General features: G+C 38.9%; 4 protein-coding genes across 4 annotated transcripts in view; 2 read left to right on the top strand and 2 right to left on the bottom strand.

Moving 5' to 3' along the window:
- Positions 1 to 36930, bottom strand: part of LOC139709004 (doublecortin domain-containing protein 1-like) — a 42822-nt gene extending 5892 nt beyond the window's left edge. The window contains exons 1-33 of the mRNA XM_071620972.1: positions 36801 to 36930; positions 35954 to 36247; positions 34292 to 34454; positions 33570 to 33732; positions 32101 to 32200; positions 31076 to 31175; positions 30457 to 30550; positions 29820 to 29918; positions 28304 to 28449; positions 27960 to 28049; positions 26956 to 27042; positions 25925 to 26026; positions 24587 to 24758; positions 23244 to 23373; positions 22220 to 22367; positions 21595 to 21696; positions 20603 to 20742; positions 18396 to 18456; positions 17589 to 17863; positions 16693 to 16928; positions 15751 to 15836; positions 15154 to 15294; positions 14096 to 14342; positions 11587 to 11749; positions 9151 to 9315; positions 7721 to 7921; positions 6636 to 6850; positions 6221 to 6291; positions 5390 to 5572; positions 4757 to 4963; positions 3767 to 3920; positions 2389 to 2508; positions 1040 to 1141 (exon numbers count right to left, since the gene is read on the bottom strand). Of these exons, the coding sequence (XP_071477073.1) occupies positions 1040 to 1141; positions 2389 to 2508; positions 3767 to 3920; positions 4757 to 4963; positions 5390 to 5572; positions 6221 to 6291; positions 6636 to 6850; positions 7721 to 7921; positions 9151 to 9315; positions 11587 to 11749; positions 14096 to 14342; positions 15154 to 15294; positions 15751 to 15836; positions 16693 to 16928; positions 17589 to 17863; positions 18396 to 18456; positions 20603 to 20742; positions 21595 to 21696; positions 22220 to 22367; positions 23244 to 23373; positions 24587 to 24758; positions 25925 to 26026; positions 26956 to 27042; positions 27960 to 28049; positions 28304 to 28449; positions 29820 to 29918; positions 30457 to 30550; positions 31076 to 31175; positions 32101 to 32200; positions 33570 to 33732; positions 34292 to 34454; positions 35954 to 36247; positions 36801 to 36928 (4885 nt within the window). The 5' untranslated portion in view covers positions 36929 to 36930. The remainder of the gene's footprint in view (positions 1 to 1039; positions 1142 to 2388; positions 2509 to 3766; positions 3921 to 4756; positions 4964 to 5389; positions 5573 to 6220; positions 6292 to 6635; positions 6851 to 7720; positions 7922 to 9150; positions 9316 to 11586; positions 11750 to 14095; positions 14343 to 15153; positions 15295 to 15750; positions 15837 to 16692; positions 16929 to 17588; positions 17864 to 18395; positions 18457 to 20602; positions 20743 to 21594; positions 21697 to 22219; positions 22368 to 23243; positions 23374 to 24586; positions 24759 to 25924; positions 26027 to 26955; positions 27043 to 27959; positions 28050 to 28303; positions 28450 to 29819; positions 29919 to 30456; positions 30551 to 31075; positions 31176 to 32100; positions 32201 to 33569; positions 33733 to 34291; positions 34455 to 35953; positions 36248 to 36800) is intronic.
- Positions 36931 to 57849: 20919 nt separating this feature from the next.
- On the top strand, positions 57850 to 64673 carry LOC139708998 (myotrophin homolog). The gene is made up of 4 exons (XM_071620965.1): positions 57850 to 58022; positions 60108 to 60221; positions 61452 to 61550; positions 63560 to 64673. Exons 1-4 carry the CDS (start codon positions 57948 to 57950, stop codon positions 63644 to 63646), a joined length of 375 nt encoding a protein of 124 aa, XP_071477066.1. The 5' UTR covers positions 57850 to 57947; the 3' UTR covers positions 63647 to 64673.
- An 8390-nt stretch (positions 64674 to 73063) lies between these two features.
- Positions 73064 to 108291, bottom strand: LOC139709003 (sorting and assembly machinery component 50 homolog B-like). Its single transcript, XM_071620971.1, has 12 exons — positions 108223 to 108291; positions 106372 to 106476; positions 105384 to 105573; positions 104567 to 104673; positions 103488 to 103621; positions 94498 to 94585; positions 92894 to 93022; positions 91411 to 91569; positions 84743 to 84881; positions 83704 to 83853; positions 82752 to 82899; positions 73064 to 73109 (listed from the first exon to the last, which is right to left on the bottom strand). The coding sequence occupies exons 1-12, from the start codon at positions 108241 to 108243 to the stop codon at positions 73064 to 73066; spliced, it is 1416 nt and encodes a 471-aa protein (XP_071477072.1). The 5' UTR covers positions 108244 to 108291.
- An 8706-nt stretch (positions 108292 to 116997) lies between these two features.
- Positions 116998 to 139192, top strand: LOC139709002 (cysteine and glycine-rich protein 1-like). Its single transcript, XM_071620968.1, has 6 exons — positions 116998 to 117253; positions 135336 to 135453; positions 136010 to 136187; positions 137359 to 137488; positions 138306 to 138399; positions 139025 to 139192. The coding sequence occupies exons 2-6, from the start codon at positions 135345 to 135347 to the stop codon at positions 139096 to 139098; spliced, it is 585 nt and encodes a 194-aa protein (XP_071477069.1). The 5' UTR covers positions 116998 to 117253; positions 135336 to 135344; the 3' UTR covers positions 139099 to 139192.
- Positions 139193 to 144179: the final 4987 nt, after the last annotated feature.

The following is a 144179-nucleotide window of genomic DNA, read 5'->3' as shown; positions in this document are numbered from 1 at the left end:
GTGCTCTAACCTCATTTCGTTACAATAATACATTTATATAGCGCATTTTCCATGACCGAATATGTTCAAATGCACTTTACCAGTGGATTATTGATCTTAACGGAACAGGTGAGTTTTTAGATGTTTTTTGAAGGTGATGAGAGGTTGTGGAGAGTTTTGGGTAGTTGAAAAAAGACATTTGAGGACAATGAGTTTATAAGAAAAAACACGTGAGGACATTGTCAATCCACTCCTTTACAGTCTATGTATTTGATAAGTTGCTGCACTACTCAAAAGCAGACTGCACTGAATAAATCATTTTCACCCTTTTACAGAACAGATGTTTACAAATCTGTTACTGCCAACTGATTTTCTCTCCTGTATTCTGTCTCACTACAGATTCTAAGACTGGTAAGATCTCATCATGTTCTTAGGTTTTCTATATCTTTTTAATCATTCCTTTTTGTAGAAAAATTAGCTCAACTTTCATCATCTGTAGGTTTTCTACTTTTTAATCTTAAAGCATTTGAAGGAGGGTAAAATTATGTCCCTTCAATAAATCTATCACCCCTCACGAAGAAAATAAGACATTAAAAGTCAAATGCATTTTGACGTGCAACTACACAGCTTCATAGAAAATAAATATTTCAAAGAAAAAAACTTTCTTACATTAATTTCTGCATTAAAATGCAAGACGTTCATGACCCACACATTTTCAATCAACCTTCAGACATGCACAGTACTCTACCGTAAAAATCACCCAACCAGAGGCTGCAGACCATTTCCTGGCTTGATGACTTTATCTCAGGTATACAGGCGACCCCTGTGATAACGAAGTCCTCAGGACCATCAGTTTTCTTTCATTACACCAAATGTTATTATAGCCAAACAGTATTTAAAGAGATCTACAGATGATAATTTGGGTATCTGAATCTTTTACTTCATTATTACAAGAATTCCATTACAGCCATGTTTGTTATGACAGGAACGCACTGTTCCTTGTCTTGGCCCCGAGTGTAATCACTGAAAGTAGCAGAACTCTGTAACCTTTGAAAATTACCCTGCATCTGCCTCAGGACGTGTTTCTCCTTCTCCAGTTCCAGCATGACCCTTGACCTCTCCTGCCTGAGTGCAGCCTTCAGGGCCCGGGCGTAGTCAACCTCTGTCATGGGGAAAAGAATGCGCGGTACAAAAATGTTACTAAGACCGCACAAGATGGGGTCGAACTCGGCCGTGATGGTACCTTTGCCTGAAAACCTCCCCAGGGTCTGTCACTGAACCCGACATTCCCCTCACTTACCCCTTACTTTCCCCTCACTCTCCCCACCATCCCCTCCCTTTCTAAGGTAAGTGTAATTATACTCTCTAGCCTGGATAAAAGTGCCCTAAAGGGGAAATCTAATTCAAATATAAGTTAGTCTGATAAGAAAGAGTAAAATATTACGCGTTCAACTGTATAATTTTGATCTCAATCAGATGAAAAATAAGAAGTTAAGACATTTTGAATTTTTGCTATTTTTTCGGGAAACAGTTCTTGAACGGTCATTATGAATATATTACGCAAATGGCAAAGTGAGCATGTCATTCCCTCACAACTTGCCACATAGTTTGTACATAAAATTCGGAAATTTCAAGTTTTTCATTCAAATGCAATTATGCCAGAGGCTCAAATCCTCATATATCTCACTGATCACTATTCTGAAGTTGTTAAACCAGGAATAATATCATGTTTCAGACTTCAATGACAGAAACATTGAATTGTTCTCATTTTTTTTTACACCATCAATGGAAAATTGTGATGTTATGACATGGTTAGCTCATTCATTTGCATATTTATATCCACTGTACAAGAACTGTTTTGCAAAAATTAGCAAAACTTCAAGATGTCATAACTTCCTTATCTTTCCACCAATTTCAGTAAAATTTTTACTGTTGAACTCGTAAGATTTTATTCTTTTTTATCAGACTAACTTATATTTGGGCTGGATTTTCCCCTTTAAGCTAGAAATAGCTCGCTGTCACAAATAATGTGGAATCAGCCATTGACCTCTAATCTCCAAGCACATTGTATGTATTCCTCTCCTTACTATGCCTGTCATCTTGTTGGTGTTCCGAGCTACTTATAGGCCATGTCTTGTATTCCTCTCCTTACTACAGAGGCACATGACAGAATAACCTCACTACAAAAAAAAAGGTGGCTACAAATCAAATCCATTATTTGAATTAAGTCCATGCACTAACACCAGGCAACAAATAGGAATACCTTGCCCATACGCTTTTCAGCATGCATTCATTGTTGCATGTCTGTTGGCTGTAGAATGCCATAATCTACAATTTGTGTCATACACACTTGCAGCTAAAATTTGCAAATTCCAGCTATTATCTATCATGCAGGAGGAGAAATCTTACGTTCAGGTGGCACAAACTGCTCCCCCTGGGAGACCCACACCTCCACCGGCTGCCGCTTGAAGAGCTCCTGGCGGAGGTTCTCAGTGATCGCCTTCTTCATTGTGGCCTCATCCTTGATGTCTGAATTCATTAAGACCAAAAAAAAAAAAAAGTTGGGTATCACTGTTATCATTTGATACAAAATCCATGTGGACAAATTAAAGAGAAGAGAAGATAAGCTGAAGCATAGTACTCTTTGGTAACAAGAATATGTTGAATTCAGAAGAGAATACCCACTACTCACAGGGTATTATTGGGTGGAAGCATTGAAGATAACTTTAGGGCACATTCAGAGTCATTAGACAGACCATTGATCTTGCCTCTCTCTCTCTCTTTTTTTCTCTCTCTCTGTTTCTCTCCCTTGCTCATCCTCTTTCTCTTGTCATCACCATCAACACAATCACCACTATCGTCACCCACCACATCATCATTATCACCATCATCTACATCACCATCATCATTGCCATCATCATCAACATCATCATCATCACCATCATCATCTACATCACCATTATCATCACCACCATAATCACCATCACCATCATCACCATCATCATCTACATCACCATTATCATCACCACCATAATCACCATCACCATCATCATCACCATCATCACCTACATCACCATCATCATCACCACCATCGCCACCGACGTCATCATCGTCATCTCTATCATCATCACCATCATCATCATCATCACCATCATCACCATCATCACCATCATCATCATCATCACCATCATCACCATCATCACCATCATCTCTATCATCATCACCATCATCACCATCACCATCATCACCATCATCTTCACCATCACCATCAACATCATCATCACCATCATCATCTCTATCATCATCACCATCATCACCATCACCATCACCATCATCATCTCTATCATCACCATCATTACCATCATCACCATCATCATCATCATCACCATCATCACCATCATCACCATCATCATCACCCCTATCATCACTAGCATCATCACCATCACCATCATCATCACCCCTATCATCATCATCACCATGATCACTAGCCCTATCACCACTATTACCCTCATCACCCTCATCATCATTACCATCATCTCCATCACCATTGTAATCAGTATTAATTAATCATCATCATTCCCATTACCATCCTCATCCTCATAACTCTCATTATCATTATCATCATAATCATCACCATCATCAGGAGCACTACCAAAATCCCTACCATTATCACTAGCATTCTCATCATCATTATCTCATTGTCAGCATTACCCTGAACAACACACTAGTTTACTCTCCATCTCCTCCTCCTCCTACTACTATAGCAAATTTTTGATGCCACACTAACCTGTCTCGGTACCAAGGTCCAGGTTCTGCATACCGTAGTTAGCCAGCTTCCACGTGTGGAGGTCACCGAGAGTGAGGAGAGCGGTACCGTCCTGGGTGTAGAGGCGCCGCCCAGCTGTGGGAAGCTGGAGGGAATAGGTGCACTGGTCCAACAACTAGACAAGAGAGAAGATGGTACATGAAATTTAGCAAGCACTGCCAAACTGATTTGAGATACACTATGTTAGGTTTTTAATTTGAACATATCATACTATTAGTAGACAGTCAAATAATCAACTAGTGAGATGGTATTAGTGGAGATGCAGCACACTCAAGGGTATTTACAATGGTAAAACATGGATGAGGCACAGACAAGTGCATGTTTCACGACATTGTGAATACCCGAGAGTGAACTTCATCTTAACCCGTTGAGGACGAGTCCCAAGTACAAACTCGGGCAAGTGTCTATGGGAAATGCGTGTTGTAGCACAATCAGCCCGTCCTAAACGGTTTAACTAACGACACAAACTTAAACCTGTGCATTATTTGGTTTACAATATGGTTCTGTGAATGATATTTCATTCACCTTCATGGGTAAATGTCAGTGAGCTACATGTAAAACTGGCTCATAAGTCGAGATGTAAGAAGAAATGCTCCAAACACACTGAACACAAAAGTTGTTAACATTAAAAAAGTGATTGAGGCGCGCTTGCACCTGATTGAGTGCGCGCTGCTAAAGTATGCAATTGTGACATCAATGAGCAGGATTACAGCAATTAAGTGCAACTGAATGAACAAAGTCACGCATTTAAGCAACGACATCTACACTTGTATGAGTGCTTGTAACGGTCATAGCAATGGTCATCCGCAAAAACTTTAAAGACTGGTCACATGATTGCTCTCAGCCAATCGTTGATCGGGATTCATATCACCATTTTCTAATACTTTCTTTATCCGACTGAGAAGCCTCTGAAAGCCCTCCTCCATCATGACCACACCCTACGTGACTCACCCCTCTCAGCGTGGAGCCACAGATGACGACCCCCTGCTGCGTGCGCCCCTCTCCGTTCTTGTAGGCCACGATCCGCACGGTCTGGACCGGCTGGTAGGCCGAGATCTCCCGGGCGATGACCCTAGCAGAGGTCATTTGGCGGAGACGACGGAGTTCCTGTTCATAGTGGGCCACGGTGTTCAGCGCTTCAAACGCTGATAGGTCCACCTGGAGAGGAGGGGAACAAAGTTTTTTAAAAATTACACAGGCCAAATTGATCCATACATTCATAGTATCAGCTAATGGAATATTCCGCCATACAGTACTGCAAAACCAGAAACACTTACACCATAAAACTTTTGTGAATATCAAGCTGACAGTCTCTTTGACAGCATGAAACTTAGAAGAGAATTTGCAACTGGCATTCCATGAATGGTGTAGACAAAAACTTTGGCATGCATTTTACTTATGTAAATCTTGGCTCCAAGAAATTTGCGAAAGTTTCACGCAAGCAGAACTTTCAGGTTTTACAGTATGCTAAGTTTAGCAGGTTATCTCCAGGTTTCTGTCAGGAAAACAAGGCTTTACTCCTGACATGTCTGTCCAAAATTTCCTGTCTAAAAACAAAAAGAGTCAAAATTTCCTCTTTCTCACCTTTCCACCGAGAAATTGCAGGCATCCCTTTATCTTCTGGCCTTCTTTCTGCGCCCGCCCAACCTCGCATGAGAATTCTGTCGGCTGCGTCAGCCTGTCGAGGCGATAGTGCGCCCTCAATGTCCGCGAACACGCCAGGCAGACATGCGCATCGTCCTGGTTGGCTCTCTTCATTACAAATCCCTGTGAATAGAGAAAGAAATGTTAATGCCTGCTGTAGCAAACATGTCTACTCAAACCAATTGCCCATTCAAAGTCCAAAGAATTTGTTTCCCCAAAGAGCACTGAATTCACTAAATAACCTGCCTATGAAGCCCATCTGCCCATAGAGATAATTTTTTTATAACTCTCTCTTACTCGGGTGGCCTTTGTGAACAGGTTTCACTGAAGTTGACTGAAAACTTCTTGTAAATGCTTCAGGTAGCAGCAAGTTTACGTCTTTCAACATATACAAAACGGAAAAGAGCATTACAAGGTATTTCATGAACTATATGAGTAAATCTAGTCAACTGGACTTACTTGTAATTTGGAGTAGCCACGTTTCACATCCTCTCCGCGATGCTTCAGAGGATGTGAAATGCCGCTACTCAAATTTACAAGTAAGTCCAGTTGACTAGATTTACTGATATAATTCATGAGATAATTTACCTGGATGACTGGGAACATTCACAGACATATCACAGGGTATTGCACTGTATGTTACTGTGCTTCTTAAACAGGAAGTTGCCACTCTAGGGAGCATTGCTATCCTAACATCTTTTATGAAAGGAGACCCAGGACACTGTCGACAGAGTTGCGGCCTCCAACATCCCACCCATTCTTTGGTCTTACCGGTTGCTCCATTGCTTCTGAGTCGGCTACAGCAAAGGTGCAGACGTTGGCCCTGTTTGCCGATGTGATTTCTGTGGAGGAAAAACATTACCGAGAAAAGATCAAACTTTATGCCTCACTTTACAATCTCTCAGTCTTTGTGCAAGTCTTTGACTTGAACCAAGTTGTTGAGATAGAATACATATTAGTTCAGTTTGGTCATAGAAAGTAAAACTGAGCACCTACTATCCTGCTATATAGTGTTTATGAAAAATAAAAAAAATTGGGCCCTGTCAAAAAATAATTTCCCCAGACAATACTGACATCAAATTAGACCACATCACAAACAGCTATCATCCTGCTACAATGTATATCTGAACTTGTTATAACAAGCTTCCACTATAAAACCCCCAGATCAAAACCAAGATCTTGTTACCTCTGTCTCGGTGCTCCGCAGCCATGGCAAAGATGAGTCCTGTCTCCTTCTCCAGCGCCCACACCTGATTGGCTCGCCCGTTCTTCTCCAGCTTCAGCGACTGGAGGACCACGGACTGGCCAGCGAGGCCTACAGGGGGCGCCCCGTCTCCGGGAGTTGCGTTGGGTAGACTGGCCGTCAAGACTAGGTCGCTGTTGGCTTTGCATCGGATGATGCTGCGCAACAATGTAACGACACATAGAAAAGAAAATGTGAAATATGTAATGTATCAGGGCTGTTGACACTCACAAAACAAAATAATTGTCGAGGTTCCAAAGAGTACTCAGGGAGATACTAGTGAGTTTCATGAAGCACAACGTACGAAAATAATTTGCAGAGCAAAAGGTCTTTCATATCCTCATTAAAGCAAAGAAATATTTAATTTTCTGTGAGCTTACTGCACAATCAGAGAGACTTGGCAACTCTTGATGAACGTATATGTCAAGCATTTGTAGACAACTAGCTAGCAACATAAAAACATTGATTGATACATGAATAGATAGATAAATAGATAGATAGATAGATAGATAGATAGATGGATAGACATGTAGATAGACAGACAGATAGATGGACAGAAAGATAAATAGAAAGACAGAGAATATAGAACTGATATAGAAAGACGGATAGGGAGATATTACAGATTGACGAGAGATATTGCAATAGACAGGAAGATAAAAAGATGAATGGATAGATAGATAGATAGATAAATAGATAGATAGGTAGGTAGATATTAGATACATAGATAGGTAGATAGATAGATAAATAGATAGATAGATTGGTAGGTAGATAGACAGATAGATGAATAAATAGATAGATAGGTAGATAGATAGAAAGAATTATAGACAGATATCAGGTATAAGAGGGGAGAGAGATAAAGAGCGACAAACAGACAGACAGACAGACAGACAGACAGACAGAGTAAGAAATAAACATGAACATATTTATATGTATGGAAATATTTGACATAAGCTTGACAACACATGAAAAGCACTTCTCTAAAAGCTTCACATGGCTTTTTGAATATGGAAGCACCAATTAATACTCACTTGTCATCGTCCACACTCCACCTGAGGTAGGCATTGTCTCCGTCCTTCTTGCACAAGACAATGGGGGAGCTGTCCGCGCTGGGGTCCAGGGGTCCCAGAACCAAGAAGGGCGCGGTCTTCACCGCGATGTACCCATCCATGAAGATGAAACGCTGGTGGGACTGCCGCGAATTGCCTGGACGCGGGGTCCGTGCTTTGGGCCTAGGGAGAGATAAAAAACATGTAAGCTGTTACTATTACACAGCCTTAACAAGGTACTGTATATGCCGAATATTTCGCGAGGTTTTTATTTTCGCAAATTTCACGAGTCAGGTATTATTCGCAAAATTAAAGACACGCGAGAATATCGACTCTGATCCCGATGTGAATGTGACGCATGCGTGCACACATCTCCATTCAGTACAGGACTCCACGATCGGGAATTTAACCACACGCGAAATTGTCGCGAATTCGCGATTCGCGAAAATTTAGACTCGCAAAATATATGGCGCATACAGTAGCTCATTGAATGGGAAAAAAAGACACAAATAGCTTTAAACTTTCTTAGTGACAATGAATAAATTATGAATAAATCTCCCGAAATGACTACAGCAACAGGTAGAAATTGGAAGAGCTGCTTTGGTGTCGTCATTGTGGAAGCATTAACTACAAGTTACTGCAACAATCAGTCTTTGGTTATCATTTTTACCTATGTCAATTTCAAAATGTAATAAAAGCAATCAATTCATGAAATCCTGGTAGAAAAAGTGTTGGAGAGACAGTATGGAGGGGGGGGGGGGTGGGGTCTGCATGACAGGAATTTATCTTGCAGCACTGTGCAACATAAACATTTTTCCCCCTTGCACATTTATCAGCAAAAGACCCTTACCTGGCACATGATAATTCCCCTCCCACTAGCAAACGTACAAATAAACAAGCACACATTCACAGACCCAAATCGTAGCTGGGGTGATAAGACCATGTACCTGAAATTTTGGCAAAAATGACTTTTTTTTTAATTAATGGTCAGATAATAAATTAGGTGATGTCCAGTCCAAATCCTAGCTGTCATACCCCAAAAATGAAGCCACCACAGCATATCTTGTTGAAGGAAAGTCTATCCCATTTGATATAGTGCTTTGGCTGCCATGTTTTTTTGCTCTCCAGGGGGGTGTTTCATAAAGCTGTTTGTAAAGTTACGAACGACTTACGAGCGACTGGTGATCAGTTCTTATGCTGAATCATGGAAATTCTGATAAGTATAGCACATCAGAACTGATCACCAGTCGCTCGTAAGTTGTTCATAACTTTACGAACAGCTTTATGAATTAGGGTCCTAAACATGAACATTTTACATTTTATAGATACGAGGTCTTGTCGCCCAAGCGACAATATGCATTCATACACACATTGGCACGCACACACCTCCATTCCCATTAGGAGACACTCACTTCAGTTTGTGGTAGAGTTCAGGGTTCGTGTAGCCATCCACCGCCTCAGCGCCCCCTTGGTTGGCGTCGGTCACCTCGTCCAGCCCAATGTTGAGCACCTTCTCCCACGGCCACTTGAGCCCCTCGTGCCGCTGGTCAGCAATCATGTGAGCCTTCTGGTGGGCGCTGGACGTAGAAGTGGACATCACAAAAACAAGAACAAAATAAAAATATTTAAAAAGATGGCTGCATTCAGAGCTTAGAAGTAAACAACAGTAACCCATCGCATCTTGGGGTCATTTCGCCGAAGTAATTATATCCCTCTCCTCAAATTGGCAACAATGAATTTCACTGTGTATCCTTATGGAAAAAGACAAGAAGGAATACTGTAAAGCAAGATATATTCATGGCATGAAATCTTCATGAATTGCGACTGAAATTCCAAGCAAATAGTGCAGACAAGAACTTTTGTGTGCATTTAATTTTGCAAAATTTGTGCAATTAAAATGCAATAAAACCTTTCTCGTTTTACAGTAGGTTACATTCGTTAAATCTGCAGAAAGTCCAAAAGAAATTTCCCCCAAACATGCCCAGTGAGAGAGAAACAAGAACTTTAATCTTGTAAAATGTGTTGACTTGCCAATCAAAAAATCACTTCTTAACTCAGCAAATACAATGTGTAAGTGGCTTCTGGAAATTCTCATACTGGCACAAACACACATAGTATATGAAAACAGACAACTGAAATGAAATGGTTTTTTGTTTTCTCTACTGGATTGATGAAGACTTTAAGACTTGTGACTCTTTACTAAAAAACTTTACAGGGAACAACATTAACTCTTTATATGCCATGGTGTAAACCCCCTATGTGCCACATTATTCTGAGACAGCAACATACGTAAACATGCTTTGGGAAGACATTTTGTTTTTCACGTCTACGTAACTTTTACATATTTCTGATTCCCTTGACATGTAGTAAGCAAAGTTGTAGAGAAAATGCCCAGCTTTGCTTTAATGTAAATTGTATGACAAATAAATGATCACTTTTCGTTCAAATGACCAGTAGCTACATTGTTGTACAGGCATGATTTTTGCACGCTCCAAAACAGTGACAGAAACAGGGAAATTACTCGAAAATCTAGTAGGGAACACCACTTGATAGTAAATCACCACATAAAATGCAAGCTACATGTGACAAGAAGAGAATCACGAGAAATGGTTTCATTGCGCTGTGGCATTTGGCGATTTATCAATCGGTTTGGGCGAGTTGTGCGTTTGAGCGAATATGCGAACTTGGCACTCCATCTACTGAGTTGGGCATGCGAACATGGCATATAAACAGTTAATAAACTGTCTTACATACCAACAACACAACAATAAAAAGAAGGCAAGAAAGACAAGGAAAGCGCAGAAAATAAAACAGCTTAATTAAATCTTCATCAGACTTTCACTATTACGACATGCAGTGATACTTTAGGCATTGGAAGATGAATGAGCATATCCTATTCCACTAGTTTTGAGGACCTCTTCACTTTTGAAGTACCTCTTGACATATCACATTACTCACACGGCTATCAAGTGAAACAGTATGAACCACCTTTTGAAAATAGGGCTGTCACTACTCTACACACACTAGGGCAGACAGAAAGAGAGTACTGTGATCCATCATGACTTTCACTAGCATTTACAGATACCAGCACTATTTATACAGGGAATGATTTCCATTCTAAAAATTGGACAGCGGTTGTAGGTGATAGACATACGCTTTTCAATAAGAAAGTGGTATACAATTCTACGACAGTGCCACAGAAATGACATTTTGTGTAAGTGCCAGTCATATACGAAATGAAAAAGCAGATTCCTCAACGATACCAGGAAAATTATTCCCTCTTCAACCATATATGTATATATGCTCAGCTCTGACAATCTCTCTCATCTTGATAGTAACCTTGATAGTAACTAATCATTTTGCTACAGTGAACACATACCAACCTTACAAAGAAATCATGTTCTATGTTGAACAGAAATAGTTTGTTGCTGTAATATGTAAGGCACTTACATGTGTAAGTGAGCACAGTGATGAATTGTGTAAAATTAAGTCATATCACAAGTCATACAAGCTCTCACAACACCACAGCATTTCTTTGTTGAAGAAACCTATGAATCCAACAAGCAAACATACAAAATAGAGGAATACACAGTACACATGAATGAATTCATAATATGGATTAATGAATACATAAGTGTATATTACGCTTAAATGCAGATATACATAAACGTATACATGCAAACATACATTCATACAAACATACATACACATATCTGGTAGATACATGTACAAATGGATAAGTCATCTGATCACAGAAAAAAGTAACATCGATCAACCAAAAGTCAACCATAACAAACAAATCAATAAAACCACACAAGCGTTCACAAAGAAAAAGTTTGCATCATCACCTCATGTTCTGGTACGGGTCCCCTTCTGTTTCGGGCTCCTCCTCTGGGGCCTCTGGGGTGGGGCCCCGGGCCAGTTTCATCCTGTCCTCCTCACTCAGACAGCAGTCATTGACAATCAGGGCACTGCCAGCACCGAGGGTGCCTGTCACTTCCAGACACACGGCTGTTTCAAAGCAAATGCAAGAAGATGAATTAATACACAGACAAATACACAAGGTAATGATTCTTTTGTCAAAGTGTTTTCACTGCAACCGACTGACAAATTGCCATCGCTGAAGGGCAATTCTGAATCAGTTGCCAAAAGATCCATTTCTAATATGCTCCAAGTCATGGCTTGGTAATAGTATATGCCAAAATCTGCACACAGATGTGTTAAGAATGAAGATTTAAGAATGAATTTAGTTAATTGAGTTAAGAATTTAAGATTAAAGTCATATTTTCCTGAGGATCTTCTGTGAGACTGGCTGTCAAGTCAGTGAATATATGTAATGCTCTAAAGAAATCTGTAACAGTAGGATCATTGTGTATTTTTTGGTTTGTCTCACATTGCTGAGCATGAACTAACCATACTTACACTAATTCATAAAAGTCAGAAGAAATTCAAATGGATCAATGAATAACGATGGTGGCTATGTGCAATTCAGTGTTTTGAAACTTTGACAAAATTTCAACAAAATTTTGACCAGCAATGAGAAAAAAGGGAAATAAATCAAACAACACAAAAATATGTTTAATCTTTACTGTGCTTTATTTGTCAATTGACATAGATGTCTAGAATATAATTGTCCATAAATTGAGATTACCTACTATAATCCCCCTAATCCCTATTCTGTTACTAAGACCTTCATGTTGGACTGAGGTATGTTGCTACACCTGGGTGAGCTTGCTTTACAGGGACTGTACAGTACTGGTTGAGGTGGGGATTCAGGTTTATAACATTCCTAAGTGAGATAATGAGAAACCTCTTATGAAATATGAAAGAGCATGTAATTTCAAGAAGGATTCAACGTTTATTTGATAAAAATTGGTTTTCAAATGGCTGAGATATCCAAAAAAGTGATAACTAGAGAAGCACTCTGAGAGCGCAGACCTCCGCCAAGCTTGCAGCTCATTTCCACCACTGATCTTGTTCTTCCATAGAGATATCAGTGATTTCCACCCATACGTACTTAGGCACCATGCTGAAAGTGTTTATAGTGTGCTGAAAGTCGCCCAATTTCTCAATATAGAAGCCTTTGTTACGTCATAAACCCTCAGCTGCACGGCGCGCCTCGCCCTAGCAGAAACTAGAGCACGCACTTTAGTGCGTGCAGGCAAACCTCAAATACGCGCAGCCTGAACTCCCAAGTTCATTGACCCTACCTGCCAAAATATCAAAAATCCTTCATAAATTCCCCCAAAATTCTCGGATCACTACCAAAACTTAATCGTTTGGTACGTGTCATTCTCCACCTTTCCTGCAAGTTTCATCCCGATCCGTTAACTATTTTTTGAGTTATTTTGCACACAGACAAACTAACTAACTAACTAACGAACGAACGAACGAGCGAACGAACGAACGAACGAACGAACGAACGAACGAACGAACGAACGAACGAACGAACGAACGAACGAACGAACGAACGAACGAACGAACGAACGAACGAACACACAAACCAACGGTAACGAAAACATAACCTCCTCCCTTGGCGGAGGTAATAATAAAAGGCAACAGGCCACGCCTTTTATTAGGATTTCTTTGCTTCACCTTGTTCTTGGGTATCTCAGCCATTTCAAAACCGATTTTCATCAAGTAAACTTTTGATACCCCTTAGAACTGCACGCTCTTTGACATCTCACAGAGTGGTTTCTGAATATCTCGCAAAAAGTTAAAGGCTAAATCCTCACCTCAACCAGAACTGTAGAGTCCCTTTAAACTTTACAACTACATGTATGTCAAGTTTGGGTGGATTACTGAATCACAATGTGCTGAAAAGACTTGGCAGGGTAAAGGGATGGTACAGTATTGGTGGAGATGAGAATTGGGCTTTTAACTTTTTGCGAGATACCAAGAAAATACTTATGATATAGTACAGAGCATACAATTTTAAGAGGAATTCAAAGTTTATTTGATGAAAATCAGGTTTGGAATGACTGAAACATCCAAAAACAAAGTAAAACAAAGTGATCGTAATAAAGTGTGGGTCCCACACTTTATTAGAATCGCTCTTTTTTGGATATCTCAACCATTTTAAAACCAATTTTCTTCATATAAACGTTGAATTCCTCATAGAATTACATGCTCTTTCATATTTCATAAGAGGTTTCTCATCAATTCACCAAAAAAAGTTAGAGACCTGAAATTAGGTCTCAACCAAAAACTTTACGATCCCTTTAAGCGAAACACCTGAGCACATTCACCCATTGAGGACGGGCTGATTTTGCTACAACGTGCATTTCCCATAGGCACTTGCCCCGAGTGTACTCGGGACTCGTCCTCAACGGGTTAAGGGTTCAAGAATCCACCCACCTCCGGGGTCCCTGAGGGCGACGAACATCTTGATGGCATCCACATCGCTGGTCAGCGAGGCCAGCAGTAGCCGCTTCTGCTGCTGCTGAGTGGTCAGCTTGGGGTTGACCCAGGCCTCGCCGCTGCTGACGTATACGAGGTCGTCGCGCCCCAGCGTCTCTAGACTCGTAAGCTCCCGCCCGTCTTTGTCGAAGAGGCGGCGGGCAGCAAAGGGCAGGTTCAGCTGGGGGGTACATTTGTCCAGAAACTGCAGCAACGGCATGAAAGTGAAATGTACCAGAATGAGCAGCCAGTAAACTAGACAGCACATGAAGGAATGAATACTTGGTGGAGGTAATTAAGGAGAGGCAGTCATTACAAACAAGTTTAGCAATCATTTGATAAGCCAGCAAAATAATTCACGTCACTTGATACAGCAGTAAAATAATAGTCTTACCATTGATTACCCAGTAAATGTATGGTAATTATATCATTTGATCAGTCTGTAAATGCCTAACTAGTTTATCATCCGATATAGCACACATAGTCAAATTCCTTTTCTTGTTATGAACACAGCACACAGACCTGTCATTGAATTCAAAGAAAAGAACAGGTCAATCAACCGAAATTGAAAATATATATAAATACTAGGGGGGAAAAAAGAGTGGAATGTGGACCCTACAAATAGTCCTTTACAGAACTTAATAATTCATAAAGTGAGATTATGTATGCCTAATATCTCCACTTCTTTAGCATTTATAAGGCTCCTGACATTCTTTACATGATGACTAGAGGTAGCTACTACTGTAAAATGGTAGCACTGGGAGCTGAACTTTGAAAGTGTCTAGAATGTAACAATTAAAACAGCAATGAGTGAGGCAAAGTGTCTGGCAAGGACTACAGAGGGTGTGGCTCAAAATGGCCAAAATGTAGGACATTACTTCACTTCTCCTTTACTTCTCTCTCCTTTCTTCAGAGATTTTTAAGCTGAGAGGGACTCTCGAAATGATGTGCTGCATGCAAGAAATGTGCATCATTATTATTATCATAATTATCAGATAATCTTCTCCGCTTCTCACCAGCTGGAATTCGAGCTGCTTCAGGTTAACTTTCTTCGACTGGAGCTTTGCTTCGACGTCGTCCTTGCTGCGCGACCCCGACCTACGGTGTCGGTGAGGGCGCTTTCCGTTTTGTGCCGTTCGGTGGAGGTCCTTCATCATCTGCGGATTTAGGTCAAGGTAGATTTTGGAAGGATTTGAGCAAGCACCTTGACCAGTCGCTATACCTACAAGTGGTCATTTGTCACATCATCTGAAAGTACATTGAACTTTTTACTTGAAAAATATAAACATGCCATTAATGTACATCTGTAGATCCATCTAAATAAAAAATAAGCTTCTCCAAATGGAGTGCAAAAATGATAAAATACTGATGAAAATAACCAGAAAATATTTTTTACAAATATCCATGGTAGCTAGATGTAGGAGAATTTAATGCTACCACAGAAGAAAGTTAAAAAGGAAACAAGAAAGATGAAATGCAAATACAAGAAACACACAGCTCAAAGCACCAAATACCATATGAGGTCTTGAAAGTAAATGCAATATTGAGAAGGTCTGGCCCTTTCAGAAAGTGCACATCGCATGCTGACATGGTAACTATAAACTGTTACTTACATTGGTGAGATCTGGCCCGACAACGTACGCCATCCTGTTTAAGTCCTTGTCCCCATTCTTCAGGACTCGCAGTCTGAGAGGCACGGCTAAAATCAAACATGGAAAAAAAAACAGACTAGTATCAGGAAAACACACACAAACCTCTTTGTCATTTCAAGGCTTAACCACACTTTTTAAGGATTTAATTCGTATGATAGCAAAGATTTAATAGGCATATTAAAGATTTGATTCATACATTTTGTACATCATTGAGTCATCTACATGCTGTGAATTAAACGCAAATGAAAACAAAACAATCAATTTTCACGAAATCAGAAGTTTACATCTTCAATGGTGGCTAGATTTATAAGTATTGTTTGAAATATTGGGTAAAATTGCACCCTTGTGGTTTTGATTTTTAACATTTTACTGAAACTGAAAAAGATTTAAAATTGACACCATAATGTGGATGAAATTGAGCTCTCAACATGAGACCAATAATTCAAGCCCCCCCCCCTAAAAAAAAAAAAACTTGCGATAACCCGCTTCTAGTTCTCAGCCCATGATATCAAAGTATCTGTATTTCAACAATTTGATATATTATACAGATGATTTGACATCAAAGATTACATTATGTCATGTGGGACTAATATAGAGATACAATGCGTTACAAGCTTTTCTATGGGAATGATGCATGTTTAATTCAGTAAGGCTGACGATGACCAGAAGAAAAATGCAGTCAGTCCTGTCGCAAAGATGCAGTGTACCAAAGTGACTTCTACAGCTCCAGTTTTTGTGTAGTCCTTTCACTGGGTGTGTTTGTCACTCTACTGCCTTCTTCAGATGCATGTGCACTGTATCTATTTCCCATACACAAGCTGACACATGTGAGACACACGTGAGAAAATGTGCTATCAGCGTGACAGCCACAGCCAAGGCAAGCTAACTTTTCATAAGACTTACTTCGGTACGCCTCCGTGCCGCTGCTCTCCAGCGATGCGACCGTGCTCTTGGTGCGGATGGGCGGGGCATAGGCGATGAAGTACCCCTCCATGGGCCACTCGAACTTTTCGTTGAGGTCGCCCCGCCAGTCGACGGGCCAGGAGTAGGCCAGCTTGTTCCACATGGGATTCGTGGCCATCAGGTTGTTGTGTCTCCACTCTCTTGGCTTCTCCAGGTTCTCCTGTTTCAGGGCCCACCTGGAAGATTGGATGGACCGTCTTGAATCAGCTCAAAACCCTCATGCATTCAAGAGTTGCATTATCCAGATTTAGATCTCGCAAAATTAGGTAATACCATATTCTAGGGTTTTTTTCCATCATTTACAAGGAATCGAGAAGGAATGTCAGATTCTGGCGGCCAACTTTAATGCATGTATTAACACCCTTGCCAAATTGAATGTATCAACACTCTTAACGATGCAAGAGTTGCATCAATTACATTCGCATTCAGCATCGTCAAAATATGTAACACCGTCAAAAAGCATTATTTTGATGGAACATAAAAAATGTTCACACAAGTAGAACACATCAGTCTAATATCGTAATATTTTTTATAATAATCTGTGGGAGACACTGTAGAAGCGTTAATGAAGAATGGATTGGGGAGATGTGTTATTCAAGTATTCCAGGTTAGTTTGCATGAACCCCTGGTACGGCTGTAGGTATCTTTATTTTCAAAATTACAATTTATTTGCTACACCTTGGGGTTTATGAAAAGAGAGTTTCTTTAAAGGGTGAAAGAGACATCGTTGCTCTCTATTGAAGCTGCCAGCATAGACTGCTGTGTCTAAATCACGCCTTGCTTCAAACAGTGTATGCATCCAGTCAAAATAATATTTCCTGCACAGGAGCCCTCACCTCTGCGATTTTGCCCACTTGTGGCGGTCCGGCAGTCGCTCCATGCCGATCAGCACAAACTTGTGACCTTTGAACTCCGGCTTGGGCCACTCAGCCTGCTCCTCCCCGTTCTCTTCCCCGCCTTCTGGTTGGTCCCAGGGGTCCAGCGGCTTGGAGCTGGTCAGCCAATCAGAACCCGATGCTCCGCCCCCACCTTCCAGGGTCATCCCCGCCCCCACCCCCTCCTCCTCTGGGTTACGGGAGCCAACGAAGGTCAGGAGCAGGTCCCTGTTGTACTGCAAGGGGGAATTGTGACACATTCGCTAATTTACTGCTGAGGACAGCTACAAATACAGCAGATACTTTAAAGGGAAATTTCCTGAAACTTACAGTGTACATATGAAAGTTGTTTAATCATGACTTTCTTCAAGTTCAAAGCAGTGTGAGTAGAACAAATTAACAAAAAAAAGACAGGTCCACTGTTTTATTCAAAACAAATAGCAGGTTAAAACAGGTACATGAGATACAAAATAACTATTAAAGTTTCCATTACCACAACACAAAATGCACAACACAAACAACAAATGCACGCAGATTTGTGGAAGATCTAACGATCCATTCAAAAGTTATGAATTTCCAAAGTTTTGGGAAATTTTATGTGATTCCTTGAATCATGACAATTCATCAGTTTGAACATGGTAGAACATATATGAAAACTATTGATAGGTCACCTTGCCTTAAGATGGCCACTGTTGTCACAGATGGTGCCTGGCCACAGCGACCTTTTTGCAGGAAAGCTTATGAACACACTGGCAATCTTAGACTCACCTTGTTAGCTATCCTCCCATCACTCAGGAAGTCCCACTGCTGTCTGTACTCACCATCCTCCCTGGAGAACGAAAATGAAGGACTTTTTAATCACAAACACCATTAACTCTTTATGTGCCATGGTGGAAACCCCCCGTGTGCCACATTATTCTGAGACACCAATGTACATGTAGTCATACGTTGAGAAAACAATCTTCTTTTCAAATCAATCTAACATTTATAAATTTCTGTTGAATTGTAGGCACTGATGAAATTGCAGAGCAAATGCCAAGCTTTGCATTGATGTAAATTTTATGACAAATCTATAATTGCTTTTCTTTCAAATACCTGGTACATGTAGATACATTGCTGTAAATGTATGACTTTTGCACACAAAGCAGAGACAGAAACTTAGAATTTGCATGCAAATCCACTATGAAACACTGCTTGTTAGTCATTCTCCACATCAAATGCAGGCTATGGACGGAAGGAACGGAATCGCGTGAAACGCTTTCATTGTACTGTGGCATTTGGCGATTTATCGATCGGTTTGGGCGGGGTTTGTGCGTTTGAGCAGAATATGCCAAGTTGGCACGCGGTCGACTGAGTCGGACGTGTGAAAGTGGCACATAAAGAGTTAAGGTGTACACGAGTGTGCCTGACCAAATCACTTTCTTCCTAACATTTTCCTCTCTACTCTTGTGCATAAATACATAACGTAGGTACAGCACCAGAAAGGAAACCTTACATTATTTTGGATAGATAGAGCATGTGTGTGTTATTTAGTGATGATTTGGTTTGAACGCTGCTCAGAGAGTAGGGTGGGTAAACTGTAGCTCCTCGCCGTTTACTTGACAGGACTGGGATATACAGAGCACCATGTAATGGTGGGAAGGCACTGTATCAGAAACAGAATCTATCACTGACAATGCCATCATACCTGGCTTAAAGGGACTGTACCATACTGGTTGAGGTGGGGATTCTGGTTTATAACATTTCTAAGTGAGATAATGAGAAACCTCTCATGAAATATGAAAGAGCATGTAATTTTATGAAGGTTTCAATATTTATTTGATGAAAATTTGTTTTCAAATGGCTGAGATATCAAAAAAAGTGATAATAATAAAAGGCGACAGGCCACGCCTTTTATTAGGATCTCTTTGTTTCACCTTGTTTTTAGATATCTCAGCCATTCCAAAACTGATTTTCATCAAATAAATGGTTGATATCCCTTAGAATTGCATACTCTTTGACATCTCATAGAGTGGTTTCTGAATATCTCGCAAAACGTTAAAAGCTAAATCCTCGCCTCAACCAGAACTGTACAGTCCCTTTAAAGGTACTGTTTACCATTGGGAGAAGTGATTTAAAAAAATGTTTGAGTTATCACATTTGATGCATGTGTAGGTCTGTTGTATCACAAAGCATCTTACCATATAAAAATTTTGCAATAAAGCCTAAGTAGGAGATATCACTGTTCTTCTCATTAAACCATAACTCTAGACAGTTTAGTCTAAAAACAATTTTATTATAACTATTGTTCACATTTTGCATATTTTACAATACTTAACATAGATTATACTGATTAATCTTTTTTTACGCACTGGTTGTTTCTATCCCTAGCTCACATTTCAGAACACTTTTGAAGCACTAAAGCTGAGTTTCTGTTTCACCTGCAAATGGTAAACAATGCCTTTGACTCTCACTGTGCTATGTTGGCCAAATGGCTCGCCTGCTGGAGAACCTTCATCGCCAATTGGCACAGATGCCTCAGTTAAACATATTTGTCAATGAATACAGATTTACAGGTACTTAATCCCCCTGAAATCAAATGGGTCATCTTCATCCTTCCAGTTGGACTGGCTGGCACATTGCTACCCATGAATGGGCTTGCTAACGTACAACTAGGTCAAATTTGGAGGGATTACGATATACTGACGAAAAAAGCTGGGCTAGTGAACCTCAGTGCCTGGGCACAGACAGGGTGTAAATTGATATTCTAGGACATAACAGTCTAATAATTACCCCCAAGACCTCACAAGACATTTAAAACATACTACAAAGCAAACACACACACACACACACACACACACACACACACACACACACACACACACACAAACAAACAAAAAAGAGAGAGGAAAAAAGGTAGATGAGAAAGATAAGAGTGACTAACTAAAGGATTTACATACAAAGGGGGGAGGGTGGGAAGGGGGGTGTAGACTTACTTCTCCATCATACAAACAGGGACACCCAGGGCCTGGGTTGACCCATCGGGGAAGGTCAGTGAGATGTCCCAGTTCTCGCTTCGGTTGACCATCAGGGTCAGGGCTAGCCTGGGGTGAGACTTGCAGTAGATTTGACCATCCTGACAACAAATGATTGGTCAAACAGATTTTGTTAAATTTTTTTTTGTTGTTGTTGTTTTTTTTGTGTTTTTTTTTTGGTTCTTTTTTTAAGATGGAAAAATATGCATACTTAATGTCTCTCCAAAACCAACTGAAGTTCTTTTGCTATGCCTGTATAAGCCATATTGCATGAACAACTGATAGAAGAGTCAATCATGATATTCTGTTGTGTACTAATTATTTATTGCTGTGATATTACAAAAACCTTTTATATGGACATGTCAGGACCGGCGCTCATCTGGTTCACAGATTTGGCCGGATATGGGAGACTCAATGTTTAATACACGCAGCTGCCTACCAAATGGTAGCTACATGTAACCTATTACAGGTAGTATACGCAAAAACTCTTTCTTTGCTCTCAGTGCAAAATTATACTTATGGGCGGTTTCATTTCTCGCTTCTTTTTTTCACCAAAATGAAATCAATAGGAGAATGAGAGGAGCACATGTCAATTTTTCGTGAACATGTCTCATTCTCGTCAGCTGGTCTGCGCTAAGAATTCTCTGGTAACTTGTACCGTGCCCTGATTTAATGAAAAATTTTCTTTCCAATACATACATATGCTGCGATGATTTGGGGGTAGTGAATGTCTGAATGCATGTTATCTAGATGAAAATTTGATGTGAATGCATATTAATTATGTTGGGAATGAGTATGTAATTCATGTGAGATTGTGTAGGAATTTTGTTTGAAATCCCCATTTTCCCTGTAATTACTAGATTGAAAAATAAGAAACACAGTAAGATCATGTCTGGATAATATCAAGATCCAGACAAAGGGAGGCCAGAGAGGAGAGGTTGGACTGTACTTACTGTATTGATACACCAGGCCTGTGCCCTGGCCGGCCACACTTTACTTGACTTCTGCTTTTCCTGGACTGAAATTTCTGGCAGTAGAAGCAGGCTCTCATCATCCTGAAAAAAACGGTACAACAAAAAATGCACTGTGAACATCAAGCTGTAAAATTAATATTCATGGCATACTGTTTCTTGCATGCCATGTTACATGGACATGAAATATTCAACACATCACTTTAAACCTTCAGATTTTGGTCAATCTATTAGTTTTTATATGCACATAGAGACCGTACCATAGGTAGGATGTGCTTATATAAGAATGGTTTCATTATCTTCCATTCTACAAAATGCCCTTTCACTGATTACAACATAAATCGCAGTCTTAACAAAAAGCATTTATGTCAAAGTAGATTACACACAGAGTGAGATGTACACGATAAAGACAACAATAACAATAATGTATACATTCATAATTGGCAACATAACCATTCGGAGAGGTAGCTCACAAATTGAATGTTCATAAGAACGCAGTAACATGTAAGGTTTCCTAAAAGGTTAAAAAAAAAAAAAAAAAAAGTTATACATACACCGATTCCTTCAGACTTAACCCTTTTCCTCTGCTCCTCCTATAACAACTCACCTCATGCTGAAGGAAGTGGGCATCATAGTGTAGGTCATGTGACCTCATATCCGCCTTGACCTTTTCCCTGACCTCAAGGGGCGTGTCCTCGTTGATTTCCTGGAAGGCCTCTTCTGGGTAGCAGTCTCGCACCATCCACGAAGTATGTCTGGGATAATAGAAACGGTTTGGCCAGCAAAGTGCCATGATAGAGTGATTCTAGCCAGTACTGCAAAAGCGGAAATTTGGGGGGCTCCGTCGGGTAAGGTAAATTTCACACGTCTTTACTTCTGAGGAATGATTCTGGCCAGTAGTGCAAAAGCAAGTTTTTTTGCAAGATTAATTCTTCTGGGGATTAATTTGACTTGGTATTAAGACGAATTTTGCACATTTTCTACTTTTGTGGAATGATTCTGGCCAGTACTGTAAAAGCTGAAATTTTTGCAGAATAAATTTTTTTGTGCTCAGCTGGGTAAGAGGTATTTTGCATGTTTTTACTGTTGTGCACAGTCACAACAATTGAGCAGGCATTTCAAATACAGTAGCTTACTGCCGCCACACGGTGAAGGGTTTTGGCAACCCATACTGCGATAAGGGGCATCTGGTCCATATTACACACTACAGGACTAGCTAACATCAAGGAAACTACAAATAGCCAAAATGCAATACAGTGTACTCCTGTTATGATGAAATAAGGTTACAACGAAACTTTCTGGAAGTGAAAATTTAGGCCCAAAAATTGTAAAAAAATTGTATCTTTATACAATATAACTGTATATATTCATAATTATATCTTATTGATAAGCTGTTACAAATTTTCAGTATATCGACAGAAAACAGCCAGTCCTGAGAACATCTTCATAACAGAAGTCACCTGTACAATAAGTAAATCATTTACACACTTTGTATTCACACTAATTTCACATTGGGCAAAATGCATGAAAATATCTGCAGCGCCACTGTCGCCACCATCAGTAGTACTACTGAGATATCGTTATCATATTGTTGCCGTCAAGAGCAACTTTATCACGTCCTCTTGTCTCACTTTTCGGCTCCTTCCGGCAGCTGTTCGGCCAGGAGAGGTTCGCGGACCACCACCCTGTTGGGCTCCCCGTAGGCCTGGCTGAAATCCTTGTACCCAACTGCCTTGTCCAGAACCAGCTGTAGACAGTACACTGTTACAAAATATATATTTAACCATGGGTAAGTACATAGAACTATTTAGAAATAACCATACACTAGAAAATCATTATTTTGCTCCTCCTCCTCTGCCTTCTCACCCTCTTTCTCTTTACCACTTTCTACTCTTTTCTTCTCTCTTTCTCTCTCATTGTCTCTTCCATTTTCATTTCTTTCTCATTTGTCTATCTATATATCTATTTGATTATTAATTCATCAAATTGTTTATCAATATCCCTGTTCAATCCCATACACCAACCTCCCCCCCACCCCTCAAAAAAAAAAAAAAAAAAAAAAAGAGCTCCTCTTTTCCCAACTTGTTGATTACGCGACTATGCTATAGAAAGTTGAATGTTGTGGAGGTTGGATTCAGTGAATGTGGTAGCCTGGATGAAGCACTCCCTACAGGAGCAGAAAGAACATTTTTAAAGGGATGGTACAGTATTGGTGGAGATGAGAATTGGGCTTTTAACTTTTTGTGAGATACCAAGAAAACACTTATGATATTGTACAGAGCATACCATTTTTAAATTTAAGAGGAATTCAAAGTTTATTTGATGAAAATCGGGTTTGGAATGACTGAAACATCCAAAAACAAAATAAAACAAAGCGATCGTAATAAAGTGTGGGTCCCACACTTTATTAGAATTGCTCTTTTTTGGATATCTTAGCCATTTCAAAACCAATTTTCATCAAATGAACGTTGAATTCCTCATAGAATTACATGCTCTTTCATATTTCATAAAGAGGTTTCTCATTATCTCACCAAAAAATGTGAGAAACCTGAAATTAGGTCTCAACCAAAACTGTATGATCCCTCTAAGGTGCACTTTCGATTTCATTCGCCCTAGTTGGTGATATAGTTGTGAGGCAATTTTGAGGAACATAACAAGGTGGAAAGACACTGGGTAAAAACAACAAACTTTGTGAGGTGGACTACAAAAATACAGGTGAACCTTGCCACAAGTGAGGACCTCAAAACCATGACAATTTTCCTATTATATCATCTTCCTCACTATACCAGAATACAAAAGCAAAGATATATCAAGGGCTGGGACCTACAAAATCACCTTCTTATATTAAAGAGGGTTTTGTAATATCAGTACTCTCCTATAAAGAAGCTCCACAGTATTTGTCTCATGCAGCTTGACTGTACGAAATAGAAATGACCGAATGATCTCACAAACCCACACTCCTTTTCTGGCTCACCATGAGGGTCTCTGTACGGCTCGCCAAACGACACCCAGACCTTCTGGTCGTTCTTGAGATCGTAGACGTCGCCGATCTCCCGGCCCCTGTTGTCGAAAATCTTGGTCACGATGGTGCTGAGTGCGGTCGTGTTCTGCTCCGGCTGCACCCAGCGAGTGATAGTATCCAGTAACTGTGATTGGGTAATTCAGAAAGAATAATACACAAATGGTGATACGTATCTCAATAAAGGGGAATGAAACCCAAAATGTGGCTTGAGTCAATGCAAAATTATTGGGGGCGCTGTGGCATAGTGGATATGATTTCCAACTCCTGATCGGAGGACCCGAGTTCGAATCCCGCCCAGTGCTTACGTCCTTCGACAAGTTGTTTTTACCCACTATGTCCCTCTCGACCCAAGTGTATAAATGGGTACCTGGCAACGCTAGGGTAATAATAAAAGCACGGCCCTCTGGTAGAGCAGTGGCAACACTGAAGAGGCTACCCTGGGTAAATAAGACCTTATTATTATTATTATTATTCAAACAAATCACTGAAGTTTGAGGAAAATTGGGCAATCCATTGAAAAGTGATGAATTTTTCCTGAATATTAAGCAAAGCTAATTGAATTACCATTTATCGCTACGCCCAAAATTTGTCAGAAACATTTGCTAGAAAATGAACATGTGATGCGGTTGTGAGTAAGTGCAGGTAGTATTATGGCAAAGAATGGCAAGGCACATAACTGTGTCTACTGTTCACCTGTAGTGTTACAGGAGGATGATGTCACAGCTGTAATACGAATAAAGACAATCTGGAGGATTTTTCTTAATTTTTTTTCGAGGTGGGGCTTTACAGGGTGCATACAAAATTAAGAAAAATGATTAAAAGTATATGATGCATATTTTCACGAGGCATTCAGTGATACGTTATGTGCAGGCCAAAAGGCATCAATAGAGGTCAACACACATATTGGATTGCAGAGACCCTTTAACTATCAGTATAGTACTCTTTCTCTCTTACAAAGGTGAGTTCTTACAATTATCACTGTTATCTTTTCTTCTTCTTTTTTTGAAAGAGAAGTGAGGTACATCAAGTGATTGAGCATGGATGGGGCCTACAGTAACTATGAATACAAATTTACTTACATGTAAAAGACCAACAAAGAAATGCTATCATTGCACAATTGCACTTTTGGTTCAAAAGTAAATACATAATACATGTGAATGCAAGCTCGTACAAACACACATTCAAGGAGTGGAGGAACTGCATCTTCTGTGTGATACAACAGCACACACAGATTAAGAGAAGGAATGAGAGGACTTTTGATAAAATGTGCAAAGATACCCAGACACTCACCCTCTGCATGAGAATAGTCTTGTCACCCTGGATACCCTTGGATGCTTCCTTGAGGTTGAAGAAGACCGTCTCCTCGCCGTCATTGCGGCCATTTTCAAACACCTGTCGAAAGATGGCATAATGGGAGACAAAAATGATGAGCATTTTGCTGCTGACAAAACTGGACTTGCATGTATGTGGTTCCCCGATTCCTGCCACTGAGGTTTTCTCAAATTGGTCACAGTTGCCTTTCAGTTCACACAATTATATTACTCAAAGATCTGGGCCCCATTTTATAAAACTTGTTATCAGTGACAAGTTGTTATAGTTGTGACAAGCTACTAAAATCCTTGCATCTGATTGGCTGAGAGCAAATTTGTCATAGAAATGTGGCAGTCGTCACTGATATTAAGTTTTATGAAACGGGCCCCTGGTGGAATATTAGTATTACCGAGTGCTTACATACACCACCGATAGTCTAACTTTATCCAGTTCCAGTAAATGTTATCCTACGGTGCCATTCTTGAACAGATAACTTGGGTTCTGGATGTTCTAGACATGTTATGGCCACACAGTCTACATGATAGAGAATCACACCAAAAACACTAACTTGTGTGCTGTCCATCACAGTTATTGTGTCTCTGCTGCTTTAGGTGTTTTTGCCAGTGTTTGTTTCTTCGTTGGTTTGTTTGTCTGTTAGCAATATAACTAAAATCTTTGCATGGATTTTGAAACAATTTTCAAGACACAATGTAGGTTCATTCTTACAACAGTAGTAAAAGAACAAGAGATTAGGTTTTGGCTTCGGATTTTTCAAAGATGCATGAACATTTCTCTGGTGTTAGTTTGGGGTTTTGTTTTGTTTTGTTTTTTTCTTCGGCCTTGAGGTTTATCAAGTTGTTGCTGTTACTTCAAAAGCAGCTGACTTCCATGTCAGACAGTGCTCATGGCATATACAAACTGTACGAAAAAACCTGTTCCTGTTTTAGAGTGTTGAAATGTGTAGCCTCTGGAGCCAGGCTCCTGAAATGGTACTGGCGTATTCACCCTACCTTGAGTTTGAGACCCTGTTGTCCCACCAGCCTGTGTGAAGAGTCTAGCGCCTTCATGTGCTTCAGCTTGAAAGAGTGACCCTCCGACTGATTACATAGGAACAAAAAGTATATTTAAAATGGTAAGTGGTTTTCAAAGTACCGGTATGTGAAATACCCATTTTCTACACTTTCTTCCAATGTCCATCAATTTCTGGATGACTTCTTACAATTGTACTTGTCACTGCAGTAGCTGTAATCAAGATTAAACCCATTTAGATCTAGCAAGTAAGTATACAACTATTGGCTCAACTCACTTAAAAAATGCTGAACATATGGCTATAAACTTCATGAGAACAATTTCATTAGATGTATCTTGTGTGAATTACACAAGCTAACCTTTGAACTTCAACCACAATGCATTTATTTTTATATTTAATGACAAATGCAAACTGGCAATACCTATCAAGAGGATCAATCAAATACAATCCCACATTTGTTTATCCCTGTAAGAGAGCTATGCTCATCTTCAAATGATAATTTTTCAACAACTCAAATTGATTTTTGCCTGTGATTTAAATCAATCTAACAATTTGAAATCAAAAGGGCTTGATAAAACTGTAAAAGTGAAAATAATTGCAGTAAAGCATTTTCCATGCGTTTTGTGCGACACAAAACTGGTTCAAAAATAAAAGTGTGTGTGAATACTTTTGCTTGTAAGCTGTAATAACATTTCATCAATTCGATTCCACAGAATTAAAAAACAAGCAAAACCCAATTCTACACAACTGAGCAAGAAAAAATACTCCTGTGAAATTTGTCACTTTTACAGTATGTACATGTAATACTCTGTACAAGTTTCTTTTCCCAAATTTGTCCTGAGATTGGGCATAATCATTATATCGGAAAAAATGCTTATACTTTGTTTGGTTGTTCTTTTTTTATCTGTTTTGCTCTTTGTTTTCTTTTTGTCACTGGTTCATTGAGGAGTGTTATAATTTCAGTCTTTCATTAAAGAATCTCACCATTTCCTCTGCAGTCTTGTCACTTATGGAGTCGATCACATCTTCCATCTTCAGTTGAGCCTCTTGCAGCTCTCCAATCTGTTCTTCGACCTTTGGGAAGCACAAGTCAAAATGTAAAGGTTATCGCTGACTCAACAGTAACTACCTACTTTCCAATCACACATATGAAAACACAAAATGTACACACACGTGCGGCTTTGATGCACGCAGATAATGTAAAACATGAAATACAACGAGGGCAATAACCACATTCATGCAATATGGGATATATTGCATGGTTGATTGACCAATCAGATTACAGAATTCACCATCACTATATAAAAAGATTAATATTTAATGCACACCTGTTTGGCTTCTCTCTGCATGACTGCTGCCTCCCCAGCATTGCCCCTCTCCTCGGCCGCTGCCTCCCCTTGCTGCAGCTCCCTCAGTCTGGTCCGGTTCAGCTTCACCTGCTGCTTGCAGATCTTCACAATTTCCTTCATGAAATCTGGCAGGGGAAGAAAATTTAATTCTACTTAACCCTCTGTATGCTTCAAGCGTCGATTGGCACAGAGAATCACATAGCATTGTACACACTGTCCATTGATCCTGGCACAGAAAGGGTTTAACACTCCATTTCCAATGCTGGTAAGATGATCACCAGGGGCCCGTTTCATGAAACTTGTCATCAGTGACAACTGCCACTGTGACATTTATATGACAAATTTGCTCTCAGCCAATCAGATGCAAGGATTTCAGTAGCTTGTCACACCTATGACAACTTGTCACTGATGACAAGTTTTATGAAACGGGCCCCAGGAGACAGTATTCCTACTTTGTCAGCAATACATGAAAGAAATAGAATCCACTAGCTGTCAAATCCAGCACTCCCCACACGCAGTTGATTGTTAAACTCTTTGTGTGCCACACTGTAAACTACCTGTGTCCAACATTATTCGGAGACTGCATCGCATTAGTGCATTTTGAAAGCAATCTGTTTTTTCAAAGCCAAGTAACTTTTCATAGAAGTGTTTCTGCTAGAAATGTTGTCCAGTTGTGGAGAAAATTGCAAGCTTTGCTGTGACATAAATTCGACATCACCATGACTATGATCTTTCAGTATACTGTGGCAGGTCGTTATCTACCGATCTGATTGTGCGCAGCTGTGCATTTTAGCAGACTATGCTAAGTTGGCAAGCTGTCAACAGAAATGGGCATGCAAATGTGGCAAACACTGAGTTCAGAATACAATGTATACAAGTCATACTCATACCTAGGATTCACATAGCACACATAACTATCACCAACACCCATATCACACCTATTGACAGAAATATAAAAGTTACAAAACTTGACACTGAACACATACTCATACACTCATAAAAATGTGCCACACTGACAACAAACTAAAAAGATCCAAAGCCAATTAGTAAATTACATATCGGAACACTTCCAGTGATAAATAGAATGCACACTAAAATGACTGTATACCCCACTGCATTTAGCGAGTCTAATTTTTTGTGAATCTGAACTTCCCGACAAGTTGGTTAAATTTGAGATTATGGAGTACAGCAACAGAGGAAGAAATTTGTATCACTCATTTTCACAAAGCAAATCAGTGATCCTGCATCGAAAACCAATTAATGGCATTAACTTAAGAAAAAGCACTGAGTATTGCTACAGTGTAGTACTACAATGTATTCTTAATGTGATTCCAAGATCATTCAAATGAAGCAGATATTCACAGCCCATGTACTAGTTGACATTTTTACAAAGAACACCCGACTCAAGAAAATAAGGATTCTGTGATATATATGGTGTATAGAGAAGTTTAAAGTACTATTACAAACACTGCTGACTGCTGTACAGGCCACTTACTTGTAGCAGCGAGGGCGCTGAACCTCTCCCCCTTCGATATCCAAACCGGGCCATAGATGGGTGTTGTGCTGCTCTGCAGACATGAGTCCAGTTTGGGTACTGTTTGGACAAGAGAACAAAATAATTAAAAGCTTTTATTGAAATAACACTACTTAGCTGTACTCATCGTTGAATTACATTTTTCCATAGCATACCAGACAAGAGTGAATGGCATTCAATGAGAAAAGTATGATAAAAACTACAGGTACAACTTGAACAATAAGAATAAAACACTTTTATCATAGTAAACATAAAATTGTTGACACAAAGAAATGTGTAGTTAAACTATTAAAATACAAACATGTGGAGGTTACATATTGTCAACTAGCTTTCCATGACATGCTCATTAAATCTTTTTGCGGATACAACTTAATAATTTACAATACATGGTGGAATGGGGAGAATGGAGTGCAAATTAATGCAATATCAGGTGAGCTTTAATACCCACAAAGATAAACTTCACAGAAATATTGCAGCACAATTTGTCCTGCTTGTCAAATATTGAAACAGAACAAAATTAAAGCGATGATGAAATATGATAAAAACTAATCAATGTTAAGCAAAAAAAAAAATAAAGAGGTGTGTTTACACAACTTACTTTCTTCCAGGTCTTCAATCTTCTGCCCATCCCACCTGTATATGAACCTGGCAGGGCTGGTGAGGTTGAGCTTACTGGTGCAGGAGTCCAGAAACTGTAGCAGGACAGAGTTGATATTTTGAAAAAAAATAATAATAATAAAATAAAAAATAAATATATAAATAAATTAATTAATTAATTAATTAATAAAAATACAGCTTTGTATGAAAGTGAGAAAATACTAATTAATTATGATCTTTCATCTTTTTGCAACCTATATTGAGCGTTGACTGCATGATAAAACTTGCAAAATGTATGATCTAGAAACATTTTTCTTTTTCTTCTTTTTTTTATTGGGGGGAGGTGTGGGGAGGGTGGGTGAAACAAGAGAGTAAACACAAGCTTCAATGAAAGCAGTTCCAGCACATATCACTCCACCAGCAACCTGGGATCTAAACTCCACAAACTTCAGTCTCTATGTCTTCCCTATTCTTTTCAAAACCAGGTACAAAAAAGGGGAAAAATGGCACTGCACCCTTATGCAAATAAAACAGACTAGACAATCTGAATGCATGCATGGGTGAGTTCTTTCAAAAAGTCTACCCTGGAGGCCAGACCTTCAAACATAGACGATATTCACCTGGTTGAGTTGGCCCACGTTGGCAACCACTTCGTGGGACTCTGATGAGTCACCGTTGGCAAACACCATGACACGCCTCATGTTTGATGGCAACATGTTCCTATGGAAATGCACAAAAGATGTTTTTTACATGTACATGTATATATTCTTAGTTGCATTGAACAGGCATGGGTATAGACTAACTGTCTCCTTCTCTTGCGTTTATTTGCGCAATACGTGTAGCATCATTTTACAGGCGAGGCATTAGCATGAACATTTTCCCGCTTGCCAAGTTAGGTCAGAAAATTTGCTACATAAACAAGAGAATAACATTTCTACTAGAATACGACTTGCAGCATTGGTGTCCCCATTGATTAATTGTATTTGACATAAAATGTCAAGTGAAGTGTTTTGCAAATAACATTCAATTCATTTCAATCTGATTCTTCATTTACCATCACTACAACAAATGTGATCCTAATAACAAGATACAATACATTCATGATTATACATGAAGAAAGAAGTGTAAATTTAATGAAATAAAAGAGAGAAGATTGATATAATGGTGGAAACTCCAAGAGAAGCAGTGCTTGAAGGGCAGCTATCCCTTTTGCAAATGTCACAAAATTTTGCATGGTCGAAGGATTGTCTCCACACATCATGTATGAAATCCTACCCTAATACACCTCAGACTTTGTAAAGAAAAAAAAGAAAGAAATGAAAATTATCCCCCATGTCACATGAAAACGCATTCAACTTTCGTTCACAGATTAATGGTTGGAATTTTTCCCAGGTCCAAATATATTCTCTGGAAATCTTTAGTTTTCTCCCCCCCCCCCCCCCCCCCCCCTCCATCATAGAGAAGTTTTGAGTTTTATCTTTCAGAGGAAAGGTCTGAATTGCCTACCACTACAATATACTTGCTTTTGAAAGCAATCTAAATTTCAGGGTTGCAAAACAGACTCACAAACTTTAAAGATCCAGTAAACATGCTAGATAACATGCCATAGGCTACTGCTGAGATGCAACATGGCAATGTTACCAACCTCATTCGTGCCGACAGCGTTGTGCGGGTCTTCCTCTTGTTGCTAGGCAGAACCACTCCCTCTAGTGTCCACGCTGCTTGCATGTTCTTCTTGACAATACCTGGAAAATAAGACGACATAAATCTAATGGCCCATCAGGCTAACCTTTCTAACATCAATTCACTCCTTGAAACATGAAAGTTCCTTGCTACATGTAGTTTCACAGCATGCACCCAAATGGATTCATTGTAGTACAATCGTAGGTAATAAGACTTGCATACTACATTTCTTTGAATGTATAACTGAACAACTCAAAGTCTGGTGCAGTACACAGATATATATCATACAAACAATAAATACACAAACACAAGCATGCATGCATTCATTATTATAATCATATACACAGACATATAAACAGACATATATGTACTTTGAGACAAAGAGCCAGCATACCATTTGCATTTCCAGAATGTTCACATACATGTAATATTCTACTTCTCGGCTTGTGCAATTCTCAAACCCGAGGGTCTTTTCTCTTTGCTGGTAATCATGTCAAAAAAGATTAACAGCAAAAGAAAGTTATTCTAGCACAAGATTTCTCGAACAGAATCAAAGCTTCAGCAAAATCTTATTTATACAGTGAGTACCTTTATCAAATCATCTTTCACATACACAAGTACTGTACCTAGGTGTGATTTGCACAAGCAAAGCACTGTACACCCAAAATCATACAAAATACATAAATTGACTACCCTAAAAGTCAAATACATTTCTTGTAGCTACAGAGTAGAACATGATACTAGTCCAGTATTCTTACAGTCAATCTCGGTAGTAAAAGAACATACATGATTCCATGTATCTGCTTTAGTCCTCACAGCTCTCATGATCTAAATCTAATGTACACTCACATGATGAACTACACACACACTAATATCTCACCAGCTTCAATCAAAATACTGACGGTACTGCCAGAGTCAAGCCCTGGCTTCTCAGAAACATAACAAATTCACAGTATTTGATGTAAAACTTACTTGCTCAAAACTTACTTGTTGCACCTACCATCACGCAAAGTCTTATGGGGACAGGGCTTATTCTTAAGCTGCACCTACATTATGGAATTCTCTGCCACACCCACTGAGCAGTCAGATGCAGATTGACAATCTCAAACAAAAACTCAAAACTTATTTGTATACATTAGCATATGTTTGTTAAATTTGAACTTATTCATGTAATTATGTCGGATGTATTGGCAACTTTGACCCCTTACGTATGTGTAAGAAATAATTATTGTACGGTAATATATCGTATTTGGTAAATTGTAATTTTTGGTGCGCCTTGGTTTATTTTGTATTAGGTTATAATTTGTTTGTAAAGCGCATTGAAATTCTTTTCAAGTCTGGAATGCACTACATAAGAATTTGCTACTATCATTAAGATTATTAATTTCTATACACTGTCTCTATCAAAAGGCATCAGGAAGAAATATTGACCTTTGACTGGCTTGAATGGATTCTTGAAAGGCTCTCCTCCTGAGATGTAAACCTCTCCGTCTTTCGGAATTTCCTCCGCAGTCTTAACCTCCGTGCCGTCTTCTAGGAAGATGCGCCTGGCCGCAAACTCAAAGTCCAGTTTGATGGTGCAGTACTCAAGGAACTAAATCAAAATGAGGAAGAATAAATGTTTTATATCCAGAATCCATTCCCAATCTGCCAGTTGTTTTTGATTTTCATGTATTCTTTATCAACCATTATTTCACCAGCAAAGCAAATGAAATTAGCTTCACAAGGAATATTGTTAGAATTGGTTCAAAGTTTGATTCATACACAGAGTAAGTTTCTAGAAACGATGCTAACTCTTCGATATAATGAACAGGATTTGCACTTTCATGGATGCATCTCGAAATACTATGCCTGACAGAGCATAACATGATGAATTTCAGGCACTTTGGACATCATATTGCTTCTTTTAATGCATGTTAATAATGAACCAATAAAGCAATAGCACTATTGAGATGATGATGTAACAGTCTTTTGTTATGGCTTGCATTAAAACCAGTTGTGTGCATGGTTAGCAACAATGAAGGTGAGGTTGTTTAGAACCAGTTACCATGGCCATGAATGGCTATGATATCACATTCTGACCTACATTGTACTCTATGAAGTACGAAACAATTATTATAACTAATTCAGCATGTTTGGGGAAAGTGACTTACAATTTTCATTGTAGGCGCAGTGATCTTGACGCTCTTTTCACGGCTGCCGTTGCGGAAGCACACAGCCCGGATGACGTGAGGCTGCTGCTTGTACTGGCTCTTTAGCTTGGAAGTGTGGGAGAACGTGGAGATTGAAGATGTTGCTGATCGCCCACTCCATGGCCTGAAGCAATTATTGTCAACAAAAGAGAAATACAATTCGTTAGCATAACCAGGGAAGTGCTAATAGCAGTCCACCACTGAAGAACGACCATACCCATAGAGCTAAATTTAAATAGCTATCACATATTTTCTATCGTATCTAATCTACGACTAGCTAGACATTATTCAAGATGAAACTTAACAAACAAGATGAAACTAGATAAAATACATGTATCAGGCACCACTAAAATCATGTCTCATATATATGTTTTCACACACGTAACGGAATGTCATCACATGAATAAGAATGATGTTATTACACACATTTTACATATACATGTAGTATAGGTCATGGAAACCATACAGTAAAAAAAAGTGAAGTTATGATGATTCATTTTCATTTCAAATACAAATGAAAGAAATGCCATCTTCAAAAGTACAGGTAAACAATACACAAGGCCATCTGTTGGAGACTGAAATTTTTGAATGAAATCATAAAAAAAAACATTTGAAAAAGGGAAAAACCTGCAACAGCTTTGTGTTGTATCCATTAAGCCATTGAGGAGGGGCTGATTTTGCTACAACACTAATTTCCCATAATATAGACATCTGCCTGAGAATATTCCGGACTAGTCTTCATCGGGTTATTACTACACTGCCATTATTTGTGCTAGTCATCTTCATCACACTCTTCAAAATTCTGTACAATCATACAAAGTCTGCAGGTCACGTGACAAATACAGTCAGTTTACCTCCGCCTAGGAAGGAGGAGGTTAAGTGATCATCATCAGCATTGGAATGCCTGTTTGCAAAATAACTCAAAAAATTGGAAACGGATTTGAATGAAACTTGCAGGAAAAGTCAATAATGACACAAGGTACAGATCAGTGGCGGATCCAGGGGGGAGGGGGGGCACATGCGCCAGTGCGCCCCTCTCTGATTTTGAAAAGGCACCTCCCCTTCACAGCATTCCTGGATCCGCCCCTGCAGATGATTAAATTTTGGTAGTGATCCAGAAATTTTTATGGAGTTTTGAAGGATTTCTTATCTTTTGGCATATAAGGTCGATGAACTTGGGAGTTCTAGCTGCGCATTCTACAGAGATGTTTACAAGCGCGTGATCTGCTAATGACATAAACAAAAGGTTGGCTGGCTTGGTGGAGGTCTGTGCTCTCCGAGTGCTTTTCAAGTTTAATTATTTATTCACACAAAGTGATCATTCTCTCATGAGAGAAAGAGGTACGGATCCAAACAATGCGTTACCACGAGAGCAAACAATGAATACAGCGCTCACTTTACAATAAACACGGTTACAACAATTAATGTTTTTTTACAGAGAGGTAAGAATTCAGGTCCCAATATTATTTTCACAAATGTCAACGGTGCATTATTCCATTTGGTTATAATGCAACTTCAATATTTGTAGCAAAAGAAAACTACTGCCCCAGAGGAATTCATTATAACGGGAGTTGCCGATACAAGTGTACCTCGGTGTGAATTTCATGCTGGACTGGAACTCACCGTGCTTTGTAGACGGGAGCGCTGGCGGGTCGATGCCGACTCTTCCTCTCTTCCGCATCCTCTGCCTCCTCCTCGGGTACTCCGTTATGCTTGGATGCATCCAAAACAAACTTTGCATGGATGCGCTTCCTCTCTCGCTCCGACCGCGAGCCTGACTGGCTGGTGGCAGAGAACGGGCGCCGGCCAGAAGCCGGACGTGTACGCCCCCTGGTGTCTCCCGAGGCCGGTCCGATGAGTTCCGTGTGCGCCAAACGCTGGAGATAAGGGGAGTGGTTCTTGGGAGATTTGGAGAGCCTGTGAAACAAATTTATAAGGAAAACCTGTTTATAATATGGACAGCATAACACAGAAAGTCAATAGGACACATGATAACAAAAACTTGGATTTGCACAGTATTAACCAACAGACAACAGTCTCCTTTGGTTTAGACTGTAATTCAAGGCTTTAGGATATGCCAGATGACTCCCGTAACAACAAAGTAATTGAGACTGGCAGTTTTCTCTTTATTACATCAATATTTTGTTATATTTGAAGGGAATTTGCTCCACAGACTTTGATAACACTAATTTGGAGGCCTGAATTTTTACTTCACTGTAATAGAATTTACTTGCCATATTCATTGTAACAGGAGCGCCCTGTTTAAATTTGCATTTTAGATAGAAACTAAGCTGTGTGGCAACATTTGTTACCTTATAAATTTATAAAGAAAGTACATAAACAACAATAAAGCACACTTTGGCATGAATGCAACCAAACAAATAACTTATGCATGATTTTAGAGTGCAGATCTTCAAACACAAATTGATTTGTGCAGTTAAACGAAGCCAGGTGAAAAGTTGAAAGTCACCTCTTCTTCGGCTGGTTTGCTCCCGTTTTCTTCAGTCCTTCCAGGTACTGTGCCACAAGCAAGTCTTCATAGCTGATGGCGTCCATTTTTGTTCCATGCCCAACTTGTCGTTTGCCCACAGGCGGCATGGTGCCAGACTAGTTTCTACACAGACACAGGATACAAAACAGGTGTTCACAACATCAAGGTACAGTAGAATCTTTCTGTGCCATGACCCTATCTTGTCTTGGTTCTAAACACATTAGAACCTACGTACATATTGGAATATTGGATGTGGTTGAAGTAGAGTGCTCAGCAATTTTACTTTTGATATCCATTGTCTTTGGCATTCTTCCAGTAACACTCAATGATCACAATCAAGTGAAGCTTCGATTAACAGAGAACTACTTTTTATCCAATAATCGATAGGGTAAATTATAGCGTAACATTGAGGTAATGACATGTTAAATCTTAATGCCACAGTGCAGTTCTTGCAAATTTCCATGCAGAGCTAACTTCTTCTCTTCTTCTTCCTGTAGTGTACTGTGCAGAAACCCCTGAGAGTATAAGGTCTAACACATTCACCACTCCAGTGTTCGCAATCCTTGTAGGAAAGAGTAGCACTACGGTACGTTTGCACAGCACTGTTTGGCAAATGATCTCCAAACATTGACAAACTCACTCAAAATATTCAACAGCCTCGACTATTAGTATTAGCATCCTGAGTGAGATTCAGTCCAGTAGAAAAGGAATTTTTTCATGTTTCAATAATACTTTAACACTTGTCGGAATATGTCAATCACAGCTACAGTGTAGTTCGCTCTGTGATAACTGCATTGCAGAGGAGGGCAAGTCCAAGATAATGTCCCCTCGGATGCTCAAAATTCATCTTGATTTGATTAAAAAATCATTGATATCATGTTGTAGCCAAAGAGTTAAATTGTATATTTCCAGCAAAGAAAATATTGAATTATGCAAATTTATGCAAGAAATACTGCCTTAATTTGCATAAATCAAAAACAAACAATACGTATGGGACAAATGAAAAATATTCATTTAAAATCAGCTGAATTTGTTCTTGCCCTAGTTCCTTTGTGGACATGACCCCTGTATGAGCTAGTATAATTTCCAATTGGTAAGACAAGGTCAGCAGATTAATTATGCAAATTATGCACTTTCCCAGAACGATGTGTCCCATACGTAAGGATTTGAGTATGTTTTTTTAATTTTTTTCTGAAGATTTCTAACATTAATCAATCATACTTTAGGAAGTTCTAATTTATCCATTTTAACTCCAGATTAGCAATACTAAATTTTAAAATTTAATTAGTCCTTCATCTTATAACTAATTTAAGTTTGCTTACGTATGGGACAAATGCCTTACGTATGGGACATTACATGCAAAGTGAATGGGAAAACCTCCTTTCGACATGGATGCTATATGTCCTTACATTTGTTTGGTTAATGGTTATCTTTGCACCTACTCTGAAGGATATGTCTATATATCTGCCTCTCCTACTCAGTTGACCTCAGGGAAGGTGTAAGAACAGCATTATTGAGTCATTCTATGATTAAGAAAGGAAAATATAGAATATACTTGTATTTTCTTATTTTCATTGCAGGCTGTGCAGCTGGTCTTCAATTAACATTCCTCCTTTTAACATTTTGATATTGGACATTTTCTTAATTCAGTTATCATTTTCAACTTTACCTCTCTACAAATTGACTAAAGTTGTCCAAGAGAATGGGATTCTCTGAGTGACATTTTAGGTGCAATACACTGTTCAGCATGTACTACAGGCTGTACAGCCTCAAAAGGGAAATACAAACAATTGTGGTTGTGGCGCTCATTGATGACAACATTACAGGTCTTACTGAAAAGAAAATCACTTGAGGTGACAGCAGGTAACTTTGTCATTTAGAGATGATAGCAAAGGAAAAACCCTATGAGAATACTTTCTATTTTGATATGATGTTTAATATTTCAACTGCACACCATCAGAATATGTCATGACCTATCAAGGCCATGAACATGATTTCTCAAAATCCTGTAAAATGAAGACTAGTTTGCATTTGCCATGAACCACACTATAAATACTGGATCTGTGGTTGGAGTGCTAACAGCACAAATTACACAAACAAATGGGGAATTCAATTTTATTTCCTATTTTGTGTTTGAAGAGACCTATGTGCTCTGTGCTCTGAGACACCTTCATCAACTCATACTTACTTACCCTACATCTACACAATTATCAACATGCATTGCAATCTGGTACTGTATAATCAAATGAGGTTATACGAATTTATCAAAATTGTAAAAGTTTCAGATCAGTGAGTTATTTAAGTGTTTCAAATCAAGAATTACATTTTCTCTTAAGATTAGAATGCACAAATGATAATCTTTCCTGTAGCAGTACACAAGCATACTGTACATAAAGTTTGTACTTATGTACATGTATGTACAAAGTAAAGCAAATTTTTTCGTCTTTAGTTTCATAGACCTGAAGCCAAACAATTTGAAAAAAACAAAGCCAGCATTGGTACATACATTCTTCTATCTCTTTGGTTACCATGGCTTTTAAAATCTAAAAGTTTCAGTAAAATTTGATTGATTTCGCAGAAGCTAAAATTCACATGGCAAAACATGATGATTACAGAGCAAAATGAAATACTCTTGTTGTTGTTGTGTTTTGTGGTGCATTTTAAATAATTATAGAGCTCTATAAAAACTTAGACAACTTGCAAGGTAAGCCTAGAGCTACTGAAAGTACCCACTTCAAACTGTATTTGCAAATTACATTGTACAATGTACATGACATTAGATTTTAAAGTTGAAATTAACAAGACTACAAATTAGTCATGGTACAGGGGAAACTCGGTATAACGAACACTGCTATAACGAGATATCGGTTATAACGAGGAAATTTTCTCGGTCCCAAATTTCCTTCCACACAAGTCTATGTAAAATGCTACTCTTATAGCGAGATCGGCTATAACGAAATAACTGCTATAACGAGATAAATTTTGTGACTTCCAAACAAAGAAAAACATAGTAAATCAAACCTGCTATAGCGAGGTAAAGCAAAATGCCTTCGGTAAAGCTTTACTTCGCCTGTGCTATCATCTTCCGAGATTGTAAAGCTTGATGCGCCAAAAACTGTCTTGTACACACATAATCATTAAGCACTCCAGCTAGCACTGCATGTTGTACGTGTGAAGTGTGTGTGTGCACGCACACTATGCAGAAAATGTAGTGGGACGGCCATATGCATACATGACATCATCATGACGTTTAGCAGGTGTGAGGCAATCTGATGCTGTGATTGGCCTTCTACTTTGGGAATTCCCCGTCTTCACACACACGCAGTCATAATGTACATACAGAATGTGTCACATACACACACAGCATTGTGCAGACCATATTCAAGCTTTCCACACAACACACACCCATACGATAACCACATACCAATCCACAGACGATCTTGTATGGATACAATCGCAAGCTATAAAATTTACAATTGAACATCTACAATTAATAAGAAACACATTCTTGATACTGGATTTCATTGGCGAAAAACATCTTCTTACCCATAAAGGTGAGTAATTCCCTCACACACAATATCAAGTTATCAGTATTGATTGAAATATGATGGGTAGTCCCACATGTGCAAATTAATGTCTTTATTTTATGCCTTCTTTTATGCCTACTGATATAACGAGATATCGGCTATAACGAGGAAAATGACTCGGTCCCGACCATCTCGTTATATCGAGTTTCCACTGTACATGTATGCTATATCAAGGTCGCAAGCTAGAATTCACACATTTTTTTTTTCCACTTGATAAAAAATATTGACCAGAGTATTACAAATGGGCTAGAAATAGAGTGTCAGTATACTGTATTTGTATGTGTAGACACCATGAGGACAGTGTTAATGCATGACGGAATCTAAACTAAGACATTTAATTGTAAATTGGTAATTACTTTTATTTGTCTTGCTTTTGTTAGGTACCTGAACCAGGAAAGTACCCACTTACAAGTCTATTTCATTTGTTACATGTTGTAGTATGATTTGTGGAACTGAATATGACACTATGGGGAAATTTAAAGTCATTTCCATGAATGCACTTGTGCACTAAAGACAAATGTCCCATACGTAAGTTGAGCCATGTCCCATACGTAAGGTGTACTTTTGTTAATTAAACCAACTTCATGAAAACATGCTTTAGGCGCACCTGGTAAAGTAGGGACTGCGAGCGACGGAGAGCGACACTCAGCGACCGGGACATATTGCGAGAACAATGAAGTGCGTCGCAGTATGTTTTTACTCCGTCGCTAAGCGTCGGTCAAAGCACTACGCGCCATCATTTTGATGATACCGCGACGCTTGCCGACGCTTGCTGACACTTGCCGACACCCTCAAAAGAAGCTGTTGATTATTTCTATGTTGCGTGACCTCCGCTCACGCAAGCGTTCGTTTTGATAGTGCCGACGTTTCGGGACATGGCGCTTGAGATATAGCGAGATTTCTGAATGGTCACGGCCAGTGCTTAAATTGAATAGCGAGCGACGTGTCCAGACGCACCTCTCCTGATTACAAATGATGCTTGTGATAGCCCGACGATGAACGACGTGTCCCGACGCTTTCCTTTGTCTCAACATTGGTTATGAGTTGATTTGCGTTTCGTTTTGGCTATAAGATGGTGAAAAGAAAACGTAATTATGGGGTGTGATCTCACTGAACGGGGAACACTTTGAAAGTAGCGATCGAAGAGGGTTTATGAAAACACATGTAGGTCTACACTCATACGCGAATGTATGCCTTAATTAGGCAGCTCCATACATGTAAAATTTTGAATGCATGAGGTTAGATCTTTTTTTATCTGTCAAGTGACTCAAGAACTAAATACAGTGTATTACGAAGTCGTCCTATTTCTCCCGTAGGAAAAAGTCAGATGTTTGTCGTTACTTTTGGAAATGAACAGCGGCAACAATTGGCTCCGCAAGATGCTAAAATTAATGTCAGATGTTTCATTTTAATTTTGGAAATGAATAATGGTAATATTCGTATGATACTAAAACGTCGGATGTTTGTTTATATTTTTGGAAATGAATAACGGTAAGATTCAGCTCCATACGGTGCTAAAATTGATGTCAGATATTTGATTTTGCGATCGGAAATGCATAAGGATAACATTTGGCTCCGGAAGATGCTGAAATAAATGTCGAATGTTTGCTATGACTTTCGGAAATGATTAACAATAATATTCAACTCCGTACGATGATAAAATAAACGCCGCATGTTTGCTTTTACTTTCGAAAGTAAATAGCAACATTCGGCTCCAGAAGATGCTAAAATAACTATCACATGATTGCTTTTACGTTCGGAAGCGAATAGCAGTAATATTCTGCTCCATACGATGCTAGAATATTGTCGGATGTCTGCTTTTTAAATTTCGAAATGAATAACAGTAACATTGATTCATTAAAATTGATGTTTGATGTTTGCTTTGACGTTCGGAAATGAATAACAATCATATTCAACTCCGTATACGATGATAAAATAACTGTCTGATGTTTGCTTTTATGTTTGAAAGTAAATAGCAATAACATTCAGCTCCGGAAGATGCTATAAATGCCGGATGTTTACTTTAACGTTCGAAAGTAAATTAGCGATAACATTTAGCTCTGTAAGATGCTAAAGTAAATGTTGAATGATCCCTTTGACGTTTGGAAATGAATACCAATAATATTCATCTCCGTGTGATGGTGAAATAAATGCCGGATGTTTGCTTTAATGTTCGAAAGTAAATATCAATAACATTCAGCTCCGGAAGATGCTAAAATAAATGTCGAATGATCCCTTTGACGTTCGGAAATGAATAACAATAATATTCAATTCCGTACTATGATCAAAATTAATGAATGTCGGATGTTTGCTTTTACTTTCGAAAGTAAATATTAATGACATTCGGCTCCGGAAGATGCTGATATAAATGTCAGATGATTGATTTTACGTTCGGAAGTGAATAGAAGTAACATTCTGCTCCATACGATGCTAAAATAAATGTTGGATATTTGCTTTTACATTTCGAAATGAATAACAGTAACATTCAGCTGCGTTTGATGGGAAAGTAAATGTCTGATATCTGCATTGACGTTGAAAATTAACAACAGTAGGCCCTACTATTCGGCTCCGTACGATGCTAAAATAATATTGTCAGATGATTCATTTCACTTTCGGAAGTGGACAGCAGCATTCGGCTCCGTATGATAATGAAATAAATGTCGGGTGTTTGCTTTTAAATTTGGAAATGAATACCAGTAATATTCTGCTCCGTACGATGCTAAAATAATAAGAGATTGTAGCTTTTACATTTGGAAATGATTAACGGTATCAATCGGCTCAGTAAGATGCTAAAATAGATAGCGGATGTTTGCTTTGACGTTCGGAAATGAATAAGGATAACATTCAGCTCCCTAAGATGCTAAAATGAATGTCGGTAGTTTGCTTTTACATTTGAAAATGATTAACGGTAACATTCGTCTCCGTAAGGTGCTAAAATACTAGTAAATGTTGCATGATTGCTCTTACAATCGAAAATGAATAACGGTAACTTTCGGCTCTTTATAGTGCTAAAACGTTAATGTCGGATGTTTTAAATGTCTGCAAATGCTCCCATGCACTTTCTCATTTCAAACGTAAGTTGTGACCACCTGAATAGGCATCAACTTTTAACTAACTAACAGTGTGTGGGATTATTCCGAAGGTGCCTTAGTCTGAAAACTCTTAATCCGGCACGAAAATGTATTTATTTATTTATTTATCTATCTATCTATCTATCTACCTATTTGTTTATTTATTCATTTATCTTTTGAGTTTAACAACGTTGAGAATATCGACCCCCGTTTCGTTTTCGAGTCGACGATTCTTCAAAAAACGAAACTTGTTTTTCCCCCTTCGTCAATTTGGGATTTACGAGCCTTCGGAATGACTGTAACTTATGTTTTTGTTTTTTTTTTCTGTCGATTAGGGGATGGGGGGGGGGGGGTAATTCAGAAAATGAATATAGAAGGGAGTGAAATTCTTGAGGCAAGAAATACAAGAAAGTGAAATTCTCAGTTTGATATCGTTAATTTTTTTTGCGTGATGTTTGTATTCTGGATAGAGTCATGTACTTATTCCATTGGTTCGTTCCTCCGAATCTTAGCCTTCGTAACGAACTTTAAGTAACGAACTGTAACTTTATGTTTTGTTTTGTTTGTTTGTTTTTCAGTCGAGCAGTGGAGGGGGAAGGGTAATTCAGAAAAGAAATATATAGACGGCATCAGGGAAAATTTTGAGGCATGAAATCAGTTTCTCAGTTTGACATTGTTAATTTCTTTGCGTGGTGGTTATTATTCCAAAAAGAGTCAGGTATGATGATACTAGGTGTACTTATATTCCGATGGTTCGTTCTTCAGTATCCGAAAAACGCAAATTCCATGTTTGTTACTATAGTAATCTGAAAGTGTACTAGGGTTTGTTAATCCGAACATTTTGTGACATTCCGAAGGTTCGTTAATCTGAAAATGGGAAATACGGTTCGTTAATCTGAAAACGAATAACGTGGTCAAAAATTTGTTTTGTTTTCGGATTAGCAGCATTTAGAAAACCAAACCTTCCTTCGTTTTTGAATTGACGAATCTTCAAAACAGCAACACAATTTTGTTGTTGCTTTTATTTTTTTTTTCGAATAACGAGACTTCGGAAATTGCAAACTTTCAAAGTAACGAACAGTTACGATCTTTTGTTAATCATTAAAGCGAGCAGTGGAGGATAATTCAGAAAAGAAATATAGACGGGAGGAATACTACAGTAATCTTTGATTGATGATGATGTTGGTCATGTTTCTGAATGTTTATAGAAAAAGGCTGAGTGATCTGAGTGATGGTGATGATAAGTTATTACTAATGCGAGTGTAAAAGACAGCTTGCTGAACATACTTCTTTCCCTTCCGGCCCATGAATGATGAAAAAAAAAATACATACACCTCACAACAAAAAGAACCACGTGCTAGCAACCTTCGTAAAGTTAAATCTAGACGTTCATTACCAGCAAAGGGAAAAAAACACAACAGTAACTGAAGCAAAGAGATTGTGTATGCACTCTCTGGCATTACGAGAAACTTGACACCCCACCCCTCTCCCCTCTTGTGGAAAATTTCCACAAAACCAGGTGCCAGACCCAAGGTGCCAGACGAAAGAATGCGCGCACTGGGGAATAAACCGCGTGTAAATAGCCTGGAAATATCGATCGAAGAACTATAGCTCATGAGTTGTCATCGCAAAGAACATGATTCTAATTATAGCCTTTCTTTTGACCATTAGTAGAAATATCGAACAGTTTATTATCGTGTACTTACTTGAGTATTTCAAATGTTTACTGAACTAAAAAATTGTATAGGAAGGGATTGATTACTCACAGAAATATTCACAAATATTCACAAATTCACTACGAGTATGTGATGCAGCCACTAACCGGTTAGACAGCAAAATCCTGGCAATTTCACGCTCACAACTACGTATTACTTTGGAAAGTTTGAAGGAACTTCACCTACGAACTGTGAAGTTATTTGGCTGTCAACATTCGTTCGTTTTTGTTTTTTGTCTTGTTTTTGTTTGTTTTTTCCTCGTTTAAAAGACATGATTTCTTCGTATGGAACGTAAACTGTTTAGCGAACATCGTTATGGCAGACTTTCAGATATCAGTCAGGGGAAAAGAAACTCGAATAGTTAAGATGTTTAGAATCCAATAAATAACATTAAAAAGCCTGAAAAATAACACATGACTATGTTTTATAGTAAACAATAACTGAATATACCCAAAAAAAAGTTTGCATTGAAAGAAAGATATTATTCAGAGGGGTGAAGGTTCAGATGCGAGTTTCTTCACTTTGTCTCCCTCACAAATTAAATTTGTTAAGATCGCAACTGCTGATCTGTAAATCCGCAAACATGTATACATCGCGTACAGTAGCTCAGTACATAAACACGTAGTACTCGAGAATCTTTATAATCGTGCTGCTGGTACACAAGCTGGACGATACTATTACTAAGGCATACTAATATGTCGTAATGTTTGTTTAGTCATTTTTTTTTTGCGGACTAGCCAAAATTGAATCAGGGTAGTGATTTGACAACAGTAAGTGAATAAAGACAATCTGAACTTACTCGCTGCCTTATTGTGATGTGGAGCGAGATTTACCTTGCATTTTAAAAGGCGAGTTTTCTTTCTGTTAGAAATCATGCAACTGATCTCTGCAATATTAATGTACGAGTAGGCCCTTTAGCTTCTTACTTAGTCTAAACACGATTTCAGTCGATTTTGCTATCAACAGTTCAAGTTTTTGCGTTTGTAAACGGCATTCACTGGTGCTTGCTTGTTTGCTTGCTTGGTACATTTCTGTCATGCGGCTGGCAGTTCGTGACTTATAATCTCCTCTCTTTTACGGTCAGCAACGATTTGATTAAACAAATTCATAGGGTTCATCAACAAGATGGTGCACATCGTGATACAATGCGTATTCAGCACATTGGCGTGGTGGCATAGAAAATTAATGAACAAGCACTAAGCTTCTTTTTTTTTTTCACGCATCGCACTGTGTCTTGCAAGGAAGGTGTCTCAATGACCCCTACACCACAGACTTTCAAGTACATTGTACAGAGTAACTTTGATCAAAGACAATTAAGGCTTGTCGATTTCAAAACAGAATGTCCACGCCACGCCTCGTGCGAACAAAAGACGGATTAGGAGGCAACTCATTCACTAACTACCCAGCCCTGTCGCTGCAAAGAATATTGCACTGCGTCTGGTCGGGCTTACTAGCAATTCCCTCAGAAGAAGGTGACGGGCACTCTCCACAGAACTCTAAAGAAGTTCTATGGCACTCTCCCGTTTCGGGACAATTTTCACAACAATTTAAGATAATTTGTGACTGAAAAAACAAAAACAACAATTTTGAGAATGAACTGGATGATGACACATTTGCTCCTGCGATAATTGTTCTTGCATGTATTTTGTGCATGTGAAAAAGCGTTCGAACTTTGATTCCAGTGTACCGTGGAAACTCGATGTAGGCATTGGAGATCCTGATGTAACAAAATAATACCCGATATAACAAACTAATTTCTCCGGTCCCAACGAATTCATTTTCTGTTTTGTATTGTTTATTGCCTACTGATAAAGATTACAAAGAACAAAATATGTCTGTCTCAAAGATCTCGTCATAGCGAGTTGCCACGTGTTGACTTTGTATAATTTTCGCGTGGTGTTCGGTGCTGCAAACTTCGGCGAGGGCCTTTACTCATTGTTTTATTTCCGCTGTTTCTCATACCTCGTTTGGTACGATTTCTTTCGTTTAATGTCACTTTATTCGTTCCCTTTGTTTCGAAGTACCGGTATGTAAAAATTCTTTCAGGTGTCTCTCTGGTTACTGCACATGCATTTTCGTAACGGCGATTTCTCCAATTTGCTGTAGTGTAGTATTTCGAAGGAAGTTCGCTCCCAGCCTCTTCGGTGTGCTGTGTGATATTTTGTATAGTGTTTGTGTTGTTGTCTGAGAGGTTGTTGTTACTTTGTGATTAGTTTGCTTATGTGTTATCTCGAGTGATGATGGTGGTCGTGTTCCTTAATTTTGATACGAAAAGGGCCAAATGATCTGAGTGATGGTAATGATAATTACTGATGCTGGTGTAAAAGACAGCTTGTTGAGCTACGTGTCCTCCGTCTGATTTCATTTCTCCCTCTTTCACTCTTCTTCTCTTCCCATGAATGATGGAAAAAATACATACACCTCACCTTCGTTAAGTTAAAACTAAATGTTCATTACCAGCAAAGGGGAAAAAATAAGGGGAAAAACACGAACGGATTGTATGCGGTCGACACCACCCCCCCCCCCCCCCCCCCCCCCCCCCGGCCCCCGTTGTGGGAAATTTCCAAAGAAGCATGCACCAGACCCCAGGTGCTGGCCACACGAAAGAATGCGCGCACTTGAATTCTGGTTGTAAACAACGTGTAAATAGCCTGGAAGTTAAATCGATGGAAGAACTAGCTCGTGATCTCATGATTCTACGCTACACACCATGGTTCTATAGCCTTTCTTTTTGGTCCATAACAGAAATATCGAACAGTTGTCTGTATAGCGTATTAAATCAGGCATTTCAAATCTTCACTGAAATATAAAAAGGGATTTGCTAATCACTGGATTCAAAAATATTTCTTCGTATCGAACGTAAACTGTTTACCGTTATTAAGCACAGCTACTACGGCGCATTCGATCCATGGATCCGAACTTGCAGTATACAAACCTCAAAGAAGCCAGAAGCACATAGAGCCTTCCTTTGAACTTGAAAGTAAAACCATGTGTTTCGCACACTGGCACGTCCAAACACAGCGTGGCATTTAGCGATAATTATTGTTATCGCAGACTTTCTGATTTCAGTCATGACAGAGGAAAAGAAAATGGATTCACGTACTTCGGAAAATGATGTTTAAAATCCAATAAATTGAAAAATGAAAAAGCCTGAAAACAACACATGTCTATGTTTTCTAGTAAACAATAATTGAAAACATCCTTAGAAAGTTTTGCATTCTCTCACACAAAGAGGTCTCTTGAGAAGATGAAAGCATTCCCCGTCCCCCGTAAGGCAGGGTTACAGTTCATTATTCCGAAGGTTCGTCATTCCGAAGGATCTTTAAATAGTCCGAAGGTTCGTTATTCCAAAAATGAAAAAAGGCTCGTTATTCCGAAGGTTCGTTAATCCAAAAATAAAATAAGGCTCGTTATTCCAAAGGTTCGTTCTGGACCCTCTTTCATTTCGGATGAACGAACCTCCGGAATAACGAACCGTATTTAATTTCGGATTAACGATCCTTCCGAATAACGAACCCTATTTCATTTTCGGATAAAGAAGCCATTGGAATAGCGAACCCTATTTAATTTTCGAATTAACGAACCTTCGAAATAACGAACCTTTGGAATAACGCCACAAAATGTTCGGATTAACAGACCCTTTTTCATTTTCGGATTAACGAACCTCTAGGCATAGGGAATTTGTGTGTTTCGGCATGTTGTTATACGACACCGAGATAACAGTCCATGTGAGCACCTCTCCAAGTTTATACCGTCAAGGGACTTTGAAAGTTGTCGTGCGTGTCTGTGGGTGTTCAGGTAAGTTATAATCGACGCTGAAAATCATCGAAGAGTCCGTCGACGTTCAGTCGACGAGGGAATTGCAAACTCAACGGCTGCTTATAAGGTACCACCAAGATAGGAAAGAATGAATTTTATGAAAACAAAAACAAATGAATGAACACGAGTGTGAGCAGGTACCAAGGTATGTTGTGATACACATCGATAATAACATTTTATTGGTGATGCAGTTATGTTCCCTATCTATATACATTACCTTTTTGTCTTAATACTAGATGAATGATGATACTGTTGATTCGTGAATGGACAGAGAAAAATAAATCGTGATGAATGAACAGTCACTGATGCCAACATGTGAATGTCCAGACCCCCTTCTTTGATGAACACCACTTTTTAAAATCTTTTCGTATTTAATCAGTGGGTATATAAAGACGAAATTTAGACGAAAAGTTTAATGACATAGGTTTATACAGAATTTAAAACTGCTGTCATGAATGTGACAGCTATATAGAGCAGATCTATATCAGCAAGATAATGTTCTCTCTTTGAAAACAATGTGGTTTTACCAAGAATTACAAACAACGCACCAACGCGCGCTGGAAGATTAAATACTACATTAGTATGCTTCATGATGATGACTACAATCGGCCTCGTATCTATACTTGCCACTAAATACAACTGTTCTTAGTGGGTGCAGTTCGTTATTCATTATAAAGTAAAGAATGGCATTATAAAGTAAAGAAATTCGGCAGTTTATATCCTTAACTTTTCCACAGCTGCGTGCAGTCACCAGCTGTCCGAAATACTTCCACAATCCCCTTTTCCGTGTCTCTGTCCAGCGTGTATAGGCACTCTCTTTATCTCTTTCTTTTCCTTCTTCCCTTAAATTTGTTTTTTTTTTTGCCATATTCCTTTCAATCGTATCCCCCTCAGTTTAGTCATGTCATGTTGTTGTGTCTCTGTTCTTTGTTTCATTTTGTCTTTTTTTTCTGTATTATGTATTATGTACATGTATATACTTGTAATTATAATAAGTATTTTTGAAGATTTTTTAGAGTGGTCCACAATCTACAAGCAATGCTTTTTAGTGGACCCCCCAGTTCTCATTTTTTTAATCCTTCAAACATAACTTTGTAATTCCAGTATGTGTGCATATCTTTGTAAGTTTGTTGATTACCATTGATCGTTATATTTTGCAATGTGTATATGCTTATGATTGAATTTGAGATTTACCTTGTGTTATGTTTTGTGGAATGAAAGAAAAAAATGAAAATGAAAATGAGAATGAAATAAATCAAATCAAATCAATTCAAAATTCAGAAGGTTCGCTATTCTGAAGGTTCGTTATTCCGAAGGTTCGTTGATCCGAAACACGCAAATTCCCTATACCTTATAGAGGTTCGTTAATCCGAACATTTTGTGGCGTTATTCCGGAGATTCGTTAGTCCGAAAATGAAATTCGGGAATAACGAACCTTCGGAATAACGAGCTATAACCTACTTAGTAGCACGTAAGGGACTATCACAATTTGCTGAAGGTCTCAAAGAACGCATTTAAGAGAAGAAAACGAATCACGTTTTACTTCCAAATCCGTAGTATTTAGAGTAACTTTACACTTCATTAAGACATTATAAGATAATGATTAATCTTCTCTTCTTTGTTTGCCAGTACAGTTTAGCGTTTTCTATTCATTAAAAAACAGCAGTCGCCATTCAGAGAGGGACGCCTCGGGACGCATGATGACGCACATTCTGCAGAAAGCAAAATAAAATGTGATGAATTGTAGGCCTATATGCTGTGGCGACGGACATCCAGTCGCTGGTAATCCAGAATGCGTCCGGCATGCAGGCATTCTCTACTTCATTCCCGGTCCACGCATTCTGCCTGCACTGAGAATGCCCTATTGTTACTCCCCTCAGCCTTCTGAATAGAGGCATTCCGTCGTATTCCGAGAATGGGGATTATAAAATCCTCTATTCAAGGCGTCCGGAATGCGTCCGAGAATGCAGACGCATTACTGAAACCATTCATTCACGAAGAATGATAGCGGCCTCGTGCACCTCTACGATTGTCTTTGACCTTCAAAAGAACGACACGCCGCCCTGTTGCGTTGTGAGAAAGAAAAGTCGCGCCATATTATACACGTTGTATTTCAGTTTCAGTGTGAAATAAAAAAAAAAAAAAGATGAGTAAAAGTGTCTCTGGAAACGGATTTCTAACACAGAGATTTTGTTTTTGTTCGATTTTTCTGTATGTTGGTTAGTTTGTTTTTTACGACATAATACTCGTCGCCTAAAGTTGCGTTTCGTACCGCAGTTCGATACATTCGTATTTTTTCTTGCCAGATTGAGACGCCAACCCCGTTGCTAAGAGGTACCTACCAGGTATACCGTCAGGTCTCGACACTAGCGGTGGCCCGGGGCCATCAAAAAACGCACGTCGGGCACCAAAGTTTCATATATTTTTATGAAGATTTTGGTGGACCGATCGGGCCACCAAGAAAAGTCGGATGTTTGCCTTTATACTTTTGGAAATGAACAGCGCTAACAATCGACTCCGTATGCTAAAATAAATGTCGGATATTTGTTTTTATTTTCGAGAAATGAATAACGGTATAATATCCGGCTTTGTATGATACTAAAATTAATGTCGGGTGTTTGCTTATACTTTTGGAAATGAATACAGTAAGATTTAGCTTCGTAAGGTGCTAAAATTTATGTCAGATATTTGATTTTGCGTTCGGAAATGAATGAAGATAACATTCGGCTAAAGTAGATGCCGGATGTTTGCTGTTATGTTCGAAAGTAAATAGCAATAACATTCGGCCCCGGCAGATGCTAAAATAAATGTCGAATGTTTCCTTTAACGTTCGGAAATGAATAACGGTAATATTCGACTTTGTATGATACTAAAATAAATGTCAGATGTTTTCTTATACTTTAGGAAAAGAAGAACGGTAAGATTCAGCTCCGTACGGTGCTAAAATTAATGTCGAGTATTTGATTTTGCATTGGGAAATGAATAAGGATATCATTCGGCTGTGTATAAGATGCTAAAATAAATATCGCACGTTTGCTTTGACGTTGGGAAATGAATAATAATGATATTCAACTCCTTACGATGGTAAAATAAATGCCGGATGTTTGCTTTTATGTTCGAAAGTAAATAGCAATAACATTCGGCCCCGGAAGATGCTAAAATAAATGTGGAATGTTTCCTTTAACTTTCGGAAATTAATAACGATAATATTCAACTCCGTACGATGATATTAAGATGTTTGATGTTTGCTTTTATGTTCGAAAGTAAATAGCAATAACATTCGGCTCCAGAAGATGCTAAAACAAATGTCGAATGTTTGCTTTAACGTTCAGAAATGAATAACGATAATATTCAACTCCGTACGATGATAAAATAAATGTCACATGTTTGCTTTTACGTTCGAAAGTAAATAGCAATAACATGCAGCTCCGGAACATGCTAGAATACATGTCGAATAATTTTCCTATCTGTAATTTGCCCGTGTGCTTCATGGTTGTGAGGGTAGCTCTTAGCCACGCTGGTCTGTAATTTCATACACAGCCCTGTCGCTTTAAAAACGCTTTGTAATACATTATAGGTCCTGCAGTATAAGATCAGTAACTTGTAATCATTCGTAGTGACGTAGAATGCGTTTGTATTGTAGCAACAGCACTGATTTTCATATTATTATTCATATCAGTTCAATTCTATTTGATCAAAATCCGGTTAATTTCGCATGATCGGCGTTTGATGACAATAATAATGGAACTGTGCAAAAGTATAGGAGACAACATGCTTAGCGGACGATTCCTCCTTTTGATTCCCCTCTCCCTGTCTCATTCCCTCTCAGCTCACTTTGATCTTTCCTCTCCCCAGCCCACCCGACAAAGAAGAAGTTCGGTACAATACAAAAACAAAAACAAAACTAAACTAAAACTAAAACAAAACAAGGAACATGTGCTGGCAGAATAAATGGGAATGATACCTATGCCCCAGCCAGGCCAAGCTTGTGGAAATTTCCATGAAAGCAGAGTGGATCAATCAATAAGTTAGTGTTGCCTGCCAGCAAAGGAATGCGCGTATGCATTCCTTCACACCCCACCCGTGTTGTAAACCACGTGTAGATATCAATTAGACAGTCTGGCCTGGGAGTGGGAGTGAGCCAGGGACATGCCTCTAGCACTAGTCTTGAGTAAAAGCCCCTTTTGAGTTCCTGTAAACGTCATATGATACTGTTTTGTCTTTCTTTTCGCCTAAAAAAAAGCATATAGCGAACAGACCTCACCTCCCTGATATCACAAATGGTCATGTAGCCATGCAAAAGGATTGATTTATCCCTTCTAGGCGAAAACTGAATTAAATGTCCTTTGATAGAAAATTCGAAATCTAGCATGCCTGGATAAAGACTACCTTGGTACCTTCGCAATATGTACCAGGCCAGCCTAGCCAGAGCCACATGTTCGATCGTTGAGAGCTCGCGAAGGAAGCAAAATGGTGAGCTAGTAGCGGCATGTACGTACGTATACAAAATGCACCTCATTGGTGAAAGCGTGGGGCTGATCGAATGCATTCTAGAAGACAAAGGCTGTGAACCCTGGCAAATTAATCCTGTTGGTAGTGTTACCGTTAGGTTTTAACAGACAATAGAGAGATTAGACAAAGTCACCCTCATTGTTGATGCATTCTCAGTTTCATTCCGGAATGCCCGGCTTACTATGTATTTCTAGGCCCTGTTAAGCTGAGCATTCCCAGGCGACGGCCGGAATGGGTATAGAATGCGCGCATTCTCGAGTGCATGTCACTGAGATAAAAGGTACTAAGTATTCCGAACGCATTCTGGAATAGATACCAACGAGTGGATGTCCGTCGTGCCTAAAAAGTTGTTAGGACTGACAGGGCTCGCTGGCCCTGTGAGAGATTTGACTTGCAACTGCAAATAAAGTAATACAGTTTTGCCTGAAACTTTGCGTTGAATTAGAAACAAACGCAAATTGGCATTGGATTAGTCAAGGTTGCCTTCGATATTTTCCCTACGAAATCGTGCGTCCGCTTATAAATAGCAATGAACTTGCTTGCAATAAAATGCAAATTTGCGTACGGCTCGCTCTCGCTCGGGCGGGAACTTGCATTTGTTGATGCTTTACCTCTCGCAACTACTGAAATTTCCCAAGCTCGGTGCTTAGATTATGTGCACTATACCACACGCTATAACACATAATACTTTATGCGTATCGGGGATTTTCGGATCGATCGGGAGTTGTAGCGAACGAGTAGCGCGAAATGGTAAATTCGCGATTTTTGTAAGCATCGGGCAGCAATTCTACCTTCATACTTAATGCCGAATTTGGTTCGAAACTGCACTGCTGAGGAGCTGAATCATGTCAGAATTCATTTCTGTAACCTAGAAAATCAGTTAAGTGTAATTTTCAGGTCAAAACAGTGCTTGGCCCCAAACCCTCCTATTGCCGATGGCTTCGCTTTGTCTGCTAGTAATATGTAGCACTTTCTATTCCATTTGATTAGTGAAGGTTGCGTTCGATATTTGCCTACGGAATCACGCTTCCTTTTAGCAATGAACTTCCTTGCGTTTAAATGAAAATTTACGTACGGTGCGGGGACTTGCATTTGATGTTTTAGCTCTCACAAGTCACAGCTATGCTTCATAAAATTTCATCTCAAGCCCAGGGCGCAGATTGTGTGCCCAAGTATATACTCGGACGCTGCACTACGTACACGCACGCGTATCGGGGATTCGGATCATTGATGAGTAGCGAGCGCGCGAGTAGCGCGAATTAAACGGTAAACTCGCGATTTTTTTTAAGCATCAAGCAATAGTATATTTATGGCATTTCTTCCTTAATACTAATTGCCGAATTTGGTTCGCAGTTGCATTGCTGAGGAGTTGAATCATGTCACAATTCATTTCTGTAACCTAAAATACATTTGCACATGTATCAGTAAGTGTAATTTTCATGTCAAAATAGTGCGTGGCCCTAAATCCTGGATTGCCGATGGCTTCTCCGCTTAGCACTAGTAGTATAAGCTTTCTATTCATTACGAAACAAAAGTCGCCATTCAACGAGGGACGCCTCGAGACGCATCGGGACGCATCGGGAGGGTAGAGGGAAGGAGCTTATTTTGCGGACGCAGCGAGACGGCCACCAGGTAAGCTCCTTTTCGTACATGCAACGGTCCATTTGTGAGGGCTCGTCTTTTACAAGTATACTTGGGAGTTAGCCGACGCTTTGCGACGCTCGGCGGCGCCCGCCGACACGCAGTCTAAACTACTGGTTGTATGCCGTCGCTAACCGTCGCTGGGTGTCCTTTGACGTCGGAAATTGAAAGAAATTTACAGAAGCGTCGCACCGCGTCGCTCGCCGTCCCTAGTTTACCAGATGCGCCTTATTGTTTTGCAGTGAAACTTTGCTGAAAGATACCTCAGTATTGTACCTTTCTTCACTTCTAGACAGAACTTGATCAGTAAGGTACTTTCAGAGAATTTTCAATGCAAACTTTATTTTGAAAAATCCAGTTTTTCTCTGGTCCCATATGTAAGTTGCCATATTTTTCTTAATAAAATACTTAACCCAAGGTCAAATGACATCAAACTTAAACACAATATTCTTCTCAGGGATACCAGTCATCCTGATGATAAACAGTAAAATCCAAGTGCTCCTTCATTACTTTTCAGAGGTTTGAAATCTCTGAATGTCCCATACGTAAGGTGCGCGATATCTTGGACTTGCCCAGGAGCAGACAGCGCGGCACGGTGTACAAGACATGTTCAGGGAAGCAATCGCCATGATTGATCTGAATATAGCTATCTCACAGCGATGAAAGCAAGTTATTCTACATGGTATCTTTAAAAAGATAATACTTTTTTCACCTTTTCTCTCAGCTTGTACCGAGTCATGGTAGCGAATGATTGAGGATTGGGGTTGTTCGTGTTGTGTGTGTACGTGTGTGTGTGTGCGTATATGTTTGAGGGGGGGGGGGGTGTGTGTGTGTGCGAATGAAAGAAGATTGTAATGTAAAAAAATGCGGTTATAAGACAAGGGTGAAAGAATATTTAAAGCCTTAAATGAAAGGCTAGGGAAAGGGGGAAAAGGAAATATAAAGATTGAAAACAGAAGTGCACTTGTGTCTAGGTAGAATAATAGAATGAGAGAAATGAATCAAAACTGGATGAAAGCAACTTTAGATGATTCTGAAGGAAGAAATGAAAGAATTATACAGGTTGAAAAGGAAATTATGAAGAAAAGGTTTCATTAGAATGACACATTTATAGAAAAAAAAAAAGATATTGGAGAGGATAGTAGACAGGAAAGGCCTTGGTAGTTAGAGGAAAAAACAACCCATGAAGGAAAAAATCAAACAATTCATAGGCAGAAAGTACAGTTGAATAGGAAATTTAGAAAGTTGGACAAGAGAAAAACGACAAAGAAATGATTGATGGGAAGGAAAAGTAAATTCAGGTATAGATTCTACCTGAAAATGAAAGAAAAAAAGAAAGAAAGATACTGTAAGTGGAGGCATCCCAGCACACACTGGCGCATGCACTCAGCTCAACCGCTTAAAGCTACAACCACTAGACTAGATGTCTAACGCAAGACTTGGCAGCAGAAAAGTTTTTTTTTTTAAATAGCTTTTCAACGACACCATTTTTTGAAGACGCTTTGTTGCTACATTCAGATCAAATGATCGACCCTTAGCATGCACTGAACATATTCATATACTAGTAGGCCTACCATACTGTGCTTGTGTACAGAGCAGAATTTCAAGCGATCTAGATTTTCCAATGATTTTCCAACACTTGACTTATAAATAAATACTCATGATAACAGTTAAAAGTGTTAACACTTTACATTTATTCATCTTTGGAGACTCAGATGCAAGTATAATAAGAGGTTACTGAAAAACAAGGGTGAGTTTGTGCATGTTTGGAGATCATATGACAAACAGGTGCGAAAGTAACGTTACACGACCTCACTTCTATTAGTACACTAGCGCCAATGTTATTCAAATTCTACAAAATTCAACAAGTCTTGTTGCATACACTACTTGTCACTAGATCTAGCTTAGCAAAAACTAGCGAGTCACTATTCCCTAGCTAGCCTAGTCAGAAGTAGTAGAACACTAACGTTACATGTAAGTTGATGTAGTTTAGAATCCTCACATCACTGTAGTCTGTGCTGCAACGCGTAGATAACACTGATCGATTTTTGACAGGTAGGCCTACACATAGAGCACATAGGACCTAGAGTAGAGTCTATACAAACCTGGATGAATAGGCTGTAACTGTAAGGTGCTAGGACAGTAGGAGCGTTGAGTCTACCCCTATTTACCCGTGAACGCCGGTGGCCCGGTAGTGGCCCGGTAGGCATGAGTGTGGAACGTTGCAGCTCAGCAGCAGTAGCGGTTCACTGCTGCACTGCCAGCGAAAACAATTTCAAATCGTACGCTCACTAGCTAAATGTATAATTTCATGGAAACAATGAAAGTATGCTCAAGCAAAAGTAAAGAATGGAGGCAAACTTACATCTTCTGTTGCTTCAGATGCAGTAATCTAGGGCTAGGACGTGAAAGAATGCATGGATCGTACAAACACTAAAGCAATACCCGCTGTGGATTGTCATGGTGACGTCAGGTCAGCAGTTATTAAGACTGTGTGATCGATTATCGCAGAGGGCAGCATACCTGATATGAAATTGGATTGATTGACTTCCGCACTAGTACAGTACGTGCTCATCAATGCTTTGCATGCAAGCAGTGCAAGTGTATGCATCCGTAGTCTAGTCCGGTGGTCTTGCATGAAATCGCCATGCAAACTCAGTTCAGACCCGTCAAAATTCTCTGACCATCCTATCCCGACCCGTGGCTATCTCTCGAAAGGACGGAGTGTCCAATATTTCCTCAGTATAACCTCTGTTTATTTAGTCTTTGCAGACTGCTAGGATGGCTACTGAGGCGAAATGGGCTGTACAAAATGGAGATCTAGACAAGTTAACACAAATTGCAGACTCATCATCGGTATGTAATAAAATAACGGAATGTTTTCGGATAGGCAATGTAGAACCTACGTGTTCTCCGAGAACTGGCAAGTCGTGTGTCCCACACGTACAATCTTGTGTCGTCAAACTTGAATCACGCAAAGGGCGTTGTTCACCTACGCTGCTACAGCTTGTTGACTAGATTTCTAATTAAGGGACATCAAAAAGACGAAAGTGGAAGAAAAGGGAAGACAAATTGAGTTCTAGAGCCTAGACGTATGGTCTAGAATGTAATTTTATCTCTATTGCTACATTGTCAATTTTCATTGCATTGCATTGTTACAAGTATACAACATGACTGTGTAGTCTGTACGTGTTTGTTGATATTAATAATTAATACACAGGCCAGCCCAGTCGCTGTTGTAAGTAAGTATTCGCACAGCGTACTAACAGCGTCTGGTCGGGCTAGTGTTAATATAACATTTGAATAATTGGCAAGGGGGGGGGGGGGATCTGGGAGGGGACTGGAGCCAGGAGACCGGAGGAGGGTCTCAAATTTGATAACTTTCTAACATAGCTAGAGTAAAATATCACGTTTGCGGCAGTTTAAGCATTGTTAAGGGTTTTTCCAACTTGTAAACAAATCAGGCAAAGTATTTTCAACCATTTCATATATCATAGACAAGATTATTCATTAACGCAATTGTTTTCAGAAAAGAAATTTACCATTGACAAACGCAGTTTTCATGATTGACCAGGGCAAAACCCGGCACAATTTTCGCCGATAAGGGCGATATGCAACGTAGTACTAGTAGTTCTGCTTGCGGCACGATGTACAATCCCTATGCAGTACGCGTGTGCTCCGCGATCTTTAGCTGAACGCCTTCACATGTCTCATGAACATTGCGTAAGCGCCAATTCCTATTGCGAAAGCACATGAAAATAGCGGGCGCACATGCATTGGCCGCAAACAAGATCGCAATTCTGGCGGTGTTATTGATGTCTTTCTCGTGTTTTTCTGAATTGTTTCGATGGTAACATCCACTTTCCGAAAAAAAATGGCTGCCCACATCGGCTCGCGAAAGTTCTATTTTATGTGAGGATATGTTTTCAAAATCCATGAACATCGGGAAAACGACAAAAAAGCAAGTTTCTTGGACCATTATTTCTTAATTGTTATGTTAAGAAGTACCGAAAAAAATTTTTTGGATGCGATGTGTTGTCATATAGGTGAGAAAATTTCACTTTCGTCAGAGATCGTGCCCATTTTATCGGTTATCGGGGGGGGGGATGTTATATAAAACTTTATATTGTATAAATGTATGTACTGTATGCGCTATAATTTTCGCGTACATAAATTTTCGCGAATTGCCGCTGTCACACATTTTCGCGAGTGGTTAAATTCGCGATTGGGGGACCAGAGAAAATATGAAGTGGCAAAGAAAGTGTGAATTTTCAACTTACTAGCAAATAAGAATGATACAAGTTATACACTGCATGAAAAAGACTTGCCAAACTCTGCGAACTAGTAAGTTAGAATTCAACATTTTTGAAGTGGTTAAGTCCGTCGCGCTAGATTTCTGACGAGGGGTCCCCTTGGCTTGCGATAATGGATTGGCTCTCTACAGTATTCGTAAGTAGACGTGGACGTGCGTAAACAAGCTTAGCCAGTATGGTCTGTTCGGTAAGCCGTGACATGGTATAGTAGTACTGAAATGTTTGTATTATCAAGGCAAGGGATTCATTTTGGAAGGTAATATTTTCGCGTGTTGTTAATTTCGCGAATAGCTCCCGACTCACGAAATTCGCGAAAATAAAACCCCCGCGAAATATATAGCGTATACAGTATACAGAATTTTGAAAGATAGAAAGAGAAAGAGAGATCTATCTCAAACCCACTCACCCACTTGCTGTCTGTGCAGTGGCATCCAGAACTTAAAAGTACAAGAGCAAGTAAAGTATATAGAAATGGACACTTGCCTCTTTAAACTCACACCTGGATGTATACCCCTCAAACAAATGCCCATGTGGGCAGAGGGAAGGAAGGTGAAGGCGAGATACCTCTGGTAATGCCATGTAGCGTTCTATTAATGTCACAGCAATGGTGTCACTTTTCTTTGCGCAGTTCGATGTGAACGAAGACGTTGGGATGGGCAGGACACTGCTTCACTGCGCAGCAGATTATGGACAAATTGACTGCATCAAGTATTTGGTGGACCAGCACAAGGCAAACGTAAATGTGAGTATTTTTTTATTATGCAAATCTGGGGCTTGAGGTGCCAGGCTGCTGTTGCGGTTTATTTGTCACGAGGAAGCTGTTTAGCAGCAGTTAGAACATCATACTGCATCAGATTTTGTTACGTGCTTGTTTGGGGTCTGTTTGGACCTTCTCTCTTGTAATGCTCTTGAAATGCTTTTTGCGGCATTCATCCTGTGGACATGCATAGGTGAACATTCATATTGACGATGGAACTTGATACACATAAACAATAACCGTGATTGGATTTATGGCTTCCACATGAATATTGAATGTTTGTAATATAACGTATAGACCTGAGCATGAATTGATCTGAAGCGGAATGAAAGGTCAGCAAACTAAGCATAGAAATTTCCACTGTCACTGTCTGAGGCTTGAGAAAAATCATACTGAAATCTGGGGAATTATCAACAGGGGCAAAGATATAAAGAATTCAGTACGAATACAGTAGCAAAGATGCTACAGGGATATAACTTGTTAAAACGTGATCTTCCTAACCCATTCAAAAAAGTGATTGAAATAAGAGAATGTTAGGAAATATGCAGTTTCATAGAAAGAGAGGAAAGAGGATTTAAAGGCATACCAATTGCAGTTGAAAGAAAACTCCAGCTTTAGTGCTTCAAAATAGTTCTAAAATGTAAATTAGGGACAGAAACAAAAATGTTATTCCGTATAATCAACATTAAGTATTGTTGAATATACAAAATGTGAACAATAGTTACAATGAAATTGTTTCTATAATTCTATAATAAATCATCTACAAACATGGTGGTCTATTGAAAAACATAGTGATATGTCCTTGTATTTTAGGCTTAATAGCAAGATTTTGATTTTGTTACTAGGAAGGCTGTTTTGTGATACAACTGACCTGCATCAAATGTGGTAACTCGAAAATCTCTTAAATCACTGCTCCCAATGGTAAATAGTACCTTTAGATATCAGGGTCACTCAGGCATGCTGTGTTTGAAGCATCAGTGGGAAAAAATGGTCCTGTAAAAAATGCAAATATCTCGATATCGGTTTTGTTGTTAGCCCACCAAGTTTTGAAAGAAGCTAGAGAAAAGATATTCTCGAGGGTAAGACAGACTTTAGTAATTTGATTTGGTCCATTATAGAGAATTTTAATCTACGACTTGTTGTGGGTTTTGAGCTGGGAAGTTCATATACCAGTATGTGGTGTGTCAATTCAATGTGCCTGTTTTCATTTTCCAGGCAGTAGACAGGCATGGTGTCTCAGTGCTCTTATCAGCTGTCTTTGAAGGTTCTGGCAACGAGCGGTACTACCAGTGCATTGAATATCTCATCGAGAAGGCAAGTGCACATCATTCAGATTTTAGTTGTGTTGGTTCATATTTATGGCTCCCAAATTCCCTCTTGCTCAACAAAACACTTCATCTCCTTTGTGCGTAGAATTGGAGACAAGTTCTTGTTTTGGAGGGGCTTTGTTCTGTTTTTAGCAAATGCCTATTTCTCTCTATATACCTTCTCTGCATTTTTCTCTGCCTCTGTGTCACCTTATTTGTTGTTCTGTTGCATGCTATTTTTTTGTTCTCTGGCTTCTTTATCTTTACCCTTTTCCTTTCTTTTGCTCTTCTCCTTTTTCTTCTTCTCTTTGTCTTCCGTGTCTTTTTTTTTTTTTTTTGGATGGATATTTCATGTCCATTTGATAACCAATTTGCCTTCATTCATGACAAAATATGGGAACATGAAACTAGAATACAGAAGTGCATTTGCTTAGAATATATAAGCTTAACCAATGATGTAAAAAGGAATGAGTCCAAACTACTGTATATTAAAAGCAACATAGATTTTATTTGAAAAGGATCTCTGATTACCCATCATCATATTAACGGCCGTATTTAAACCATGTGGTGTAATCTATGTCATGCAGTAAAACATGATCATCTTCACAAGCTTCTCAGAAGGGGATGGGGATATGGGCAACCAGTATGACAAAATAATGAGGAGGGAAATTTTCTGTGTGTGTGCATGTGGTTTTTTATTTTTGTGTTATTATTTCCATTTTCCATTTGAATTGTGTTGTATATTTGCTGCATGTGTGTTATACTGTTGTCAAGGGTAACATTAACTAGAGAAGCACTCTGAGAGCGCAGACCTCCGCCAAGCGTGCTGATCTTGTTCTTCCATAGAGATTTCAGTGATTTCTACCCATACGTACTTAAAGCATTGTGTGCTGAAAGTCGCCCGATTTCCCAATATAGAAGCCTTTGTTACATCCTAAACCCTCAGCTGCACGGCGCGCCTCGCCCTAGTAGAAACTAGAGCATGCACTTTAATGCGCGCATGCAGACCTCAAATACGCGCAGCCTGAACTCCCAAGTTCATTGACCCTACCTGCCAAAATATCACAAATCCTTCATAAATACCAAAATGTAATCGTTTGTTACTTGTACCATTCTAAACCTTTCCTGCAAGAGTCATCTAAATCCGTTAACTACTTTTTGAGTTATTTTTCACAAGGACAAACACACAAACTCACAAACACACAAACCAACGGTAACAAAAACATAACCTCCCTTGGCGGAGGTAATGACAGAAAATAATTTTCTTTTTAATATTTGAATGATGTGCACTTGGTCAAAGCCCCTTTGAAATACAATTCTCTAGCTGTATGGGTATGTCAAACCATGGGAAAAGTAAAATGACTGAATTAGCAAATGAATGAATGAATGAATTAGTTAATGACTGAATTTATGCATTCAATAATAATTTATTTCATTGATTGGTTGATTTACGCATGAATGAATGATTGAATGAAGGAGTTGATTAATTCTCATGCTCTTTCACTACTCGGGATGCTGACACTGAACACATGAATAAATGATTGCATGACTGAATGATGGTATGATTGCATTAATCAGTTAATCCAATTCTCATGATCTTTCAACAATCAGAGCTGACACAATATAAATACATGAATGAATGAATGAATGAATGAATGAATGAATGAATGAATGAATGAATGAATGAATGAATGAATGAATGAAAGAATGATTGATTAAATGAATGGATGAATGATTGACTGTATGAATGAATGAATGAATGAATGAATGAATGAAAGAATGATTGAATGAATGATTGAATGAATGCATGTATGAATGAATGAATGAATGAATGAATGAAAGAATGATTGAGTTAATGAATGATTGAATGAATGAATGAATGAATGAATGAATGAATGAATGAATGAATGAATGATTGAATGAATGAATGAATGAATGAATGAATGAATGGATGAATGGATGAATGAATTAATGAATTTATTAATTAATCAATTCTTGCTCTCTTTCACCACTCAGGGTGCTGACACAAAGGGCAATGCTCCAGATGGCTCCTCGTTTGCAGATTCAACAGATGACCCCAAAATAAAGGAGCTCCTCCAATGAGTCACCTTGCCTGGTTGCATTCTCTTTTACATCTTTTTCCTCCTTACCTTCTTCTGGATTTTCTTTTAGTTCTTATCATCATTACTTTTGATATCACAGTTATGTTTCCTGCGAGCGTATAATTTCTCTTGTGCATGAGAAAAAAAGAATGGAGATTCAATCCCGAGTGGGAAATTTATAATCGGTAACCGATTCTCAGTGTGTTATTACTGTTAGTGGAGGGACTTTTTATGTTGGATTTTTTTTCTATCATTATTAATCAAAATCATAGTTTCTTTAGGATGAGATACAGCAAATAGACAGGCTTGTGGAAGAAAAAACTATGAACCAAAGAACAGGGTGCCTGTCATGTCTTACTTGACCAGTTTTTTGTTATTACAATTTTTTCTCTCTCTCTCTCTTTTTAATCAGGGGGATCCATTTGTTTGTATGTTTATTTGTTTTTGTTTTTTGTTTCTTCATTTTTTTTTTCATTGCTTTTCATTCTCACACTGACATTTGTCTGAGGCCAGTCATTCAAACTGTGTGAAGACTCTCTCAAATTCGGCCTTCTCTGCAAGGTGAATAATGCCTTGAATATTCGGTAGTCTCATTTTACACCGTACCCAGAGTTCAAAGGTCACGACCCGCTGCACATAGTGTGCATCTTGGAATGCATTATCAGCAAAAGTGAAACAAGCCCTTATAAAGAACCTTCAACAATACAGCAGGAAATGATTATTCTACAGGGGAGGAGTTTGCAAAACAAACAAATGTGTCTTATCCCGGTAATAATTTACTCAGAAAAAAAAAATGAAAATAAATAATGATTAAACAAATTTTGATCTAGTTCTGAAATACCATGTACTCAGTGTATGTACGTGTGCAGTGTAAGGATTACATCTACTTACCATGACTGTTATGAAAATTTCGAAATGCAGGAAAGAGAATGCACCATGTCATTGTGGCATGCACTCCAATGTGAAATGCAGGAGAAGTAGTTGAGTCGAGGAGTGCAACAAGCATTTTTTATTCCTTGTATCGTCTACATTTACGTATCTAGTCACGTCCCACAAACACATATTACTGGAAAGACGAGCACACAAATGCGTGTGTATGTATGTACACACAAACACGCAGAAGAAGCCTGCTTTTTGAAATGGTAGTAGCAAGACTTTTCGAAACACTCTGCCAGAATGTGGTGTCCTCTTTCTCGTGAATGTGTTAACTTTTAAAAATTATGAATGAAATTTAGTCACCCACTTGTGACAAAAGAATAAACAGGTAACAGCATGAAACGAAATTACCTAATTCAAAAGCAGCTGCCTTGTAAAGACTGAGCTGGAATTTGACTTTGTGGCGCATACGAATTGGTGCGTCCAGCACAGTTCTTATGTGTTTGTGGTGCAAAATTTGATAGGTCTGCAGAGAGCTGAGGTTACAAATGGTCCTCCTGAAGTGACTGCTTTTAATTTCAAGGAAAACGGGCTGGGTCTGGTTCAAGTGAATCAATTTTGACTGCCCCGACAAAATTCAGTATCAGAGAGTGTTGTAGTGCAGAGTTCTATTTCCAGTTTGTGAGCATTAATTATGATAAAGATGTGAATTAACCTCATTATAAGTAATCATTGGTACTCTTTTTCTTTGACGCACTTTTTTTTCTTTTTCTACAAATGGAAGTTGTGTTTCCTATCATGAAAAACTGTAGAGACACATACTCGCAGACACTTTCAAGTGTGATTTTCTCTCTGAATCTGTTTTTTTTTTTCTTAATTCTTTTTTAAAGAGGAATAATGTTTCTCCCTGTGAATCACTTGTTTGGTGTTGATTTTTTTTTTGTACGACTCTTTACCCAACTCTTTGATACAGTCCATCTTAACAGGACTAAGGAAAAGCATGGACTTTGGCGATATTAAAATTCTGCCAGTACCAATGAATAGCACACGTAATGCTACCAATAAGAATTGGGACCTTTTTAAATTCAACGACATAGCTGATTATTTGACATATGCACAATTTCCTTAAACGCGGAGTTGACTATAGTTTGTCAGGTTTGGTTACACTTTTCAATGTGAAACAACTACTGAGCATTTGAATCTACCTTGTCTATGAACCCTGCTGCAATTCCTTCTAAGTGGTGACAGCTACACACTTATTTTGTATACATTATCAATAGGATTTGAGGAGGATGGTCCCGAGGGGCATAGCTGCACAACCCAAACTCTATGAATAGGCAGTTGTCTTCGGTGGTAATTCCTAATGCACTGCAGCTATTGGCTTTCTGATTTTTGCTTAAAGTAGCATCCTCCATGCTCTGTGATTTAATTCATTGAAAGATGAAGGTTGATATTCAGGCATTCTTTTTTTTTGCACAAAAAATTTAGTGGATAATTACAGTGATAATCATGAATGTATACAATTTGCTGCTGAGTCATGACGAAGAGAGCTTGCTGGATCAATAATCCTCACTTTTATCTTTCTTTCTTTCTTTTTTAGCAATATTTTTTATATACCTAGCACTTTCTATTCAGATTGATGACTACAGCATAAACTATGCTGATTTAGTCACTGCATTGCTTTGTGAGTGACTTTAATGAGTAGGCCCTACATTCAGGATGCACACTGTCAAATAATGGAATCATGGATATAAGTGAAATGTGGAGATGGTTGGCTAGCTGGAGAGATACTATACAATTGTGTACATGTATGATTTTATTTGATGTTGCTGCACGATGGCAAATGCAGTGTTTGCGCCATTGTTCCTGTTCACGAGTGCCAAACTTTCAGTGCTACAAAATGTGTATTGCATCATTCACCAAGTGATGCTGTACCGAAAGAACACAAGATTGTGTAGAAAAGAAAATGTTGGGTATCAATGTACAATGTGCAATGAACCATAGAGCTCCCAAACCCATTATATGTGGTGTAGTGAATGATTCTATCTGGAAGCACACAAGATCATGTACGAAAGAGAAGTTTGGTTAACTTTGCATTATTAAAGTGTATATGACAGGTAAGGAGTATATAAGCATTTGTCAGCTCTGCCATACAAAGCTACATGGTACTTTACCAGGCACTGCATTTTTCTATATTTCTCTTCATTTTTACCCGCAGCATTTAGTCTTTCCCATGAAGTGATTAAACTCTTCACATTTACAGGTAATGTCATCACATACAAAGAAATTTTAGTGTGTGTTTGAATGTCTCAACGCTTTTGCTGAGCAATTTGTAGCAGCTCCCAAATAGCTCATGCTCATTCTATCACTACATCCTTTAAATTGTTCTTAGTCACAATTATGTGCAGGAGGCAAAAAAAAAAGGACAAAGAAATATTGTATAGATGAAAGGGTTTTAATGTTGGGGGATTTTTGCCCAGCGATTTGTGGGAACAGCCAATTAAATCATGCTCATGCTATTACCACATCCTGCAAATTGTTCTCATTTGAAATCATGTGCAAGAGGTAAAAAATATAGTGATTTTTCTTTCCAACCTTGTAATCTTACGGAGTTAATTGCCATATAATAGAGGAAGTATTTGGCAAATGCCACAATCAGGACCTTTGTATGAAGGTTCAAAGAAAGCAATCTGTAGGTGATGAAGAAAATTTCTTCTTTTTTTTTAATCAAAAGTCTTTGCATGGAGACAAAAAAAAGTGAAGTCTCATGATCTCACTGGCCAGTTTGTTTGTTTCTGTTTTTCTTCTTGAATTTAAAGGAAGTTTCTCACAGTGATTGTTTTGTAATCATTTGTTGTGCCCCCCCCCCCCCCCCCCCCCCGAGAGTTAATTTGTGTGATATCATTCAATCATAAAGCATAAATTAAGTCTTTTTTTTCCCTCTCTCTCAACCCCCTCCCCTTCTTTTCTTACCATACTTGACTGGTTGCATGCATTTGAAGTAGATAATTCACCATTTATTGTTACAGTGATATATGCCCTTTCTCCTATTTTTTTTCTCTTTTTTTGGTAATCAGTATATTTCAGTAAGTATTATCTAATTTTTCAAACGTTATATACTTACATTGTGTAATCCATAAAGGAGGGGAAAAAAGCATATTATGTTATTGTGTACATCTCATGTTCATTGTATACTTACTCGCCTTACATTGGTTTGTCTATATTTTGTACCATCGAATGATCGTTGCACTTTTTCCCCCCACAAATGAAATACCTTCATAGACAGGACTAGACTTCGGAATTGTTCTAGGCCTGGTCTCTGTTTCCTAGAGAATCATCTAGACCACAATCTGTGGTCAGGATGATACATGACAGACGGACCGAGAGAACTGCTGTATATTTCAAATTGATCTGTATAGAGTTGAGCGTTACAAATTCGTTCAAGTGATCAGCATCCGACGTGGTGCAGATACTGTGTAGATAGATTTTGATGATGGTAAACTGATATACTATAATAATGTGTTGCAAATAGCAATTAATGGAATAAAGTAGAAATTAGATTTTTTTTTCAATTCTTTTTTAATCTTTTTTTTTGGCATTTTCATTTTATATGTTTGTACATGGACAGGTTCCTTGGTGATTTTTTTTTTTTTGTATGTCTCCTATTGCTTGTCAATGATAGTTTGCGATGTCATGTGAATGTTTTATTGTTTATGCATACAAATCATGTCTAGAAAAAATGTACAAGCATATGACTTTAGCACATTGTAGTCCTATTTTTATGCCCAGCAGTACGTAATAAATATTGTAATAAGAATATATCGACTGTGCTTCTTTCCTGTTGTCTTTGAAAAGGTAGTGTAGTAGCATATTTGGGTGTGTGTGTGTATTATACATGTGTAGACATAGATACTGTAGATAGATAGATAGATAGATAGATACAGTAGATAAATAAGTATATACAGTGGACTCCCATTATAACAAAGTCCCCAGGACCAGCATTTTCTTTTGTTGTATCGAAATTTTGTTATAACTGAACAAATAAACAATAAAAATACATAGAGCTGGTAATGTTACAGCCAGAATTTTTACTTTCTTGTAACTGGAATTTCGCTATTGTGTTCATTACAACAGGAGTGCACTGTACTGTAAATGTTGATATTTTCACATAATTAATTTTTCGTGCTGAGTGGATCAAAAACATTTAGGGTTCTTGACTTTGATTTTTCAAAATGTTCAGAGAAAGTTGTGAAGATATTTTCGCCTGTTTTAGAATTCATGCTAGCCAGAAGTAGCGTGAAATACGCAAAATTAGTGCGCTGCAAAAATTTGTGTACAGTAGAATGTTTTCTTTCCCAATTATGGTCTTGATTATGTAATATGCAGAATTTCTGTTGCCTTCAACTTTAAATTTTCCTCCAGTTCATGATTTGGCTTAGCATTTTGAATATTAACCCTAACTAGGCTGGGCTATTTAGGTAGATGATAGAGCCGGGGGGGGGGGGGGGGGGGGGGGGCCTCCCAGGCCCCCCTCCAGATCTCGGCCGTCGACCGCGCGATCGTGACGAAACTTGGCACACACATTGCCTATGATGTACCATGAAGTTAGTTTTTTTAGAAATTATCATTTATGCTAAATTATGCTAATTTATGCATAATGATGCATGGAATCAGACAATTTGGTATAAATCACTAAACAAAGCTCAAAACAGGCACATTTTTTGTGTAAATATTTTTTTTAGTGTCCTTAGCAAATGTAAGAGAAAAAAATTGTGCAATCAGACAAAAATTCTTAAAGGACAAGTTCACCTTCATAAACATAAGGATTGAGAAAATGCAACAATATTAGTAGAACACATCAGTGAGAGTTTGAGGAAAATTGGACAATCGATGCAAAAGTTATGAATTTTTTAAATTCTTGTTTTGGAACCGCTGGATGAGGAGACTACTACAGCTTGTGAGTCATATGCGTACAACAGTATAAAGAAAATGTAAAAGAAAATTCAACATATTTTCACTTTTTTCGCATAATAACAGAGCACTTGACTTGCCTCTTTCTAAAGGCAGGCAGAATAATATTACCCATAACATTTGTCGGTAACAAGTCAGAGGAATGTGTACTTTTTTCAAAAGATGGAATTTTGTGAAAATTCTCTTTATATTTTCCTTATATTGTTGTACGCATGTGACATCTAAGTTATTCATACACTGCAGTAGTCTTCTCATCCAGCGGGTACTGCACAAAAACTTCAAAAATTCATAACTTTTGAACGGATTGTCTGATTTTCCTCAAACTTTCAATGATGTGTTCTACTAATATTGCTACATTCTCTAAATCCTTATGTTTATGAAGGTGAACTTGTCCTTTAAGTATTTTATTGTTTTTTGAATTTCTTATGTATTAACCTGTTTTTCGACTTTATGTTTTTCATTGTTTTTTCAATGAAATTTGTCTGCGATATTGTTCCGAACAAGAAAATATGTTATTAATTGATTTTAATCAATAAAACCCCCAAATAATCATGCTTATATGAAATTTGCCTGTAAACACAGTTGCATTGAAATTGTACACAAATTCACGTTTTTGAGCAATTTTTGGTCTGACATGCACATACATATTTATGCGCAACTTCGGAACCGCGCGCCCAGGCATCGCAAATTTGGTGTCAAAAGATGCGGGAGACTCAAAGGAAAAAAGTCATGAAACGTTGCGGCGATAGCTTTTCGCGATAGCTTTTCGCGATAGCGATACATCGCGCGAAACGTCGGGGGGGGGGGGGGCCTCGCCCCCCCACCCCTGGCGTAGTTAGGGTTAAAGCCAATGTTTGTCTGTTTCAAATTGGCAAATTTCTATTAATATTTTTTGCGTACATTGTGCATTGTGCAGATTCAGTGCATTTTATCACCAGATACTGCATCAGAGAAAATTTCAATGATGTGAGTATTTTTGTACATTTTGCGTAACCAGAAACTACAATGTAGTACAAAAATACAAGCACGGCAAGATTTTTGCATGTTTTGTGTAACAGTGTTCAATGTTTTGACTTTGCGGAATTTAAAACACACAAAATTCATCTTACCCAGCCAAGCATAAAAAACTGCTCATGCAAAAAGATTGTATCCACTTCTACAGCAATAATTTCTACAGCAAAATTTCTTAAGGGCATGTTGAGGTAATCTGGAAATTTTCCCAAAGCCTGTCTTTATTATAATGTACAGCATCCCACTTGCTTGTGTTCTAAAACCACTGCATTCTTTCTTCATGCTATAAGTGCAATTGTACTCCTTCAGCTGTAAGTGATTTTTTTTTTATGATAATGACATCTTACGATTACAGCATCCCCTCAAGTAAACTCTCACTTTCTATTTCATCCCTTGCAATAAAATCTAAAGGTCAACACTAAGACACAAAGGACAAACAGCTACACCAGTTGCTGCCACACGCACACTGTGGATCCTGTATGATAAACGAAACCACACACACAACGAATCACATAGGCATAGTAAAATGTCATTTTATTCCAGTTGCATATGTGAAATCCAAATGCAACCTTGACACATTATCATAATAGTATTCTCAATCTTTGACATGGCCGCCAACCATCTGAAATACAATAAGGAGTTACACACTAATACTCGATCCTTTTTTTTTTTTCAGACCAATATCCCAGTACATGTAGATATGTATTTCAAGCTGGAGGGGGAAAATATAGAGGATCGAGGGTAACATAACAGGCTCCGATCTCCATGGTAACTGGGTGATGTTACACACAGGCAGAATTAAATTGATCCATCCACGGTCATGTGTGACTATTTCCATTCGTATTTCTGCCCAGAAGTCATATCCACAGAGGCTCATATGCATTACGAGAATGCTAACATGCACATAAACTAAAATGACATCTTTCGCCAAGGCGGAAATGGACAGAATCCAATAATATCAGAGTAAAGTATTGTCCAAGTATTATTGGATTCTGTCCATCTCTGCCTTGGCCAAAGATGTCATTTTAGTTTCTGTGCATGTTAGCATTCTCTACACAGTGTCTCCTTTATATCATGTTATAGTCAACAGCTGCAGAACATAAATTGTAACTTGCTACCACAGCTCAGAGGAAGTACAATAGCGAGCATTGATTTCATGAGAGCTGTGGGTAAATTCCCCGCAGGCATACGAGGTAACCAACCCTACACAGACTGGGTTACCCTCAAGACAATTTCTTTTCACTGCTTGCAAAAGCAAAAGACCAGCAACTTGACATACATAATATGCAACATGGTTTAGTAGTGGGCAATTAACCCGTTGAGGACGAGTCCCGAGTATACTCGGGCAGGCGTCTATGGGAAATGTGTGTTGTAGCAAAATCAGTCCATCCTCAACGGGTTAAAGAAGTGAGAATCTATAATGCTTCAACTCTGCCTCGGATGAAGTTTAAGATGTATTTTCAGCTTGACACAGTTCTGAACAAAAAACAAACAAACAAAAGAACATAGGTCACGGGTTATCCAAGCTAAGTGTTCTGACTGCTGTCTTAAATGCAGTTAGAGCACTGCAATAGCAATAAAACTAACTTGATAAATGGGTCAACACATCTTTGAATACACAAGTTTGCTTCTGTGTGACAGGCTTGTCAGCAACGTATTGACCAGTACATAAAAAAAAATAATGCAACTAAATTCTTGTTGGGCTGTCAAAGGTTACAAACATCAAATCTTTCCATCATGATCTCAATAAGTTTGGTTGCTGACATAATCAACATACCTTTGGGGATACCCACAGAGAAGTGCCTACCAAAATTCCTTTTACAAATGTTACTTTTATTACTGATTAACTGTGTTGCTGGAAAAGATGCAAAACTAGTGGTTTTATGAGTAGTTTTGCTTCAAGGCTCATTATAATTTACAAGATTGGTATATGGCAGATTGGTATAGAGTGTGCATCAGACCAAGTCTGCGCACAAGAACGAAAATCAACATAGATTTACCATTTGACTTCTGATTTTGTCAAGAGTTTCAATAGACAGTGGAAATAAACTTTTACAACATCAAATTTGAATTATGATTGACATTAATCTTATAATTCAACCAAAATTCTTGACAAGAAAAAGCCTTGTTAGAGAGAAACTACTGAACACTTGAAATATATATCCTTTCTGTTCAAAATATGAGAGATAATTGGTACAGATACAATCACTACTTGGGGAGAGATATGACATTAAATCTTTGCATGCAGTTCACTGGATGGTGATAACTCACCGAAAACAGACAAAACACTGAAGCATTCCGAAAACATTTCGAGGCAGAATCTAGTTGTCAGACTCCTTTGAGCATTAGGTACTCCATTATTAGTGAAGGCTGTTTTTAATACAAAGAAAACATGTCAGAAACATTCGCAAGGTTACACACCACAAGTGTCTAATCCTCTTTAATGGTCTCCTCATTACATTCACGTATGACGAGATTCGTGGCTTCCAGGCATTTGGGCTTTTCACCAGAGGGTGTGGCTAGGTCGCGGGAGAGCGCTGTGATTGGGCAACGCCCTGAATCATAAGAAGTTGACTCCGACACCGAACTGGATGCCCTGGGATATGCTGAAAAGAGTCCGAAATAACAAGAGGAAAGAGATTCAATGCATAAATGTAAGCTATAATTGTATGTCAATATGTTTCAGTTTCAGTTCCAGCTTATGTATTGTCTTTCATGTGTCGCCCACTTGAGTGTATTTTATGTATGTTTGTCGTAATATCCACAGCACTTAGAATATCAATTGTGGGCAATAAAACAAATCAATCAATATTAATCAAGTCAGTCACATGCTCACAGGCATAACTACTGTATTCACAAACCAATTATTGTGTGTAACGAATGACACTTCATGACATGATACTCTAGAAGTGCTGAGTTGCCACTTAAGAGAATTCACCCTGAATACCACATAGAACAGAAATTACGACTGCACAGTCTAGAACCTAATACTGGGAAGTATTTCAATAGATTACGAAAAAACTAAAGAGGCAGCTTTCCCCAAAAATCAAAAATGCAAATAAAAAAATCACATAGAAAGATAAACACACACACACATGGATAGACAATTGTACCATACACATAAAGTGGTCTTGACTACACCGATGACACATAATGGGGACCTATAATTTTGGTGATTTGGCATTTCATCGATAATGGTGACCAACAGAGCAAGAATTGCACCATCTTTCATCATGATTTAACATACCTGTGCTCCTCAATTCAGACTCAATTCCATTTTATCCATTTCCAACCGTATATAAATAAATACCTATTGTGTACAACCAAAATTTGCACAGTAATCTAATAATAAGATATGTGCAAAAAATCAAGAAATATATGCACATAACGATAATATACGCGGAGAGAGGAACTTAATCCCAACTCAGAGGAAATAAAATAAAGAAACATGATTTCACTAACCTACGAGGATAAAAAGAAAGGGGGGAAAAAAGAAATGGATGATGGCAAAAGCAGAGAAGAGAGGAAAGGAATGGTAGGAGGAGGGGGGGGGGAAGGAAAAGTCTGCTATAACCAAAGAGGTTGATGTACTACTAGAGTGCTAACTCGTAATATGCTCCATACGATATTCTGTGAGTGTGCAAAAACGAGGTCATCAATTAATAAGAAGGGCACAAAAGTAATCTTGCCTTTCTCAGTAATGTCGGACAGCGTGCACTCCTTGCTACCAGCCAAGGAATAAGGACTTGCGCTCCGCCATGTATAATTGTTCTGTGAGCACACCGAGCACTCGCACACGGAGCAAAGTCCACCATTACTATTGACGGGGTTGCCAGCAATTCCTTGTGAACACAGACATTTCACATAGTCTCCCCTCCACTACCTGCCACTTGGTATAATATCAGATGGTCTACTTCCTAGTTCATCTAACACCACTTCAGCTATCTAAAACTCATTTGGTCTATTGTCAACTTTGTCTAATGTCTGTTTGGTCTAATCCTCACTTGGTCTAATGCCCAGTTTGGCTAATTATCGCTTCGTCTAATAACCAGATGGTCTAATTGCAATTTGGCCTCCTTGAATTTTTCCCCATGTTGTCTAATAAACTGTGGGTATTAGCAGAAATGGACATAGCCCATCTGGAAATAGACCACCTGGTAATGAGGCTATTAAAGTGGCAATAAGACTAAATGTGACCCTGCACCCCAAAACAAACAAAAAGTCGCCAGACATGAATTTTTAGTTAAGACCATATTCTGAAAGAGCAGACTTTAAGCTTTAAAATGATGTATAACTCAAATCAAATGGACTCTCCTAATCTATCTAAATATTGGAAAGAATGCACAAACTCAGGAAAAGTGTGAACTGAGAAAAGAGGCTCTGAAGTACAGTGTCTATTCAAGCGCTTAATCTTTACCAAACCGTGCTGGCTGTGCGATGAATGGGGCAAAAAACAGGAAGTAAACCACCAGAGTAACACCAATGAAGGGATTATCAGATTAAACTGAAATTAAGCATGCCTCATAAACACATTCTGTCCATAATTAATGTCAACTTTCAAAGCAGTAGCGCTATCCTTTCAAAACTTATTAGAGTTGAAAGTGAAGAGTGTGGACAAGGTTTTTCAGAAATGAAAAAGGGATTCTAAAGACACACCTAATCACACTATTTTACCAAAAATGTTCAAGATAAACTGCTAAAAAACACACTTTCCTGCCCATTTTATGATAGCAAATTTTAGCATAATGTAAAAGAAGGCCCGCTCTTTCAGAAAATATGAAAAAGTCAAGTTCGGCTTGGTTGACCCATTTCACTTATTTTCAGTCCTCACGCTAAATCAGTGTGTGCGACTTTATGTTCGTTTTGAAGTGCACGGTCACAAATGGTCATTAGACGAACTGGTTGTAGACGAAACGGGATTAGACCATGTGGGTTGAGGCTAAATGGCTATTAGACGAAGCGGGAGTCAGTCAGTCCGCAGCGTCGTATGCTAATGAGCAAATCCACCGAATTCATTCCACGCGCAGGAATTCTGCGCATGTGTCTAGCGACGAGGCTTTTCGTCGACGCAAAATGTATATCCCCAACATCGCTCGTTGTTACGTTGCCATGAACCTGTTTCCGGAGCCGTGACCGGGTAAGTCTTGCAGTCCAATAAAAGACGATTAATTCCATACTTTTTTTAGCCGAATTTGACAGTTTTTGAGGGAGATACAATGGATATAAGAAGCTGCTTGCGATAGAATCTGATTTTGACATGCACTGATACATTGCTGGATCCTGACCCATCTACAACTCCTATGGTTATTTTAATCAGTTATTTGAATAGTTGAGATTCTAGCGGAAATTTTGATACCAGTCTCATTTTGGCTCAAAAATAAACGAAGTGATCAAAATTGCACCCAAAGTCGAAGCAAATTTCCGAAAATATTGGTTTTGCGATGCCATCTGTATGCATGTAGGGTCACGTGACCTTCACGTTAACGAAAATTCCGGACTCGATTTTGTCTCTGCAGTGGCAAGTTTTGATCGCGCACGCACTGGCCGTAGTCCCGTATGTACAATTAGATGTCCTGTTCTGTAAAATAGTCGTCCACGGTATCGTATCACAGCTAGCGCTACTACTGGTTAGATCTAAAAGTACAGAGATCGATATAGATCATGACAGAGTACGATCTACTAGTAAAATGTACATGACATCAGTCAATTTCCCTTGTTGTATTTGGCATAGACCCTGCACTATTTTATTATCATTATTATCATTATTTTTAATAGAACCAACAGTTGAGTTCTACATTCTATAGTTTGATGAATTCAAAATACATTATGATGGTATGGGAATATGTACAATCATAATAATGTACCACCTCATACTAGTCATACTATCACAGTCGTAGCATTAGCATTTTGACAATTTGAATACAATGGGGTGATGTACCAATGTTTTTGTGACAAATGAAATATTATTTACTTCTGGTTCCACTGTGTTTTAATAGACTTGACAAATGCATGTTTCGTATAGATTACGTTCATGCCAAATGTCATTTTATTTTCATCTCAATTGTTGCTATTTCACTTTTTTCTTTTGCCTCTTTGTAAAATTTCTATAATGATCTTTGAACAATAGAAAGACAATGCTCTCCTTTATAAATGCCATTGGAATTGAACTGTATAAATTCCAGTTGTATACATTTTTGCAATTAGTTTCATTCCTGACAAATATTTAGAATAATTATAATTGTTGTGTAATTGAATTGTACTGTAGTCCTTCTCAAAGTATATATATTTTTTGAACTCTGAATTAACCTTTCAGCACCAACCCCTTGCGAGATGTGTGCCACAAACGCAGCTTCTTGCCAAAGGTGTATGAAGACACCAGCCAAACACCATCTCCTGCCCCAAGCTAACAATGCCCCACCAAGCCAGCCACTGTGGGGACACCAACCCAGTCAGCTCCTGCTCTACGCCAAGAGTGCTCAAGAGACAGAACATCCAAGCGTGTGACCCTCCCGCAGGAACTGGTAAATTGGATACAGGATTGCATCTGTAAGTTAGAATTCTTGCTCTTTTCAACTTGCACTCAAGTTCCTCAAACAGGGATTAATAAATTGAAATTTTAGTTGGTACAGTTGTATTGTAAATTTTTGTTAATGATTATTGAGCAATAGAAAAAGTGTAATGTTCTTATTTAAGATGCCACTGAACGTTAAGTCATGAAATTTAATTGTACACATTTTAAGAGTAGTCAAATGAATTATGGGCAGTAGCTTGAATGACTGTAATCCTTCTCTGGCTGTCATGTAATTGTAGTTCTTCTTGAAGAATATTTTTTAAACTCTGATTTGCCTTTCAGCACCAACCCCTTACCAGATATGTGCCACAAAAGCAGCTTCTTGCCAAAGGTGTATGAAGACACCAACCAAACACCATCTCCCCTGCCCCAAGCCAACAATGCCCCACCAAGCCAGCCACTGCAGGGATACCAACCCAGTCAGCTCTTGCTAAACGCCAAGAGTGCTCAAGAGATGGAACATGCCGGAAATGCTCCATTACAGCTTGTTTGTATGACCCTCCCGCAGGAACTGGTAAATTGAATGCTGGACAGGATTGCATCTGTAAATTATTATTCTAGTTAAACCCATTTTGTTTGGTCAGTATAACACTCAAGGTGTATCCCCAAGTCAGTAGAATGCTCATGAAGATCAACTGCTGCCCCCTCATTCTGCTCTTAGGTTTCACAGGTTGTAATCATGCTGGGTGAGAACTGTCTGGGCAAATGCTCCAGACATGTCCCACTATTCATGTATCCAGACATCACTCAATATGGCTGCTTTTCAGTTATTCAGGAAAAAGATTCTACTTTTGCTGACTTTTTGGGGATTTACAAGAGACATTGAACAAAGAAGAAATAATGTTGCATATTTAACAAGACAATGTTGATGTAAGAAAAATAAGTGTGTGAATAAGCAGTGCAAATGTAAAAAACAGGGGCAAAATTGTGGTCCTGGTTGTACATGCAGGAATTTTACAAATTTAGATAACCATGTAATTATGGAAAGTGAAGGTAGTGATAGTGACAATGTAAAATCTAGACACTGCAGATTTGTCTGAAAATGGTATAGCCTTGCATGCATTGTGATCAAAGTTGCACAAACCAAGCATATGTGCATTTATACCTGTTTACAGAAACTTCTTTTTATTTCTTTTGTTTCAACAAAAAATTAAGGGGGGGGGGGGTGTGCGCCGGTTGCGGTCCTCCCTGGATCCGCCACTGTGAAAATGTGTCAGTCAGTTTTGATAAGTTATTTTGTCTAATGCAGTGTGTGAAGAATGTGTGTGAATAATGAACATGTATTCATCTAAGAGCAATCCTACCTCTGCATACTACTAGTATACTGATTCTTTGTTTTAGCTTTCTCGTTTAAAGCCTGTATTGTAGTTTATACATTTATAAATTATGTTATTTGCCCTAGGTTTGTGTGGCAAACTAAAGTTTTGATGGACAGAATGTGACCAAATACCTACCCTCATCAAATTTGAAGTTCCACATACGGGTGTACTGTAAAAGTGGATATTTTCGCGCTTGGCCGGGTAAGAAGAGTTTCGCGTGATTTTAATTCCACGGAATCAAGACATCCCACACAGGAATATATGGCAAGCAAAAATATCCACATACTTTTATTTTCGCGCTAGTTTTTTGGTTGCGCGATATGCACGAAAATTTCAACAACGCGAAAATTTCCACTTTTACAGTAATCATTCTCTTACAAAGCTTTTATGTATGTGAAAAGGAAAGTACAAATACAGCTATATCACTGAAAGTAGCTGTGTATGACAAAGGAGGTACTAAGCCTCCTTGGTATGGTATTATATTGTATGTATAATAGATACCAGGCATGTAGCCAACATTTTTAAAGACACGTATAAGATTGGGAGAGAACTGGAATAACGAAATGTTGGACATCAGATACCTCAGTCTATGAAAATGTGAGTTATATACAGCTGAGTTATTACACTGAGAAATACGCGTGTTGTCACAATCATTCCTATGACTACCACTTATGTATGATACACTTACATGCGTTGATGATCTGCTTGGTTAAGCATGTACAAATTCATGTGGTTGCTATCATTATTACATCATAATAATACAAATTGATCTTGACTGCAAGTCAGCATGCTCATAAGAAACGCACAATGCCTCTACTCAGATACCACACTCGGGCATTGCCATAAGCATTCCCCATGACTACCACTTTAAAGGAAATATTCATTTTGTTTATTTTCATAATTGTTATTGTGAACCCTGAGGAAGACATTCATGTATTCTTCAAAAATTCAGCCTGAATAAATAGCGCTGTTGGACTGAAATGCATTACTACTCTACTTCGCCATCTTTCATATACTGTATAATAGTCCGTCGCTGGGGTGACAAGACCTTGTATCTGCAATTTTGGTGAAAATGACTTTTTTGGATTAATGGTCAAATAATGGGTTAAGTGATGTCCTGTCCAAATCCCAACTGTCTTACTCCAAAAATGAAGCCACCACGGCATGTCAAAGGAAAGGCTATCCCATTCGCTACAGTGCTTTGGCCGCCATGTTTTTTGGCTCTCCTGAACCTTTGACATTTTGTAGATACGTGGTCTTGTCGCCCCAGCGACAATATATATATATACATATATATATATATATATATATATATATATATATATATATAGCATATATATATGCTGTTCTTGCCAAATACATGTAGTACTAGTGGTACATGTGCCTTAAAAGATGTAAACAACCAACCTTGCCAACAGAAATGTTTTTGTTTTGTTTTTTTTGCATCACATCCTGTTTAACAAAGAGCAATAATGTTTACAATATTTTGTTAGTTTGTTATGAACTTTAGGGTAATCCGTATGATAATGAAAAGTTTTTTCCTGTCATCCTATACTGCCAAGTAGTTGAAAAGATAATGCAGAATGACTGAAGAGCGTTGTGGAAACTGGGTAGAGGAGAGAGAAAGAAAGAGAGAGATGTCCAGTTTAAGGAGGGGAAAACAAGCAAGAGTGTGAAAGTCGTGTCTTGTGGAATTTGAATGTGGATTTCAAATCGGTGTAAATTAATGAATGCTACACTGATGATTACTTTTTTCTGTTTTGATAAAAAGGCTCGAGTACACATACATCAATCTGTACAATCCATAGTAGATTTTCAGCTTTTGTTCTCTTGTCTTGCTAGCAGCTTGCTTCCATCCACCAGAGACAAAAGATGAAATGTAAAAAAAAAAATAATAATAATAATAAAATATGAAAGATATATACATTGTATTTAAATATCTAAGAACGTAACAGATCCGCAAGGAAGCCAGCTTGCTTTGACTATCGTCATTCTCTGAGTCCCATCAGTGATTAGTTACCACAGCCTATGTACCGTCTTGTCATCTGGACACTACAATGACCAATGCACCCATTCACACAAGTGTCCAGAGAAATACAAGTACACCTATGCTGGACTACTACCACTGGCTGCTGCTGCTGCTGGCACTACTGGTATGGTATTACAAGTGTACTAGTACTACTAATGTACTAGTAGTCCACTACTACTATAGCTACTACAGTGTACTAGTACTACTACTACTAGTGCTACTACTACTACTATAGCTACTACAGTGTAGTACTACTAGTTCATAACAATCATAGGCACGTATAGATATACACGTGATACTTTTTACGGAAATACCTGCTTCTGTGGTTCACCGCAGCTCGTTTCGGTGCAGTTACCGTTTTTGCTGCAATCGCAACACTGCAAAACGAATACTTGGGACTACACTGACGGGTTCGTGTTTGCACTCTGTATATATTCACATTCTTTTGTCGATTCCTTCATTTATTTTGATCGATTGGACTCATCAAAAGACGAGATACATACTGAAATGTGATAATAAGTGTTCAAATCAACTTCAAAATGGTTTGATGTTAGTCTATAAACAGTTAGTTTTACGTCAGGCCCGGCAAAAGCAGAAGCCGTAAGTGGAGATTCACTATGACGTCATTCATGGCAGCCTCTGCAGACGGTAATCGACCAATCACAGCACAAGAAAATCAGATCGTCTTCATTAGGGCTAGTTGACAGTGTAGTTGCTCTAGATTTTGCTGGATCCTGACCCATCTACACGAAATGACCCATAAAGAGTTACATTTTTCGATTGATTGATACATTTCCCCCCATTTCGTGATGTTTTTTTATTGGCTCATTGTCTAGAAAAGTGAAATTTACCGGATGATTTTGAATTGAATTATTTTTTTTTCAACACGATTTTTGATGTGAAATTATAAAATGTTATCGCAGTCTTTTCTACTTGATATTATGATTTTTGAAAAATTCAGAATTTCGCTGATCATCTGCAAAAAAACCTGGTTTGATATCATGCACATGAAGTGAAATATCGCAGATTGAAAACCAGTCCTCGAACACGGCACGAGAGACCATTTCAAGGTCACACCGCTGCGCTGTAGAATGATTTAGACACATTTTCGCGACGCTGCCGGCTGGCTGGAGTAGACCAAGCAATAGATCACCTCGCCCTCTGTGGGTAGTGATTATGTAACCTGTTTTGGTTACAACACAGAGAATCTGAAGGCAAACCACACAGGAAATGATACAGGAAAAGGAGAAAAGACCAAAGTAATGACAGACAAGAAAGGTGGCTTCCTTTGCAGGTCGGCACAATGCAAACTTTTGCCTGCATTCTTTGAGAAGGTGCTTCGACAGAGGGGCTAAAAGTCTGTGGATGCCTGGTTTGCTAGGGCATAGTAGTAGCAAAATAGTGCTTCCCAATCAAAACTTGGATACATAAGTACGACAGCTTTGGATATCAGCATTAGGAGCTTTAATTTTTGAGCCAATAGTCAGCCAGTGCAAGTAATAACAATGACTAAATACGTCCACTTATTGATTAAAATCTCTGAAACAGAGAAAACCTACATCTCACATTACTTGAATACATTCTCATAATTTCTACTATACAAGTCTGATGTGAATCTTACCATCCACTGTTTCAGGTTCAAACGAAAAAAATGACCAATTCAAATTCTTCTCTTTGTTTTTTCAACAAAAATCAAAATTTGCCAAAATTCAGAACTTTAAAATTTTTGGTCTCAATCATATTGTACCAAGTGCTCATTACAATGTTGGGTGTTTTGTGTGTGTGTGTGTGTGTGTGTGTGTGTGTGTGTGTGTGTGTGTGTGTGTGTTTTAAAGGGGCATGTCTAAATGTGCTGATACTATTGAGAAACTTTTAATTCACTGCAAGACTACTTATTTACTCAGCACTTCAGGCCATTTCCTACAAAATATGTTTGTTTCACCAGAAATAGGCTATGCCTACCAGACTAAAAACAAAAACAGAACCATTTACAGTACGGGATCCAGAGGGGGGTGCACCGGGCGTGGGCCCCCTCTTCATTTTTGGTTAAAACAAAGGAAACAAAAAGAAAAAAATGGGGGGTGCATGCATCCCCATTAATTTTGCAAAGGCGCTTCCCATTTACGGAATTCCTGGATCTGCCCCTGACTTAACTCTTTCTGTGCCAGGGACTTTGGACAGTGTGTACACCTATGGGGGTTTTCTGTGAAAAGCGGAACTCAAAGCATTCAAAGGGTTAAAGACATGAACAAAGAGGTGGATCTTGTCCAGACAAAGCTTTTGCAACATTAAAAGACCCGCAAAAGACCCGCAAAAGACCCGCACTGACCTGTCTGATGCTTGAGCCGACTTTGGGACGCAGTAGTTCAGCTCCAGTCTGGCGATGGACCCAATGCGTAGGACCAGACCTGCTCCATAGCCCCATCGGAAGTCTTGCCTCAGTCTCTGTAGGTGGTCCTCCCAGGCAAAGATGTTGTCTGCATTAAGACGAATAAATGAACGAATGAACGAATGAACGAATGAACGAATAAATGAACAAACCATCGACTTGACTAAGGTTTCCTCTACTACCTCTGCTTTAAATGAATATTGCAATCTATTATCACATCTTTGACTGAACCTTAACATCAACCTTGAGTACTAACGACACAAGGAACTTATCACATCTTTTACTACATTTCTCTAATCTTTGTTTCATACAATTTTTTCATTTATGGTGGAAAGTCATTATAAAGATGTTGGATATAATAAACCCCCACATAACGAGGTGATTTTGTTGGTCAAAACTCTATTAAAGCGTGATGTAGTGAGAAACCTGGTGTAACGAGGTAACTGTCATGATCTTTGGGTCATCATTATACAAGGTTCCACTGTATTACTCACTTCGGACTAACATTAAACTGCGACTTTTGAGTACCAGATCAATCTTAACTTTCTTCTGGACACAGTCCTATTCATTGAATGCACATTGTGAGTCCACTGGAGCAGAACATACCAACAAAAATGGGACTTTTGTTTTTTTCTTTTCAAGAGGTTCACCTGATTGGTAAATCTCTATTGGAAGCAAATTTCAGTCCTTCACAATCAAAATCTGGTTTTTAATTTTGAGAGCTTTCGCCTGCTGTTTTTCTGCAAGCTTCGTCGGACTGGTGTTGACTCGCCACAGATAGGGCTTATCAGCTATCTTGCTGTCCATGAGTAAACAAAGAGTAAACAAATGTGAAAATCAAACTTTGATGGTGAATTAACAAAGTTTGCTTCCAGCTGCAATGGGACCTTACCGGTATTGAGTGTGGTCAGATTTCCCGCGTTGACAAAGAAGTGCGTCCTGAAGAGATCCCCAAATCCTCCCTTTCCCGAGGGGATGAAGGGGAGAGGGGTGTACAGGTGGATGGCCCCCGCCCAGAAAGCCTCCCCTCCCTGAGAATCACCTACAATACAAAGAAAAAAGCAACAACATCAACAAAAATAGTTTCCCCTAAAATTTCCTCTTTTAAAAGTAAGAGGAATTTCAAGAGCATTTTATTACTTAAGACACATAGCAACAGAGTACACCTTTATCTGTGACACAATTCTGAAAAAGAGACAAATTATGACATAACATGAAACTACAATGAAATACTTGCACGGGAAAGACTAACTCTTCTGTCAATCTTATCAGCATATGATGAAACTTTTCACTGTTTCATTAGATGTAACTCTACATTGAAGGCAAGTGGAATGTATATCTTTTCTTTCTTTCTTTTTATTTGAGGGCTTACGGGTTGGTTATTTACGGGACTAACATTGTAACCCTTCGCTTCATGACTTACATCACACAGACTGCTCTTGTGATCTTATACCCCATTTACACTAGTCACTCAGGGGATCACCAGGGAGATTGAAGGTGGGAGGGGGATCCAAATAGCAAACATCCAAAAAGAATTTCTTTCATACTGGCAAATGAGCTCTCTGTCGAATTTCTCTCAGTTGCTCTTCTGCAGTGGAATTACAGCGCATGTGAGAAATTTTAATTTCTCTAGAGCAAGAAATCATTGGCATACTGGCCTGTTGCTTTTCACCCAGGAAATTAATCGTGATGACTTTCATACTACAGCTTCACCCACAAACTCCCACGAGCCCCCAGGAGTTTACCTGGGATAGTTTGAGGGTCAAATTTCTGAAAAAGAAAGTCACCTAGCATTTTCAGCAGGAATTCACCCAGGTGACCTTTTCACACTACAATGATCCCCCAGGTTCACCCAGGTGCATCCGGGTGATATTTGCTAAGTGTGAATGGGGTATCAGGCCCGTCTCATGGCCAGACATCATCTCACCCACCTTGGGAGTGGGGCCCAAGGCCGTGGATGTTGAACCCTCTGACCGTCGTGGGTCCACCGAGGAAGAACCTGTCATTGATTCTCGTCTCAGTCCCTTCCAGGCCTTTCATCACTCCAGCCATCAGACCGCACGACAACACCTGTTTTAGTAGAGTAAATTTGAGGTTTGACCCCAAAAAAATTGATACAAAAGGTTTTTCAACGGTTTTGGGTAGGTTTTGACCTCCAAAATAACATACTAAAAATCTACTCAAATCCACCTACCGGAAAGGGCCTATTTCCAAGATGGCGTCCAAAATGGCCGCCGTGGGCTTAAATTTCCATAGAATGTGCAATAACTGGCCTACATTTCTGATTTTTGTGTCAATTTCTATGTTTTGGGGGTCAGCAAATCCAATGAAACCATTTTCAAAGCTGATCAATGATGGGAAAAACCTTAAATCCAAGATGGCGTCCAAAATGGCCCCCAAAATGGCCGCCATGGGTATAAAATTGCTACTAAATTGTCAATAAATACCGTGCATGTGTGATATATGTGTCGATTTCTATGTGTTGGCGGTCAACAAATCCACTGATATCATTTTCAAAGTTGATCAGTGATGGAAAAGCATTAAATTCAAGATGGCGTCCAAAATGGCCCCCAAAATGGCCGCCATGGGCATAAATTTGCTACTAAATTGTCAATAAATGTTGTGCTTGTGTGATGTATGTGTCGATTTCTATGTTTTGGAGGTCAACAAATCACCTGAAATCATTTTCAGAGTTGACTAGTGATGGTATGGCCTTGAATCCAAGATGGCGTCCAAAATGCCCCTCCCCCCCATGGCCACCATGGGCGTGTACTTGTTTTAAAACTGGCAATAAATGGATTACATTTGTAGTGTTTGTGTTTATTCCTATGTTTTGGAGGTCATGCCCAATCCTTCAAATAGTGTCTACCTAAAAAGTAGTCCCGTGTGTAGTGATCAGAATTGATTAACCACTTTGTGCATAACATAAATAAAAATATGCTTTGGTAATTTATCAATTAATCGGCATTCTCACAATGATCACCATTTCCTCTAAAAACGTACTTTCAATTAAAATGCCTTCAAGTTAGGGTAAATCGAAAACATCAACGAAAGTTCGTTCATTGAAGTAGCATTTACCATAGATAAACTATGCTTCCTCTTCGTCTTCCGATACTGTCTTGTTGAAAGGATTTTCGCAGGTATCAAGTTGACAGGGTCCGCAGACGCTGTGGCATGGCAGACCGTATCCCCTACAGCTACAGCGAATTGTTCTACAGCCAGTTGTGCAGTACATCGGATCTTCTTCAACAATTTTTCTGGAGCAGCGTCCTTGTTTGACGTGACTGGAACTAGTTTATTGTCCTCCAGTTTCCAGCCCTAGTCTGTTGCCTTCAAGTTTCCGTTCCTCCCCATCCAGACCATAATCTGATGGTATACTCTCAGAGAGTGAAACCTTGTTGAAGACGCTGTTAGTGGCAGACATTCTGGGGTGACAAACGACTTAGCTGAAGTCAGTTTCTTCGCAAAGACATTATATCGCAACTTGGCGAGGGAATCACAGGGATGTCCTCCAAATAATACTTTCATGGCATTGTTGCCGTTTTCCACGACCATGTATCTTGTTTGGTTGGGGACAAGGAAGGTGTTTGCACAAGTCTTGATTGCTGAATCCCCCTTTGCCAGTTTCTGAAATGCTGACTTTTTTCCAATTCCAAATACTCGAGATGTCGAGTCACACCCAGTGAAGGCATGAAGGAAGAGAAGATGTGGGCATAGCTCTTCACCCAATGATACTTTCAGCTGGTTGATATTGTGCACCTTCCAGTTCCAGGATGAATTGTCAGAACGAAAATACAGTTCTTTGCTGTCGACGCTAGCGTAATGCAATAATAGCACCAACAGATCGGTATCTTTTTCAATCAGGGTAGTTGATTGTTGGTATGACGATGTCACTTCCGCTTTTACTATGTCTAGGGCCTACATCGGCATCCCCTGGTGCATGAATTACGTTCAAGCAAATTTTCTTCATTTCCTCACTGATGAGGTTGATGAGCTGTTGCTTGTTGGAGCTCCTGGACAGGAACACGGACACGGCCCTTGTGTGTATTGTCCTTAATAGATGGTCCATCATCATAACCATCAAAAACGACTTTTCCATAGTGATGAATAGTGAAGTCAGCATACGACTTGGCTATCACATTGAAACTGTCCCCGGCTGTCCATGACAAATGAGGCAGCAAGGAGCCACCATCAAGAACATAGTGCACAGTTTGGGGAACAGAGTCGGACACGGTATCATTTGACACTTTGGCAGAATGGTCTCGATAGCTTGAACTAATGGAGGTTTGTCAGCCTTTCTGAAAATACCTATACCCTCAAACAGGGCAGGGGTAAATGGGCTCAGGTCATAGCCCATGACATTTTCCAACGAAATGTCTCCTGTTTTTGACACGACAAGAAATCTTTGAAAGAGTAGAGCAGGGTCAATTGCTCTGTCTGGACCAAGTTTGACTGAAGATACATCTCCAAGTGTTTTGGCTCTGTCTTTTCGATTGAAGGAAGATGTGAAAGCAGGTTTATTGACCATACTTTCCATAATCTTCTCTCCAACAGACTTATGCTCGTGGACATTCACATCCAACGCGGCCATCACTCCAGTCACAATATTTCTTAGTGAGGGATCTGCAGAAAATGGAGAGCATTCATTGAGTTTTGAACTGCTTTTGGCTAGGTCAGAAGCATCTCTTTCCATCCTTGCGCCACTAGATTCCTTGTGTTGTTCACTAGTCGTGTACAAAAGATCAGTGAATTCCTGCATCGCACTGTTATATTCCGACGTGACCGGCATTGACATTGTCCATAGAGACAGTTGTTCTTCACCCATCCCACTTCCGCGTGTTAGGCCACCAGTGCTCTTCAGGGATCTCATCAAGGTCTGTTCGATGACAAGATCAGGGCTTAGACCCACCCAGAACTTATTACTCCGTCGGATGACATGGAATCCATCTGCAAACTTGCAGAAGACATCTGGATGATTCTGTTCTAGCTCTGACATTTCTTGAAGATAGAAGTAAGAGACTTCAGGTAGTTGTAATGGCCAGCTGCAGCAAATATTGGCAGACATTCAGTTACAGCATGTAGGTGCATTGGTCAAGATGCTTTTCGATCTGCCATGATCAACTTTCTTGCGACCCCTAACATTGTCTGATAATTTAACCACAACTGACTTGTCTTGGATCTTGTTCGAAGTTCCATCTTACGTTTGTCCATTTGTCTTCTGATTGTAACCATTGCTTCATATGTCACGACATTCTCAAGCGTTGTCTCACCATCCAACACCTTAGAGTACATATCCTCTGACTGAGCCACAAGTGATGCAAACTCAGTATTCTCATTCATCATTTCGGATACAACCATTCGATTAAAGCACTTGTCTACCAGCAAATGTCCTCTGAACGCTCTTTGAACTGCCTTTCCAGTCATCATATGCACCACTGCATTCTCGCCATACACGACCTCTAGAACCTTGCTGAGCCCTGTTCCTTGCATGAGTGTTCCTATGGCACCGAGCAAGTTCATGAACAAATGAAAACAGCCAAGCAGTAATACAACCCATGCTGTGCATCTTGGATGATTTCAGCAGCTTTCCAGTAGAGTGGTTGATCAAATGTTCTGATGGGTGAGAAATTGTGCTTCATTGCCATGTTGGTAAGGAACTCCAAAGTCGATAGAACGCAAGTCTTATCCCCTGAATACATGTCTATCATTGGCAAAAACATCACTGAAGACTGACCAGGGTGTTCATACCCTTGATAAAGCGAGCACATCATTCCTTGCCAGTTTGGGGTAGCCTTTCGGAAACTGAAGGATAGCTCCCACAAAATATCGATGCTCACACAACAGTGTGAAATGATAAGACAACAATGACCCAACTCAAAATTGACATTTTGTTTAAAGGGGATGGCTAGTAACCGATCAGTGGGAATCAGTGGGAATGCTGAGGGATGATTGTTCCAATCCTTGTGGGATTTATTTAAGAGTACATTATATATCTACTGTTGTGTGAAAATTATTTGCTTCAGAACGGTCTCATATTCAAGTAATGTGCAGATTAATGCCCCGTCACTGACCAGGGACGCTTACCTGGAAACATTAAACATTTAATTTCATAATCTTGTGTTGTTGTGAAATTAAAAAACAAACCATCTGAATTTTGCACATATTATCAAGGTGTCAAATAGACTATTGGTGCAAGTTTTTGAAGCAACAATGAACACAGGGACAAATAACTTGTTGTTATACGACAACAGATCGCACAAATTTGAAACTGAAATGTATAATCAATAGCCGAGTTAGTAATTATAAAGTAAGTAAGGAAAATGCACATAAGTGGGATTCCATATCACAATTTCAAGTTTTGTTACACTAGCACTTGGCAAGAAATGATTTTGGCCTGGATTATACAGCTGACCTCCACAATAACGGATTAAATCCAATCCAAACATTGGAAGTATCAGATACGTATTGGGTATTTTGAGTATAACGAATTATTGGCTGTTTTATAGAAATTTTAACCCCATGGTGGCCATTTTGGATGTCACCTTAGATGCCATTCCTGGTTTTAGAGACTTTCCCTTCACTATAAATCAGCGTGACAAAATAGTTTTAGTTGATTTGTTGACCTCCAAAATGTAGAAACTGACACAAACATACACGGCATTTATTGACAATTTAATAGCAATTTTATGCCCATAGCCACCATTTTGGGGGCCATTTTGGACACCATCTTGGATTAAAGGCTTTCCCATCACTAATCAACTTTGAAAATGATATCAGTGGATTTGTCGACCTCCAAAACATAGAAATCGGCACATACATCACACACGTTCGGCATTTATTGACAATTTAATAGCAATTTTATGCCCATGACCGCCATTTTGGGGGCCATTTTGGACGCCATCTTGGATTTAAGGCTTTCCCATCACTGATCAACTTTGAAAATGATTTCAATAGATATGTTGACCTCCGAAACATAGAAATTGACACAAAAATTCCAAATATAGGCCAACTAGTGCCCATTCTATGGCAATTTAAGCCCACGGCGGCCATTTTGGACGCCATCTTGGAAATAGGCCCTTTCCGGTAGGTGGATTTGAGTAGATTTTTAGTATGTTATTTTGGAGGTCAAACCCTACCCAAAACCGTTAAAAAACCTTTTGTATCAATTTTTTTGGGGTAAGGCTATTTTTTGTTGTAGATTTACCCGACTATTTATTCAAATTCATGAAATTCTTTCGTCCAGATGTTTCATTGCAAGTGACAGAACTAGTCAGCTGTTTTTTGTTTTTTGGTTGTTGTTTTTTTTTGGGGGGGGTTCGAATATGCAACTACCGTAAATGTGGAACACTTAGCAGTGCCCAATTTCTTTCTTTTTTTCATGAATTTTGCACCGTACTCAACTGACGCACAAATGACAATAATAATGCACACAATTTGTTCAGGGATATTTAGTCGTGTACACGTATCAAGGGTGGATCCAGGAATTCCGTAAAGGAGGGGGCGCGTGCCCAATGCCACCCTCCCCCATCTGCCACTGCGTATGGTTCTCTTTGAATATATCTATCAAGTCTTTAACACATAAAGTGGTCATTGTTATTGGCCAAGCACAATAAGACAAATAATTATGTGATAATTTCTACTTTTACAGTTTTCACAAGAACTTTTGTAATTAGATACACATTTAGAGAGAACAACTATAATTATCTTGAAATTTCATCACCAGGAAATCAATACCAGGCAGTGGGAAACCAGAGCAAACAGTTTTTGTTTTTGTTTTTTACACATTGTACTATTAATGCAAAATTAAGTTGACTTTCTTGAATGAAAATCATTAATTCTTGGATGTTGAATTTCAAGTAAAAGATCTGCTTGACATAAACTGCAGTACAGCTTGAAAAGAAGAAATAAAATGGAACACAAACTCAACATCATTGTCCTTACAAACCTATTGTTTACTCGGGCAAGTGTCTACGGGAAATGCGTGTTGTAGCAAAATCAGCCTGTCCTCAACAGACAAAGGGGGGGAGTCTGTCCTTAAAATTTGTGTGTGAATGGAAGCAGAAACAGGACAGTGATAATTGGGGCAAATTCTGATGAAAACTAAGAAACATGTGATGATCTGAATCCACGATAAATCAAGGCACAAATTGGCACCTCTGTGATGTAGCAAGTGAGTTCACCTTCCATTTGTCATGTACATGAAATTCCACTAAATCTTTTTTTTTCTTTTTCCCATTATTGATGTAGGAATATATTCTTTGCATGAAGGGGTTGTATATGAAAATATAAACAAAGATTGTTCTAAGGCTGCATTCATAATCAGAAATTTACTTGAAGGAATTCTTTTTTTAAATTTCATCGAACAGAGCAAATGGAGGAAGGGGGTGAGGTCATGTTTGACACCACAGAATAGCTGCTTTATGTTTGACTGATCACAAAAAAAAAAAATAATAATACTAATAATTTTCTGAGTTTTCATAAGACTTTACTCAAACTTTCACTGCCCTGTTCATTTAATATTTTGCTTCTATTCTCACAAACTTATATTCAGGATGGATTTCCCCATTTAATATTCATGGAGAATGATTGTCGAACTCACGCAGTTGAACAAGAGTGATTTGTTGAGCTGCAGCTGAAGTTGTTCCTTCCAGAATTTGACATCCCCTCCTGTGTAGCCTGCCAACTCCTGGGAGAGCTTCAGCAGGTAGCCTCGAGACGGGTAAATCTTCTCATCTCGCGTGTCTCTCGCCAGTGTGTGCTGTGATGAGGGAAGCCATGAGAAAGGAGTTTACCACTCTGAAACACAACAAATCAAACTCAAATCCCTATTTAGCTTACATCTGTCCAACTGAAAGGGGGTGACTAGTAACTGATCAGTGGGAATCAGTGGGAATGCTGGGGGATGATTGCTCCAATCCTTGTGGGATTCATGTAAGAGTACATTGTATATCTATTGTTGTGTGAAAATTATTTGCTTCAGAATGGTCTCATATTCAAGTAATGTGCAGTCTAATGTTTCCAGGTTAGCGTGCCTGTACAGTGACGGGGCATTAAACTGCACATTACTTGAATAAGAGACCGTTCTGAAGCAAATAATTTTTACATAACAATAGATATACAGTGTATAATGTACTCTGAAATGAATCTCACAAGAATTGGAACAATGATCCCCCAGCATTCCCACTGATTCCCACTGGTCAGTTACTAACCATCCCCTTTAACAGAGGATTTCAGGGAGTAACTGGACTGCAGTGTTTGGAGTAGGGAGTCTCTGCACAAAACCTTCCTGTACCATACCATACAACTCAATTCAATGCAATACATAGCAGTAAATACAATCTGTACATCCAAATACAATGCGGCAGAAATCAATGTAACACAATGAAACCAAAAACTAGGTAACCCAACAGCACGTACCTGAACAGAGGATTTCAGGGAGTGACCGGACTGCTGTGTTTGGATTTGGGAGTCTCTGCACAAAACCTTAATACTATACCATACCATACTACACAATTCAATGCAATACATCAGTAATACAACCTGTATATCAAAATAATGTATGTCCCAAAAGAAATAAAAGATTACAACAGTACCCTCTGCAACGATAACTTTAAAAATAGTAAATCAATCCAAACACAATTTCAGGGTATGAAAATATAACTCATTGCCCATATCTTACAGAAAACCACATTCAATTAGCTTCAGTGGTCAAAGAGAAATGAGGATTTTTGTAGAGCATGTCAGGAATCCCTTCCCTCCAAGTTCTGTCTATTGTGTTTACACATTAATATGCAGTTCCAAGAGCATCCAAGTGCTGAACTTGGAAGAATCAGACTCATAACATGCTTGACAACAATCCACATTTCTCTGTGACCCCTTAACCAAATTGAATGGGGTTTTCCGCAATATAGAGCTAAGATGTCATATTTTAAGACCTTGAAGTAACATTTAGACGGTTTAATCATATTGGGTGTTATCAATGCAAAAATCCCATTGTAATTTTTTGGGGGGGACATACCGTACAATGCAACAGAAATCAATGTAACACAATGAAACCAAACTAACAACCCAACAGCACGTACCTTGACAGAGGATTTGAGGGAGTGTCCGGACTGCTGGCGGGTGTCGAAGGAGGCGGTGCGGGTCAGACAGGAGAGCTCCCTCCACACCCCTTCCCACTGTGCCTCCTGTAAGCCTAGCACACTGGGGAACTGCCACGCCCACCCACATGGAGAGAAAAAATATCAAGAGTGAATCTTATCTATCTACCTCTTGCCAAATGGGTGAAAGTAACTTACAGCCTTACAAATGTCAGTCATATATTAAAAATGGAAATTAACCCCAAATATATCTGACCAAAAATATATGAGTGAATTGAGTAAATTCAGACATAGCAGTAAAGATTTGAAGAAAAATAAAAAGAATTCCACAAGTTACAATCTCCTATCATGAAAAGTACACATTTCTTCCACTTCTTACTGGTAGGCCCTGTATGTTGAGGGCAATATTATGCCCCTGCCTTGTGAAAGAGGTACTTCAAGTGCTCTTTTCATTATGCTGAAAAACATCTAGAATTCTCTTTACATTTTCTTTATATCACTGTACTACTGTCACATCACAAATTGTGGGAGTCTTTGCATCCTTTTGGAGTATTTTGAGATCAAAAGTGAAGATATCATGTATAATGTTGATCATAGTACATGTACACAACTTTTATTCCAGAACAGTCCTCCCTGTTAAGAATTGTGGGTAGGCAGAACACTATGTGATGATCAATCATGCCCTAGCAATCAAACTTCGTATTTTTGTCATTACCTAGAGTGAAATCTTGTTATTACAGCATGCTTTCACACATTTTCTATGCATATGTGTACATTTTTGAGCAAATATCATCAGTTTTGCAGGCATATGAGATCTATGTTTTGGCTTTTAGTAAATCAAAAACGTCATTCTTATCCTATTTCCTACAAATTTCTGAAATCTTCATAGGCTTTGCACACGGCCCTTCAGGTTTATGTAAGCTATGGGCAAATGGCATGATTGAGCACAAAAATATCAATCTCATGATGTACATAAATTGCCTTCATCAATTGTCATCCCATCATCATGTGGACTGGGTCAAAAGGAGTCTGAGATTTCAATCCTAGCAGAATCTTCTCAAGAGGCAAATCAACTACCATAAGGAGTAAGCATACATATATATTGATTACAGACATGGAGTGTATGTGTATAACATAACATGCCCCTATTTGAAAATATGCTAGAGTAGCATGTGTTGTACTACATTACACTGAGATGTTGTCATCTCAGACAAGAGTTCACCAGGTGCTTGTATTCCTCTTTAAAGGTCAAATCTCAGCCTAACTAGGAGCCATGTCACCATATCACAACACTTGATAATGACTTTCATAATAATACCATGTGGTTTCCCCTTGATTTCTCCTTCTTTGTGTAATGCTATAACATTCCAAACGAGAAGAACAATTCTATACTCTACAAGTGACATATTTATATCAACACAATGAAAAAGTGTATTTTTGGCCATGCACACATGTGACTGATATTTCACAAATATTTCTACTGCTTTTCTCCCCCTTCTGACAGAAAAATGCACTGAACAGGGACAAAACACAGTATTGATCGGGCTCCCAAATTTCCTGGCCAAGTGAGGATATCTTGCACTCACAGCAAAGTCCACAGTGACTCCCCTGCCGATCTCACGGTACGAGCTCGGGGCAAAGTCTGCCGACGTCTTGAACACTGAGCTCCTGAACCTGTAGGGCCCCAAGTGGAAAGCAAATGAGTGAGATGGTAATAACATGCTCCTATTGGGACTTAACACCCCCCCCCCCCTCCATCACGAAAAAAAGATAAAATGAAATAATCATCATTATCATCATCATAATAATCATCATAATAATAATAATCATAATCATAATCATAATAATAACAACAATAATAATGATTATCATAATAATAATAATAATAATAATGATAATAATAATAATAATAATAATAATAATAATAATAATAATAATAATAATTATAATAATAATAATAATAATATTAGATAAGTTTAAGTTTAAGTTTCAAGTTTCTTTATTTTACCAAAGCATGGAACATATTAAAAAACAATACATACATCAATATTCGGATACGATTACAAACATATCAATAATACAGTGAAAAGGAAAAAAAATACAACAGAAATAGATTGACAATAACACATACATGAATAGGTTTAACAGATATGCTATGGAAGGTAGCAGCCAGAAAGGAAATGTCCCTTATAGTCCGGGAGCCAGCGGGGGTCAGCCTAGCTGAAAAGGTTACCAATTTTTATGTGTTTAGCAATTTAGTACATATGCCCCCGAGTATGGAAATGCACGTCTGGCTGGTCATCGGTGGTGGGTGTGGCCAGGAGGGCCACAAAAAGGACCCCCCAAAATTAGGCTAGCCTAGCTGGAAAAGTAACCCCATGAAAACAACTGGAACTTGTTCGTTACACTTACAGGATAAATGAATGACCATTGCCAGACGTTTTAAGTGGTGGGGGGTAGCCGCCAGACACTCTTAAAGGCCCAACTCCAGCTAGGCTAGCCTAGCTGAAAAAGTAACCTCATGAAAACCACTGGAACTTGTTCTTTACACTTACAGGATAAATGAATGACCATTGCCAGACGTTTTAAGTGGTGGGGGGTAGCCGCCAGACGCCCTTAAAGACCCAAATTTTTCCAGCTAGGCTAGCCTAGCTGAAAAAGTAACCTCATGAAACCAACTGGAACTTGTTCGTTACACTTACAGGATAAATGAATGACCATTGCCAGACGTTTTAAGTGGTGGGGGGTAGCCGCCAGACGCCCTTAAAAACCCAACTTTTTCCAGCTAGGCTAGCCTAGCTGAAAAAGTAACCTAATGTAACCCACTGGAACTTGTTCGTTCGACTTACAGGATAAATGAATGACCATTGCCAGACGTTTTAAGTGGTGGGGGGTAGCCGCCAGACGCCCTTAAAGACCCAACTTTTTCCAGCTAGGCTTGCCTAGCTGAACAAGTAACCTTGTGAAACCCACTGGAACTTGTTCTTTACACTTACAGGATATATGCATGACCATTGCCAGACGTTTTAAGTGGTGGGGGGTAGCCGCCAGACGCCCTTAAAGACCCAACTTTTTCCAGCTAGGCTTGCCTAGCTGAACAAGTAACCTTGTGAAACCCACTGGAACTTGTTCTTTACACTTACAGGATATATGCATGACCGTTGCCAGACGTTTTAAATGGTGGTGGTGGTGGTGGTGGGGGGGGGGGGGGGGGGGGGGGTAGCCGCCAGACGCCCTCACAGACCCAATTTTACCAGCCAGACTAGCCTATATATAGCTGGAAAAATAACCTCCTGAAACCCCTGGAACTTGTTCTTGTGATACAATCAAGGATAATTGAATGATTGTTGCCAGACAATAGCCGCCAGACGCTTCAAACACCAAACTCTTACCAGCTTGGCTAGCCTAGCTGAAAATTAGGAAAGTAACCCCATGAAACCCACTGGAACTTGTTCTTACACTTACAGAATAAATGCATGACCGTTGCCAGACGCTTTAAGTGGTGGGGCGTAGCCCCCAGACGCTCTCAAAGACCCAATTTTACCAGCTATAAGGCTCACATATTTCAGAAATGATAGCAGTGTAATTCCATAACAATACCGCTTGCTTGCGAGTTCACCTGTCTATAATCTATGCATGCCTTATTCTTTTGTTCTGCTTCCTTGAGCCCCAACTCATGCATTCTTATGGTGACTCTCCCATGTCATCATCCTTGTTCATTGCAATTTGTTCTATTTTTTGAAAATATTCTTATTCTTCATCCCAATTATCACAAATTCTGAAACTCTGTCCCGAGTATAACTAATTCATAGTTGTACAAATGTAAAAATCTGAGAATCACCCGGAGGTCTCCTTTAATGGGGGAGTTTCTTGAGCGCACAGGGAAACATTTTTTGAAATATCAATAGGGCAAGTGTTGAGACGAAATACTGTAGAAATATGAGAATATACAGTGCTGTGGTTTTGGTAGAAGAAATAGGGTATCTGTATTTGTCCTCAGTGATAACCAAAAAACTTATTAGGAAAAAATAATAGACATCAAAAAAGAATTGCCCAATCAAACATGTTGGGATTTTTCTCAAACATCAGTGTTCTCATTTTCTTTGCAGTGTAAAAAAAAAAAACAAAACAAAAAAAAAAAACAGGGCCGGGTACAGTATCCGGATGGAAATTGGTGGGATGGGCGTAAACCCGCGGGTATTATAACATACTGACGTGAAGAAAAAAAAACAAGACCAAAAACTACTTCTTTCTGTGTCCTGGGGAGAAATATTCATCAATTGCATTTTGGAAATGTTGAAAATCACAACTTTTGATGAAATTGTCAGTATCTCTTCTTATATGAAGGCTTTTTTTTATAATTAAGTTTCTTTCCTCTATGACCATGATAAAACAAACCCCTGATGATTAAAACAAAAGACAATCAAAACTTGGCAAATGAACTCTTTGGACATTAGCAAAAGGGAATACATTAACAGTTTTTGCAAACACTTTATACAATTGTCTAATACTCCATCAAGCTCATAAAAAATACAATTCTACTGCAACAAGAAATCCATTCAGTAAGACTCGTCCTCGGTGTACATAGCTTAAAATGCCAACTTTTTAAAAATAATTCCCCAGCTCTTAAATTTACTTTAAAAAGGGGAAGTAAAGCTCAACACCTTTGGCCTATGACTTTTTAGGTACCGTATCACCTTACGGTTGAGGAGATGGGTAAAGAAAAATTATTAACGAAATGAAACTTATAGGAACATGCTTCACATGACCTCACCGTTTTCTTCTCTTAAGAAAGAAACGAAATCTAAAAATTGTTCAAGAGTGTTTTTGAACATAGTACATTGCAAAAGCAGAAAAAAATCAGTGTTTTTAAGAAACATAACTCACAACAACAAGGAATTCCTGTCGTGTCTAGTATTGTACGTTTTTGGTTTGGAGGGTTTTGGATGCTAATATTTCAAGACAAGTTTATGCTCCGGCACTTCAATGAACTTAAATGTAAAGTAATGATCAACCTCTCTTGCCAATAAACTCAACATTTGCTGTTCTTCAGTAAAGCATATGACAGAAACATATGAGAAACATGTCTGAAATTCATATGAATAAGCTTACAGCAACAACAAAAATATTATGTTATCTATAAACTAATACTGCATGTACTTAGTTTCGAGGGATTAAGATGCAAAATGTTATGACAAAAGCCCCTACGTGGCTACCAGCAATTAAACATCCTTCAACTTCTTTAGCAAATGAGCTCATATGTATCATCTTCTTGTTGAGAAGACGAAGATGAGTAATGATAAAATAACCAAACTATCAACTTTCCTTAACATGTTTTACATGAAATCATTATTGCCTTCTCGTAACGAAATTGAAAAAAACCAGAACATCTGAAATTGTTCAAAATCGCTTCTTGATAACGATGAAAGCAAAGGAAACTTAGTGTTTGTAACCACTATGACACGTGTCTACAGATCTGTCATGCTCATAAGAAACGTAACTCACAGGAATATAATTTTATGCAGTAAGTACTTGGTTTGGAGGACATTTAGATGCCAACTTTTCAAGAATAATACACCAGCACTGACATTAACTGATGAAAAAAAGGAATGCTCAGCTTCTTTATCCAATTAGCTCATAGGTAATTCCTTGTAGTTGAAAAAAAAAAACGAGTACACATAAAAATATAGACTTCCCGTAACAAGCATCACAGGTCATGATCTCCACATTTGCTCCTCTTAACTTAAAAGAAATAAATATATATTTAAATTTGTTTTAAATGACCTTCAAACAGTATGAAGAAAAAATTCTGTGTCTGCAAAAGCTTGACACGTGTCTAATGCTGGGTCACGCTCATATTAAACGTAGCTCACAGGAACAAGGAATTCACGTGTGTATAAAATAATACTGCAGAGAGGGTGCAAAGTTGAACCCTTTATTGAGGGTGCGAAAATGTTCCCTTGGGTACATCTTTCCACCCACACTAAGTGGTGCTAAGTTGCACCTTTCTTGAGGGTGCGATCTTGCACCCTTTACCTTTCGGCGCACCTTTGCACCCCGTGTAGCCTTTACATCTTGGTGCAACTTTACATCCTTTCGTGAGGGTGCAAGGAAACACCCAAAGTTCCAAGATTGTGCCTTGTATTGAGGGTGCAATCTTGGAACTTTGGGTGCTACTTTGTACCCGCAAGAAAGGGTGAAAGTTACACCCTCGGGAGCAACTTTGCCCCCTTGAAAAAGGCGCAACCTCGTACCTTTAGGTGCAACTTTACGCCCGAAGGATGCAAGAGTGTACCCTCTCTTGAGGGTGCATTCTTGTGCCTTATTGGTATGATGTTGCACCTATGTGGTGCTTATTTGCTCCATGACTGCTGCAAAATTGCTCCTTTAAAGGAGCAAGTCAGTGTCACTGCCTGCTCCTTTATAGGGACAACATTGCCCATCATCTCAAGGTGCAACTTAGCATCACATAATCGGGTACGATTTAGTTCCTTAACTACTCTAAACCTTGAATAGTGCGAACTGATGTAAGCCTATTTGCTCAGTATATAACTTATGTTGTTGTTGCACTCTGCAAAGTAAATAGGATTAGTGTAACTTGGATCTTGTGAATCATGAAATGTGTATGCGTGTGGAATTTGTGAGTTGTGAAAATGTTAATGTAAAAGTTAACTTAGTTGTGTTTGAATATAATACTGAAACCAAAAATTTACCCAATTACCTTTTCAATAAGGTGAGCACTATATCTATCAAACAGTTAACCTTCTCGGCAAGAGTATACATCTGCATGAAGGAAGAGGTGAAAATATGATATGCAGTTGTCTGGACACGTTTTATTCAAAACGTTCTTGAATGCGTACTTATTCACAAGAATAACATATGCTTCTTACCAGTACTCAAAGCCTCTAAAACAAGAGCATGCTTCTTACACTTCTAAAGTATACACCATATCTTAAAAACAAAATGTATAAGAGGATTTAAGAAGCTGTTTGTATGCATTCAAACGAATCCATATTTCTATCTAAAATTTAAAACGTGTCTTGTAAAATGGGAATTCGTTTTATAATGACGATGCCAATTGTCTTAAAGTCCTTATCACGACATGTCTTGGAGTTCACGCTTATTGAAAACATGAGATTCTTGGCACGTAGATTACAACTATGGTTTAAAGAGTTAACTGAGATACGCATACCGTATACGGGCATTTCGATGAAAACATTTAAATACAAGGTACTGTAAATAATATGAAAATCAAACTTGATACCAGCCCTTATCGGCAACCAATACAGACTATGGAGGACTGCAGTTATAATTGTGTTCAGATATTGTTTTGGGTGATACACGCATGCCGACTGATTTGGGATCAATTCGAGTCCCTCGAGCTGAGATTCCGGAACTGCAATGAGCAAACCATAATTATGCATAACAAAGTGACTGAGAATAATGCATGCACCAGTTTCTGTTTCGTTGTTCTATACACAGAAAGTTGTTTCGTTTTCCAATCCTGTGCAGGCACACAGAGATTTACAGAATTCAATCATCTTTGGCTATAACGCCATGGTCGCGTGCAAAATGAATGCAGCTTATCTAACTTAACCTGTAGTTACTGAATAGGGGACTACTGTATATTCAATTTATACACTATTAATCGGATGATAGAACCTGTCAAAGAGTAAATTGCGGATATCATATACCATTGTCAAATTCACTTTCTGTTCTATACATAGTATCAATGGAATGTTATGAACCACTTCAGCATTACCAATCATCATAATTATTTCCCTGAAACGGCTGCATTTGTATGAGCGGGAAGAGTTTGGCATCATACATAGCAAGAGTCGTGACTACAAAACTAAATAGGGCCTACAAGTATTATACAAGGTTTTAGGACACTTTGAATCATGCCCCCCCCCCCAAAAAAAAAAACCCAACAACTTAGTGAAATGTTGTACAATGTATATGCCCTACTTCCATTAACCTATGATCTTTGACCTTTGAATACATGGCCCGCATTTTTTCACCGAATAGGCATTTGGATGCAACGTAGGTATTATATAAAAGAAAACATGTTTTAGGAAAATACATTTAACCACTTCAGAAATAATTATGGAACAAATAGCAAAATATTGACACGTTCACTTCTTCCGTAATGACATGACAGAAAACTTTCCTCACCGAATCGTTCTGCCGTAATTCATGAGCAAGTCATGGATATATACTTAGTTCGATTAAAAGTATACATTGAGTCATTGCAAAAGCATTTAATGAAAAGTATGCTTCAGAACTACATCATTGTCATTTATTCTATAACACTAATAATATAGAGCTATTGGTCCGCCGTATTGCCTAACAGGTCGTTGTCCTCCTACCATATTTGTTTAGCAAATAAGGCACAGAATTTAATTTCGCACTTGTTGCCAAAGACTCTAATCTTCTTTACCGCTATTCTCAGACATGTATGCTGGTGCTGTATGAATTAGAAACGGAAGCTTACAAATATTCACCATCTAACAAGGCAAAAGCGAAGTGATGTCTCGTCCACGTATATCGACTTTGTGATTACAGAGATTTTCAAATGGCATAGGCCTAGTTCATTGACTTTTTGACTGTTGTCGTAGTCGGACTTCACCAATATTAACACTTGACAGCAATCATTAGATGATCTGAGGAGTGAATTTGGTGGTCATATAGCTCAAAAGTGTGGAAAGTTATTGAAAGAACACCAGAATACTATGTCGACAGTGTTTATCAGGTGAGATACAAACATAGAACAAGTTCAAGTGGGTTTCAGGAGGTTACTTTTCCAGCCAGGGCTATAGTCTAGCTGGTAAAATTGGGTCTTTGAGGGCATCTGGCGGCTACCCCCCCCCCCCCCCCCCCACTTCTTAAAACGTCTGGCAACGGCCATGCATATATCCTGTAAGTGTAACGAACAAGTTCCAGTGGGTTTCATGAGGTTACTTTTTCAGCTAGGCAAGCCTAGCTGGAAAAATTTGGGTCTTTAAGGGCGTCTGGCGGCTACCCCCACCACTTAAAACGTCTGGCAATGGTCATTCATTTATCCTGTAAGTGTAACGAACAAGTCCCAGTGGTTTTCATGAGGTTACTTTTTCAGCTAGGCTAGCCTAGCTGGAGTTGGGCCTTTAAGAACGTCTGGCGGCTACCCCCACCACTTAAAACGTCTGGCAATGGTCATTCATTTATCCTGTAAGTGTAACGAACAAGTTCCAGTGGGTTTCATTAGGTTACTTTTTCAGCTAGGCTAGCCTAGCTGGAAAAAGTTGGGTCTTTGAGGGCGTCTGGCGGCTACCCCCCACCACTTAAAACGTCTGGCAATGGTCATTCATTTATCCTGTAAGTGTAACGAACAAGTTCCAGTTGGTTTCATGAGGTTACTTTTTCAGCTAGGCTAGCCTAGCTGGAAAAAGTTGGGTCTTTGAGGGCGTCTGGCGGCTACCCCCCACCACTTAAAACGTCTGGCAATGGTCATTCATTTATCCTGTAAGTGTAACGAACAAGTTCCAGTTGGTTTCATGAGGTTACTTTTTCAGCTAGGCTAACCTAGCTGGAAAAAGTTGGGTCTTTGAGGGCGTCTGGCGGCTACCCCCCACCACTTAAAACGTCTGGCAATGGTCATTCATTTATCCTGTAAGTGTAACGAACAAGTTCCAGTGGTTTTCATGAGGTTACTTTTTCAGCTAGGCTAGCCTAGCTGGAGTTGGGCCTTTAAGAGCGTCTGGCGGCTACCCCCCACCACTTAAAACGTCTGGCAATGGTCATTCATTTATCCTGTAAGTGTAACGAACAAGTTCCAGTTGTTTTCATGGGGTTACTTTTCCAGCTAGGCTAGCCTAATTTTGAGGGGTCCTTTTTTTGGCCCTCCTGGCCACACCCACCACCGATGACCAGCCAGACGTGCATTTCCATACTTAGGGGCATATGTACTAAATTGCTATATACATAAAAATTGGTAACCTTTTCAGCTAGGCTGACCCCCGCTGGCTCCCGGACTATTATTTTTAGCTGACCTAAAATCATTCATTCAATTTCAATTACATGTATCTATAAGTAAATTAATACAACACGTTATAAACAAACAAAGATAAATGGAATTTTAGTTTTACAACTTGAGTACAAGTTTCTGCTAAACCCTTGACTGCACTTTCTCTGTGTGTTTGTCTGTCAATGTTGGTTTGATGTTTTTATCATTCGCTGTTGAGGATTTCTCTCAATAGGGCACTGAGGATGGCTGGAAAATAGCATCAAACCTGTAAATGACTATGTCAAAGAATTTCTGAAACCTGGTCCCTCTCTCCACCACTGGGGTGCAAAGCACTTTCTCTACTTTAATACAAGGTAATTGAAAGCACAAATAATAATACAAAAATAATACTTCTTTGCTTCTTTCCTTTTGCATGACATATAGGGAAGCAAAATTTTGATCAGCAGAATAGGTTCAATTTTATTTGATGTCAATTCACAATTTATATGCTAAGTGATAGATTTGTACATTTGTTTCGTTTATCAATCTTGTAAAAAATGTTTATCAGAAAAAAAGCACAAAATTGGCTGTTACCTCTTGTCAAATTTTGATCCTATGGGTTTGGCAAAGGTGACGTTGAACCCAGACGAATGCTTCGTTCCCCTGGAGTACTCTGCAACAAGATTCTCTGCTCGCCCGAATGTGTTGGGAAACTTGGCTCCAAGCACCTGGGAGGAGGTGGGAACAGAATAGTAAATATTGTAAAAATATGAAAATTGTACAAGCTGAAAGTTTCGCATATAGATATTTTTGCAAACTGCTACACTTTTGTGTTTTGCATATTCAACAGTTGCAAGGGTCTAGTAACTGTTACTTCACCTTCACAAGTACTGTGGTCCACATTCAAAGTATTCCAATACTGTGTTGTTATGGCCCTGATATCGCTACATCATAGCCTACACAGCGTGCTAGACCTACCTGTATGGTAAATAGTAGTTGCGTGGGATCCAGTGCAGGCATAGCATGGATTTTTTTTTTTCTAGGAATATTTTCACCCATTATTGTTTTTACATCTTTTTATATTGCATGTTTAATACTATTTTCACAGATCATAGCCAATTTGCAAAATTTATGAAAATAAGCCATCAAAAAAAACAAAATCACCTCGTACAGTACAGTGCAGATGCCCATAGCAGACCTACTATAGTCTCACGCATTAGGCATCAAACTTGTGTCTCAGGAATCTTTCTCACGCTCACACCCCTGACAAGCTTATTCTCTTGCCTCAAAAAAAAAAAAAAAAAATTAAAAAACATGAATTTCCAACCACCAAAAACTCACCTTCTTGAACAATCACTCTTTTTTTTCTTTCTTTCTTTTTTAATCAGGATGAATCAAAGTGTTACAGTTAGTACGCACCAGACTGCAAAATTTACAGCTGACCTTCCACACGCTCCACCTACCCATTCCCAACCTTCTAAAGAGCTAGGTGGGAGTTAAGCTGAAAGTATCATTAAGCAACTTTTAATTCTGACATTACTATGTTCAACTATATGCCCCATCATAGGATATCCTCATCGTGTTCAAGAGTAGGCATCACAAAAGGGGTTGAGTAGAAATTTTCCTCTCGTTTTATGCTTTATACACAGATATGCACAGGACTTCTATCTCACCAGACTGCCTTCATTATTTCCGACTGCTGTGTGGGCACTGCCTGCAATCCTGCGGGTCTCGCGGACGTTGAACGTGACATCAAGGCCCTGCTTGCTGGCATTAGGTCCTACATTGGACAAAACGAAGAGACTATTAGAATAAAAGTAGAAACAGGCTTTAAGTCACAAAGTATACAACAGAAATATATATACCAGTACTACATTTTCATCAGCATAGCTCCGCTACTTCATCTGAAAGTAGATATCAATATTAGGACAAACTATCAGGTACTCATCTAATGTTGTTCAAGTCTTGTGGTGTGCTCAAGGGAGTCTCTACATTGTTAGCACTTGATCTTTTGAAAGATGTCCATGCCTGTGTGAAATCATAACCCCAGCACGGCGGTGAATCTATCTTCAACCACGTCAAGAAGGATACTATGAGTGAAGCAGCTTGGCCAAGGATTGTATGCACTGAGCACAAATCAAACTCAGAATTTCCCGTCTAAGAATCCAGGGCCTTATGCACTACATACCTAATCCTCTTCACGATGTACAACAATGTTTCGCTCATTTGCCAGAGGGGCCATTGGCCCATACTTTTCAGCAGCAAAATGCCCACTACAACTGTATGTATCATTTGGCCCACAGTAAGTTTCAGGTGCACAGGGCAAGTTGTCCTGTGAGTGTGCAAAGTTTGCCCCAACATTCTTCTGCTGCTAAAAAGCAATCAGCGCATGAAATATCTCACATCCAAAGAACCTGAAATACAAGGTACGAGAAATGACGGCTAGAATCTTAAAAGTCATTTAAAGAAAAAAATCCAGTTAAAGCTTACTCTTGCTCGTGTCGATGTAGACACCGACAGATTTGAAGACACCGAGGCCTTCCAGTTTCATTTTGGCCTCCGCTGACCTCTGGATGACCTCCTTGAATGTCTTGGCGGTGAAGACGCCCTTCAGCTGACCGACCACCAGGTCATCCTTGGTGCGGTGCAAGCCGTCGACGTGGACACGATCCACGACCACCTGGTGGAAGATCAAGAACAGACAAGAGATCGTAATGCTATGAAGTCAATAGTTACAGCAGTTTGACTCAAACTATCCATACTGCATTAAAAATATTACTGAAGAAGCCATTATTTTTCTGAGGGATAATTTTTGCAAATTTTGCAAATCACTGTCGGGCCACAAGTTTAACAACATACCAAAATATAGCCACCTGATCTCGACCACATCAAATTTATGAAAAGAATAGGCAGGAAATTCGTGCACTTTCATTAACCTTGGTGTCAAATAGCAATTTCAAAGAATCTCTTGAGAAAAAATGTCTGTGAACACCTCTTCATTCACACATATAACTCTATGCAAAAATAACTGCTTTCACAGTATACAGAGAGTTATATTGACATGTGCCAAACTAGCATTTCAATGATGAATTGTGGTAGACACAGCCTGTAACCTTTCTCGTATCTATTTTCTTTTTTTTACTCAAAGCATTAACCCATCGAGAATGGACTGATTTTACTATTAACACGCATTTCCCATAGACACTTGCCCGAGTACACTAGGGACTCGTCCTCAAGGGGTTATTACATTCAGATCATGATGAATACTCACATTGCTGGAAACCGACATTGCAAACCAAACTTACGTAATTGACAAAGTAAAAAATCGCAATGCCTTTAATCATATTCCTGACAGAATGGTTAGAATCAAAACTCTTAATTTTGCAGGCTTAGATTTCAAGAAGGGCTAAAATGAAATAAATGCTAATAAGTCATCCAACGAGGCTTCCTTAATCATAATATTGTATGATCAGCTTACCGGGTTGTTGCCATCAAACACACGACGATGTTCATGGTCATCATCTGTTTCCTCCACTGGGGGCGGTGGCAGCAAAGGATCACCTCCATCAGCCTTGCTCATTTCCTGAAACATTTAATGTAAAGGGTCAAGGTACTATAAAGGGTAAGCATTTGTTAACTTTGTTTGTTTGTTTGTTTAGGTATTGTTGTTTGTTTCTTGTTTTTGTTTGTTGGTAGTCTGACTTTGACCATCATAATTATGGACTATCGAGAACCAAGTACAGCTAAGCAAGAGGACACTTCTCAAGGGAGTGAACAATGGTAGAAGAAAGTACATTTCACTGTTTCTATTACATTTGGGCAGGAGTTCCCTATGTACCCCTTCTATCAACCATGTCTAGTTAGACTTGTAGTAATTACAAAAATGTAGGTAGGGTATTAATGGAATATCTAATGTTTGTTAAATTGGGAGTGAAGATGGATTTCATGATTTGATCTGTAAAACCTTGATCCTAGAGTAGATGCAGAGGGATGGGGTTAGGATTTCAGAGCATAGGGTAAAGGTAGAATTATATTTACCATAGAACCAAGTCCTTGATAAAAAATAAAGAGTTTTGTTGGGCTGTACAGCTCTGAGTAAAATATCTATTGGTAGTAGGCCCAAATCATACTCCAAATAAATATCATATTCCTATGAGTATGATACCGGTACTGTTTTTCACTGTATAAATTCACTCGGTTTGGTACATGTTGAACAACTAACTGTACTAGTTAGGCCTATTCACAGTTCCACAATTACCTGGTATGACATTTCTGGTGCATAAATTTACTTTTGATATTCTGGGCGGAGTATTTATAGACTTTAAATAAACACAACAACAAACAAACAAAATTGAAGGGAGCATTCACACCCAGTGCGCCCCCTTAATTTTTTGCCCTTATTACTTTGAGTTTTGAAAATATGATATAAAACTAGAATAGGAAAGCACTCTGAGAGTGCAGACCTCCGCCAAGCATGCAGCTCATTTCCACCACTGATCTTGTTCTTCCTTAGAGATCATTGATTTCTACCTGGTACCGTAAGCCTTGACGCTTGGCTATGGATGCATGCTGAAAATTGCCCAATTTCCAATTCCATCCCAATAATAGGTTCTAGAAACGTTTTGTTACATCATCAATGCCAGCTGTGCCCTGGACCAGAAACTAAAGCATGCAATCTAGTGCGCGTATGAAAACCTCAAAAATATGAAGCTTGAACTCCCAAGTTCATTGACCCCACCTGCGTAGCTGCCAAAATCAAAAAGCTTTCATGAAATCCATAAAAATTCCCGGATCACTATCAAAATTTAATCATCTGTTCCTTTGTGTCATTCTCACAATCTCACATTCTCAGCCTTTCTTGTTGTGTAGTTCATCTAACGTTAGATCTAGACACCTTCTAAATCCGTTTGCAACTTTTTGAGTTATTTTGCACAAGGACAAACAAACAAACGAACAATGACTAATGAAAACATAACCTCCGCCCTTGGCAGAGGTAACAAATTAAAGGGGGCACCCCTCCTGGATCCGCCACTGCACTGCACTGCATTCATGAGCTGCACTGATCATCCGGCATCCTGCATGCTGACCTGAATAGAGCTACGTTTACAAATAGTGTGACAGACAGAGACAAACATACTGTAACACGCACTGAAACACAACATAATTTGTAACGAGTGGGACCATACGACAGCGCTAGGGAGAATATCGCCTGGACTTTCTTGCGTAATATCCATGTTTGAATGATAATGAAACAAACATTCAGACATCATTACTTTATGCCTTCAATGCTACAATCTTTTCCAAACACTATGAGTGCAGATATGCCTACCTTTGCATGAATTTGTCCCATTTTGGTAGGTCTTACTCGATTGGGACTGCTGAAATACAGAAGTGTGTTAGCGTATAGAGCAGCCAATGATTTCTAGTTAATAATACTAGATAGTCACATTATGTAGAGCTAAGCCAGTGTGCGGGGGCGCCGGCGGGGGCGCCGTGCGTGTTCTGTATCCAGTGCCGTATATTACGGCACTGTCTCTATCTTGACCACAGAGACGTAAATGACTGTCCATGTATAATAACAGTATACTCTAACCTCTTTGATCTTCTTTTTCGATGAGGAGTAGCAAAAAAAATTACTTTAGTAGTCAGATTGACTAACTTTTTGTATTAGTACGGCAATAGTTGTCAGATTGACTAACTTTTTGTATTAGTACGGCAATTACTTTAGTTGTCAGATTGACTACCTTTTTGTGTTATCACCAATTCAAGTTCTCGTTTTTTGAGGTATTAAGCTCTTAATTTCCTTCTCATGTACACATGCTTAGTTATAATATCTAAAGCATGGCTCGACACTAACTTTTTTGTTTGGTGGCCCGATGGGGCCACCAAAATCCTAAATTTCAAATTTTTGGTGGCCCGAGAGAAAAATTTGGTATCCCGAAAAAGAAACAATAAAAAACATTAAAAGTCCTTTGTTTTTAATGAGTCAAATATTTAAGTTTTATGATTGTAAGAATTAGAAGTTGGACATATCTACTCATAAATAAACTTCAACAAACTTGCAACACTCACTCTCAGGCACTCATTCAGTCCATATCATCCATCCTTAAACAAATTTAACTGCTAATTTCCGACGCAAAAAGTTACGAATTTATTGACCTACTTTTCAAAAAATTTTGGTGGCCCGAGGCGGGCCACCAAATGTGCCCTTTTTTGAAATTTGGTGGCCCGAATTTCATTTTTGGTGGCCCCGGGCCACCGGGCCACCGTTAGTGTCGAGCCCTGTCTAAAGTTATTCATTACCCTTTAAATAATGAAACATCCGGCAGACAGATTTACAAGAAAAAGACAAATCGTGAACAGCCCAAATCTGTCATGTAGGTCCTACAGGCATGGTCCTACAGACATAGCCTTCTAACATAATGCTTTTCCTGCCATCTCTTTGATTATTAAGCAGTGGCGTATCTAGGGAAAACGGCGCCCGGGGCAAGCGCGAAAATTGCGCCCCTAATTTCTGAAAAAGTGTTCAACCCCAACCCCATCCCGGTATAGGGACTTTAAACAAAGTCCACATGATGTACTTTTTCAAGCACTTTAAAGGGGTCTTTTGAGGGTGATTTAAATGTAATGAATTTTGATAAATTTTGGCGAGCGAGCGTAGCAAGCGAGCCAAAAATTTTGGTATTTCAGCTTACAAAACATGGAATTCTTGTCATTTTTTTGCTTATTTAATCTTACAATCCTAATCAAGATAATAGTGACGGCCTTATAGATAAACATTTATACCAACAAACTGTGGACTTGAAAAAGATACTCTAAATTGTACGAGCGAGTGAGCCGAAATTTGCATATTTCCTCGTCATCATTACGTTTTGTTCTAATCTTGCTTGATTTTTTTGCGCCCCCTTCCCCCCCCCCCCCCGTATGTTCGAAACCGTTGGCGCATTCTTTTGATCCAATCGGCGATCGCTTCAGAACGAAAGAAATTGCAGCCTCTGCTCCGTGAAACATTTTGCTTGCTAAATATAAAATGACATGTGTGAACACAATAGACATGGTCTTTTTGTCCTCATCATCATCACGTTTTGTTCTTACCTTCTTTATTTATATGAATTTTGGCGAGCGAACGCAGCGAGCGAGCCGAAAATTTTTGTATTTCAGCTGACAGAACATGGAATTCTTGTGTGAACACAATAAACATTGTCATTTTGTCCGAGTCATCATCATGTTTTGTTTTTATCTTGTTTGATTTGGTTTTCTGCCCCCCCCCCCCCACCATTCTCCCTCCCACCCCCCCCCCCTTTCCGGGCGAGTTTTTCTTCTTCTTCTTCTTCTTCTTCTTTTCTTTTTTCTTCTTTTTCGTTTTTTTTTCTTTTTCTTCTTTTTTTTTCGTTTTTTGCGCCCCCAAGGAGTGGCGCCCGGGGCACGTGCCCCCCTTGCCCCCCCCCCCCTAGATACGCCACTGTTACTAAGCGGCAACGAACTCAATCCTCATAATGAAGCTAGTGCTAGTGTGCTAGCTAATATCCTGAAAGAAAAACCGTGAAAATATTGCGTGAAATAATTAGCTAAATGGGAGTGCCTAAATTGTCATTGTATATACATTATTATTATTATTATCATTATAAGCCTATAACAATAATAAATGATAATAATAATTATTATTATTATTACTATTACTATTACGCCCTATTATCATTATTAATACAATATTGGTCGTATCGAATTATAATTCCAACATCTTGGATGATCAAACTGAATATCTACGTGTGAAACTTCAAAATCTGTGGAGATGAGGATTCGAAAAAATAAAAACAGGTCGAATGAAAGTTTCGTTCCCATTTTTTTTTTCTAGTTTACCTTACAGAAATTTGGAATGTCTTATGCCAGAACAAAAGCCAGAGGGAAAGAAAGAAAGAAAGAACAAAAGAAAATTACGAAAGTCTTAAGAAAAAATTGGGACCTTTCATGTACATCGGCAGTTTAGTAGTTTATGGCGGTTTGGCATGTCATCTGCGGTCACAGCACTATGATTTGTGATTACAGGCCTATAACAAAACACCCCCCCCCCCCCTTCCACACACACACACACACACAAATAAAGATATATGAACAGATTGATGAAATCTTGGTACGGTATTCTTTAAACGAATCTTATTCATTCACCTTGTCAATTCACTGCTTTGAGACCCGCGTTAGCCTTGATCGTTTTTGTACCAGCCGGGATCCCTGATTAGATCCACTTCGTGCTGCCAGCTGTATCCCACGGTCACTCATTTCATTTTCCTTCACCATGACCGTGATCACTGAAAGTTGTTTCTGTTGCTAGGCAACGAAGAGTGACTGCCAATCTTATATTTCCTCTGCCCAGGCCCTTATTCCTCGACAAATCACACTAGGCCTACGTACTAGGCCTATTATGCCTCAACGGAATGCACCCAGGAGCAGGAGGAACCCGGGAGGAGGCTTGCAGAATCGCACGATCACTGCCACAGCTCGCGATCGGTTGTCTTTCAAGAGCGCCACCTTATGGCGAGGTTGTAGCTGTTGTTGTTATTATTGTCGAGAACATAATCGCAGTCTACATGTCCAGCAAAGAGTATAAGCTACACGTAGCTTGATATACTCTTTGATGTCCAGTGACCTGCGGAGCGTTGAACAATAGATGGACATCATTCTATACGTATACACGGCAGAAAAGGAAAGTGGGTTAAACAGGTCTCTGTTATCTTTGTAAATTTTAAGTACATGTATGTGTCAAAAATGCTGTTTACATGTACATTTATGATTCAAACATCAAACACAAACATGGTACCATGTATTAAGTGTACATAATAATGTATAACTTCTTATGCATATTACTTACCTCTAACCATTGTGATGACTATGTAAATTTGTTATACACCTGTATGATTTCGACGATGACTATTAAATGGAGTGTCCATAAAATTATTTGCGATTGGTTGAATTATTTCTCTATGATGTGAATGAACACAAAAGTTTGGACATCTAGCTTAAGCAGCAACAACGTATACAAAGGGATTTTCTAATTGCTTTGTCATGCACCATTCCACGATGATTCAAAATGCATGGTCTAACCTTCACGCAATTCCATCCAGCATTATTTTGGTCTCGAAAAAACATGCAGCTTATAGGCTTAATCATGATAAGTGCACTCGGACTGATCATTGCTCAATATTACATTTTATAGTGCATGCTCTATGTCTCGGTAGATAGGGGTATACTATATATCTGTAAGATAATGGACTCCTTATCTATCTCTCAGTATGATTATGTGCACATTTTTTGTCCATGTGCATGCATACATACACACAAACTATATACCAAACGGATATACCCAACGAATATATAATGTTATACTTTTGGAATATAACTGATCAATTGACTGATTGTTCATATGAAATGCTTCATACTTGCACGACGGACATTATGTAATCAGCAACGATATTCAATACGTTGACATGACAAATATTATAGCAGAACAAACACCCTTGTAGTGGCGGATCCAGAGGGGGCGCACCGGGGGCGCACCCCCTCTTTATTTGTTGCTAAAACAAAAGAAATAAAAAGAAAATGGGAAAAACCCAAGTAGCACAAGAAATATTGTTTTGCGCCACCCTTTACGGAATTCCTATATCCTCCCCTGCCCTTGCATGAAAGTCCGAGAGATGAGAGTGTAATTCCTGGCTTTCATGAAATGCTAATCAACAGCAGGATTTAAACCATGTGGTGTTCTTATAATTGCATGTCAGTGTCATATTTATATCACATTCGGACAAAGGGCTGCAGAACTTGTTAAAAAAAAACTTCATGGGAAATGGCAGTGATATAAAATAATATTTATAATGTTAGTAATACTGATACTGATGATATCATGATAATGATATCACTGATAAAAGTAGTAAAGACATATGATAAGATGTAGTAACCATAATAATAATGGTGAAAAGATACGGTTGCAACATCGATGAAAACATCAATAACAATGGTAATGCTGTGCAAGACTGAACTTCGAAACATTTCACAATGCGCTTGAGTGACCATCAACTGCTTTTGCTTAGTATAGTGTTTGGTTGACCACTGAGCAGAAACGCTTGACTTCAATACTTATCGAGATAATGTGCGTGATGCTTTACAATGGTTAATCATCATTATTGATGAACAGTTCCCAATTTCATAATTTGTACGACGAGTTTATCAAGGCGACATAATCTTATGTAATCGAATGTTTGTGATATTTTATGGTTGGTGATAACTATATACCCCAATAATGTACAATAGTTCAATTTACTTTCCTCTGTCTCTCTCTCTCTCTCTCTCTCTCTCTCTCACCCTCTCCATCTCAATCTCTTTCAATATTAATGTATGTGATATAATGAAAATAAGTAATTTAAAGCAATGCCATACAGTGGAATGAATAGATCAAATCAATTCAAATCAAAGAAAATTCAATTCAATTCAATTCAATTCAATAGTTTATTTATTTCCATCATCACAAAGAAAAGAAAAGAAAAAGTTGACATCATCCAAAGTGATACAATTTTTTTTTCGTTTCTCTTACACTCGTCTGATTAAGGATTTTTTCAATACAATATAAAGTATATTATACACGAATGATGTCGTGAAAAAGAAACAATGCACTTTGTCATGGCAACAAAAATAGTAAATAATCACAATGATGGAAAACAGTGTTCCACTAAAAAAGCCACGCTTGTAAAACGTGGAACACTGGAACAAAACAACAACAGCACCAATTTGTTATACCAATAAGACATATTCATTTTAAATTCTTCTGTATACTATTGTACATTTTACTCATTGATATAATGATGTTGATACTATGAACAATACTTACTAGGATTTTAGGATGCAAACGTATAAACTATATAACATATCACATTTGTGGCACAGACACTATGGGGCCAGGTGTGCCAGGAAAATTGAACGGAAAGGAAGATATGCAATCGGCCCCCCAAAAAAATAACGACGACAACAACAACAATAACACAATACACAGAAATAACAGAATTTGAGGAAATGCACTCAGACAGATACTGGACAACGAAGAACGAGGAAAAAGGAGCAGGGAAGAATAGAGAAGGAAAAGGAGAGGGATGGAAAAGGTCTGTGGACACACTACAAAATCTCAAGGAAAAGTGAAACATGACGGGTTTTTTCATTGAACAGAATTAACTGGTGTTTAGAAAACAAATATTTTTTGAGTTTATACTTAAATGTAATTAACTTCACAGATTCTTGTAGATCATTATATAAGCTATTCCAAAATGTGGGTCCGGTATAAACAAATGTATTTTGAGTGTGTACAGTTCTAACTAAGGGAAGATGAAATTCTTTAGATTGTCTAGTGGGATAATTATGTACGTGGCTGTATTACGGTGAAATAAAGAATAAAATATTTTGGGTAGATGATTGCAGTTGTAATTAAACATAAATTGACCAGGTTGAAACAAATACAACTCTTTTATTTTCAGAATTTTGTGCTCAAGGAAAAGCTTGTCAGTATGTGCTCGGATATGAAGGTTAAAAACGATTCTGAGCGCCATCTTTTGCAGAAGAAAAAGTTTATCTAACAATGTCGAATATGTATTCCCCTAAGCAAGAATTCCGTAATTCAAGTACGGCAATACCAAACTTGAATAAAGCGTAATCAAAGCCGAAGAAGGAAGATAATATTTCAATCTATTCATTATGCCTATGTTACGTGCAATTACTTTACAAATATTGCTTATGTGACACTTCCATGATAACTTATTATCAACACAAACACCTAAGAATTTAATAGACGAAACCTCTTCTAGGGGAGTATAGTGTCAAATATAACATTACCTAGTAATCTATCTAAAGAATTACTGAAAAACATATACTTTGTCTTCTCAATATTCAGTGACAATTTATTTGCATATATCCATTGTGAGACATTCTTTAATTCATCATTCACTGTACTAATTAGAGTATTAGGGTCAGGGTGGGAATAAAAAAGATTGGAATCATCCGCGAATAATATGAAAGAGAGTTTATCTGAAGATCTATAAAAATCATTAATGTAAACTATAAATAACAGTGGGCCTAACAAACTTCCTTGCGGAACACCACATTCTATTTTCTTCATAGAAGAATCAAAACTGTTCACATGTACATATTGAAATCTGTCAGATAAATAACTCGCAAACCATTGCAAGGCTTTTCCGCGAATACCATAATGGGATAACTTAGAGAGAAGTATACCGTGATTAATCGTATCAAAAGCATTTGAAAAGTCCAGGAAGATGCCTATTGTATGTGAAAATGTATCAAGTGCATGTGTAATCTTTTCCACAAAGGTAAGTAAAGCGTGGGTGGTGTTGTGATTTTCTCTGAATCCAAATTGAAAATTCGTAAATATATTACTCATATTGAAAAATTTTACAGTTCGGATATATGCTATTCTTTCCAAAATGTTAGAAATTGAAGTTAATAACGATATTGGTCTGTAATTATTGACATCATTTTTCTCCTCTTTCTTATCTATAGGTATAACTTTGGCAGTCTTCATTTGACTTGGTACAAGCCCAGTACTAAGTGATAAATTAATAATATATACTAAAGGATCCATTATTTGAAGAATTATATTTTTCAACAAATAATTATCGATTCCATCACAACCTGGGCTTTTCCCTTCTTTCAAATTATGAATAATATCAATAACTTCTTCATTATACGTAGGGTCCAAAAATATAGTTTTAGGATTAGGTATATCTAAAAAATCATAAAACACTTTATTAGATGAAGGGATACTTTGTGATAAATTTTATCCCAATCGATGCAAAAAAATCATTAAAAATTTCGGCCATACCAGCAGGTACATTGCTTGAGGTATTACCCCATCGTACTTCTGAAATACTAGATACATCATTAGATGTATTCATAACATCTTTTATTGTTTTCCAAGTATTCTTAATATCATTTTTGTATTTCATTATCTGGTTGACATAAAATTTTCTCTTTTGTAAACGCAATAAATTAATAAGCGTGTTTTTATAAGTCACATATTTTTGTCTGTTTTTATCCGTAGGGTTACTCCTGTAATATAAAATAAATAGAGTAATCTCTCTCTTTCTCTCTCTTAAGAGAGAGATAGGGATTATAAACAATAATGAATATTATTCTCCTAGAATATTACTTGATATGAGACCATTCTGAAGCAAATAATCTTCACACAACAATACGATATAATAATGTACTCTTAAATGAATCCCACAAGGATTGGAACAACAATCCACCAGCATTCCCACTAATTCCCACTGATCAGTTACTCGCCATCCCCTTTAACTGAATAGTGTTGACTTGGTCATTGATCTCGTCTGATAATAATTATCCACTGTCACTCCCATTGCGTCCATTCGAAAAATGGTACTGGATGAAAAAGAAGACGCGGTAGTATCCATTTCGGTGTGTGTGTGTGTGTGTGTGTGTTTGCGTGTGTGTGTGTGTGTGTGTGTGTGTGTGTGTGTGTGTGTGTGTGTCTGTGTGTATGTATGTGTGTGTGTATGTACTTTTCGGCAAGCGGTGCAGAACAGATGATGTCTTGACACCAATAATAATCATTGTCTCAGCCATGCCACATCTCTGGCACTTCTTTGTCATTGCATCGAGGGAATGCAAGATATCTTTATACCAAGCGAAGACAACAGAATAATCGTGATGTCACTAGCTTTTTATGTCCCCCGGTATTATAGGTGACCATGAGTGATCTAGTTCTCAAGTACAAAGTGCGTGGTCTCTCAGCAATGTTGCACACGCTCCTACGCAAAAACGCATTTAACTTAGACTATTCGACTTGGGAGCTCAGCGGACAGTTCGACGTTGTCACTACCCCCATTTTGCCGTGCGTCCAAAAATGGACGACATACCCGACGGGTCACTGCCAACAGGGTGCTGTGCGCAAAAAACAGAAGTAAGATCCAAAGTGATGGGCTTTAAAACACCCGGTTCAATTTCGAAGTGCCGTGTGCAAACAGAGCAAAGAAAATTACGAAGGATGAATACGATGGATGTAATCTCTTGTCCGCAGTTTGCTCTAGACGAAGGTTAGTACATCAACTTGGAGCTAAAGTTGGCCGAGCAGGAAGAGTTTCGCCGACGAACCAGTTTCCCGCGTCTTGGTCAAGGTTCTATTTCTGATCCATCTTTTTGACGGTTTGCCAAAAAGGCCCGTTCAGCAGACGATCAGCCAGAGGCGGGAAATTTCTTTTAGCGCGCAAGCTGCTTTCCCTCTCTACATCTCGATATAACTACAGCTCATCGTCTTAGGATTCTTGTGTGAGACGTCGTATAGCGTAGTAAGTAACACTATTTCATATCATAATTACACCAGTCAATGCGCTCATTTGATCACGGGGAGTTCATAGCAAACGCTTCGTGACCTCTGACATTGGAATTTTTCATGCGAACTGATGTGTGGTGCGATGGTATCGGGTTATCGGAATATGAGACGGTCATGAGTTGTCTTATATCTTCATCTCGCTGTCTGACTCTTCCTCTACCTCCCTCTCTCCAACCCATCTCCTTCCTTCTCTCTCTCTCTCTCTCTCTCTTACTCTCTCTTACTCTCTCTATATCTATCTATCTTTGTATCTCTCTTTTGAACGTCATTCCGAATACGTTTCAATTTCCGAATAGTGATATTAAATATTATGTTTCTTTCAATGTTTTTTCCTTTGAAAAATCAGCCAAGATATAGAGCAGTGGATCGAAATGTTCAGATAAGACATATTATAGCCTTGCAAGCACTTTTCAGATTTATTGATCGATCTAATAAATGATAACTCACCTGCGAGAAAAGAAAAATCGACGTCTTTGCACTTCAGTTCAGAAAAGTAACCTTCTTGGGAATATGAACTATCAATCATAAAAATAATTTTATATAATGACTTCAAAATTTCCCTCTAATCATATCACTTAACAACTGGTTCCGACTGTCCTATAACATAAGGAACTGTTTCTTAGGTGACAAGATAATGTCAGTCCATTTTGTCATCAAAATAGATGCATACGAAAGAAAACAAGAAGTGTCATTGGGAAAACGAGCAGCCATTGAATTTCCTCTTGATGTGTTTGACATTGTGCGTCCCCTATATCAAAACATAACAACAGATTGAAATAGATGTAAATACGTTATGACTCTTCAAGGAATATTGATATGTGCAATTGCATACAAACTATGTTGGTGTTGAAGCTGAACAAACTTAGGTGAGTATAGGGAGAGTGAAACACCACGATTTCAAATCTGAAATTTGCAATCTTGCGAATGTAGCTGCCGCGAAATGTGAATTTCATCACTATTTCATAAAACAAATAATGAACGGTTTTTAAGTCGGATTTTGTAAATTACCCACCCAAAGTTGTCAGATAATTATTCTCTCAACGGTCTATGAAATTTGCATTATTGATATATTACCTTGGTATTCACCTACCTATGGACCTGTGAAAAACTCAGTTTATCTATATTCGTCAAGAGACGAAAACAACACAAACATTGTGTCACGTGTTACATTATGTTGCAATCTGTCATATTATGTTTTGTTTTTTTAGTATGTTATATTGAATGAGAGAGACACACATATACATATATATATTCAGCTTTTAATGTGATGTATTTTCACCTGTAGCCATATGACAATCTGCTCATTATAATGGTCTATGTTAAACTTTGTGTTACACTGATATGTTTGCATACACATCACTTATAAACCCACCTATCCATAAATATATCCACCGGCCATTAGTATATACCTATCGATACGACACGTGTTTGTGTCTGCCTATATTATGTACTCCTGTATAATTGTAATCATAGAATTATCTCACAATCCTACTAGCAACTCTCTTTCCTGTTTGTCCTGCAGTACAGCTTTGTAGTATACATTCAAGGTGCCAAAACCACATGCATAATTAGCATGGGCTGTTCGGCGCCCTTCTGAGTGCCCGTAATGTAATTGGATGATTGACGGTAAGGTGCAGCTATCTATCTGGTCCAGCTGCTGTGCCAGGTCGTACAGTGCGTGTTGTCATAAATAGTCCTCGCAAGGATTATCACGTCCTAGTCCTCGATGGTGGCCTTACGACATACTGTGGCCATAAGTCACTTAAATCGCTTCTCGTGCTCCTCACTTACAACCGATACCGATGCTTGGAGCGTCCTGTATAGCCTCCATTCAGAGGTCTTTGAGTCATGCTCCCGGGAATTCGGGGAATGCAACTCGCACTCAAGCAGTGAATCTTCGTAACCTAGTTCCAAGGGCACGGTTATATTTTATCTATGCGTGTCCCTTGTCGGTGCATCCATTCTGCAAGGCGCCTCCCGCTCTTATAGTTGCTTTTCCTGTGCGTGTCGACTGGCAATATGGTATCGCACAACTACAGTGTACTGCACATCCGCGCTGGCTGTTTGGATAGCGGTGGAATCAAAGCAAGGTGTAAATGATAATGTCTGGAAACTTAGACTATGATTTTGATGCCCCCTGGGAGAAAAAGAGTTAAGTCCTCGTGAGGCCATGATCATGTCGAACGACAGCTGTACTTTCGTGTCACACTGACGGTCCATCAATGAGGCGCCCTCCGTAACTGATGTGATAGGCTAGTCTGATATCTCTAAGGGGCCTACACTGTACTCAAATAATAGATATTTCTTCTTTGGATATACAAGGCCCCTAATAACAGTCTATTCCATTCGCTTGTGGGTACATCTCAACTCTTGGAATGCATAATTGTATGAACCAGTTGTTAATCTGTCGAGCAAACCACTCGCAAGCTCTCTTGGTTATCAGGAAAAATCTTTATCATAGCGATCATACTATACAGACAATTTAATTATATTTTAGTAAACTAATCATTTGTGGCAAATCTAAAGGAGTTTTGAAATCTCTCTGTGTGTAGTATGTGTGTGTGCGCGCGGGCGCGTGTTTGTGTTTGTGTAAATTTATTTTATGTAAACACTAAAATGTGTTAAGTGTAATTCTATATGGATTGTATTGATTTACTGATTTTTTTTTTCATTGTACAACTAATACGGGTATTCACCTATTTGAATAGGAAGTGTTGTTCTACGCCCAAAAAAGAAAAAGTTAAAATATTTACATCGAGTATAAAGTTGTCGCTTTAACAATGATTTTTGTTGTATTGACAGGGTAAGCTGTTTATTTTCTTTCCAACCTACCTTTCGACGCGTCTTGTAATAGAATATCACCGGTATTTCGCCTGTGATATAGGCCTACCTTTAGCAGGTCAGAAGATGCAGACAGCTTCACTGATTTAACATCTACCTAAGATGGCAGGTTTCTGATACTGTTAGTGGTCTAATGACTTATTTGGTGATCAAACTATTAAGGTCATGCTTCGACAAATCGAATGTATTAGAGTGACTTTAGACGCCATCAACTCGCTGTTGCTCGTAGAAATCAGTTTTATTAAAAGTTAAAGAAACATGTTTAAAGTTAAGGTTTTGATACCAAATTATATTCCCATTGCGAAGTAGAAGATATCCCTCTAAGAGTCTTGTTTTAAAGAGTTTCCTTGAGCAAAATTATCACCATGATTTCTATACAGGAGAATGAAATAACATTTGGAAGACACTCAGATGTCGATCACTCAGTTCCAGTTCTATAAACCAGAAGGAGGATGTTTACTACTCCCAAGGTATACATAATATAGCCCGCGAGTGTTACGAGATAAACATTGCAGATTGAATTGACAGGTCAAATGCGATGGATCGCGCGTGCCTATATCACCATGAATTTGCTATCGTGTGACCGGATGGGTTATCAGTCACAAGGTGGTAGTAAAGCATTCCAGACGTGTCCGTAAAGTGCGCGCAACTTTAACGTTGCATTAAAGAGGGTTGTCCTTGGTCAACAAACAGGGGCGGACACAACAAGAACAATATACGGAAAGCAAGAAGAAAACGTGCGAATGGATCAGATAAAGATTCCCTTCTCCTGATGTGCCCTACCAGAAATGCCGCGAATATTAGTGATTGCGCAAATACCGTATTTTGTTTTCCTTTGTGTGGGTGATGGGTGAAAATACGAGGCATTTTGAGGTCATGTATCCCATCATTCCATCATTTCCGGGCCAGGTTTCTACTCTGACACATTGAGCCTTACGTGTGCATAAGCTTTAGATACAGATCGGACCACGACAATTCTTGCTTTGAGATCCTCTGTTGGGAGTTATATACTAGCATTATGTCAAGAAGTGAAAAAGGAAAAAAAGGTGAATAAATGACATGAATACCGTATAATTAGGTGATCCATTAAATATCACAGATCACTTTTTGTATCTGCACGAATTCTTTTCACAATTTATAAGCGTTGTAAATAATTTCAAATAGCCTTATTTTGTGTCCATATTTTTAAAGCAAGATTCAAAGATATCGTTTTGCCCCAACCCGAATAGCAAAAGATATATATGACCGATCCCCTCCCCCCCCCTCCTCCTTGGGGAATTGTTTTGTTTTGTTTTTTCGGCGGTGCGGTTTCGGATTTTTGTAAAATCCAGCAAAAAGGCATACCAAATAATTCTTAAACCAAGATATATTATATTCTTTAATCAAATTTTGATCAATCACGTGAAAAAGATTATCATGACTTATCTGTTCATACTCTTATACGATATACTGCATCAATCATTCTTGTTTCTCTTTGAATTGAGAATCAACCATTAGGATGACCGATCCCATTGTTATACTATAGGACACACTTACATTTTGTTTCAACTATTAATAGGGAGCTTTAGATTTTAGACGCGCGGACGTTCAGAGGAAAAAAAAAACATGTTCTGAGCGTGCGCAGAAGCGTGGGTCAAATTGACGCACGCTTCTGCGCACGCTTAGAACATGTTTTTTTTTTTTCCCTCTGAACGTCCGTGCGTCTAAAATCTAAAGCTCCCTAATGGTCTTTTGGGGGCGAAATCGACAAAAAGAATATCCCTGAGGCAAAACAGTGAAATGTTGAACGACTGTGTAGATGTATAGAATGAGGAAGAGTGCTGATTGTGATGAGAGCAAAATTTGAGCCTTTTCGCTATATACCAGGAAAGTTCTTCACCCTAGATTCAATCACCAGAAATTAATGAAAATGCATTTAATTGAACTCATGATTTCTTATATACGATTTACACAAACACACACACACACACACACACACACACACATATATATATATATATATATATATATATATAATATATACATAATATGAATATATAGTTTTCGCTACCAGAAAAGTTCTTCACCCTAGATTCAATCACCAGAATTAATGAAAACCATTTAATTGAACTCGTGATTTCTTATATACGATTTACACACACACGCGCGCGCGCGCAGATATATAATAATATATATCTATATATATATATATAATATTTTATTTATATATATATATTATATACATATATATATATATACATATATATATTATGAAAGTGCGAATTACTCAAATTAGGCCTACTTGAAGGAAGTATCATGACTCAGAATACGCAATGAAAGTTTCCTCCTCAAACCAAAGTGTCACATTCGACATAGACTTCTTGACATCAAACATATTTCTTTCCTGATCATTTTCTATTCGTCTCTGTTCTGGTCTATGTATGGTCGACTCTTTATGTATTAAAAGAAATAAATCTACATCAGATCATATTACATTATTTCAATAATGGGAGAGCAGTTGGGGGGGGGGGAAAGAAGTCACTGAGTGTGAAACTATGAGGAGAATGAGGACTGTCGAGAAATGGGTCGTCGAGGTTACCCTGGCGACGCAATTAACTCGTCATCTCATATAATCCCTCTGCCTTCTGCTTCGAGACTCGAGCAGACGACAGGGGTTGCTGACAGGACTGGTGATTGCGCGGGAATTAGGGAAAATTGACCAGTTCCCTCTAACGCGCTCTGGATTTCCTCCTTCGAGGAAAATGACGTCCAAGCATGGCAAGGGAGGGGTCATTTGGTCACTGGCCTGGATTTAGGAATGTACATATATTTTGTAGTATTTCCCCATTCCGCAAACATGTGTTTTATGTACATCGGTCCCTGGGCTGCCACGTGTTCAAGCTTTTGCTTATAGTAGCACTCCTTCTTCCGCATAATTTTTTTCAGGTAATCATTTGGAACTTTGGTAATACGAGTTATAATATTGCTAATGGAATCAATTTACACATCAATTTCCCTTCTTTGAATCATGTACATTGTAATCTGCTTACTGATATTTTATGTGATATTACTGAAAAGAATCTTGATTTATGTATGAAATTGTGCTGGAAGAAAAATAAATCAAACAAACAAACATACCGCACTACACCAAGTTAGTTTCCTTTTAGTTCTGACATTTTACATGATATAGGCCTAAAGCGGTGACACTTTCGCTCCTGCGGCTATTGCTCCGGTCCTATTTTCCCCAGACTAGGGATTATATAGGGTAAGGGTTGTGACAAGGTTTTATGCTCAGTTTAGATGTAAGGATTAGGATCAGACTTAGGGTTATGTTTGTGGGTAGAATTTATGTTTCGCCTAGCATGCAAATATTTATGATGGGAGCAACTGTAGCAGGAACCGTCATGGAACCCCTAAAGCAAATTAAAGATTATCCTCCTGGATAAAATCTAACGAAATTATGGAAGGAGAAGATGGGATAATGGGCATGGGTTTGAGGAAATATGTACTATCCCTTGCCAGATAATTTTGTGTCACTTTAAGGCGGACTTGACAGGGAAGGGCTTAAACAAAAAACAATAAAAATGTATTACATCGCTGTTTCTACCAGTTATCATTGTTCTTTACCACTCAATGGAGTTAAAGAATGACATTATTCCTTTTTAAAGGAGGGTTTGCACGAAACTAGGCTGTATTTAGATCAGAAAATCTGATGGAATTTTCTTTGTCGATATAAACACATTTTTCTCCATTGTGTAGGCAAAATATCAGATTTGTAGTTGTGATATGCCACAGGGAAAACAGGAATCTGTGATTTGCTCAAGCCTGTTACTGCTCATGAAATCAATACGTGACAAAGCGCTCAAGTAGCTTGTTACGGTAGCGTTAACGGGTCAAAACCGAAAGGAAAATCCTATCCTGGGCTGCCAGGCTTCACGCTGTGCCGAGCACGTGTATTTAGTAAGTGGTCTATCGTTAGTGCCGGTGTCAAAGGGCAAAGGTCGTAGACAGGCTGAGCGAATCAGCTTAGCGATGTGGTAATTACTTTGGACGGTGCCGCATGAAACTGTTTAGACGCGCGCAGTGGAATGTCGAATTGATTGACTGGTTTCTCATTGTTTGCTAGCAGACCAAGTAAAAACAAACATGCATGCCAAACAGGCGGTGCGAGCGACTGAAGGTATCAGACACAATCTGCTTCAGAGGTCTAGCCGAAGTTAAGGTGTTCTCAAATGGCGAAGCGTGTTTTGACAGAGTTTAGCTGGTAAGTTTTCGAAATGGAATGTACAGTGTACCATTATCCATAATCATGAGGTCATGTACATGCACAGACACACGCGAATAAACTCTTTCACCCCAAAAATATGATAAAGTGAGAACAGAATAAAGATACAATACTAGTTAGTAGTCTTACAGGGAAATAAATTTTATAATTTCCCGAGGATAACAACTTAAAAATTGACAAGTGGAGACAATGACGACTGATGTAGTCTACAGAAATTCGTTTATGATATTCAATACTGTCTTCATCATAGTATTATACTCTATAAGTTCATGAACGACAGCTACAAATCGTTTGATAAAAAGCAAGCCTGTATTCCGTTGTTTCGGAAAACACCTTAAATTGCCACTAGCTAGTCGATGTGACACGGTGACACTGTGTCAAGACGGTGTAGTAGTTTAGACTCTAAACTATACCTCTGTATTGTTTTTAAAATACTATATACCTCTGTATTGTTTTTAAAATACTAATAGATGAATAAATGAAATGAAACGAAACATAGCAAGGGTACATTAATTTGGTTCCTGCACAATGATCCCATTAGATTTTCAACCTTATAAACAGATCTTCTCGAGCTGCGAGCCAACAGTATAATGTGTCGGGAGTAATTCAGAGGGGAGATTAATTATATGGGAGACTTGTAGCGCATCAATCGTGTATCATCATTATAAAGGCTACATAAAGTGACGAAATAATGTTTCAAATGTCAGCATTGGTTAAATGAGGGCGCTGTTCTATAGTGGCATTTAATTGAGGGTGATAAACGGTCGATGGTTAATGATATGGTATCGCTGAACGAGTTTCCAGCCGCTCCCTCATAGCAAGGATTGTTGTGTTAACCCGTTCCATACTGAATTCTGAAATCCCCATAGATTTAATTTACAGGCCACCAGGTTTTTTGTAAGGAACGAGTTAATTAGTTTCTTTCTTGGAGAGTGTGACACGACATTACCATGATTGGTCATCAACTGACTCTACACGGCGATTGGCATTCATCACGTTCATCAGTGCGCCGATTTCTGTCGAGATTCCCACTGGCCGGGACAAACTTTGAAACAATGGGCTTTGCATTAAAACCTGATACCTTTAAACATGATGTGATTCCTTCTTTGATTTATATCATGTTTCAGTCTAATAGAACTTTATACACTCGACTGAACAAGCAAGTAATGGCATCTGTTTACGCACCGGATACTTGTTCAAGTATCCCCAAGAATTATTTTAATGTACCTGATGTGTTGAATTCTCTTTTAAACGACATTCATAAATGTTCATTGTATTCCTTTTCATCTTCATCTGTTCAGTTAGGAATGCCCACTAATGCAATCTCATTGAGACTGTGATAATGATCTCTCTCCAACTGAGGTCGACGTCCTGTGACTTTTATGATGAATGATAACATAAAGAAAAGAAATGTAGAATCACCCAAGAACTCAAATCTGCAAGTACTATATTCCAGAATACTAAAAGATTAAATCATTTTCTTTCTCTATTTTTCTTTACTTCCTTCTGTCTTCTGCAATCTTCAGTATACAGACTTGAATAATGAAGACCATTTTAAGGAAAAAAAAACACGTAGATTTCGCCCGCAATAATTACAGAACAACCGAGACAGCTCTCTCCTTTACGATGTAATACAGAAATGACCATATCCGGGATAATAGGTATTTTAGATTTTGTCTTGACATGAGTTGCGTTCATGTTGTAAGTGATTAGCACAAAGCATTATGGGTCATGGCAGTAGCTTCTCTCTTGTTATCAACACCCGGACGGACCTGCTATCTTCACCCCACCCCCACCCCCTCGCCCACACACCACCACCACCACTATACCACCACTTCCAACCTCCCAATCAATGCCAATCGTAGAAAGGGGGAAAACTCGCTTCATTCCATGCCCATATTGGGCGGGCGCGGCGGCGCGCGTGGTATGTGACCGGATGACTTCTTTGGGTGTGCGAGCAATTCGCAACACGTCCGCGCTCCCCCCGCCTCGCTGCCTGACCCTCCGTGCTTGTTTAGGAGCGACACGTTGGGATTACAACAGGAGTGCCGGACGGATTGTAGTACAGCTACTGTCTACAGCCTTGGCTCCTTGTTTTCAGAATTACTTTAATTCCATTCCGGCAATGTACCGTTGGCCCAAGCACTGCGAGTGTTCAGGGCGTCATCTCCACAGTCTTATCTCCCCCATCCGATTTCGAGCAAATGCATGATTATGAAATGATTTCGAGGTCTCAGAGATTATAATTCCGTGTAGGCCTTTGTGTTTGATCTAATGGTAAAGTAAACTAAAATGAACGGACCGGAAAATCGTAGAATACAATTTGAAGCGTCATTGCCTCACGATTTTTAATTGTGTTGCTTCAAAATTATGCAAATGCCTTTTTTTTTAATGGAGTCGAGAATCACCTTTCTTGTAGTCTATAAACTAGTCTGAAGGGAACATTAAAGTATATCGTTCGTTTTCTCTGATTTCACTCTGTTTCTCGAAGTCTACTTGAACAAGAAATGGTGTTTCCCTTAACACTGTGCTATTGGCCTTACGAGCCGAACGTATATATATACGTGGTCGATTTCGTGCTCAGTGTGGTTATGGAACACGCTCCGATAGGACAACCAAACAAACTAACGAACGAACACTCTTCCAGAATTTGGGGGAGATCGACCAGACGGAGGGCAGTGGATTTTATGGGGTAAGCGAAAAAGAGGAAAAGAATTTAAAAAAAAAAGCATAGGAGAAATTACGTCGAAGATGATTTACAGTATACGCAGAATAGTAAACGAAGTTGTAACCCTCAGGATACCAGGCCTGAAATAACAGGAAAGACATTTTAATAATAGCACTTCATTTTTTCAATTGACATTCATTTCCATTCGTCCACAAAAACCGTAGCAAAATACAAAGTATATAAGGTCTACATTACACAATCATTATTTTATCATTTTGTAGAAAATACATTATAAAGGTATCATGAGGGTATAATAAACTATGCATACAATGTCATTAAAAACCGATGAATTATAATTACTATTAATCGTTATTAATCATAATTAGAGCCATCATCACGATCTTGTTAAACACATGTGTGTCTGAATCAAGGTGGTCAACTTCTAAATAGCAAGTCTTAATGATCTTCCTGAGATGTGAACATGTTAATAGTCTATGCGTCTACATGATACTTGGATGTACGCCATGAAAATCATTAAGGGGGAAATGGTTAAACGTTCCGATTGAATAGTCAGAGAACGATACTCTTTTAAACCCCTTTTTGATCTTCAAGCTTTTTCACATCCAAATCCAGATGCTATACCATGAAACAACCTTAAACTGCGCCCTCAATACGACACTGCTTTTGATGTGTAGATGGCAAAATGCATGGCCAGATTGATGGGGGGGGGGGGTTCTGTCAGTAGATCGTCAATGGATGAAGCTGGGCTGCACTGCTGCCAAGCTGTCAATGTAACTCTTACCGCAATGTTATGACACAAGAAAATCACATGCTGTCAGTCATGGCTAGCATAGGTCGTGAATACATGCTGTAATAGGCCTATCATTTACAACAATTTCCCGAGGGTACGTGCGTGCGTGCATCTTTGTTCGTGGGTCACGACCCCGTCACATACACATTGTGCAACATATAAGCTATGTCCAGAGTTGGGAAAGTATACTCTCCCCAATGTCACTCTGTTCTAATATCATCATAGCCTTCGTCAAGGGGATTCTATTTTATTATTTTTCCTCAGTGTTTGTTTGTTTGTTGGTTGCTTGGTTGCTTGCTTGTACATAACGTTGGGTAGTAAAGTCGAAAAATTATGAACGGATCCCGATAAAATAATACGCATTGAGATAAACAGGCCCTGGGAGAAGCAGGGGCGGCACCTGCAGCACACCTGACTCTTAAGAGTGCCCCCCCCCCCTCCCCACATCTTGGTTGCTGCGATTAGATATTAGATTTTCGAAATCATTGAAAAAATAACAGAATTTAGTTATTCGGGGTTTTTTTTCCTCCAACTTAAATGATTAACCAACTTTTCCTCTTTGTGACTGAAAATCTTTTTAAAAAATGGATATTACTCCCCATTTATAACATCTTACACAAGATCGTTGAATTCCAATTCTAAGAATACAAAAGCTCCCTCATATGGGAGGCCCTCCCCCCCCCCCACCCCCACCCCCCCCCCCCCCCCCCCCCCACCCCCAGCTCGGTCGCTGCGATCCATCGCTTGTGTACTCCACCACAATGTTGAATATCTTCGTTGTCCCCAACTCACACAGAATGCATTCCATTATTATTACGTGTGCGTACTATAGCCTATACACTGTCTAGTATAATAAATCATTATTTTATATGTGTATGTATAGCAATATTATGCATAGATTTCAGCCATCAATGGAAAAAAAATGTAAATCAGGTCAAACAAAAATCAGTTTATTGATTGAGGAGCATTGATAAATCAGCACTAATTTTGTAATCAAATTGAAACTGAGTTAAGTTAAAGCCAAATGTATAGCTATTAGAATTATATTCGTATATAATATTTAGTGACATGGGGTTAAGTTCATAAAGTAATTACACTATCGACCAATAGACAATCCTGAAGAGCAGTAATTGTACCAGCAGGGGCAGCACTCCTCCACTTTTTACAATAATAAAACCCATAAAGACATACACACACTGTCTTATTGACGAAAACACTCGGCATCAGTTGTGCCCAAATGTGACCCTGCACCTCAAAACAAACAAAAAGTCGCCAGACATGAATTTTTAGTTAAGACCATATTCTGAAAGAGCAGACTTTAAGCTTTAAAATGATGTATAACTCAAATCAAATGGACTCTCCTAACCTATCTAAATATTGGAAAGAAAGCACAAACTCAGGAAAAGTGTGAACTGAGAAAAGAGGCTCTAAAGTACAGTGTCTATTCAAGCGCTTAATCTTTACTAAACCGTGCTGGCTGTGCGATGAATGGGACAAAAAACAGGAAGTAAACCACCAGAGTAACAACACTGAAGGGATTATCAGATTAAACTGAGGTTAAGCGTGCCTCATTAACACATTCCGTCCATAATTAATGCCAACTTTCAAAGCAGTAGCACTTTCAAAAGTTATTAGAGTTGAAAGTGAAGAGTGTGGACAAGGTTTTCCAGAAATGAAAAAGGGATTCTAAAGACACACCTAATCACACTATTTCACCAAAAATGTTCGAGATAAACTGCTAAAAAAACACTTTCCCGCCCGTTTTATGATACCAAATTTTAGCATAATGTAAAAGAAGATCCGCTCTTTCAGAAAACATGAAAAAGTCAAGTTCGGCTAGGTTGACCCATTTCACTTATTTTCAGTCCTCACGCAAAATCAGTGTGTGCGACTTTATGTTCGTTTTGAGGTGCACGGTCATAAATGACACTACTTCTTGTCTTTCCCTATGACCGGTATACAGATCAGGTATATAAGATGAATAAATCGACATTATTACCTTGTAGAAAACCATTCAGAAGAAACATTCAACAGAAAGTACTGATTTCGGTCATGGTTCTTTTAGCGTCCTTGTTCATGAATGGAGGAGAAGCTATCATACCCAACATATACATGAGACTCCAAACCTACTGTAGGAATTTATGACGAAGGGACACAGCATGGAACGGAAAACATTTCTCAGAAAAAAAGGCAGAAACAAAATTAGAGACAAATGCTGCGTCGCTATTTCGGCCGTTACAACAAGGCGATGGAAGACATATTTTCGTGGCAAATCCTTGAGACTCATCTGCTCTTAATGCAGACTGCGACTTTAGGAACAACTGTTCCTGTCATATTACGGAATCTCTCTGAGGTGCTGACGGTGGTGGACTGGCCAGGGCGATAGCAGCTGCGGTAGTGCAAGGAGATTTGTATGAAAATCCCAGGAGTTACGTCTGTACTCCAGACCAGTCAGTGTAACCTTGTTCCTAGAATTCATGCAGTGTATCATGCTGTGGACGCACTTTGAAACACTGTGTACTTATTAAGCCTACCACAGAGTGAAAGTGTTTCATATAATACTCATCAATCTCATTGTGGGTTTTAAGTTGTATAGGCCCACTATCACACCGATTCATTGGTGGTCAGAGTGAGTTATCACATTACACTGATGAGACATGACTCACAATTGATATTTCATTCATTTCATTTATTTGATTTTCCAACTACATTTTAATTGCATCATAATATTTGCATATAGTTATATAATATGAAATCAATAAGCCTCATGTCTTATATAAGAAAAATATACTGTAATGAAAATCTTCAATCACAAAAATGTTGTTGAAAATGGTGGGGACTGCTGGCTGAAACGGTGTTTACGTTTGCAACACTGTTAAAGTTTCTTCATCACTGCTCCGCTGCAAAAATTTCACACTGTTTCAATTTAATATACATGTACCTAACAGAGAACTCACGAAAGCATTTATTTTGGTATACAATGGGTCCTTAATTGGTTCTCGATTGAATTTGGATTCTCGATCTTTTGTGTTGTACTACATAAGTTAACTGGTGAAACACTTGGGTTACAGTTCGTTAGTCCGAAGATAAAATTGCGGTTCTTTATTCGGAGGTTCTTTAACCCGAAAAATGAAATAAGGTTTGCTTTTCCAAAGGTGCGTATAACGTGTATAAAAGTACACACCGTTTTACTACATTTTCGGATAAACCTTCGGAATAACGAACCTCATGAACATTCGGAGTAACACCACAAATGTTTGGTTTGACGAACTCTATTTCATTTTTGAATTAACAAACATCTAGGTATATGCAATTTTCCCAGCATGCTTTGAGAGCAGTCATTATACATAATACGGCCATTTGATCTAGGGCACCTTATATTTAAGTCCTTGCGACACAAGGAGCCAACCGACTGCCGCGTTCAAACAGCGGTTGCCCTAATTCATCAGGTTACACCAAGCTCATTAATGGATTCCTCCTCGTCAAGTACGAATCAGAATGAGGTGCTCGTGCTCACAAATACTTCTCTTAAATAAGGCCTGCAACCAATCTGATCCTCTACCTTTTTTTAGGTTCCGAACTATCATTGAGTTCAAAATGAGAAATGTGTTTTGTTTTATATTGTGCTGTTTTATTTTGTTTTTGCAGGGGGAAGTTGGTAGTACTAGCTATCTGCTCCTAGCAGATGCTGCTATAACTTATATGAAGCAAGAAAACTGCAGATAAAGAGATAACTTGATGGCATCTCAGCTATGTCTCATGATAAAGGAAGGAAAGAATGATAATGCGCCCCACATTCAATTGCCAGGCTCCATATATTTTTACAGTGGCATGATGTCCTGAGTGATGAGGAAAAGTTCATGTCGTTGTTGACACGGCTCATCGCGCGCTCGATTTTCGGGATATCCGAGTTATGTTTTGTTGTTGTTGTTTTTTTATTCAAGTTCTTTATTTCCATCGAACAGAAGCCGATAGAAGCAAAGAAGTAAAGAAACACAAGCTCTAAAGTACAGCACAACATGTATGTAAGAATTATTGTATCATGATGAGGCCAACAATGCATAAGTACTTTGCAGGATTTGCATTATTTTGTTAAGAACTAAATAAAGCGAAAAAATGATGAGTGTGCAACTAAAAAGCAGAGGTTTTAGACATGGATCAAACTGTAAACAATATGCAGGTAACATATCTGTCCAAAATGTATGGCCTATAATATGGTGAATAAAGAATTTGTTAGCTGTTATGATAAAAAAAAACATACTGCCAAAATACTAAGAGAGTACCTAGAAGCGCAAAATAAGATATCAATTTTGGGGGACAGAGACAAAATCCATTGAGCCGTGTGTACCAGAAAAACATGGTGACAAGAAAGAATACATACATACATACATACATACACACACAGCTGGTAACGGAAAACGAAGACCTAGATTGTTCCCATGAATTCACAAAGTTGTATCAAGGAGGAACTAGGCAAGCTCGCCTACTATACCCCCTTGGTTTTTATTATAGTTCGACTCATGAAAGCCTAACAGAAGTCTACTGCCGAAAATATCATCTTGTCATCATTGGACACGGTCATAAGCACCTCTGAATTTCACCGCACATCTTATGAAAGATGAAGAAATTGATTTTATCCGTTAAATCTGCTTTTGCTGACACTTTTAGGGAGAAACAAAAACTTGAACTTCTAAATTGTGTTGTGTATTTCAGAATCAGGTGTGCTTTTTAAAATTAAGAGATTTCTGAAAACTCTGCAAATCATAGTAATAACGGTATGTCGTGCACCTCGGTGGCAACGTATTGGATACACTGTACATAGCTTTTCGTGTAAATCAGTATTCTTGGGCGTTTATAAGTGCAATGTCCTGGGGACGCCAGAAGTTCTTGATTACTTACGCTGTTACCGGTATGTTCCTGATAAGAAGTGACAGATGTTCTCACGCACCTCGGATCGACCATCTCTATTACTCGACATAGAGATCTGCTGGTGGATAGGAAGAGCCGCAGCAACCTTGGACAAGCTATCCAAAAGGGTATGGCGTGGATGGGACAGCAGAAAGCTTACAGAGAATACTAAGATGCGTGTCTGTCAAGCACGATGTGTTCTCGGCACTTTCCTGTATGGCAATGAGACATGAACTACTCGAGGCAGGAACGCTGTCCGAACATCTTTTACATGCGATGCCTGTTTAATAGCATTCTGAGCATCTCCTATAGCTGGCAGGACCAAGTAGGCCTACCGCACAGCGACATCCTGGCCAGGGCTAAAATCCCAAATTTGTTTGCCATGCTGAGTCAGGAGTAATTTACCTGGATCTGTGGTACTCACACCAACCCCAGCCAGATTCAGGGAGGTTGCACGTACCCTTCATCAACGAGATGCAACCTCCTGCAGGGTTCCACATGCTGTTAGTAGAAAGGGACCAATAGTTTTTCCTTGGGCAGACATTCTCGCTTTTATTGTACTTAAGAGAGACATGTTCAATCATTCACTTCTGCACCTCCAGTGGCACACGACGTGAATTGCATCCCGGTAGACAGATTCCAAGGAGCTGCGATTGGGATTACTGTAACAAGTAACAAGTCAGAGACGTCTACGCTGGCTTAGGCATGTAGGGTGCTTTGAAGGTGAGCGTATTCCAAGGATCTTCTCTACGGCCAACTTGCTATTGGTAATTAGGGCCTACCAAAGGCACGGGATGTCCCATCTTGACAATGTCTGCAAACGGGACATGAAAGTCTGCAACATTGACCCTAATGACTGGGAAAAGTAGCCGCCTAACGACCGTGACAGTGACTGCTGGCGTAAAAAGGGTGAAGAGATGGCGCAGGCAAGCGGAGGAGGAGAGAACCCAGCAGGCAGCAGAGAAACGAGCCCACCACCATGCGACCGCAAGCAGCGAACAACCTCTGCTTCTTCCCGGCTGCGTCTGCACCAACCGCAACAGGAACTGTCACCATGGAATTGGGTTGCACAGTCACACCAGGCGCTGTTCACAACCCTAAGAGAAAACCTTCACCTGACGCACCGAGCATTGTCCTCCGGGACTGCACTGCCAACCAACCCACCAGCGATGAAGAGGCCCGGTTGGTACGCCACACGATGTCGAGAACGATGATGTCGATTTCCGCGGTGATGATGATAATGATGCAAGCACGACTTAGTGGCAGCGACGACGACGAAGGCGGTAAATGGTAATGGAGATGCCATACTGATGTGATCATGATGACGGATGACGTTCATTTCATTTCATTTCATTTCATTTCATTCATTTAAGCACGACACGTACTTGATTAGTCCGGAGACTGTTCTTACGCAGATCCGTGCGGATGAAATACAACATAAATATATCAGAAATTAAAAACAAAAAAATCATACATGAAAACAAAACAACACATAGAAAGCAGACAAATATGGTGATGAAACTACGGCACATCTAGACAGCAACAAACACCATCAATCAAACATATCCACATACAATTAGGTCTACTGTATAATTACATCGCCGCAGTTTAAAATAAAAGAGACGAAAACAAAGGAGAGTTCAGGAGAGAGAGCATACACTCAAATAATGATGAAAATGACGAAGATGACGACGACAATGATATGGATGAGCCGACAAGCTTAAGATATGCCACCAAGGCTAACCAAGGGTGATTCCACAGCCAGGAGAGCCTTAGAACCTTGACTCAAGTTAACCTGTCCGATGACTGTTAATCTTCGGACACTCAACAGACCGTCATCGGGTGTCGGCCAGACACCACAAGTAGTCATGATAGTCCTACAGCATTATCTGACACATATCTGACTGACTCGACACTTATATCCGATGCTTGCTCGACTTGCGACAGCATGGTGTCCGGACTAATACCCCATTTGACAGATATTTTTTTTTTCTCATCGGCACTCGTCGGAAGCAAAGGTTTTTTTTGCTTCCAACCACCTACCGAAGTGTATCGGATAGCAGTCTGATGAATGCGACTCGCGAGGGTCGGCTACTAGTATCAGCTTGGTGTCAGACAATACCACGTCGGGCGTCATCCAATGAGGCGAGATCGTCCGATGATGTCACTCGCGACATGTCTGTCACTGACCTGATAGCCGACCAGCACTAATCGGATACATCGGACGGTCATACGATATACACTTCAGTAGGTGCTCGGAAGAAGAAGAAGAACGAGAAGAAGAAGAAGAAGGAGGAGGAGGAGGAGGAAGAAGAAGAAGAAGAAGAAGAAGAGGAGGAGAAGAACAAGAACAAGAACAAAAAGAAAAGGCTTTGCTTCCGACGAGTGACCGGAGGGGAAACTGCCATGTGGAAGTGGGAGGGGGTTACTTAGAGGAACGCCTTTAATGTTTACTATACGGGCTGTTAAAACGAAATTACATTTTCTACTCCATCTTTATCTTTCATCTCTCTGTCTCTCTGTTTCTTCTCGTGTTGCTCTACCAGATCTGAAGAATGCCTTTCGGAGGAGGAAAGAAGTGTTCCCGTTGCGGAAAGTCAGTATATGCCGCGGAGGAGATTAAAACCAACTCGTTCTCCTACCACAAGCTTTGCCACAGATGCTGTAAGTAGTCCCCCCCCCCCCCCCCCCCCCCCCCCTTCCCCCCCCCCTCCTCCCAACCAATCTCATCCCATATACATCCACGTCAATCAAGGGGGAAAAAAGATGAAATACAAAGCTTTCAAAGTCGCATCACACCTGCAATAGAAATAAGTATGAAAACTTTTTTTCATCACTTTAAAATCGATCAGTTAACGGTTTTCAGTGATCACTGTTACAAAATATTGATACCATGCTCGTTCAATTTCATTTTCACCAGTCTGGTGCAGAAACATATAATTTACAATCAGAATGGTCCTCTGACCTTCTGAATCAAGCCCAATGCAGATGTAGCAATATAACAAATTTCATGCTGTTAGGAGTTATTATTGGCACGTGTTTCTACTGATATAATTTCTACATCTGTTTATTTGATTTGTGTGTGTGTGTCTTTGTTGTTGTTGTCGTTGTTTTTACTTTTATTTTGTTTGTTTGTTTGTTTGTTTGTTTGCTTGTTGCTGTTTTTTAATCTACACTTTGTATCATGTTCCCCGATTCCCAATTTCAACAATCATCTTAGTTCTTTGCGGTACCGGACTGGACTCAAAGACGGTAGCCCCACACGAGGATGAGCTCTACTGCAAAAAGTGTCACGCCCGCAAATTCGGCATTAAAGGTATTGGCTTTGGCATCGGTGGGGGCGCCCTCGGCATGGACGAAGGGGAACAGCTCGGCAACCTGCCCGACGAGAGTCTCAGGTGCGTTCGAGCACGAGTTCGTCCGCGAATGAGACCAAGGGTTGTGGAACAAGTGCGAGAACGTGGTACCACGATTCTCTCTGTCCTCATCCCCATGTTCAGATGCCAGTTAAACGGAGGAAACTCAAATATGCATGTGGATTGAATGAATTCAGCACCATTAGCAGAACACAACCGTGAAAGTTTGAGGAAAATTGGACGATCCTTTAAAAAGTTATGATTATTTTTTAAGTTTCACTGGATGAGAAGACTACAATATTTTGTGAGGCCACTCCTGGAAAACACTATATAAAGAACATTCAACATTTTTACTCTACCAGTATAACAACCGAATGAGAACTTAACTTTCCTCTTTCAGAAAGCAGGGGGAATGATACTACCCTTAAGATTATGTCAGTAACAAATCGAAGAAATGTGTACTTTGTACTTTTTTTCTTAAAGAATCAACTTTGTGGAACTGTGCATGGTAGTGCCAGTGACAGTAGTAAATAGAGTTAAGCAGCAGAAGTTGCTGTCGCGATATAAGATAGCTGAAATTATGTGAATAGCGTCATAAGTTCCTAAACTTCATAAACATCAGAAAAAGACACGTTTTAGATAAGAATATATTTTTTCAAATCATTCTTGTCTGTCTGTCTGTCTGTCTGTCTCAGTCCTAGTTTTATCTTGCAATTTTACAAAGTTGGTACTACTCTAATAGCAAAAGAAATCATCTTATGAAGATGTGGATGGGGCTGGTACAGTGCATGATTGTATCGATTATCAGAAGAACAGATATTTCTTGTTAGCATGTATGGAGTTATCAAAATAGGAATTGGATTTCTTGATTATAAATCCATGATAACAAATAACAATTTATTTACACAATTCTCGTAACTACAAGATTGGTAAGCCAGTGCAGGCGATTCATAATAGACATATGGTTTATATCGGCAAAGTTATTGTGGTGCTGTTGACGATGCTGCGGCAGAATAGACTGCAATTAATAAACGCCATCCCCCAGTTTGAATACGAAATATCGTAACGATTTGTTATATATACCAGAGCATGAATTTTTCCATTTCCCGCTATTACTTCCCCTCCCCACCCACCACCCACTCCTATTCTATCAAACTCTCCTTATTAATACCACCCCCTCTTATTATTATCATTCACCCATGGTACCATGCAGGAGTGCTCCCGCCATGGCCGCCGCCTACGCTCATTCCGACCTGACGGGAGTCTCGAGTATGGGCGGTGACCGCTGTTCAAGGTGCGGTGGATCCGTCTACGCAGCTGAGAAGAAAGTCGGTGCTAATGCCGTAAGAAAGTGCTCTTAACTACACCCCTCCTCCTCCTCTTTCTCCTCTTCACCTCCTCCTAAATAAGGGATTATTCTTCATCCTTTACTACTACTACTTTTCATACCTCTCCCTGTTCTCCCTCACATACTCTGGTCTACACATAATGGTACTCAGCAAATTCTGTTTCGGATATAACGCTGAGGTGACAGAGCCCTTTTGAATATTTGATATGTTTGTGGCTATTTCTCCCTCATATTAGCGGTTGTTAGTTGTCATGGTTGTCATTTGAAAATAATGCATTATCTTGAATACATAACACAAAGTTGTAATGAATTTTGATACCTATATAGGACAAATGAATGATCAGCCAAGAGCACTTCTACTTCCTCATAGCCAAAAGCAGAGGTGAACGCAATTAAAATTTCAAGAGGGTTGATTTGAATTTTGAATTACGATTATGATTACTATTATGGCGTATGCCACATTGTGGCGTGTACAAAAATCATACTCAACATCGAACTCAAACATGAAAACAAACACAAACTCAAACTCAAGCTCAAGCTCAAACTCAAACTCAAGCTCAAACTCAAACTCAAACTCAAACTCAAGCTCAAGCTCAAACTCAAACTCAAACTCAAGCTCAAACTCAAACTCAAGCTCAAACTCAAACTCAAACTCGAACTCAAACGCAGACTCAAACGCAAACTCAAACTCAAACTTAAACTCAAAGTCGATACTGATGCGGTGAAATGTGATCTAACCCTGCTCACTTTACATCGTTACCATGGAAACATCGATCTATAATGGTGTCACGTGTGGTCTCTCCTCGTTACAGATCTGGCACAACAAATGTTTCACCTGCTTCATGTGCAATAAGCGATTGGACTCGACAACTCTGGCGGACAAGGATGGCGAGATCTTCTGTAAAGGTGAGTTAGCAAAGGAGGACGAGCACAAGTTTAAAGTTGTGTGTGGATTACAATATTGTGGTTGCCATGGTAGCCAAAAGAGAAGGGACTTCTGATCGAAAACAATGATAATTAGATGGTGATTGTGGTGGCGCTAAGGATGATGATGGTGATGTTTACAATGCTTGTGATGATCATGGCCTACATGAAATCTATATAACGACGATGGCGTAACTTTCACAGATGATAACATTGTCATGTCGAAATGGTCAGATATCGGTAACCATAGTAACATGCATTATGGCGGTGAGGATGGTGAGTGAGATGACGAAAGTTTGAAATAATATTACGAAAATACAGACTAACACTTTGCTTTTTCAGTAATGTAGTATTCAATGAATGATAGAATAGGAGATGATGGTAAATAGAAAAAGTTTAAGAGACGGAAATAGAAAGATAGATAAATGGATAGATAGGTAGATAGGTAGATAGATATTAGATAGATAGATAGATAGATAGATAGATAGATAGATAAAAAGATAGGTATGTAATTCATAATCGGGGAGGGACAGGTAGATGGATTTTGTTCCGAGGTAAAGGCGTTCTGCAAGCGACATTTTTCTGTTTAATTTGCTAACACCTGCAGGTTGCTACGGCAAGGGCTTCGGACCCAAGGGCGTTGGCTTCGGAGGCGGAGCTGGCTCGCTATCAACCGAGTAGATTCAGAGAGAGAGCGACCGTATACCTAGGCCTACCTGATTATATCTTTGTCTTTTCCTTTCTCTTTTCTATCTCTCTCATTTCTCAACGGAAGCTCACTTATTTGTGAGAAGATATAAGACTAATGCAATTATTTATGTTCTTTGTGTATGGGTGTGTTCTGTCTCGAAGTCGTGTTTACAATAACAAAATAAATAGTATACGTAAAAAAATATACGTATTTTGTCTCCATTTTGGAGGGATAAAAAAATGACAGAGTCCTCCCTATATCCTGATGTCTAGAAACGAACTATTGTTTCATGCCGGTAGTCATGTAAATCTTGTTTATGCATGATGTTTTTCGGATTACGCAATTATTTTGGCCCCTTTTGGATATTTTCCATCACATCATGCTTGACTCCTCAGTTCTCGAAACTTATTTCATACTTTGAATTATTGTAACTAATCCATTATTTGAAGTCACTTTTAAAACAAACAGCCGAATTTTTTTTATTCATGTGATCTCTCAGTTGATCTTTTGGGGAAAAAAATAAGGATATAATTCATAACTTTTGTGTTTTTGTAGTATTCTGGTAATTTTAATGTGTCGTCCCATCTCCATCCTCACATTTATTGATCAACAGAATGCCTATTTCTGCAACCCCCTCAATAGTATAATTCAAGCCTATTACCCCCTTCTATTGATTACTTGTGTTGACATGTCGTTACTTTCTCTGCGTATAATTTATGTAATTGATCATATTGAGATGGAGAAAAAATAACTTAAATTTGAAGCTTGAAACTGTTTTATTTATTCTGTGATCAACCTTTTGAAGGTTTATTTGGATTGGTGCTATGTAATGCTAAACGCCGTGCGTGATAAGAAAACAACTCATGCATATATCGCTCTCCCGACGAAAAGAATATGGTCGGCAAGTATACAAGTACTAGTACTATAAGGTCCATTTTGTTATGGCCGTATAGTAATGCGTTATGGAGGGACAGATTGGTCCATTTGGTACCATGTTGACGCATGCGTACTAAAGCATATGAATGAGAAGTGATAATGGTCTCGTAGTTTATGAAGTGATTTACTACAAGTGACTATGTAAATATTATGAATTGTATACTTTCACCACTCAAAATCTACTTCATGTACATGATGTATCATTTACAGCTCGGATAGTTGTAGGTTTCACCGTACGTAGCCATCCCATGTTAGTACATTCTGCGCACAATGCATAAGCTTAGGGCTAGCCTCACTTAAAGACTGCTATTTGCTGCATGTTTTGTTCAGCGTTGCCTCACATAATTTGTATACCTATGTTCATTATCTCTCACCGCAAACTCTGTCGCCCGTGATAACCATACATTGCAAGTAGCAACATCACCTACGGTGTTTTGGTTAATGATGAAATTTGTGGATAAGTCAATGTAATCCAGATAACAAGGGAGAAAGAGCAACAACAAAAAATGATAATCTTCTTGAGTTATATGTATATAGTTTGGTGCATGTTTCGAAAAGAAGTATTACAGGACAGATAGGAGCTTCAAAGTAGCCTGGATTCAATGCAACTATACCAGCAAAATTAGGCTATCCAGTGAACTCTGGCTTTGCCCAAGGTTCGTGACCGAGAATGAAATCTGACGAGGTTCCTGCTAAGCACAACTGCTGAGGACTAAATCGCTAACTACAAACAAGAGACTGTAAAAAGACTAAGTGATACTGCCCGTGGATTGGCTCACAGTGTACGCAATATAACATTTTATTGCGTGACGCGATTTGTGATGGACGTGTTTGAATTGCTTCCAGTCAAATTCGTCGTAATGGCGTTTTGAGGGCAATATCTATTAAACACTATCGTTGACAAGAACCGATGCTTTGAATCTGTAACAAGAATATATGTAGTCTTCCTTTAAATATCGAGAGGATTTCATGGGAGTAATGTATGAAGTAACGCTTTTTGCAATGACACCGAAGGTAGTCGCAGGATTTTGAAGATTCCAATAGCAATTTCTTGTGCGCAGACGTTGGGCAGAAAAATGGTGTGCGAATCTCTTTTTAATAACTAAGCGATAAGTATACGTGCCTTAATGAATTTTTGTTAAGATTAATGTTATTGAAAGTTTAAATAATCACTATCACAGAATTTGTCCTATTCATTGGTGTATGGTGTGCATTTTTTCTCTTCTTATGAGCTTTCTTAATCGGTTTTTGCATGGAACGGTTCATAAAAGGATATAATAATATCACGTGTGTGCCTTGGTATACAATTACTATTTTTAAGCTTTTTTTTTCAGTACAAAATTCAGAGTAGTAATGTGCAGTAAATGGGGGCAGTAGTTTGTATTAGATGTACTATTTAGCATATTATGAATACATTTCATTGCATTTCGCCTCCCGAACATATTCACAGCTTGGCAGTGTGGAGTACGAGTTGCACACTTTTTATAATGCGGGTGCACGGGGCTACTATTTCTTAATCTTTCTAACCTTGAATCGCAAGCTGGCATCATCATGGATTCCTATTCTTGAATAAACTTAGTAATGACAAGATTGATACACTTCTTAATTTCGATTTTTCATTGGTTCTCCTATTGTTGTGGTATAGGACCTACCATGGTTTTTTTTTCACTTAATTCTTCCTGTATTCTCCTCCTTTTTGTCTACATATGTCTTTCTCTCGCTATATCTACATCATCATAATATACGTGTATACATAATTGCATATTATAGGATATATATATAATATATATATTATATTATACATATATATATATATATATATATATATATATATATATATCATACACATATATGATACATGATATATATATATTAATATGTATATATGCTGTACATAATACTAATTTGTGATTGATCACAATGTAATCACGTGAATAATTAAATAAGGCTCAAAATTGCCATATTGACTGCAGCGACGTCACAAAAGATAACATAAATCCGGAATTTGACTGGCTGCTGACGGGACTATAGACCGATTCAATTTCGATGACCTATTCACCTACCGCCGCTAGCGGCGCTATAACGGTCGCCATAACTGGGGGCCAAAGGGGGCTTCCAGCGAGCTAGCTACCCAGCGAGTTGCATTGCAGCTCAGCAGCCTAGCGTACCCATCGCGCATAGTTAGCCGGGCGCGGCCGCTGCGCCGCGGCCGGCGCCCGCTGGCGCCGCGCTAATATTGTGATTGTTTACTCACTGTGTGGAAAAGTCATTCAGCGGCTTTTAATGCCTTTCTTTTGGACAAATTGAGTAATTCAGACATATTGATCTACTTTGAAAGCTTCAAAGGAAGGATTAAAAAAAAACACATTGTGCAGTTGTTGGGTGCACAAATAACAGAAAAAATGGAAATGGAAGCTGCACGGCAGTGTGTGAAATTCAGACACCGCTCACGCATGCTAAATTAAGGCAAAATTAAAAACAATTAAGTGAAATACAACGGTATAAAAATGCACAGATTTTGAAACAAGCTATGTCTACTAGATTCTCTATTTAATTAGGTTATCACTGCATATTAGTAAAATATGTTGTTCATCTTAGAAGACAAGTTTAGATCAAAGAATTTGATAATTCATTGATTTTTTTCCTTTTTTTATCCTTGGTGTCCTACAAAGTTAGAATACACTTCCTGGCTAGACTTTATTATTACGACAAACATTTTACAGCCTACACTACAGCTAAATAAATGTTTCAAGATGCGTTGAATTCTTATATTGTTTTCACTTCTTCAATGTTCAGCACTGAATTGACCATAGGCCTATTCAATTTTGGCCTGGAACTCTGAATTTGACTTTTGATAAAGTGATACTTAGGAATAATTATTAAACCATGGATGGTGGCAAACATCCGTTTCATAATCATACTAAGAAAGTAGGATTTAAAAATCACTTTTGTAGATTACAATATAAGGCGTTTGCGTGATGTTATGCAAGGTTATTTAGACGTAAAACAGTAGAAGTTTTGGTTGTAGACATCAGGCGACGTAGTCGTAACTTAAGTTTAGGCATATACGGCCTAGAATCGCCTAACGTTAGATTTATATTCCGTTTGGTTTACTCACTTAGGCTTGCCTGAAGTTATTGGCAACCGAAAATGATATAGGATGTATAGGGTTCTAGAAGTCAATATGTCTAGATCTAGTCTGGACTCTTGCCTAGATTTCTAGACAAGATCTAACGTTAGACAGATTCTCCCCTGCTGGCCCGACACTCCCGAGTAAAGGCAAAAGACTGCCCTAAAAAGGTTAAGTTAACTGATAGCTTGCAATTTATTGCGCCATATCTAGCTCAAGATTCTTTTTCATTATTTGTATTTAATTATATCAGTTAACTTGTCAACAGCCTAGGCTTATTAGCAAGACGTCTGCTTGCGCCTAGCAATAATTCTCCCAAGCGGTTTTTATTCTATTGCAAGTCTTACACAAATGTGAATATACAGGGCTTACACGCGAGTACCCAAGTCATCGCAAAAGAAATAGAGTCTACAAACATTCACTGATCGTACCGATATTGACCTTGAAATTCAAGTTTTGGCTACAGCCATATGTCAGTCATCTACCCATTCGCTCATAGTCGGTATAAGTTGTTTGATTTTATTCATTCTTAATTAGCTGGCAAAAAAAAAAAAAACGAGACATGAAAACTCGTCACATTGAGGACGAGTTAGGTGATACGCTTGTGGTCATCAGATGACAGTCATCTGTGATCGACAAAGAAAAGAATGTGATATAGGCACCTTGAAGTTATATTGAGCGTGCATGCGAAACCGTTTCTGTAACCACTCGGCCACGGGTCATCCACGGAAATGGTAAGACAGAAAAACAACAACAATGTATAGATATAACGGGGGGAAAGTCAATGCCCACTCAACTAACGCGGCCGTGTGAACATCTATTGCATTGCTAGACGGAAAAGCGGCCTTGTAACGACTGAGGTCGCTATACCATTTCTGGCAACTTGGGAAAAATACGTCCCGCAGACATAAAACCTATAATCGGCTGGTTTTGATACCTTGCCTTTAATCACAATTTTCAGTGTAATGACGTCATCAAATTACAAAACAATGACATGGTCTTGAA

This window comes from Diadema antillarum, unplaced genomic scaffold (genome assembly GCF_040938485.1).
Source record: "Diadema antillarum isolate AM-2024a unplaced genomic scaffold, OU_Dant_1.0 seq00001397_RagTag, whole genome shotgun sequence".
NCBI classification, from domain to species: Eukaryota; Metazoa; Echinodermata; class Echinoidea; order Diadematoida; family Diadematidae; genus Diadema; species Diadema antillarum.
This window is presented reverse-complemented; position numbering and strand designations above follow the sequence as displayed.

Bases quoted from the DNA above. Each gene is read 5' to 3' on its own strand.
- LOC139708998 (XM_071620965.1), top strand. From the start codon at position 57,948: ATGGCTACTGAGGCGAAATGGGCTGTACAAAATGGAGATCTAGACAAG. The intron at 60,222-61,451 runs GTGAGTATTTTT...TTCATTTTCCAG, and splicing joins AGCACAAGGCAAACGTAAAT to GCAGTAGACAGGCATGGTGT. The intron at 61,551-63,559 runs GCAAGTGCACAT...TTCACCACTCAG, and splicing joins TTGAATATCTCATCGAGAAG to GGTGCTGACACAAAGGGCAA.
- LOC139709003 (XM_071620971.1), bottom strand. From the start codon at position 108,243: ATGGGACAAATTCATGCAAAG. The intron at 84,882-91,410 runs GTGAGTTCGACA...CTACTAAAACAG, and splicing joins AATCACTCTTGTTCAACTGC to GTGTTGTCGTGCGGTCTGAT. The intron at 73,110-82,751 runs GTCAGTGCGGGT...GACTCTTTTCAG, and splicing joins TCGGCTCAAGCATCAGACAG to CATATCCCAGGGCATCCAGT.
- LOC139709002 (XM_071620968.1), top strand. From the start codon at position 135,345: ATGCCTTTCGGAGGAGGAAAGAAGTGTTCCCGTTGCGGAAAGTCAGTA. The intron at 137,489-138,305 runs GTAAGAAAGTGC...TCCTCGTTACAG, and splicing joins AGAAAGTCGGTGCTAATGCC to ATCTGGCACAACAAATGTTT. The intron at 138,400-139,024 runs GTGAGTTAGCAA...TAACACCTGCAG, and splicing joins TGGCGAGATCTTCTGTAAAG to GTTGCTACGGCAAGGGCTTC.